The sequence below is a fragment of the Melanotaenia boesemani genome, chromosome 8 (assembly GCF_017639745.1).
Source record: "Melanotaenia boesemani isolate fMelBoe1 chromosome 8, fMelBoe1.pri, whole genome shotgun sequence".
Taxonomy (NCBI): Eukaryota; Metazoa; Chordata; class Actinopteri; order Atheriniformes; family Melanotaeniidae; genus Melanotaenia; species Melanotaenia boesemani.
In genome coordinates, this window is record NC_055689.1 from 6,919,936 (window position 1) to 7,030,256 (window position 110,321).

General features: G+C 39.9%; 7 protein-coding genes, 1 long non-coding RNA gene and 1 pseudogene across 17 annotated transcripts; 6 read left to right on the plus strand and 3 right to left on the minus strand.

Moving 5' to 3' along the window:
* The first annotated feature begins 3,112 nt into the window (after positions 1 to 3,112).
* On the plus strand, positions 3,113 to 12,187 carry fzr1b (fizzy/cell division cycle 20 related 1b). Its single transcript, XM_041993044.1, has 14 exons — positions 3,113 to 3,308; positions 3,682 to 3,863; positions 4,018 to 4,119; positions 4,217 to 4,280; positions 4,399 to 4,526; positions 5,877 to 5,959; positions 6,042 to 6,225; positions 6,300 to 6,365; positions 6,449 to 6,551; positions 8,538 to 8,719; positions 8,848 to 9,081; positions 9,754 to 9,858; positions 11,416 to 11,508; positions 11,695 to 12,187. The coding sequence occupies exons 2-14, from the start codon at positions 3,786 to 3,788 to the stop codon at positions 11,734 to 11,736; spliced, it is 1,464 nt and encodes a 487-aa protein (XP_041848978.1). The 5' UTR covers positions 3,113 to 3,308; positions 3,682 to 3,785; the 3' UTR covers positions 11,737 to 12,187.
* A 40-nt stretch (positions 12,188 to 12,227) lies between these two features.
* On the minus strand, positions 12,228 to 29,979 carry LOC121644819 (importin-13-like). 2 transcript variants are annotated; one of them, XM_041993042.1, is made up of 22 exons: positions 29,906 to 29,979; positions 29,111 to 29,224; positions 26,640 to 26,765; positions 25,836 to 26,476; positions 25,626 to 25,766; positions 25,396 to 25,537; positions 25,147 to 25,313; positions 24,735 to 24,855; positions 22,705 to 22,852; positions 21,730 to 21,911; positions 21,615 to 21,641; positions 21,383 to 21,517; positions 18,238 to 18,384; positions 18,069 to 18,149; positions 17,850 to 17,987; positions 17,639 to 17,735; positions 17,517 to 17,569; positions 17,361 to 17,427; positions 17,133 to 17,191; positions 16,959 to 17,048; positions 16,664 to 16,845; positions 12,228 to 12,634 (listed from the first exon to the last, which is right to left on the minus strand). In XM_041993042.1, the coding sequence occupies exons 2-22, from the start codon at positions 29,177 to 29,179 to the stop codon at positions 12,541 to 12,543; spliced, it is 2,907 nt and encodes a 968-aa protein (XP_041848976.1). In that variant the 5' UTR covers positions 29,180 to 29,224; positions 29,906 to 29,979; the 3' UTR covers positions 12,228 to 12,540. The 2 variants fall into 2 exon arrangements, with proteins under 2 accessions (XP_041848976.1, XP_041848975.1); XM_041993041.1 differs by lacking the exon at positions 29,906 to 29,979 and having other exon boundaries at positions 29,111 to 29,516.
* LOC121644824 (putative protein TPRXL) lies at positions 29,570 to 37,472 on the plus strand. 3 transcript variants are annotated; one of them, XM_041993048.1, is made up of 5 exons: positions 29,570 to 29,645; positions 31,413 to 31,727; positions 32,595 to 32,879; positions 32,961 to 33,127; positions 35,983 to 37,472. In XM_041993048.1, the coding sequence occupies exons 2-5, from the start codon at positions 31,451 to 31,453 to the stop codon at positions 36,025 to 36,027; spliced, it is 774 nt and encodes a 257-aa protein (XP_041848982.1). In that variant the 5' UTR covers positions 29,570 to 29,645; positions 31,413 to 31,450; the 3' UTR covers positions 36,028 to 37,472. The 3 variants fall into 3 exon arrangements, with proteins under 3 accessions (XP_041848982.1, XP_041848980.1, XP_041848981.1); XM_041993046.1 differs by having other exon boundaries at positions 29,611 to 30,008; XM_041993047.1 differs by lacking the exon at positions 29,570 to 29,645 and adding an exon at positions 30,029 to 30,125.
* A 313-nt stretch (positions 37,473 to 37,785) lies between these two features.
* mgst3a (microsomal glutathione S-transferase 3a) lies at positions 37,786 to 52,154 on the minus strand. 4 transcript variants are annotated; one of them, XM_041993052.1, is made up of 7 exons: positions 52,145 to 52,154; positions 40,281 to 40,283; positions 38,664 to 38,790; positions 38,509 to 38,582; positions 38,313 to 38,370; positions 38,128 to 38,200; positions 37,786 to 38,035 (listed from the first exon to the last, which is right to left on the minus strand). In XM_041993052.1, exons 3-7 carry the CDS (start codon positions 38,778 to 38,780, stop codon positions 37,896 to 37,898), a joined length of 462 nt encoding a protein of 153 aa, XP_041848986.1. In that variant the 5' UTR covers positions 38,781 to 38,790; positions 40,281 to 40,283; positions 52,145 to 52,154; the 3' UTR covers positions 37,786 to 37,895. The 4 variants fall into 4 exon arrangements, with proteins under 4 accessions (XP_041848986.1, XP_041848985.1, XP_041848987.1 ...); XM_041993051.1 differs by lacking the exons at positions 40,281 to 40,283; positions 52,145 to 52,154 and adding an exon at positions 39,108 to 39,210; XM_041993053.1 differs by lacking the exons at positions 40,281 to 40,283; positions 52,145 to 52,154 and adding an exon at positions 39,142 to 39,160.
* Positions 49,630 to 65,926, plus strand: LOC121644823 (leucine-rich repeat-containing protein 52-like). Its single transcript, XM_041993045.1, has 2 exons — positions 49,630 to 50,609; positions 64,753 to 65,926. The coding sequence occupies exons 1-2, from the start codon at positions 49,961 to 49,963 to the stop codon at positions 65,079 to 65,081; spliced, it is 978 nt and encodes a 325-aa protein (XP_041848979.1). The 5' UTR covers positions 49,630 to 49,960; the 3' UTR covers positions 65,082 to 65,926.
* Positions 65,927 to 69,761: 3,835 nt separating this feature from the next.
* LOC121644326 lies at positions 69,762 to 73,710 on the plus strand (annotated as a pseudogene).
* A 593-nt stretch (positions 73,711 to 74,303) lies between these two features.
* LOC121643914 lies at positions 74,304 to 85,040 on the plus strand. Its single transcript, XR_006011189.1, has 3 exons — positions 74,304 to 74,383; positions 74,789 to 74,790; positions 85,028 to 85,040. It is a non-coding gene; the product is annotated as an uncharacterized LOC121643914 (long non-coding RNA).
* Positions 80,675 to 89,063, minus strand: LOC121643896 (protein zyg-11 homolog). 3 transcript variants are annotated; one of them, XM_041991494.1, is made up of 14 exons: positions 88,887 to 89,063; positions 88,229 to 88,394; positions 87,054 to 87,658; positions 86,712 to 86,852; positions 84,156 to 84,332; positions 83,956 to 84,020; positions 82,969 to 83,068; positions 82,702 to 82,752; positions 82,258 to 82,419; positions 82,109 to 82,156; positions 81,816 to 82,016; positions 81,676 to 81,728; positions 81,178 to 81,275; positions 80,675 to 80,913 (listed from the first exon to the last, which is right to left on the minus strand). In XM_041991494.1, exons 1-14 carry the CDS (start codon positions 88,887 to 88,889, stop codon positions 80,744 to 80,746), a joined length of 2,040 nt encoding a protein of 679 aa, XP_041847428.1. In that variant the 5' UTR covers positions 88,890 to 89,063; the 3' UTR covers positions 80,675 to 80,743. The 3 variants fall into 3 exon arrangements, with proteins under 3 accessions (XP_041847428.1, XP_041847426.1, XP_041847427.1); XM_041991492.1 differs by having other exon boundaries at positions 87,054 to 87,844; XM_041991493.1 differs by lacking the exon at positions 88,887 to 89,063 and adding an exon at positions 88,710 to 88,764 and having other exon boundaries at positions 87,054 to 87,844.
* LOC121643901 (angiopoietin-related protein 1-like) lies at positions 88,327 to 109,116 on the plus strand. Of its 2 annotated transcripts, XM_041991502.1 has the most exons (7): positions 88,327 to 88,413; positions 91,567 to 91,879; positions 94,850 to 94,854; positions 97,774 to 98,606; positions 100,979 to 101,172; positions 102,203 to 102,473; positions 104,953 to 109,116. In XM_041991502.1, the coding sequence occupies exons 4-7, from the start codon at positions 97,805 to 97,807 to the stop codon at positions 105,138 to 105,140; spliced, it is 1,455 nt and encodes a 484-aa protein (XP_041847436.1). In that variant the 5' UTR covers positions 88,327 to 88,413; positions 91,567 to 91,879; positions 94,850 to 94,854; positions 97,774 to 97,804; the 3' UTR covers positions 105,141 to 109,116. The 2 variants fall into 2 exon arrangements, with proteins under 2 accessions (XP_041847436.1, XP_041847435.1); XM_041991501.1 differs by lacking the exon at positions 94,850 to 94,854 and having other exon boundaries at positions 97,777 to 98,606.
* Positions 109,117 to 110,321: the final 1,205 nt, after the last annotated feature.

Sequence of the window (110,321 nt, forward strand, 5' to 3'; positions counted from 1 at the left end):
CCAGTAAGGATCTGAAAATGTCACAGCCTGCCTGCACCGACCCGGCTTCCTCTATGCCCACTGAACTGCTCTATATTACGGGAACGATAAGGCCGCAGCATTTCCCTTTCCACCCTGACCAGGGCAGACAGCTGCCCCCCCATCACCACCAGCACCACCATGTCAACATCAGGCCTCTCAAACATGGGCCTGGCTGCATGTTGCTCTGTGTGGAGATGATGGAGGATGCAGATAAGAGCTACTGTTGTGACTGGGCTGCGTTAAAAGGGGAATGTGATGACGGTTGGATAGCTTCTTGTAAGCACGACTGATGTTTATGTCCCTTTGTGTCCACATATGAGTAGCGTAAAAGTGCCTGTAATGTATTATAGTACTGACATTATTTACTTACACAAAGCAATACATCTAAAAATACATCAGTGAATGGGATGTTTTTTTTGTTTAAGTAAGTAAAATTAAGCAGAGAATGAGGAACCTGTGAAGAAGCTTTCTGGTGTTGTTGTCTGTTGGGGCTACTTCCACTTTACACTAGTGGATAAATGGTAACAAAAAGTTGCCTGAAAGGGAGAAGTGAATAGTGCTCATTTTTCACACATGGTCTAACCTCAATACCTATTGCAGACACCTTGCACACATATTATACACACACCAAAATACATAAAAATGCAAATAAAATCATTAAAAATAAATAGAAATCATGACAATCATTAAACACCATGCACATTCTCTTTGTCCTAAGGCAATGTTATTTAAAAGTCTGATTGAAGTGGGAGCAAATTACTTTAATAATGGCTCAGAGGGACTCTGTATTGTCTGCTGGTTGGTAAAAGTTTGTATTCTTTGTGAAGGATATGTGATGGGGTGGTCACCTGAGCATCATCCTGCTGGAAGCAGCCATCAGAAGATGGCAACGCCATAAAGGGATGGACGTGGTTAGCAGACATACTCAGGTAGGCTGTGGTGTTAACCTTTTCATGTTGGTACTAAGGAGCCCAAAGTGGGCCAAGAAAATATCCCCTACACCATTACACCAGCAGCAGCCTGAGCCGATGTTACAAGGCAGGATGGATCCATGTTTTCATGATGTTTCCACCAAAATCTGAACCTACCATCTGAATGTGGAGCTGAAATGGAGACTCATCAGACCAGCAACGTTTCTCCATCTTCTATTGTCCAGTGTTGGTGAGTCTGTGTGAATTATAGCCCCAGTTTCCTGTTCTTAGCTGGAGGAGGCACCCGGTGTGTCTTCTGCTGCTGGAGCACATCTGCTTCAAGGTTGGACGTGTTGTGTGTTCAGAGATGCTGCTCTGCATATCTTGGTTGGAACCAGAGCTTATTTGACTTCCTGTTGCCTTTCTACCATCTTCAACCAATCTGCCCACTCTCCTATACCTAATAAAATGACCAGTGAGTGTATATGATAGCTACATTTTTGGGAGTTTCTTATTTAATTTTTAAATCTACATGTATGTTGAGAAGAAAAGCGCAGGCAAAATGCTGTGGCAGGAAATGGAAGAAGTCCAAGATGGTGCAAAACATTCAAAATGAGACTACGGATCAATATTAACAGAGAACACCATGAGTAGACACACCTCAGAGACCATTTATAAACAGTGTGTGTGTGTGAGCGTGTACGTCAGGACTGCTGACATGTAAATGCAGGTGGAATGTTTTGCGTTATGTGAAAGGGCGGCGAGACTGATGGGCCTACGTGCAGCTCAGGATGACACCAAAGACGCCATGCCTCGTCTCTACTCAGTGACACCTCTGCAGGGGCAGGGCAGCTTTCCCGTTTCTGTTTCATTTCCACAGTTTTCCCAATTCACATGACACAGAAGAAAAATGAAGTTTTTTCTCAGGTTTCAATTGAAAATGTGCCTCCAGTGCTGTTTCAGGGAGGGAAAAACTGGAAATTTTGTATCACAGAGGGCAAGCGTAGGACTTTGTTTGCTTTTAAGTCATGTTCACACAGAGCCCATCAGGTGAGCATGTGCCAGCAGTTCAGCTTGCCAGTTGAACTTTTGATGTCACGATGATAATGCGAAAAATAATGTGTTGTTTTTATTTTTGTATGTGTGTTTTAAGTTGTCTGTCTGAAGTACTATTTCCCCCAGTTTTCATATTTTCATTTATTATTTATTTTCATTTATTAGAACCTTATTTTAATATATATATATATATATATATATATATATATATATATATATATATATAGGAAACCCTTGGAAACCCTGTGGCAGTTTGTTTATAAGTCGCCCATGAACGGAGCTGGAGGCTTGTGGCCTAACTTTATTAAAAGAGAAGTACCGCAGAGGCCCGACTGAATCTGGATGGTCTCAGACGGAGAGTCTGACAAGACGGTATGAAACTGTGGGGACATTTGTACAATATTTGTAAAGTCTCAAGACTGGATATCACCCAACTACTAGTGACCAAGTTTTAACCAAGTAGATTTTTATTTTTCTTTTGTTTTCTTTTTTTTAAACATGTCTTAAAAAAAAGTGTGCCTTTTCATTTTTTTTTTTTTTTTTTTACAACCACATCATTTTATAAATGTTTTATATATATACACTACCTTTCAAAAGTTTGGGGTCACTTTGCCATGGGATTCAACAGGGAAGTGACCCCAAACTTTTGAACGGTAGTGTATATATATATATAGATAGATAGATAGATAGATAGATAGATAGATAGATAGATAGATAGATAGATAGATAGATAGATAGATAGATAGATAGATAGATAGATAGATAGATAGATAGATAGATAGATAGACAGACACACAAATAGATAGATAGATAGATAGATAGATAGATAGATAGATAGATAGATAGATAGATAGATAGATAGATAGATAGATAGATAGATAGATAGATAGATAGATAGATAGATAGATAAATTGACTGATGCTACTACTTTACATGACACATGAATGAAACATGTTTACTGGTATCCACTAATTAGTTAAATACGCTGCAACAGCGACACCCTGTGGCTGCACAGTGAACTGCCAGAGTCTGCGCCCATACTGCAGTACGCATGCGTCACCAGCGAGCGTCGCTGTTTTGCTGTTTACCCCGAGCTGACAGCACAGACAACAGGAGTCAACCAAAACCAAAGAATTTCTGCTACAGCTGATTCGGCCGCCATCTTTGTCGTGAACATAAACAACACCAGCAGGTCGCGTTGGCGTCTGTGAGCAGCGCTGTTGTTCGTAAGAAAGTGAAGACATTCTTTCCGCCGCAGCGTCGATCTTTTCAGCCGAAGATGACAGATGATCTGGCCACCTGAAGCCACCGTGTCAGTCGGTAAGACGGGCTCGCTGTCGAGCTTGCAGGCTCGCCAGTTGATGTTAGTTTTAATTGCTCGTAAATAGGTTGTTGTGTGCGCGAGCATGATGCCATGACAACGGCGCGGCTGTTGTAGCACACCACGAAGCGTTTGCTAATTCTGTTTCCATATCCGCCTGCTTTCATGTAGATAACAATAATTAAATGCACGTTTTGGTGTTTAACCGTCTTTATTTAAACCCACTTAACCTCAATGTCCTTACACGAAGACGCCAGGCCAACCACGCCATTCGGTTTTATGTCACGCTACCAAAAAGAGATGCCTGCATGTTAGTAGCCTTTATTGTGAGTCCTGGTTTCAATTAAGCTAACCTGTTTGTTTTTTTTGCAGAGATGGGGGTCCTCTGTGGATTTCCTCACCGGCAGGGAGCGGAGGTGTAAACGGGGAGCGGGGAGGGCAGCAGGGGGGCCTTGTTGCCTATTAGTCCTGAAGAGATGGACCAAGAGTACGAGAGACGGCTGCTGAGGCAAATCAACCACCAGAACCTGCCACCTGAGGCCCGCCTGACCAAGGTGAGATGCAGAGGATACCTGTATGCTCCATCCTTCATATTTTAGCGTGCCAATTACACATACTTTAGTTTTTATGAGTAAATATGAGCCTAAGCTAGCTCAACTGTTGATTTAAATCATCCTGATGGATTGTGGGGTTTTTGAACCATCCCAGAGCTTAAGTGCTGCCTGCAGTCCTGTCACTGTGAAGTCAGGAGACCGCTTTATTCCCACCCGAGCCGGAAGTAACTGGAGCATCAACTTCCATTATGCCAACGTGAGCAGTTTCTCTGTGCTGTTTTATTGACTTGGCAGAGTTAAGAGTTCAGTAATCAAAGCTAGAGGTGTTGACCCATCATTTCCTCTCTCTCCAGGAGAACTGCCGCTCTCCCACTCAGACTCACAAAGCAAAGGACGCCAGTTCAGATTCAAGCAAAGGTTGAAGGAGCTCCATCATATTTCTCTTTTAGCGAGTAATTAATCTAGTTCTTGTTTTCTGTCATAAGTTATATTTCATGCTGTGTTTTAACTGCGCCTGCCGCTGCCTCCTCTGCAGATGCTGTGGCGTACGCTGCCCTGCTGAGGAATGAGCTGCTGGGGGCGGGGATAGAGACGGTGCCAGACCCTCACACCGACGACCGGCGGCATGCACTCCTCGCTCAAGACTTCCACAGCCTTTTTAGGGTGCTCATCACTAAAACATGTTCACTAAACCAGCCTTATACACTGCTCATCTCAAGAAAAAAGTCACACACTCTAATATTTAGTTGGACTGCCTTTAGTTTTGATTACAGTGTCATTCACTGTGGCATTGTTTCGATAAGCTTTGTCACCAATATCACGTGTGATGGTAGAGAGACCCCTGCAAAGTCTTCTTCAGGACATCCCAAAGATACTCAGAGGGGTTCAGGTCTGGACTTTGTGGTGGCCAATCCCTGAACCGCTGTTTCACAATCTGAGCCGGATTAATCCTGGCATTGATTTGAATATGGCTATGCCATCACGGAAGAATTCCTATGCCCCCCACAGGCTTGTACAGTAGGGACTAGGCATGATGGCAGCATCACTTCATCCTCCTCTCTTCTTACCCTTATGCTCCCATCACTCTGAAACAGGATAAATCTGGACTTGTGAGACCACATAACCTTCTTCCATCGCTAGCAAACTGAAGCCTTTTTCTCTAGTTAGCCTCACTGATTAGTGGATTTCTTATTGGCGCACAGCTGTTTAGTCCTTGAGTTTACTTCACATTGTTCATGTGGAAATGTTCTTACTTTCACTATTAAACATAGACATGGGTTTTGTTTTGTTTTGTTTTGTTTTTTTACAATTTGATCTCACCAAACATTTTAGTGATTACAGATCACCATCATTCAGGATTTGTTTCCAACCACGTTTCTTCCTGGAATATGATGGCTCCCCACTGACCTTCCAGTTTAAATAATGCGTTGGAGAGTTCTTAATCCAGTTTATTAGTTTCAGCATCTCTTTAGATCTTTCTTTTCTTTCTTTTTGCGTATTGCCAATAATTTGACCCTTGACGTAAATAGACTAACATCTGTTCCTCAACCACAGGATGAGTCTTCCTACATGGTTGTTTAAGAATGAGACTCATTGCATCAGTTGGGGTAAAATAACATGTTGCCAACTGAAACATCATCACCTATGCAGTAAATATCCAATGGGAGGCTTTTTACTTAGTTACATCCAGGTGGTGACTGTTTTTATTGTCTGATTTAAGTCCATCTTGTTTTGATACAGATGTGTAGATTTGTTTAAAATCTGCTTGTATCTGGTAAAATTTAAGACTTTGGTCAAATCTGTGTAACACATCGGGAACGATTAATGAAAACCTTCAAGTTTCTGTTCTGATTGACTCAGAAGTCAAAATTTAAACTGGAAATAAATTACGGGTCAGTTTTACTGATAATAAAGTTAAACCAGAGAGATGTTCTCTGGCAGAAAATAACAAAACACAGGCTTGAGTTCAGTTTGATCTAACACTGATTCTCCTGCATGTTTTATCATCTGCAGTACACTGTCCACAGTAAGAGAGTGCCTTTTGATAGCGACAACGAGGTCTCACCATACTCCCTTTCTCCTCTCAGCAACAAGAGGTAACGTCCCGCAGGCTAAACAGAAATGCTGCTCCAGCTCAGTTAACTTACTTTCTTTTTCTCTTTGTTGATTATTCTGTAGTCACAAGCTGCTCCGCTCCCCTCGCAAACCAGCTCGAAAGATCTCAAAGATCCCTTTCAAAGTCCTGGATGCTCCGGAGCTGCAGGATGACTTCTACCTCAACCTGGTAGACTGGTCGGCGGGTAACCTGCTGAGTGTCGGGCTGGGAGCCTGCGTCTACCTGTGGAGTGCCTGCACCAGCCAGGTGAGATGGAGGATGAGTTTTTATTGTGTACGTATCAGCAGCTCTAATCACCCATCCTGCGTCTGTCTTCACAGGTAACAAGGTTATGTGATCTTTCAGTGGATGGAGACTCAGTTACATCAGTTTGTTGGAATGAGAGGGTGAGGAAGCCAGAGATTTATCCTCTGCTTATTTATGACAACATTTTATGAAGTTGATGGCTCAGTTGTTCCAATCCTAACAGGGAAGTCTGGTCGCTGTTGGAACCCACAAGGGTTACGTTCAGATCTGGGATGCAGCTGGAGGGAGGAAGCTGACCAGTCTGGAAGGTCACTCAGCCAGAGTAGGTCAGTAGTCCAGCACATGATTCATCAACTTGTAGAACAACTTTTTGCTGCAGTAGCTAAAGTAATAATTTTCTGTGTAACATCAGTCTCTTACATCGTTGTAGAGAAAACATTCCTTCAGTTCAATGACGTGTGAAGGCATTTGTTTCTGCACAGCTCATCTCAAAATGCTGATTCTTTCTGTTGTAGATTGGCTGCTGTGTTTGGGATCATTTTCCCCTTTTCAGACAAGTTTTAGTTCTCAGTCAGATGGCCTGACATGTGACTCAGGAATACTTTAGTACAGAGGTCCCCAACCCTGGTCCTAAAGGCCCACTATCCTGCACGTCTTAGATGTCTCCCCGTTGCAACACACCTGATTCATATTAATGGCTCATTAGCAGACTTGTGCAGAGCTTATCAGAGAACAGTTTAATTTGAATCAGGTATGTTACAGCAGGGAGATATCTAAGACCTGCAGGATAGTGGGCTTTGAGGACCAGGGTTGGGGAGCTCTGCTTGAGTATATTCCAACTTTGGTCTCATCTCTTTCTAAAAAAAATTCTTCCAGTGGTCAGTGGTGGGACGGGGCTGTGTCCCTGTCCATGTTTTTATCTGCTTTACACACGTCCTCCACACCTTGAGCATCTGTTCTTTAAATCTATCCATACAGCCTTGTTGAATCTTTCACATTAGTAGAAACAAGCTTCCAGTTTTTTCTGCCTTAACTGAGTCCCTTTAAATTTCTGACTGATCATACAAACGTTTTTGAATGCCACACGAGAAAAAACTTTTCCTGGATGATGTGTTGAGAAGAAACTGCGAGATCTTGCCACCTCCAGAACAAGAATAAAATTTTCTGTTCTTGCAGTGGATGTAACAGCCTTAAGCCAGGCGTGTCCAGCGCTGGTCCTCGAGGGCCACAGTGCTCCAAGTTTTAGATGTTTCTCTGCTCCAACAAACCTGATCCAAATTAAATGGCTCTGTTGTAGCCCAAGCATGTTGATCCATTAATCCTATTCAGGTGCACTGCCGCAGGAAACATCCAAAACATGCAGGACATGGCCCTCTGGGAACTGGCTTTGGACAGCCCTGCCTTCAGCTGTGCCCACATGTTCTTTTTATAAAGAAGTGACTTGTCCTGCAACCCTTCAAAGCAAGCCATTCTTGTTCAGATAGTTCTGTCATTAATTTTAACATGCTAACTGAGATCTGAACAGTCTGAGTTGCAGCTCTTGGTTTTTTGCTGTTTCTGTGAGCATTGAGGTCTGAATTTGGGCGTAACTTGCTGGGACATCCACTTCTGGGAAGATTGGCAGCTGAATATTTTCTACTGGGGAATATTTTTTCTCTCTGTAGAAGGATGGACTATAAATAGTTTGGAAATGACCTTATAGTCCTTCCCATATTGATGAGCAGCAACAGTTGCTTCTGTACGATCATTGCTGATGTCTTTCCTCCTTGGCATTGTGTTAACACTCATATGGATGCTGCAGAGCTGAAAACTAAGAAAATATCTGCTTTTATAGAGGAGCTCACACTGATCAGTAAATCAAAGTGTTTGTTTTTCAGCACCTGGCTGCTACTTATCCTTTTTTGTTCGTCTGGAAGCAGTGAAGGTGAACCTTGTTTTTCACACACTGCCTCAGTTTTAATGAAATAATGAAACACTGATACCTGATTTTAAGACCAGATAAGAACCAGATGATAATTTTTCTCCTGACTTGTAACTTCCATTTTTTAATGACTGTAACTTCAGCTTTAAGCTCTGCAGCCGAGGCTCAGCTGGTGCTGTCTTTATCTGCGGTTGCATTCATTTAGATCAGCAAACATTACGGTTGGCTTCTTAAATTGGCCACTTGCTCAGAGAGGATCTGCAATTTCCAACCAACCAGAATCCAGACTTTCCATTTGTCATGGAATGCTGTCATTAGGGGAAACGCCAGGTGGCTTATTGACTGCTGCAGTGAAATCTGAGAACCTTCCCCTCCATGTGATTTTCCCCAGGTGCCTTGGCCTGGAATGGGGAGCAGCTGTCATCTGGGAGTCGGGACCGAGTGATCCTACAACGGGATGTCAGAACACCCCCCTCCGCTGAGAGGAGGCTGCAAGGCCACAGACAAGAAGTGTGTGGCCTCAAATGGTCTCCTGACCACCAGCACCTCGCCTCTGGAGGCAACGACAACAAAGTGAGGAAACATTTAAATGAAATCACCCATGAGCCTCTTAAAAGTAGTTTACATTTGAGTTGCAGTTGGAAAAAGCAATTTCCAGCTGTCATTACACCAAACATGTCCTCTTGCCTTCTATCTTGCAGCTACTGGTGTGGAACAGCTCCAGCCTTCTTCCCGTGCAGCAGTACAGCGACCACCTGGCCGCGGTGAAAGCCATCGCCTGGTCGCCTCACCAACACGGGCTGCTGGCGTCGGGCGGCGGCACCGCTGACCGCTGCCTGCGTTTCTGGAACACGCTGACGGGTCAGGCGCTGCAGAGCACAGACACCGGCTCCCAGGTCTGCAACCTAGCCTGGTCCAAACATGCCAACGAACTGGTGAGCATGTTCTCACAAATCTGTAAAATCAGACTAACTTTAACCCAGTGTGATCAAACAGGGTCATACTGGACTGACTATCATGAGCATGACCACAGAAGGAGTGCTTTAAGCCCACTGTGTTCCCGCCTCAGGCACACAGTTTATTCCCAGCATCACAGGGCAACCACAATGTTTTATCTCTGAATGTTCATGAAGGTTTATGTGCTCAGTTAGGTCATTTAAGTCTGTTATGAGTCCACAAAGTCTTCTCCAGACAAAGATGCAGTCTAGTTTATGATTCTTGCTTTTATATAAACTGATTCATGAAAAATATATAGTTTAGGAAAAGTTAGCGCTGATTTCAGGTAAACAATTACTTTTACTTTATTAATCATGTTTAAGAAATTAGGCTGTGCAGTTTTACCCATCTCTAGATGTACTAGAGAGAGATGGGCTGCCATGTTTCGGCACCTGGAGGGGCAGTTGGGGGGGTTAAGTGCTTCAGAGTGGTCCTTCACCTCACCTCGAGGACTTGAACCGGTATCAGAGTAAACCTGTCATTGTAGCCAGGGCAGCTGACTAAATGATCAGTAGCTACATTAAAAGTTTCTTTTTCATATTTCCCAACAAATCCTTTTTCTGGATTTTTACATGCTGCTTTGGAAGTCTTTAAAAAGTGATTCTTTGCAGGTGAGCACCCACGGCTACTCTCAGAACCAGATTCTGGTGTGGAAGTACCCGTCGCTAACGCAGGTGGCCAAGCTAACTGGACACTCCTACAGAGTCTTGTATCTGGTATGTTCTGTGGCAGTGTAGACGTGTCTCATGTTATCCTGAATTTTACAGCCTAACTCAAGTGTAAGCAGCATGATTTATTTTCTGAAGTAGTAAAGAAATATCAGAAGTTCTCTTTTAGTAAAGAATACATTACGCTTAAAAAGGTGGAGATATTTGACTTTTTGTATGATGTCAAAATGAACCTAAAACCCATCATAACTTAATTATAACCTTAATTTGACCCTCAAAATTTTTAAATACAGATGTACAACTTGTGAGTGTTTAAGTGTTTATTCTCTAACAAGATGATTAACCACAAAAAAAAAAAAAAAAGTGTCTGAACCATGAATTAGCAACTAAATGTTCTGGTTCAGTAACAGCTTGTTCTAGACAGTCCCTTTTCATCATCCTGCTCACATTTAGACATCAGACCAGGACGACACACAAGACAGGCACATTGACATTTTACGTTGTGGTATACCCACCACTGTTGCTAGGCTTTGTTTCGAGTTGAAGGAACTACATGATTCTACTGAAATGTCCTACATTCATGATATAATATCAGCGTAGCATCAACTTTTCACATTTTCTGTACATTTCACCCAAAAGTTGTATATCTCTAACTTTTTGTGAGTAGTGTATGTAAACCCCTGCAGATCTACTGTCCACACACGGCTTATTTAATTTAGTTTGATTTGGTTTTGATTGACCAACGTCCCAGGATTAATATTTATGATAGACAACTCAGTCCTGAACACCTCTTAAGAGTGACATCATGTATGAGCCCCATTTCCGTACAAGTTAGGATATTTTGTCTGTAATTTGTTCATTTCTTTGAACCTTTATTTATCAGACAAATGTCAAAAAAACTATTTTCAGTGTCTAGGATCACACCAGCGTGATCAGATCACGTTTACTTTTCAAAGTGCTGCAACGAAGAAAAAACAAACCATGTCACCTGGAGCGCTGCTGTCAGCTTCACTGGATAGACCACGTAACACCAGATATGAGATTTAACTTGATAATTAAAAATTATTTAATGTATTTAAGTGTAAACAATGGGATGAGTAGGAGTTGCATTTCTTTTCATGTATTTTTTTTTTTTTTTCATTTCGTCCCAGAACAGTGTTTTAATCATCTGATACTCTTTATGAATTTTTTTCTATTTAGATTTGATTATTTTTTATATCTTTTTGGGCCCAATACATAAAGTTAAAAAATAAAGACTTGATTGTATAGCGGGTGTTGTACCAAACCAGTACGGTAAACTTTTTTTTTATCTGGCATATTAAGGCAAAATAAGGAGTATTTGTTGGCCAAAATAGACTCAAACCCTTTAAAGTTAAAAAAAAATATATTTATTAAAATATTCTGAAGCTGGTCAGTGAAGACACGCCTTTATCTAGAGGACCAATCAGAAAGCAGGATGTGAGTGACACTATGTAATTATGTAAACACAATACAGCTGGTCTCACCATTAGATTTATTATTTCCAGTAAATATATATTCTCTGTGTGACATACTGGTTTGTGCTCTCTTCAGCAGTTTTAATCCATAATCCTGGTGCTCTTTCAGGCTGTGTCACCAGACGGAGAGGCCATAGTTACTGGAGCTGGCGATGAGACGCTTCGTTTCTGGAACGTCTTCAGTAAGACACGCTGCACAAAGGTACAGTAACGCATCAGTTACAGCGATCCACCACATTAACAGGTCTAATGCTTTTATAGGAAGACTGATATTAATTTCATTTAGCTATTTCTGGACTAAATTAAAGGAATTTATTGCTTGAAATTGTGGATTTATTTGATGTTATGTCATGGTTTTTGACCCAGTTTAAATTTTGTCTCCTCTCAGGAATCAAAGTCAGTGCTGAATCTCTTCACAAGAATACGATAGTGACGGGCCGGAGTCAGAACTGGTTCAGGAAGAGCCGGACGGGCTAAATCTTAATGCACAGAGTCAACCAACAGCACTCAGAGACTTTTCTGTAGACCCCCCACCACCCAGCACCAACCTCCACTGAACAGTACTTCTTTGAAGTTTTTACTACACAGGATGCAGACAACAACTACGACTCCCATCCTGAACATCACTGATTTAAAAGAAACAAAATTATCACGTTGTCTGCTTAAAAATAGGTCTTGTTCTCTTTTCTGTTGTGAAAGTGATTAAGTTGTTTTATTATATATTAGCAGATGTGTACATGTACAAGAGCTTTAAGCTGAATGATAGTGGCATTTTAAAAAGGCGCTCCTTTGTAACAGAGAGAACATGAAGCCAGGTGTGGGAAGGGGTTGGGACGGGTTTCTATATTTTGATAATGTGTGAATATGAACAACAGCAGTATGCAACAGAAAAGATAATAAATTACTGAACAAACACAGTTGTTCATGCATTCGCAACAAAAAAAAAAACATTTATTTTGTCAGTTGATGTACATTCACAGCACTGTCACACTTTAAATATGATCCTGCTTTAAAGTGATAGGTGTTTTTATTAAAAACATGTCAGACAGAGACCCAAAATTCCTACTAACAGTCCAGGTACTGCATTTTCTGATTTGGTTCAGGTATTATACTTTCCCATTAGCAATCCCGTTTTAACAAACTCAGCTTGTTTATGGGCAGGTTAACTTCATTTTTGCTTCTGCCTAAAACTTGCTGATCAAAGCAAACCCTGCACACAGCACAGCAGCTCTGATTAGTATTCAGAGTATCCAGACCCCTGCAGGCCTCTGCAGAGCAGCGAGAACTCCTTTACAATCTCCTTAACACGACGTTTGTTGGTTTGTTCCCTAGAAGAAGAAAAACAAAATGAATGAATGAACATGAATACCAACCGCTGAACCCCATTGTCTTAGAGGTAGGAACACTGTAAAATGTAAATACAAACAATGATTCGCAAATCTCACAAATCAACATTTCAATCTCAATAAAAGAAGTCACATTAAATGTTTAAAGAGAGGCATTTTACTATTAAATGAAAAATAGTTCATATTGAATTTAACTTGAGTTAACTTGAATTTATTTGTTTAAGATGATAAAATCCAGTTTTTGTTAGATTTCTAATGTGTGGAATAAAATCTTAGAGTGAAAAAGGACACGCAGATTTCTCACACACTGAGAGGGTTTGAAATTCTGCTGCTGGGATGAAATGATCTCTTGTCTTCAAGACTCATAATTAAATCTCCAGTTTTTTCCTGATTGAACTGTAAGAAATTGCCATCCATGACTTAATATCTAAAATATAGTTTAAAAGGACGTTAACTGGCTCCAGGTCATCAGGAGACACAGCGCTGATTTTCACAGCTATGCTGATGATACATAGCTTTACATCGCCATGTCTCCTGATGATTCCTAAGAGATGTACATGTACAGATGAAAGTGTTGGGCCTGAAACTGATCCTTGGCACACCCCACATTTTATTTCATGGATTCTTGAGGAACAGGTATCCATACTTGCATAAAATCATCGATCTGTGAGATAGGAGTAAAACTGTTTAACAGTACCTGAGAGGCCCACATTTATTAAAATGTGGTGATCTACTGTATCAAAGGTAGCGCTTAGATCCAGTCCAGTCTTGGTAAAAACCAGACTGACATTCTTCCAAGATATTTTTTCTATTTAAGAACTCGTATAACTGAATAAAAACAACTTTTTTTTATCATTTTACTTAAAAACGGTGAGTTGGAGACAGGTCGGTAACTTAAAAACAGCGGGGCCTAAATTCCTCTTCTTTAGAAGGAGCTGCTTTTTTAAGACCGGGGGGAAAACACCCATCTGAAGAGAATAGTTTACAATATATAAAAAAAAGCTCATATTAAAAAAAAAACAAAATGCTTTTAAAGGTGATGTAGGAATTGGGTCTAAAAGGCAGGTTGTTTGGTTCTGTTGGGAGAAAACTCAACCAAGCATCAACTAGGACAAAACTCTAGTGTTTCCTCAGGTAAAAACAACAGTTCAGATTTGTTAGGATCAACACTTTGTTGAGAAAATAGATTGGATCTAATAGTATAGATTTTATTTCTGAAGTGGCCTGCAAAGCTCTCACATGCAGTGTCTGATGGAGGACTTGTTAAATCATTTATTAAAAGATCAGTGGTTTTCCTCTCTGCTCTCCTGCAATTGCGTTTTAGTTCTTTAATTTCCTTGTTTTCCACAGTGGGTTCAGTCTGCTTTTTACAGTTTTTATTTTAAATGGAGCTGCTGAGTCTATTGCTGATTTTAATCTGTTGCTAAAATGATGCAGGTAAAGTCTAAACAGGAATTTGGTTAAAAATGTCAATGAAATTTTCAGCCACTTCAGAAGTAAAATATCGTTTCCTCACAGTGCACTGGCTGTGGTTGTGAAGAAGAGGAATGGTGTGTGAGGGTGTGTGATGTAAATGGTCGATCCTGTGGAGCTGATTGTATTGCTTATTGTAAGTTGGATGCTAGTATAAGTGAACCTAACTGATCTGGGTGCGGATCTAAAAAAGGAGGGGCAACAAGTCGTTGAGAGCCATTTGATTTTAACTAAGTGTATTGGAGCAGGGAAACATCTAATACCTGCACGATTGTGGCACTCGAGGACCGGAGACCAGCTGGCCTCCCTTCCAACCAAAGGATGTTTCAGCAAATACTCAAAACGGTCTGAATATGGTGACCACACTGTTTACAGCGTACACACAGAGATGTGGACTGTAACAATCAGGTGTGCAAAACACTACAGATGATGTCAGAAAGGCACCATGTAAGGTTCATAAATAACCCCTAAAGTAACTACTGTGGATATATATATATATATTTTATCTTGAAGGAAGAAAATCATCATAGAATCTAAGGTCATATTAAATAACCCTTAAATAACCTGCATGCTACAAGCAAATAGGCTACACTCATTAGCTGATCCAGAGATATGTTTGTTGTTCTTCTAATTATTAAACTTAACTGCGAGATATATTTTATTTATTGTAAATTGAATTTATTTAGTAATGCTGTGGTTTAAATGGTTCCAGCTGATATAAATATTTTTCTGGCAAGTGGTTAAAGACAGTGATTGTCACGGCCACCTTGCAGCAGGTTCCTGCTTCGTAATGCAGCTTGACGCCTTTTCTGTGTGAACTTTTCTTTGCGCCTGCATGGCTTTACTGTGTATACTCCATTTTCCTCCCACAGTCCAAAAACATGACTGACAGCAGTTTGTAAACAAAATCATACATGTTGGTTTGTATTTATGTGACTCTTCCTTCAAACCAGGCTGATGCATCTTCATTGCACATCGGTGTCGCATGATGAAAGTACAGAATGAAATGAAAATTATATGGAGTATAAAATCAATTATTAATCCTCTGAGGAGAAATTATATTGTAGCAGGTTTTTGGCTGTTGGCAGGAATGACTTCCTGTGTCTTACTGTCTTGCAGAAGCCTCTGACTGAACTTTCTTTCTGCTGTGTAGAGTGAAGAATTGTCCATTGTGTTCAGCAGCTTGTGCAGTGTGAAGGCTGCATTTACAGCCACACATAAATGGTAACCTGCAAAGAACAATACTACACATACACTTATATATTTTCATATTGGATTTAATTTGCAGACCAATGTGATTGTTTGACATTAGTTTAGTTTAATCATTAACATCACATGTATTCTAAAATTGGCGCACATTTTAGTTTATATTATGGTGTTATAATTTTGGTCTTCCTTTGAGTTGTTTTAGTGGATCCAGTCCCTTGGCTTGGGAACCAGCAGGTGGCCATGGGCAGAGCCAGAGGACAGATTACAGACTAATTGAGCCAAACAAGTTATAAAGCCACTTGGGGATGTTTCATCCTGAACACAACTACTTCGCTGTTGTATACCAGAGTTGTTTTACTAAAGCAGCGTCCACCTCATTGAAAGCTCAACTCACATGAATTAGTTTGCAGAGTTTCCTGGTTTAAAACACTCGGTTTACAAGTTTGGGAACCACTGCCTTAAAGCAACATATAAACACAAGAATCTGGGATATGTTCCTGCAGCCATGTCTCAAAGAAAAACATAATACTAAATTCTCTGTATTCCTTCTGTGTCCTTGTTAGCCATTCCAGCTCATTCATGTTGTTTGATAATGATGTCACATATCCCATCAGAGCAGTTGAAAAAATGTTTGGATTTTCCTTTTTTAGTTTTCTCACAACCTTTCTCTTCCTCCGTTTTCTCTCCAACTCATCTGTAATTTTGTGTGCTATATCACTTGTTTTTGAAAAGCTTAATCATTCGTTTCCATTGCCATACTCATCATAACAGCTCCTGAAAAGAGTCCAATGTACGTGGAGAAATTACTTTAACAGCACAGCTTCTGAACCAGCATGAAATAAATCTTGAAAAATAGCTTGACAGTAGATTGTCTAAAAAAAAGTAAACTTCATTTAAGAAATTCTAACAGTAACTACTACAATTGCTACCACCTACTGGCTCATTTTAGAAAATGAGAAAAATGAGACATTGAAGAAGCAGAGGAGGTGGTCACAGAGATGTAACAGAGCTGGAATCAGAGAACATACTGCTCCATTTAACAGCGCTGTCTCCACATGCTGGTTTTATCTGCGACACAAGCTTGCGCACACTGATGGGACACTGAGACGCCTCAGTTTGGTTGGTGTGAATTACCAAAGAGGGGGTATGTTTCTCTCAGCTTATGACAGCTGGGATGTAAAGTGATTATTTTGATAAATAACATAATACATTTTATTTCTGTTTCTTAGTGTTTATAGAAGACAGACTGGTTTATATAACTGCAAGTTGGGGTTGTCAAATAATCCAAATCATTAACTTTTGGTTTTGTAATGACAGTAATGATTTTACCTTAGAAATTGCTGAGTGAAGGTACGTTTCTGCTCTGTGGAGACGTGGGCTGAGGGGAACCCTGGGTTCTGCAATGTTTCTTCCAGCCACTGAGACAACAAGGCTGGACATTGTCTGTTTAGATTCAGCAGGACATCAGAGAACTGCTCCGTCAAACTGCGGGGAGACCCGCCACCGATCGCCTGTGAAAGGAAGAAAATTTACAAGACAGAAGGCAGTGAGGTGCCATTTTGAATTATTATCTTTGTACCACATGATCAATTTTTTCCCACTCAAATCAAAAAGCCTGGTTCACCTGGAGCACAGTCTCTGTCAGGAGCTTTCCATCCATTTGCAACACATCACCAAGCAAGGGCATGTCTTTACAGTGTCCCAAGAACTCTGTCTGCCAGGGTCATGACAGAAAAGATAATCCAGTAGGTGATCCATTGAATTCAAAGAAATCTGGCACATTTCAGTCTGGACTTACAAAGAACAGGCAGGCGGCTTTTACTGTTGGTGTCTCTGGAAATTTGATGGACAGAATCCCTGAAGAAAAAAAGAATAGGACAAAAGATTTTTTTCATTATAAATTCAATAATGAGTCATGCATTTTGTTAAAAGAAGGATAAACAGAACATGTTTAAGAGAAAAACAGTCTTGTATTAGATTCAAAAACCTAAAAATATTAAATCCTTGTATATTAGGTTATACTCACCACAGTAAAACAGTGCTTTAACATCTAACTGGTCAGACTGGTACAAATCAGGCTTCCTTTTAAGAATCTAACAGACAAACACACAAATACTGCATTTAGATAAATGTTCTGTCTGCTGTAGATGTGTATTAAGGGTGACTGGTGAACTCAACAGACCTGAGCGTGGAGGAGCATAAATGATTCTGCAATATCAGGATGATCCCTTGGACCTGCCAAACAGGAGCTGAGTCAAAGCTACGTTTGAAACCATGCAGACATTTTCTGCAGCTCTCTTTTACCTTGTTGAAAAATAGTGAGTGTGGTTGATGTCAATGCTTCAATGAGGCTCCTGATGTTAGAGATGTGATGATCCTCTCCAGAAAATATGTGAACCATCTAAAATAAAAATGAAAGAGACCAGATCTGATCCCAACAGCATGAGAGAGTCTTCACCACACTCCAGAGGGATTATGTTTTTCTTTATTTAGGCTCTGATATGTGTAGCCGTACCTGGCGTGCCAGGTCAAGGGCTGAGGCTTGGGGAAAAGTGCAATAGATCTGCCCCAGCATCTCACTCAGCTGAGCAACCATGGGCCCAAAATCATGTAGGAGGGTTCGGACGGATTTATCAAAAACCCCACATACTGCCTGGAGGACCGGAAAGGGAGAGCAAACAGATTGATCATGCATGCCCAGACTCATATTTATGCAAGAAAAATATCCTCCTACCTCAACCACCTCTGAGTCATGAAGCCATTTACTGAGGATGGTCTGGATCAAAGAAAACACTTGCTGCAGCACAACTACAACCTAAAATATTTTAAAACAGAAATTTGAATTTTTGGGGGTGAAATCTCCTGTTTTAACTTGGTGGTGCACCTATTTTCTGTGAACTCACTGGGTTTTGTGCGCTCTGTGAGGGTGTGAGTCTGGGACCAGCTGCTGCCTCAAAGTCATCTGCATGTCTGTTGATGTCCAGAGTGGTAAAGAGACTGGACAGCAACCCCAAGATGTGGATGATGCTCTGTTTGTTGGTAAGATCAGGCTGCAGGGGCAAGGGGATGTAGATGTTACTGACTTGCAAAAGCATCATGATAACTAATAAGCCATGTCAGTGTTACACAAGAACATGCTAACACAGATGTTACTGCTCTAAGGAGCTCAGACTGAGTCAGAAGACAAACCCTGAAGTCTGATTAGAGAACTGTATGTCAGACTGGAGAACAGCATCAACACACTCATTAAAATGCATTTAATCTCCCCTCTAACACGGCATCATGTCCAATTGATGTGAATCCATAATGTTCCATAATTTGAACATAATGTTCACATATGGAAGCAACATCACTTCTATCCATTTCTCTTCTTTGTCTTATTGTCTGTGCTCTTGTCATTGTTTAGATGTGTTGGGAATATGACTGGAAAACACAGACAACACTTGTTCTTTTATGAAGGTTTAGAAATATTTGAGTCAAAATGCCAACAGACAACTACAGGCGTGTCCCAATTCAGGGTCTCCACACTTCGAAGTGCGGATTCGTCGGCCACATACGTCATTGTGGTGCGCAAAGCACTGTCCCAATTCACAGAATATGAAGGACCCTTCAAATCCACCCTTGGCTGCTGGTCATGGATCCTTTGTGGCCCATTTCTTCCAGAATTCATTGTGCACAAGACAGTGGCAAATCAGTAACCGAGCTCAGAAGAGAAGAGTGATTCAACGTTCAGTGTTGTTGCTATGGGAAATTCTTGTTGGCTAGATAGACTGTCCCATTTCACGAACGTTAAGCAGACTTTGAAGTGTGCAGACTATGGAGGACACTGCAGCTTACGTAGTCTGCACACTCCAAAGTGTGCAGACCCTGAATTGGGACACACTTTACAACTAACCAGCATCAATATTTTTCAAATGATACAGAACCGTTGCTGCACTACTGAACTTTAGCAGATTTTTCTCACTGAGGTGCCCCCTAATGAAGGCTAATTCAGCATCCCAGCAGTCTTACATCCTGTCTTTTCTCTGAGATCTCTCCAGTGAGTAAAAGTCAGTCTGATGTTGACCCTTGTCTTATCTCTTAAGGTCCATTTATGCTCCATTATGTACCCCTTAGGTATGTCCATTTCAAGCGTTGTCATATGTTGCTGCTCTTCATGCTTCCATACATCTTTTACGTTGCCTGTTCGGACGTCAATGTTGGACACTGGTTGGTGGGGGTAATGCACTGCTATAAAGTTGTTTGCAACCGGCCAACAAACTTACGCAGCCCTTCTCCAAAAGCTCTTTGCATCTCTGCAGTTGTTGTCCTTGTCGTCCTTGTCTTCTTTCTCCTCCTATTTCTCTTCCTCTTCTCTAGTTTGTTCCTTTCACTGGTCACATGTCAGCTATACTGCTCAACACTGATCCCATGGTTTCCGGAGGTGTTTTTCTTTTGCTGCATCAAGCAACGGATCCACAGGCCCATGAAAATGCACCAATTACACGTGTGTTGGAGACAGATGACACTGTCCATCTGTCTGCGTATATCTGTCTTATGCATCCAGCATAAATGGACCTTTACTCTGTCTCTTTCTCTTTCTCTTTCTCTTTTCCTCGCCTCCTCCAATAATGACCTTTTGTGTCTCTTTAATGAATCGGCCACGGTGCACGTTCAAAACAGCCATTGCATTGATATCCAGCTGCTAGCGTGTGACGCTAAAGTGAATGCTGGTCATATGGGGAGGAGCTTATATCAAGGAACCTTGGAAAGGGAAATTACTGAAATTTATGCTCAACACACATCATCAAAAAAACAAAAAGAAAATGTCAATGTTTAACTTCATGCTGTGATTGCTGTTTAGCATAGAAGATGCAGGCAATTCACCTTAAATGTATATCTGTTAATGAGTTATAGTTATGATAAAGTAAATTTTTTAACATATTCTTGAGATTTTCAGCATTAAGACTAATTGTGTTAGTGCAGATTGTACAAAGATTCCCTCTGCAGTGTTTATGTAGGTACATGTATGAAGCTATATCCCCAAAGCCAACTATTGTTCTATGCCTGCACCAGAGACCGAGTGGCTGCCAGTAGCAAATGGGAAATTAAATTCTTGTTACACCTGAGCAGTACTTTATGTGTCTAACAGAGCTGTTCTTTGGATCATCTATTATCTCAGATGTCCTTAAGCACTAGAGGGTCTCGTAACTATCATAACAGCAACTGATGACCCATTGGATTAGATACTCCCTCTTTTATTAGCATGGAGAAGCTAGCATTAGCATTACAGGGACTAAAGACCAGCTGAACTTTATTTTAGCAGGTCTAAAGGTCAAATAAGCTCCAAGACAGGCAGTTAATCTCTGCTACAGACTGCAGAAACAACCATGTTATCGAGAGGTGGCAGCAGAAGACTGCACAGTCTGCTGCTATAAAGAAGTCAAGTTAATGCAGCTACTAATACAGCTAACTTTGGCATTATAACCAAAGGTTGATGCTTGCCAGCTACTTCATTCAACATGTGTGGTTGAGGCAGTGTTTAGTCCAGTGGGTCTATTTAGCCCAGTGTTTCTAAGTCTTGGTCCTCAGGACCCACTTCCCTGGATGTTTTAGAAGTAGCTCTACTTTAAATCACTTGAATTAAATAAAATGCTTGTTAACAGGTTTGCAAAGAACTTGATGAGTCCTCAGTGGGTCCTGAGGACCTAGATGGAGAAACGCTGATCTAACCTAACTCCACCCTTGACTGCTCTCCTTCATGCTATGTATCTACTGAGCTGTTCTGTTTGTTTCTTTGGATTTTTCTTTTTTTTGTTTTACTATCATTGTTTATATGTTTGTGTATTTTTTTATTTACATGTACTAATATATAACACCAATCTAAAAGTTATTGTATGAGGTTGCTAACCTGCAGATTGCACTTAAATAGAAATATAGAAAAATTTAAACCACTTTTGAGGAGCTACAACTTAAGAAAAAACATTTTTAAGTATATAATTTTAGCACCAAAATAATAGTAATAGTAGTGACTCTTTGTATTTGGGCATATTTATTATTTTTATTTACCTCCTGCTGGGCCAGTGTATCCAGCTGCTGGACATGAGGGGTGATCAGCGAGTGCAATCGGACCAATATCTCTTCGGCTGGTAGGGCGGACAGCAGGAAACCCAAGGCCTGCATCAGCCACATGCACTGGCTGCTCTGCACACACACAAACACAAAAACACACACAAAGTTTGATGCAGTCATGTTTCCAAAAATTTTAAAAACCATTGAATTATCTAGGCTGGTGACTCACCTTATGAATTTCTTTAACCAGCACATCCTGCAAAAAAATCCACATTTTGGGACAGTGATCACACCATTGTTGAAAAGAAACAGATAATGTGGAACAGGATGAGGTTGTGTCTGACCTGTGAGACAGTGAGGATGTCCTGAGCATAGACACCCAGCTCGTGCCTGCATTCCCTGCAGATCCTCTTCAGTGTGGAGACGCTGGACACAGAGAGCTCTGCCTTCCCAAGGCCCTGGAGCACCATGGGTAATATGCCACCCAACATCACTGGATGGTCAGCCAGCCACTCAGCTAGCGACCCTGGTCAACCGGGGAGGTGCAGAGAGATCTTACTTTAAAAGCTAGGAATAAACTCTAATCATTTGGTTCAATGATTCAATTATTTTTTGTTTGTTTTCAAACTTAGTTAATATCTGCCTTCATTGTACAGTCTTTTAAAGTATAAAAAAAAACTATTTTTTGCTTGTATGACAAGCTGTAGCTTAGTTCAGTTGCAGATTTGTGGATTGGTGACTGCTTTGTAAAAAGATACAGTCTTGCGGTTACATTGAAATAAGGTTTCATAAGTTTTGGCAATAAAACTTTTGTCATACAGTTAGCATGTTTGCTTAGCAGGATAACTTACATCCATTAGCTCCATCACAGGGCCACCACAGAAACAAACGACCATGCATGCTCACAGTCACTCTCAGGGTCATTTTATAATTACTACTTAATCTCACATGCATGTTTTTGGACTGTGGGAGGAAGTCTGAGAACTTATTCATGCATGGGGAGAACATGCAGAAACCAGGAGGGTCACAATTTATTATTTTTGCTGTTCTGTATTTTTTATTTACCGCCATCAAGGATCACACTGATCTAAGGGTCAGACCGACCAATATGGTCTAAGGGCCACCGCTGGCCTTTTGGCTGTGTTTTTACCCATATGTGTTCTTCAACCTGGTTCTGTTTGGGATTTTACAGAGCAGATCATAAGAAAAAAAGGCATGCAGAGTATAAGCAAGCACAAATGAATGATAAGATACATTAAACAGACATCGGTTTTACAATAAACAATAAGACAAGAGGAAACAGGCAGCAGAGTATGTACCTATGGTGTACATGACTGTGTCAGCCAGCATAATGTTGCTGATGTTGATTCTGGGGATAAGGCCAATCAGACCAGGAATAACATCAGAGTAGTTCACATCTATGGTCTCAGCTATGGACTGGAAGCCGAACAACAAAGCCTCAGTGTCCTTAAGGTGATTAAAAAACAAAGTATGATGTCAGAACAAGAGATGATGCAGGAGAAAACATGAGGGTGGCAGACAGACTGCTACACAAAGAAAGGAACCAAAACTTTGTGCAGATACTAAGACTCCTCCACAGGCTTTTCTACTAAAACAAAAGCTACTATACAAACCACAACTGAGCTCAGATGTTTTGTGGGAACAAATGGGATCACGTACAATTAAATATATTTAAAACCAAAAGAACTGAAGGTAAATACATTTTTTAGACTGCAGCAGTTAAATCAAGTTATCTGGATGCATCTGCTGTTAGTTGACATTGAAAGAGGATATTATCTGAAGAACTCTATCATTTTAAAGGATGACACATTTCAGCCAAATTTTTAATTAAAAATATTTAATTTCCATCCATCCATTTTCTACTGCTTATCTGGTTCGGGTCATGGGGGCAGCAGCCTAAGCAGGGAAGACCACGCTTCCCTCTCCCCGGCCACATTCGCCAGTTCGTCCAGGAGGACCCCGAGATGCTCCAAAGTCAGCTGAGACATATAGTCCCTCCAGCATGTCCTGGGCCTTCCCTGGGGTCTCCAGGACGTGCCTGGAACACCTCACCAGGGAGGCGCCCAGGAGGCATCCTGACCAGATGCCCGAGCCACCTCATCTGGCTCCTCTCGATACGGAGGAGCATCGATTTTAGATGCTCCCAGATCACTGATCTTCTCACTGTATCTCTAAGGGAGAGCCAGGCCGCCCTGCATAAAAAAACCATTTTGGCTGCTTGTATTCGAAAAAAAAATAAATGGAAAAAGTACATTTTGTTTTTTTTAATGACAAAAACAAAAAATGATAATGAAAGCCCTTGATTTAAAGTCAAGTGTGAAAATGGAAATCCCCCCAAAAAATGGATTCCCCCTTTTCTGTCTTCTCAGCACTTTTTCCCTCATCACTTTCTGACTTTGAACGGGGACCACTGATAGATAAAGATGCCAATAAGGTAACTGAGAAGAACTGATCATGCTGGTAAGTTCTCCAACTTATATAATTTGGTACCACAGCAATAATTCTTATTAAATGGTATCATTTTACGTTATTCCCTGTACACAAAAACCTACAACCTAAAGAATGAATGTGATGGCCGCCTAGGCATCCACACACATTGAGCTCAGTCTGGTAACCTTTTTCTTTATTCCAGTTAATTCAATAGACACTTTATTTGTAATACTTACCATTTGTTTCATATCTCACAGTTTATTAGCAGGCTTTGCTAGGTGGTTAACTAATGGGTGCACACTTTTAGTTGACTCATTCTTGTCACCTTGTTAATTTGGTTTCTTTTCAGTTAATATAATTTCCTTTTGAGTTACCAGTTCCTGGGAAGCTGCTGTGTGACGGAGGCCCAAGCCTGTTAAGGAAAAGAGTCCCAGCTGCCATGGATCCCCTTTGATGGGGCTGAGGCCTTATTGGACTCCTCCAATGCAGCAGAAGATAGAAGAAGAAGGGTTTGGGTGTTCTACTGTTTTTTATTTTGTTTGCTTTTTATATAGAATTATGATTGATTTAGATTTCTGTTTCCCTAATGAGTTAGAGTCTAAATTGTTTAATTAAGTTCTCTTAGGAATTAGGTGAAGTTGGTTGGAGACAGTTATTTTATGTTGACCTGACCAGCCAGCATAAAGTCTCCCTCGTTGCAACAGGTCAGTTAGTTTTCAGTTCCTTATGTTGACGTTCTGTTTATTTGACCTCTTTTATGGGACCAGAACTGTTAATTTGAAAAGACGTTTTCTTTAAATAAAAAAACCTGGGCTCTCTTCATCTTTGGCCTCGGTCCCTCACAATGAAGATATATTTTTATACTGAGTATTGTAGTGGGGCTTGCTAATGACATTACCTGCCATACCGCTGACTGCTGCGGGTCCATCAGCTGTCTACCCAGCCTGTCATAGAGGTTACTGAGCAGCTCTGCTCCCAACATCTCATATACATACATTAAAGTGTCCGAGATGTCCACCCTGTAAAACAAACCAGTGAAGAGATGCAATGCTAAGCTCATGGATGTTTTACTACAAAAGAACATCTCTTTAGCATTAGTTGGGTCTTACATTGACCTGTCATCAAACTCCATCATCAGGTCCAAACAGAAACTTGATTACTGAATCATTTGTATTCTGAATCATGTGTGTCTGAATTTTACCTAAAAATAAATATTTCAATGACATTTCTTTAACCAAAAAACATTAGTATCATGAAATCAAATCTAATCTTAAAACTTCCTAAAAGTGTGCATCAGTTTCCTCACATACCTGTAAATTCTAAACTGTTCTTTGTCATCAGAAGTCCAGGAGGCGTACTCCTCTTGAGAGGGATAGTGGGACTTATGTAGTAGGACATCTACCAGCTGGAAATAAACAGGCCTGTAAACCTGAAGGTAAACAGTCTGCTTGTCTTCCTCAAAGGACAAAATGTCATCCTGAAAAATGATGTTGAGAAATGTGGTGAATAAAATTAAAACACAAGTGATTTCATCTCATAACTTGACTTAGTTTTCATACCTGTAAACTGTACCAGAAGGTGAGCGTGAGGGAGCTTGTGGTCTCACTAACTGGATAGTGTCCAGGCATGCCGGTGCAGAACAGAATCATGTTAACCAAAGCCAGATATGCTTGCCAGTGATCCAGCTGTTCCAACAAAACCCTGTCACACACAAACAAATTAAAACACAACATATAAATTCCTGAAGTCTGGTTTTGAGAGGGGGCTGTAAGTGTGTTTCCTTGAGTACCTGGAGTGTGTTTCCCCCAACGCTACTGCAATGCGACAGATACCATGTGAAGTCTCCATGTCCCCATCCTGAGCAGCTGTCTTCAGCTGGTCATAAAGACCCAGCACCTGAGGCATCAGGCCCAGAAGAGCATCAATGTACCTGTACACAAGCGTTCTGGGTCACGCAGCTAGAAACAGATCATCACCTGCAATGTGGCATGTTTCTCACCTCTGGCAGTCAGGCTGTGAGATGGCGCTAACTATGGTCTCCACTGCCGTGTCAAACAGTTCTGGGTTAGACAGTGCACTGAAACAGTCCTGAACCAGTTCCTGACTCTCCCCTAATGGCACATCCAGCCCCACCCAGCTGGACAGGCAGCGGAGCACCTTCTCCTTCACCTGATTGGATGAGTCCTGGCTTTGCAGTAGCTGCCTCAGCATGGGACACACCACAGGCCACTCCCCAGCCAGAGCTTCCCTCAGCTGGGTGCGGCGAGCTTGAGCCAGACGGCTGCTCTGGAACTCCTCTGGAAGTACGATGAGAAGCTCCAGAAGGGCAAGACAATGGGAATGGGGATCCTGAGTGGCCTTTGCGCCAGAGCCATCTTCAGAATCAGGTTTCTGTGGTCGGAAGGCTCTTACCATGTCTGCAACTGGGTGGGACCAGGCCTGGGGGATTAAGTTAAGCGCCATCGAAGCCAAAGCTACACACAAACGGGTCAGAACCATTTTAGGGCCAGAGGAGAAGTGTAATATACGAGAGAGAAGCTGCATCCGCAGGGTCTCATGCTGGTCTTTGGGGAGGTCACCCCAGTGACAGGAAACCTTGATGTGGAGCGTGCTTGCACCAAAAAACTGAACTTCTGGGATCTGCAACCAGACACACATGAAGACATTGTAACAATAAACAGCTGCTTTAAACCCTTTTGGAGATTTGACATTCAACCAGTCCATCTCAACTTATGTTTCTTAGCAGATGATAGAAATAATTTAAGACTAAAAATGTGCAACTGTAGAGATTGTAGAGCAGAACCTTATCAGGGCTGAGCAGGGCCCAGCAGAACTGCCATGCCTGTGCAGAGGCCTGGGCCTGGGTCAGCCACTTCTGGGCGACATTCTTACGCTCTATGTCTGGATCAAAGTACAGCTGGTAGAGAGCCTGCAGGAAGAAAGACATTAATAAAAAGTAAAGTGGTTATTTCTCTTGTAAACATTGATAAGAAGATAGGCTGATAGAAATCAAACTTCCCCCTTTATTAAGTCTTTATTAGACTCAAAATTCCTCACATGATACTAATGATACTGCTGCTCTCTTATGCACAGGGTAACCCCTTAATCATCCCTTTTAGGGCTGAAAGTGTCTTCATGACAATGTGGAAAATGTTGGAGATGGTTTTTCCCAGTGAAATGTATTATTTTATTGTATATTCTAATACATAACCATGGTGCTTTCCAAACCTTTGCCAAGTACTTTGACTTATTTTACCAAGTAGGCTATACGTCTAATGAGCAAGTCCTGTGCTCAGGAGTCAAGTGCTCATGCTTCGGTCCCCTCAAGCCTCTTTAAATGGTTCATAATTGTTAACAAACCAACAATTAAACATAAATAATTGTGTTTTTCTATCTCTGTTTACTGTTGATCGTGTGGAGCTATGTCCTGCCATGTTGCATGTTAGAATGGGAGTGGCATTATTTAAATAATGCTCTACCATTTCCTCCATTTGGGACCTCAGTTGTCTGGTTAGGTGGAGAAAGTAAACAAGGTGCAATATATTTCCAGAAACAACTGAGTCCACATCTCTGAAAGCAAGAACAGCTAATTAACAAGCTAGTATTATATATTATATATATATTATTTTGGATAAATCAACAAGCAAAACATAGACAATACTTTAAATACATTCAATGATGTGGAGTCATTGGAAGACCAGCAGATTTTATGAGTCCCTGTATTGATAATAAAAATGTGTTTTAATATTTTAACTTGCAGTGGAAAGATTTTTGCCTCATATGAACTTTGATTAAATTTTGTGTTGCCAAACTGAATTCTACATCTTTTGCTTCACTTTCAGATTGCTTAGCATAGCTTAGATAGCTTTGCTTAGCTAGCTTTAATTAGCTGCTTAGCTCACAGTTAAAGGTCAAGAATGGTTCACCAGCCAATCAAATGGTCTGATTGATCACATGTCTGGTGATGCTTTTGATTTATTTATTTATTTTATTATTATTATTATTATTATTATTATTATTTGCAGCTTGCTTTTTTTATTGTCAGTTGTTCATCTTTATTGTTTTTAATTGTTTTATTTCACTTTTAACACTTGGTTGTTTTAATGGTCTTCATAAATGTTGTATATAAAAAGCTGATTTGGGCAAAATATTGTAATAGATGATAAATCTGTGTTTCTAAAATCAGTGACAGAAAGGTGACAAAAATTTTACAGTTGTGTTTGTTTAATAAAGGTTAAACTGTCCTTAACTAGTGTGTGAAATAGACGGACACTGGACGGCAGTGTTGGGTTTTGAGATTTGTTGGGTAACCATGATTTAGCCAGTTGATTCCAGCAGCTACAAGACCAGTTGATTGGTTGATCATAAGTCTTTCTGTGTTACTCTGCAATATAAGTAATGTCTGAAATCGTTCTTTTTCCTGCCAGATTAAATTTTTGTGTTTGTAATGCCAATTCGCTCTTTTTCAAACTTTTAAATTGTTTAAGAATCAGAGTGAAATTTAAATGCCTTGACTGCAATTATATATTTCTGCAATATTTTTATTTTAATTGTGCATTTTTTTAAAAAATCAAACCTATTATTGAAGCAATTAGAAATTATGTAGGCTAAAATATGTCTATGATCATTTTTTTTTTTTTTTTTTTTTTTACATTGAAAGGGGCTCAAAGCCCTTTAAGGTTTTCAAGACACAGAGAATCCCTGGATTTCACATAGTTCTCTCCAAAGTTACGATCCTGATGGATATTGCAATTTCTGCTATCTTGTTAGGTTACCCCACATGTAGATTGTGTCTTATATTGACTCTAAATTTCCTGAATGCACACGGGGAACTGAGGATTAAAAGCATGTGAGAAGTCAGGAATGTGTGATGCTCACAGTAAGCAGGTGTACTTTTTTATTTCATCCAACCATGCAAACATATGTGTATATATATATATATATATATATATATATATACCTGCTGTATGATAAATTATTTTATTATTTTACAACAAAACAACATGTTATCATAGCAACTAATCCAAAGCACTTGGTGTTAGTTATTATTAGGACAGCACATGCTTATGGCTGGCATCATGTTACAGATGGTCCAGAATGGCGCAACCATACTATGCTGATTTATAAATAAGCGCAATGATAAAAATACTCAAAACAGTATGAAACACGAGAATATTTACTCAGAAGAAGATAGGCAATCGAGTATGTGTTTTGATCGTTATTACATAGAGTGCCGGCTGAGTTTTAAGTGACTGATAACTGACAGTAACTTACCGACTCCACATTCTCCACAGTTAACTCCAATTCCGCCGGTTCCTTTCCCGGGCTGGCTGGAGGCTCCATCTGGTGCAGCCTTCAGATGTCTTCCTGTTGCTAAGAAACTAAAACCTGATCGATGATGATCAATAATCAAAAAGGTATTCCAAAGACAGTAAAATCACGCAAAAAAGGGGACGCAGCGGGTCATTTGGTTTTCCGCACAGTGCACACGTGTGTGCGCTCATCCAGGCGCGGTGACATGGTGACCTCTGTGGGGGGGCAGAAAAAAGGAGGACAGAAAAACACTCCCACGTTTCTTTTCCCACTTGCAAGTGCTCTTAATCTATTCAGACAAAAAGTCTGACGACTTATTAAATACTGCAGTGAAACTTGCTGGCAGTTTGTTTAACGGTACAGCGCGCTCACCAGGCGCTCTTGACGCAAACGGTTGCGCCGCTGACGCACTGACGTCTGATTGGAGCAACGGAGCAACAGCGACTATAAACTGGTGCATTTACACAAATAATTTTAACTGGAAAAGCAAAGATCAGTGAGTTTGGATTATTCATTTGCATCGATCTCAGTGTACACTCAGCTGAAACAATAAAAGGGAAAAAGGAAAAAGAAACACGCGCGCGTGTGTGTGTATCTGTTTTTATGCTCCCACCATGCCGCTCGGCCCCACCCCTGCTTCTCTTCTGCCCGACTCCCTCAGGATATTTTTAGCGTTGATGATGTGCCCTGTCAAATCACGTAACGGAAACAACATCAGAGGGAGAGAAGAGAGCTGCTGGGAACAGCCCGACTTACTCAGATCCTCAGAGGGGGAAACCTGCTGTGGAGGAGATGAAATTTGAAATGAATTTGGCGTTTTGCGTCTTGGCGGTGCTTTTCGGCTCGTCGCCCACCAGAGGTAGAGTCTCATCACCGGTGTGTGAGTGTGAGAGAGTCTGTGACGTGCCTTGGACTTGTCGACGCAGCAAACGATGCTAAACCGTCAACTGAGCATTCACAGATCTGCAGGCTGCTGGTTGATAAGTTTCTCTATTTACTTTTGTGTGTTGATTTAACACTGCAGCAGGAAGTAGATGGATAATTCATATTTTTCTCTGATCAAAAGATCAAGTTTCTTCTGAACATAGGGCCTAAATCTTTTGATGTTTGATGTCTGTCCTACTTAAACTTTCATAGTTCATTTGCACACCTTGTTGCATCTCACTGCCACATTGAACCAGGTTAAAATAGTTAATGCTGAATATTAGAGATTGATTGATTGATTCATAAATAATAATCTGCTGTTGTATTTTAAGAATTGGTTTCTATTTTGCGCCTTTAGAGTCCCAATCTAGACAACTACAGTTACATCTCACATGCTTCCCAGTCTATTTACATCCTGATCGGTGCCGATGTGCAGAACATTTCCCTTATTGTTCAATATTTTGTCCACATGATTGCATAATAGAATAACTGGCAAATGAACTGATAATCCAATGAGTCATGAGCAGAAGCCATGATGAGTTTGTGTTTGTTGAATTCACTTTCTGATCTACAGTAATCTGCAAAAGGCTTGAGTCACACTCATCATTTCTTTATATTTTACTCCCAAGCAGTCAGACTTCATTTGTGGAGCTATTTCAGTGTTTATTTATTTATTTTTATTATTATTATTTTTTAGTTAAGGCTAGTATCTGACTATATCTAGAGGAATGTATGTTTTTTGTTTGTTAACTCACTTGACACTGACCTAAGAATCCTTCAAGCATAAATAAGGCATCTAACTCAAAGGATGGACCAGCAAAGAACTAAATCCAAATGACACCTTCAGTCACTTCGTCAGTCTGTCTCAAAGATACATCATTTGTTCAAATGTATTTGTTTCCCTCAATGAAAAATATAAAAGATAACAGTTTGACTAACAGAAAATCAAAAATAGGATTTTTGATTCTCAAACAACTGGCCAAAACTTATGTCATTGTGGTGTGCAGTTTGTCCTTAAAAATATGAGCAAACTGGACAATTGGAGGTCTAATGAAGAAGTGTCAGGACTCAGAAAACAAACAAAAACAGCAGATTAACAGGACCTGACAGCAATGTCCGTATAAGTAAAAAGAATCCAGGAACTAAGTTCCTAAGACACAGGAACTAAGAGATCTAATATTTACTGAAGCCTTGTCAGAAATGGTTTCCATGAAGGGTGGTTGTCAAGAAGCCATTCTTAAGGAAGAGAAAAAGGGGAAAAAGGCTTAAAGAGTTGAGAATAACCTACACTGAAAAACAAAATTCTCTAAAGTAATCTTTATTTATCTGTATTTTACAGGTCAGAGCCGTGCTCCCCCTGCTGCCTTCACCGCAGGCATGTATCCGAGACAAGCTGGAACATCAACATCTCCTGACCTGATGGAGGATCCTGGAAATGAGCTGCCACAGAGGAGAGAAAGTCCTGCAGGAGGGAATGAAACCACAACTGAACCCACAACTATCTCCCAGACAGACGAGACAGTCAACTCAGAGACTTCTACAGATGCAGGATTTGAGACTAATTTTTTCACCTCAAGCTCCACAGAAGCCACATCTGAACACACACATGCACTCATCAGTACAGCCGCTCACCTCAGTACTTCATCTCTCTCAGGTATTCAGATTTAATGCTTTTAAAACTGATCATTATCAACAACAATTTGTCTTTTCCTGTTTACGTTGTTCAGGCTGGAGCCAGATTATCAAACAACACACACTAAATCGCTTCTTGTTTGCAAACAGAGACATCTCAGACTCAGTTTCACCGCCAGCGGAGTTCCAGGAACACAGTCCTCCCCTGAACCCCACATGACTGGGTCCAAGCCTGAGAATGTGTGTTGTGACCTCCTTTCAGAGTTCCCCTTTTACAGTTCAGATAAATATAAACTCCTCAGCTGATGGCAGTTGCCTCTTTTAGGTGCAGAGAAATGAGGCAGTGAGGCTGCAGCCTTCGTTTCCTGTCCCTGCAGAACAATGTGGAGGCTGTTGCTTGGCTAAAACTGCCACTGCAGTGTCTCACTTTCAAATACTAAAAATGTTACTCTGATTCAGGTTATTTTGTTAAATGCAGTACTTAACCAGTGGAGGATTTAGATATTTACTATAGCTTAGTTTACTTTAAAGCACAGTTTAAGATATTTAAGTGGTGAATTAAACTAAATCTTATTTCCCACATTTAGTTCTGTGATTCAAGATGTAAAAAGGTTTTGGAAAAATAAACCAGCCACTGTTTGGCCTGAGTGTTGCAGCATGTTGATCTTATGCCTGAAAAAGCTGTGTGTAAACCGCATGATCACATCTGTTTTTAAAAGGGTTTCTTGACTCTGGACAGCAGCTTTAATGTCAGTGGGAGTGATCGATTTTCCTGAGCAGGGCAATGTTGAGTTACCCCTGGTTGCTCAGACTAATGCTCATTTCCTTTGAAGAAATTCTCTGTACATTTTGAATTGACACAGCTCTGTGCTCACATCCTCACTTTCAGCTGCTGCAGACCGGCTTTCATCCATGCCGGCTCTTCTGAAGACCACGCCTCATCAAACCTCAGCGACTGAAGGCAGAGCCCTCCTGACCAGCAATTCCATTGCCACCTTTTCATCTCAGTCGCGCCACACTGTGCATGATGCAAGCTCCACAGTCCCCACTTCCACCACACAGCGACGGTCTGAACCACCGCCTGCATCCACCCCTCAGACCTTGGCGTCAGATCATGTCCCTGCAGCACCGACACATGCAGAGGTTCCCTCTCAACTGAAGGTTGGAGATGAAGGTAAGCTGACCAGATAGAAAGAAAAAAACAGTTTTTAGTCATTTTGCCTTTAAAATTTACTGTGGTCTTTTATGAATCTAGACCTCGAAGGGTCCCACCGCCACTCAAGCTCCCCTTTAGACCCCCTTCTGGCTGGTCTGCTCTCAGTGTTCATTGTTACCACTGCTATTGTCTTCATCGTTCTCTTCCTCAAGTTCCGCCAGAGGACAAACCACCCTGAGTTTCATCGGCTGCAGGATCTTCCCATGGTAAGATAAAGAAAAAACTACAATATAGTTGTCTAAGTGGTTAAAATAGAGGCATTTATCATGAGGAAATTATTCAATGGAAGGTCTCCAGTCCAGCTGTATTATGGAAAATGTAGTATTCTGGAGTATGACTCACATTTGGGGACCGAAAGTTAAGATAATCCAGTCTGAAGTGTTTATTCATGACAGTAAAATGCTGCTTCCATTAGGAACCTTCAAATCAACAAAACATCACCTTAGCTCATTGTTAAGTGAGGAAATTAGCTGTATATTTTAGTTTTTAAACGTCAACTCTGACCTGAAAATAAATAAACTTGGACATTTCTATCTTTGTGTCAAAAGTTAAAGTACTCCCAAAATCTGGCTTGGCTAATTACAAAAGTAAAGTGACATCCAAATGTTTGGGTAAAATGTCCATTTCCAGCAGCTATTAAACCCTTGAAAACTGATCCGTGTTACTCAAAATTTACTTAAAGGTTTTATGCATACAAAATAATAATAATATATATAATATTTAAAAAAAAAAAAAAATGATGCATTAAAATGGCTTGGGAATGTGATTCCACATACTTTTTGCATTTAGTTATTTGGAATCTGGGAACATGGTAATATGGGCTCGAACACTCAAAAATATTCTGACTTTGGCTGTAAGAGATATCCTCAAGAAGGGAAAACTAAATTATAAGTGTTTGTAAGTGGAAACATAAGGATTTTAATGTGTTTACGACAGAAATGTTCATTTCATGATATTTGAAATAAACTCCTCACCATCTTATTGACCACAGCTGGTAGCAGCTGTAGACTTTTTATAGTCTATGATAGGAGCTAGGGTGGCTAACTACACCACAGCTGAGTTATGACTGGTAAACGCTAGCACAGGCAGCTCTGGCCAGCTTATATGCCTAGCCACGGATGCTAATAGCTACGGCCTCTTGCTAGCATAGCTGCAAGGCAGGTTGGATAACTTCTCCTGTTACTTGCTTTAGCTTCTCATGTAATCAGTTGGAGTTGGACCATACATCTGTGTCTGTGTATCCAGATGTATTCACTTTGTTTTATAGTTTTGCTACAATTTACTGGCAGAAATCAAATTTGTAGGAAAACCTGGGCTGTAGGCTGCTGTTGACTGTGTTGGTGGTGCTTTAGCTTTGCTCTTTTATAGAAAACACACACTATAAATATCTGCTTTGTGTTGGAGTGAAGCCAAGTGTTATAAAATGAACCAACCTGTCATATATTATCATGTGACTTTGCCTTTTTGAGACTGTAAGTGGTGCTGATAACTTCATGTTGTGCATATGATTTATAACACACAAAACAATCTGATGGGCAAGTTTACAAGATTAAAAACTTCATTTTTAGCAGAAGGGGACTTTAGATAAGAGCTCAAGTTAAAGACAAAACACTTGTGAACATTTCAAGCAGTATTGGCGTATTTTCATTGTTACTGTTATTTTTGTCCTGTTAAAAGAGGTAAAAATCATTATGTGAACACAAATTTTGACAACCCAGGTTTCCGCTCACAAAAATAGTCAAACGTGCGTTAAGCGAATGGACATTGATTGCTTTTGGAAAAGATAGATCAATGGAGTCATTGACCAATACCTCATATACACACACTCATGGCATATACCCAGACATAGATATAACCACATGCTTCTTTACAAGCACTAAAAATAAATAAATATATATAAACAAAAATAAAATAGATAAATAAATAAAACAAGATTAAAAAATAATATAAAATAAGTCAAATAAGATAATATAGGATACTAGAAAATTGGAATAAAAAAACTGAATAAAAGACATGGGTTAAAATAAGTTTAAAAAATTAAATAAATTGTTACAACACAATAAAAAATAATAATAAAATGAGATTTTACATAAGAGAATTGGAAAGAAACAACTGTAAATAAAACACCAATTATGAAAATTAAAAAGATATTTAATTAAAAGCTTTACCAAAGAGGAAAGTCTTACGTTTACTTTTAAAATATCAACACCCCCAGCCGCCCTCAGGTTGTCTGGAAGACTGCAGCACAGGCGAGGACCATAAAAACTAAAAGATGCCTCCCCCACCCAAGGAATAAATAAGAGACCAGCCCTCGACGACTGGAGGACTCTGGGAAGCTTGTAAACTAAAGAAAGTTGGATTAATACTTAGAACTAAAACCTTTATGTGCTTTGAAAAATAACAAGATCATTTCAATGCTTTAATGAAGCATAGGTTCATGTGGTGGTACTAGTACTCGTATATCTTCATGATGCGGCTGAGTTCAAAGCACCATAAACCATACTGCCAACCACTCTGAAAAACCTAAACAGTCCATTCCCCACAAGACAGGAGAATCCTATCAAAAGTTAATAGTTAAGAAATTAAAGTGAATTTGTTCGTTTTAGTCATCTTGAGATGTAAAAGACCAAAGAAACCCTTAGAGAGAACTGCTCATGGGATTTCTAGAATAGCTCATCAAAAGTTGGACCAGACATCAAAAGATTTAGCAGACTTTCTTAAAAAAAAAGAAAATCAGAAGAATGGAAATAAAACAAATTGATTTCATAGCAGAATTGTGACATCCTTAACTTAAATAATCTTTTAGTGACTTCGCTAAAATTCTGATCCATTGCATGACAAGTGACGGATGTTTGTATATATCCTGTAAATCTTTTTAAATGCGCAGATTGATACTGAGATACTAGTTATTTATTTATGTGGCATATCATTAACAGGAACACAGTGAAATGTAACTATACAGTCAGGATCTCGAATTTTACTTGGTATTACACACAGAAAGCCACTGATTAATTTTAAAGTAAACATTATGGCACAATGCGTCTTGTTGTATCTTCTGCAGGATGATCTGATGGAGGACACACCACTGTCCAGGTACACTTACTGATGGAGGCTCCTGTCCCGTCAGTAGCTTCCACCACTGGTTTAGAGAACATGCTCAGGTCAAACACTGATGGAGGACCCATTTGGATGTGAGGAGAAACTTTGCCTGGAACAGCTGCATCTCTTCTAATGATTTCCCTGTTGTGGTTAAAGGTTTAGGGTCAGTGATGAAAATGTTTGACAAAGATTCTCAAAAGTGCATCTCTCAAATAGGAGGTTTCAGACTCACTTCAGCATTCTTCCACATTCCTTTTTATAGCTTCTGGAGATCCTCCATCTGGTGGAAACTTCTTTTTTCTTCATTGCCTGAGGCAAATTATTAGCATCTCCTTATATATGCACAGCACTTTAAAGTGGCACAAATGACCACACTGCCCCCTAGAGGGCATGTGAGGTAGTGTGGATCTAGGTAGCATAGGCTTTCTTAATGAATTCATTCTGAGAACTGCGAGTTATTGAGCACAGCAGCAAGATACACAGACCGGCTGAAGACTTGAAGTGCTTTGAGTCATGTGTGAAAGTTTCCAACATGCCCCAAATAATTCAGGATTATCAGCAATGATCCTTTAGGTGACCAACTGTTAGTGAAGTGCACTTTCAAACCAAACTGCTGCCTTAATGCTGCATGAGGTCTTACAGAAAGCTGACACATAAAAACTGAACAAAATGAAAAATTAATAAGCTATAACTTTAGATAAATAGATAAGTTTCCTTACAAAAGAAAGTAAATTTAACCATGTTGGCCTAAGTTATATGTGGAGTTGGAAGAGTTCTAGTCAGAAACTAGTTATCAGTTTGACGATAGGTAGTCTTTAATCTACTGGCTGTTTTGCATATTAAATGTTAAATCTAACAATGTTCACCAAGCAGATACTTTGCTAAATCTAACACTGAGTAAATTGTAAAGCTATTAACTGTTGAAAACGCTGTAAAATGTACTAAACATGATCTCAAACAGTGTTGACTGAAGGTGAGAAGCAGTAGGTGTGGAGTTTTACAGCTTGTGGTTTTCTCTCTGTCTTAGGTGGAATATTCATGCAAATTTGCTGCAACTATTGTACAAGTTTTAACTTAAATGTTACTTTGCTGTTAAGTAATGTTTGTAATAACATGCCATTGATTGTAATAATGTAATGATCGCTTGCCTCTTTAGTAATAAAATAGAAAAAGCCATAAAACCCAAGGTAGTCTGTGCTTAAAAGGGTGGGATGTTGTGTGTGTGGGTGAGCTCTTGGGGATTATTCTGTCATTGTTACCTGTGCAAAATTCTTTGTCAAGAATGATTAAGAGTGTTAATACCAGCATGTCAGCTGAGTTAACACACCTGCTTGGACAAAAAGTTTGGACTCTGAACAGTGACTTGATTTAAATAAAGAAAACCACTCCCTTTACAATCATACACACCCTTTTGGTGATGCAACCTAATACTCTATCAGCAGACATTAGACACTAGATAAGGCCAAAGATAACCTACATCACATGTTAATAGTAAATGTTTTCAGGATTTGCTTTTTGAGGAAAAACAAAACAAAGAATTCAAATTAGTTTTTTTTCTTTAATTTGCAAAAGTTATGTGTGACGTAAAATGTTCAATTATTCATTTAGGTATAAAATAGCAAATGCAAAAATTATTGGATATTGCAAGAATTTTTTATGTTAAGCAACAATGACAATAAAGACTATGCATCCAAATGACTACAATTTTCAATTCAAGGTGCTTTTAAAAATTACGTTAATGCAAACTCATCTCCTGCATGTAATTGTAGTGTCAGTCTGTAAATGTACCAGATTCAGTACTCTAAAAAGAGCAATTACTTTTATGTAGAACTGTATAAACTGATTGAACAAGCGCAGGGCTAGTCTTTATCCTCACTACTGAGTTTGTAAACCACAGAAGGGCCTCATTTGTGGTCCAGTCCAGCCCAAAAGGTGGCGACCGAAGTTGAAAGTGGTTATCATCATTCCCAGCAAAGCCAGATTCCCAAATGCACCCCTCATTCTTTTCTTGGGATCTAATGAGATGGAGAGCAAGGATTAAAAATGCACTACAGCATTTACAGCACTAAAAAGATATGACTGAATGTACTGCCCAATGTTATCTTACCTCCTGTGGAGTAGCCATATGCGTACACCTCTCTGCTAAAAATCCACGCAGCTCCAAGCCCACTGACTAGACGCTGCATTAAACACAAGCAAGGACAGAAAACACACACAAATTTGCTTAAATCCTGTGTTGCATCTTCACTTGGAAACAGCTTGTGTAGCATGACAGTGCAAAATAAAACTCACAGGGCAATGCAAACCACCAACAGCGAGGCAGAACAGAAAGACCGGGTAGATTTCCAGCCTGGTGGGAGGTGACAAAAGCATGTTAACCTTCACCTGCTTTCACTTTATTATCAATGCATCTGGACGGCATGGAGCAACACTGGGCAGTGTGTAAACTTAGGTTGCTTTTTTTTTTTCATCTTCAGCTTATACTTACGTGTTCTGGTGTGCACGCTGGATACAGTTGAAGATGTGTCCAGTTTCCGGGTCATCACTGTACATCTGAGGATACTGCATGGCAATGTGGAGATTATTATACAGGCTCTAAAATTTCCCAAAGGACAACTCAAAATGTTCTACAGTCCTGCTCACCTTCACGTTGTACTTTTTCCGGGCTTTCCCTACTTTCACAGCCAGATGTCCGACCATGATCATACTGGCAAAGCCAGTAAGCACCACATATCCATGCTCCTTAGAAAGCACAACCATCCTGTCAAATCTAACGAAGCAACAATGGTTAATTAGTTGGTCTTTTTCATTTATTTATTTTTCTAAATGCAGGTTTACAATTCAACCTGTAAGCTAGCGCCTCCGCAACCCCAGCATATTTGTTATTTGCGTGGTAAAATATAAAAGAAACAAGGTCACAGCCCTCCAGCAAACATATAACTTTTAAAGCCAACAAAGGAGAAAACGACTTGTAGGTAAAAACATAAAACAATGACGTCTTACAGCGGAAGGTCAACGGAGCGGAATCGTTTGTAAGCGTGAATTTGAAACAAAAGCCACAACATTTACAACGTTTTATGACATTACCTGAAAAGGTGAAAGCTACGTTGAGAGCTCTGACCCTTAGACTAAAGTTTCCTTCTCAACTGTTTCCGCGTGCGTCTTTACGTAATATATAAACACACGGGGAGGGCGTGGTGACGGCTTACGCTTCAGACCTTACGTTCGTGTCTACCAGAGCCCTCGATGGCTCTGGTGTCTACAAAATACACAGCCAAAACTGCATCAGAGCCTTCGCATTTCCCTCCTGTACGTTGTTTCACAACAGGGGATTAAACAAACAAAAAAAAAAAAAAAAAAAAAAAAAAAAAGAATAAAAAAATAAAAAAAGAAAAAAAAAATCTTGTTTAGTTATATTTTTCTTGCTTAAATCTAACTTCATTTGGAATAATATGGCGAGTCAGCTCAGGTGGACAGGACTACAGAGGTGAGAAAATGTACACGGACATTTAAAATAACTTATAGCTCTTGAAAGCTTACCCGGATTATAATGTTAAAAACTGCATTTTTCAGCTCCAGATACGTGTGATTAAATTGTTTTTAGTGATTTAGTAGATCCATTGTGACCTGCAAGTTGCAATGAAGGTGTAAATGAGTAAATATATAAAATAAATCAAATATATAAATAAAACAAGTACAAATGTTTCAATAGACAAAATGTGAAATAGAGATATAATAGAATATGAAATATATTTAATATATTAAAAGTTAATAAAATTCACAAAAAATAAAATAGCTAAATTTTAAATAAATTGTAAATAAAAATATATTTATTTTATAAATTTATATTTGTATAAAATGTATTGTATTTTATATATAATACATACATAAAATAAAACGAAAAAGGCTAAAATATAAATAAATAACATAAAATTATATAAATGTGTAACCGAGGCAAACAATTTTAAGATTTTAATAAGACAGCACATATTATTCTCCAGGAATTTCAGGTTGTTCATAATTGTTTTCTAAAAGGATGGTTCATTGAATGTTAACATTTTTATAATGTACTTGAACTTATTTGCACTACAACAATGGGTGAAATTAGGAGTTTTCATTATTTATAGGTTATTATGCTGTTATTCTACTGGTCTGGCCCACTGGAGATCAAACTGCACTGAACGTGGCTCTTGACCTAAAATGTAACTGGACAACACTGGTTTATTCCACCGCAGGAACAATGTTGACAAGGTTTGTGACCCTCTAGTAAAGTAAATGGCTAATTGAGCTGTTAAAATACAGTGTATGTCCCTTTAAGTAACAAATGGACCCTTTGAGCTTATTTTCAGTGAGATCAATCTTAGTAAAAGTAAACCTGCCTCAGCCACCGTTACAACTTAGTTTGGGTATTTAGAGCCAAAATGTCATCTTATTACTGTTTCAAGTTTAGTCATTTAACTGTTGTTTACATATCTATAACTCTTATATATATATATATATGGATTTTTTAAAGCATTGATTCTTCTTATTATTGTTCCAAAGAAATAAAAATAGCAAAGAAACATTTTCCATTGCTTTTTTCTTAGCATGAACATTAAAGGGTTACAAAGGGCTAATCTGGTTACTCTTGTAGCTGCTGGGTGTGAATTTGATTTGTACTTTGTGTACGAAGGTGACTGTATTAAACTGTCTGGAGAAGTCAGGTCAGTAATTTATTTTAAAAACATTCTTTAAAACAGCCTCATATTGCATTTCACCTGGCTTCTCTGTTTAGATGTTTAATGATTGACTAGAGTTCTGTCCTTCACTTTTATGATGTTTTATTGTTTTTGTTTTAAGTTTTCTCTTTTGATTTGAGATGTTGTGCGAAGCCCTTTGTAACATGCTCATGAAAGTTAATGAAAGCCACATAAATGGAACTCACTGATCACTTTATTAAGCACACCTTAGTACCGGGGTGAACCCCCTTCTGCCTTCAGAACTGCATTAATTCCACAGAGATTTTGACATAATGTCACATAGTTGCTGCAGTTTTTGGTTGCACATCCATGATGAGAATCTCCTGCTTGCAGTTGGTAATAAGAGTGTTGAAGTGGGCCATGGAAATATCCTGTACACCATTACACCACCAGCAGCCTGAACCATTGATAAAAGGTAAGATGGATCCAATCTTTCATGTTTCCACCTAATTCTGAACCTTCCATCTGAATGTGGAGCTGAAATGGAGACTCATCAGACCAGCAACGTTTTCCATCTTGTATTATCCAGTTTTGGTGAGTCTCAGTTCATAGCTGACAGGAGGCACCCACTGTGATCCTCTGTGGCTGTAGCCCAACTGCTTCAAGGCTGGACTAGATGCTATTCTATGAGGACGAAGTCTCTAAACTTCTAGTCAGCTCAAAACCCACAACCTGTACTCTTGATCCTGTTCCCTCTGACGTCCTGCAGAGCATTTTACCTACAATCAAAACTGCAGTAACCCATATTATCAACTCCTCTCTTAAATCCGGTGTCTTTCCCTCTGTCTTCAAGCAAGCTCGGGTTACCCCACTGCTGAAGAAACCCACACTCAACCCAGCCCAGGTTGGAAACTACTGGCCGGTCTCACTGCTTCCATTCATGTCTAAATTACTAGAGCGTGCCGTCTTCAGTCAGGTCTCACAGTTCCTCCAAGACAACAACCTGTTTGATCCATATCAATCTGGCTATAGGTAAGGCCGCTCTTCTGAAACTGCTCTCGTGTCAGTTACTGATTCCCTACGGGTTGCCAGATCCGTTGGTCAATCCTCAGTCCTTATATGCTGGACCTGTCTGCTGCCTTTGACACTGTCTACCATCATATACTGTTCTCCACACTCTCGGAGCTTGGTATCTCAGGATCTGTCCCCTCGTGGTTTATGTCCTACCTCACAGGGAGATCATTCAAAGTATCTTGGCGAGAGGGAATGTCCAGATCACATGGGCTGACAACAGGGGTGCCTCAGGGCTCAGTGCTTGGCCCTCTTCTCTTTTTACTATACACCTCCTCACTCGGTGCAGTCATTAGCTCTCATGGTTTCTCCTACTGCTACTATGCAGATGACACTCAGCATTTCCTTTCTTTCCCACATGACGACACAACCGTCTCAATGCGAATCAGCATGCCTTGCTGATATCTCAGTATGGATGAAGGATCACCACCTTCAGCTAAATCTGTCCAAGACTGAGCTTATTGTCTTTCCAGCCAATCCTTCCTTACCGCCACAGATAAGCGTGCAGCTTGACTCTATCACACTTGTGCCTACATCTTCTACCAGGAATCTTGGTGTCATGGTAGACGACCAGCTGACCTTTAAGGACCATGTTGCCTCGGTTGCCTGGTCTTGCCGATTTGCTCTCTACAACATCAGGAGGATCAGACCCTACCTGACTGAACACACGGCACAGCTCCTGATTCAGGCTCTGGTCATTTCACGCATTGACTACTGCAACTCCTTACTGGCTGGCCTGCCTTTATGTTCAGTTAAACCTCTGCAGATGATCCTGAACGCAGCAGCACGTCTGGTCTTCAACCAGCCAAAAGAGCTCATGTCACTCCGCTGCTAATTGCTCTTCACTGGCTTCCAGTTGCAGCACGCATCAAATTCAAAGCTCTGCTTCTGGCTTACAAAACATTAACCCAAACGGCTCCTGTCTACCTTCACTCCTTAATCCAGAGCTACACTCCCTGTCGACAGTTTCGCTCTGCCAGCGAAAAATGCCTAATGCTCCCATCACAACGTGGCGCAAAATCAGTAGCTAGACTCTTCTCCTCTGTTGTCCCCCAGTGGTGGAACGATCTACAAAACTCTGTCCAATCCACAGAGTTGTTTAAGGAGCATTTCCACACTTAGCTTAACTCTTCTACTCAACAGAATGAGTAGGAAAGATTTGTCCAGCTCTTTGACTCAACTCAGCACTGAAGAAGCTGTGTGCACTTATGCCCAAGATGATATTGTGTGATGAAATTGTGATCTTGTATTTAAACAAAATTACTTAAAAAACTACAAAAAACTTAAAAAAAAAAAAATTATATGCACTGCCTCTAGCACTACATGACAGCACCTGTGTCCAACTGGACTCAAAGCAGTCTGACTATCACTTAATTATGATGTCCCATCTTGTTTGAATTCATGCTTGTGTTGTTCTTACTCTCAAATGTAAGTCCCTTTGGATAAAAGCGTCTGCTAAATGACTGTAGAATAGAATAGAATAGAATATTCTGCATACCTTGGTCCAGCCTGTCCATTCTCCTCTGACCTCTGACATCAACAAGGCATTTTTTTTCCAGACAACTGCTGCTTACTGGATATTTTCTCATTTTCAGACCATTCTCTGTAAATCCTAGAGATGGTTTTCTGTGAAAATCCCAGTAGATTTCCTCCATTCAGTTAAATGAAGACAAAACTGAAAAAATAGTCTTTGAAGCCAAAGGCAGAAAGGTTAAAAGTCAGTATTTTGCTTCAAACATCTAAATTCAAAACTAACAACCAAGCCAGAAATCTCGGTTTAGTCCTGGACTCAGACCTGAATTTCAGCAGTTATATTAAGACAGTTGTGAAGTCGGCCTGTTATCACTTAAAGAACATATTGAGGATTAAAGGACTGATTACTCAGCAGGATTTGGAAAAACTTGTCCATGCATTTATCTTTAGTAGACTGGACTACTGTAACATTGTCCTCACAGGTCTCCCTAAAAAGTCCATCAGACAACTGCAGTTAGTCCAGAACACTGTTGCTCCAGTCCTCACTAAGACCAGGAAAGTAGATCATATAACTCCAGTCGTCAGATCTTTACACTGGCTTATTGTCTGAATTGACTTCAAAATCCTGCCATTAATTTACAAAGACCTGAATGGTTCAGAACAAAAACACATTCAGTATCTTCTGGTTTATTATGAACCAATCAGATCCCTCAGGTCATCAGGGTCAGGTCTACTTTCTGTTCCCAGAGTCAGAACTAAACGTGGAGAGGCAGCATTCAGCTTTTATGCTCCTCACATGTGGAACAAATTCCCAGAAAAATGCAGGTCTGCTGACTCAGCAGTTTTACATCAGGGTTAAAAACTTTTATATTTGCTGCCTTTTCTCAAAACAACTGTTAATTTCTCACACAGGAACTTTGTTTTTTGCATCTTATTCAGATTTTTTTAAAATATCTTTTCAGGTTTATTATTAATGCACTTGCTTCCTGCACCCCACTGTAATGCTTTTAATGTTTTACGTAAAGCACTTTGAATTATCTTGTGCATGAAATGTTCTATGCAAATAAATCATGCTGATAATTAGTTTGAGCTAGTCGTCTTGACCACATGTACATGACTAAATTATTATTAGTATTAAGTTGCTGCCATGTGATTGGCTGATTACACATTTGCGTTATCAAGGAATTAACCTTAAGCCCCGTGTATCAAATAAAGTGCCCTGTGAGTGTAAATCATCATTACAATAAATAAATTGTTGTTATTTTTGCTCATATTCATGTGACATCACGCCTCACTAGTTCTACCTAGCATGAAATGGTGGTTAACCTGGCTCATTGTAGATCGAGTGGCAACTGTGTTGTTGATCGCAGGACAATATTGCAGGTTTTGGCCGCTCCATCGGTCACATCATGAAACCAACTGAAGTTACTTCGGGGCTCCTTATCAAATCAAAGGGAGATCGAGCCAATTTTTAAAACAAGAAATCAGGGAAAGTGTCTGAGTCAAAGCATGCTAGACTCTGCTGTCATAACTTCATTAAACTACTGAACTTTGGTGGATTTTCACTAAGGTTCACCCTAACGTAGACTAATTCAGCATCCATTTTACATCCTTGTCTGGGCTCTCTCCAGCAAGTAAATGTTAGTCCAATGTTGATTCTTTCCTCATCTCTTGCTCTGTCACTATCTTACTTCAGCTGATAAAATCAATAACACCATAATTACACCAAAATTGGTACTCACATGAGAAGAAACAAGGCAGGAATTGTCATGAAGGGTCCTAATCTGCTTCCACCTTTGAACACACAAAGAAGTTAAAGGCTTCCAAGCTTTTCCATGTTTTCCATGTTTCAAGCTTGTCTGCATTATATGGTTTGAGATAACAAAACTGAACTGACAGGTGTTTTCCAGTCCAAAGCTTAAATCCTTCTTGGATAACGTTTAAAGATCTAATCATGTAGCTATATATATATATGTATATATATATATGTATGTATGTATGTGTGTCGGGTCGCGGGGGCAGCTGCCTAAGCAGGGAAACCCAGACTTCCCTCTCCCCGGCCACATTCACCAGCTCATCCGGACGGATCCCGAGGCGTTCCCAGGCCAGCCGAGAGATGTAGTCCATCCAGCACGTCCTAGGTCTTCCCCAGGGCCTCTTTCCGGTGGGACGTGCCCGGAACACCTCACCAGGGGGGCATCCAGGAGGCATCCTAACCAGATGCCCGAGCAACCTCATCTGGCTCCTCTCGATGTGGAGGAGCAGCGGCTCTACTCTGAGCCCCTCCCGGATCACCAAGCTTCTCACCCTATCTCTAAAGGAGAGCCCGGTCACCCTGTGGAGAAAACTCATTTTGGCCCCTTGTACTCGCGACCTTGTTCTTTCATTCACTACCAACAGCTTATGACCATAGGTGAGGGTAGGAACGTAGATCGACCGGTAAATCGAGAGCTTTGCCTTTTTGGCTCTGCTCCCTCTTCACCACGACAGACCAATGCAGAGTCCACATCACTGCAGACGCCGCACTGATCTGCCTGTCGATCTCCCGCTCCATCCTTCCCTCACTCGTGAACAAGACCTTGAGATACGTAAACTCCTCCACTTGGGGCAGGACCCTATTGCAGACCCGGAGAGAGCACTCCACCCTTTTCCGGCTGAGGACCATGGTCTCGGACTTGGAGGTGCTGATTCTCATCCCAGCCGCTTCACACTCAGCTGCAAATCGCTCCAGTGAGAGCTGAAGATCACGACCCGACGAAGCCAACAGAACCACATCATCCGCAAAGAGCAGAGACCCAATCCTGAGGCCACCGAACCAGATCCCCTCAACACCTCAGCTGTGCCTAGAAATTCTGTCCATAAAAGTTATGAACAGAATCGGTGACAAAGGGCAGCCTTGGTGGAGTCCAACCCGCACTGGAAACGATTCTGATTTACTGCCGGCAATGTGGACCAAGCTGATACCAGTCGTACAGGGACCGGACAGCTCGTACAAGTGAGTACTCCCAGAGTACCCCCTACAGGAGTCCCCGGGGGACAAGGTCGAATGCCTTCTCCAAGTCCACAAAGCACATGTAGATTGGTTGGGCAAACTCCCATGCCCCCTCAAAGACCCTGAAGAGAGTTTAGAGCTGGTCCACTGTTCCACGACCGGGACGAAAACCACACTGCTCCTCCTCAATCCGAGGTTCGACTATCCGACTGACCCTCCTCTCAAGCACCCCTGAATAGACCTTACAGGGGAGGCTTGAGGAGTGTGATCCCCCTGTAGTTGGAGCACACCCTCCAGTCCCCCTTTATGAAGAGGGGGACCACCACCCCAGTCTGCCAGTCCAGGGGAACTGTCCCCGATGTCCACGTGATGCTGCAGAGGCGTGTCAGCCAAGACAGCCCTACAGCATCCAGAGCCTTAAGGGACTCTGGGCGGACCTCACCCATCCCCGGGGCCTTGCCACCAGGGAGCTTTTTAACCACCTCAGCGACCTCAGCCCCAGAGATAGGAGAGCCAACCCCAGCTACCCCAGACTCTGCTTCCTCATCGGAAGATGTGTTGGTGGGATTGAGAAGGTCTTCAAAGTATTCCCTCCACCGCCTCACAACGTCCCGAGTCGAGGTCAGCAGCCCCCCATCCCCACTGTACACAGTGTTGACGGAGCACTGCTTTCCCCTTCTGAGCCGCTGGATGGTGGACCAGAATCTCCTCGAAGCCGTCCGGAAGTCATTCTCCATGGCCTCTCCAAACTCCTCCCATGCCCAAGTTTTTGCCTTAGCGACCGCTGAAGCTGCACTCCGCTTAGCCTGCCGATATCCATCAGCTGCCTCTGGAGTCCAACAGTCCAAAAACGCCAGATAGAACTCCATCTTCAGGTTGACGGTATCCCTTATTGCTGGTGTCCACCAACGAGTTCGGGGGTTACAGCCACGACAGGCACCGACAACCTTCCGGCCATAGCCACGGCTGGCTGCCTCGACAATAGAAGCACGGAACACAGCCCATTCGGACTCAATGTCCCTTGCCTCACCTGGGACATGGTTGAAGCTCTGCTGGAGATGGGAGTTGAAACTCTTTCTAACAGGGGACACTGCCAGACGTTCCCAGCAGACCCTCACAACACGCTTGGGTCTGCCAGTCCTGACCGACATCCTCCCCCACCATCTGAGCCAACTCACCACCAGGTGGTGATCAGTTGACAGCTCCGCCCCTCTCTTCACCCGAGTGTCCAAAACATGCGGCCGCAAGTCCGACAACACGACTACAAAGTCGATCATCGAACTGCGGCCTAGAGTGTCCTGGTGCCAAGTGCACATGTGGACACTCATGTCTGAACAAGGTGTATGTTATGGACAGTCCATGACGAGCACAGAAGTCCAACAACAAAACACCACTCGGATTTAGATTAGAGGGGCCGTTCCTCCCAAGCACGCTCCTCCAGGTCTCGCTGTCATTGCCCACGTGAGCATTGAAGTCCCCCAGCAGAACGAAGGAGTCTCCGGAAGGAGTGCTCACCAACACCCCCTCCAAGGACTCCAAAAAGGGTGGGTACTCTGAACTGCTATTTGGTGCATTAGCACAAACAACAGTCAGGACCCATCCTCCCACCCGAAGGCGGAGAGACGCTACCCTTTCGTCCACCGGGGTACACCCCAACGGACAGGTGCCAAGGTGGGGGGCAATGAGCATGCCCACACCTGCTCGGCGCCTCTCACCGGGAGCAACTTCAGAATGGAAGAGGGTCCAGCCCCTCTCAAGGACAGTGGTTCCAAAGCCCAAGCCGTGCGTCGAGGTGAGTCCAACTATATCTAGCCGGAACCGCTCAACTTCACGCACCAGCTCAGGCTCCTTCTCCGCCAGAGAGGTGACATTCCACGTCCCTAGAGCTAGCTTTTGCAGCCGAGTATCAGACCGCCAGGGTCCCCACCTCTGGCAGCCGCCCAGCTCACACTGCACCCGACCCCTATGGCCCCTCCTCCAGGTGGTGAGCCCACGGAAGGAGAGGCCCATGCCACCCTTTTGGGCTGAGCCTGACCGGGCCCCATGGGCAAAGGCCCGGCCACCAGGCGCTCGCCTCCGTGCCCCACCTCCAGGCCTGGCTCCAGAGGGGGGCCCCGGTGACCCACGTCCGGGCAAGAGAAACCTTGGTCCTTGCTTTCTCATCATCATAGGGGTGATTTGAGCCGCACTTCGCATGGTCCCTCCCCTAGACACCTGTTTGCCATGGGTGACCCTACCAGGGGCATGAGCCCCCGACAACATAGCCACTAGGATCTTTAGGACGCACAAACTCCTCCACTACGATAAGGTGGCGGCTCAGGGAGCAGCATTATTGCTTTTGTTTTTATTTAGTCTTATTAATTCAGAAAAAATTAAACAGAAATATTAAATGTAAAAATGTTCTATTAATTAAATAAATAAATAAATAAAATTGGCCTGCCTGGTTTCCCCAAATGAAAACATCACGTTTCCTTTTAAAACGCCACATGACTGCTTTACCGGGTTTTGGTCACTAGGTGTCCTCATAGCGTCATTAAACATCTTGGACATGAAACAGCTGTGGGGATCACTTGAGCCCACATGGAGAGCAAGTCTGAAAAATGACGAAACCTCGCAATGTAAACAGATAAACGTCATTTAGTTGATGTATCTGACAGGGAAACACTTAAAGTGTACAGCCGGTGTGCAGCGGGTTGTTGACTGCTAGCTTGGGGTTGTTTCTTTCACGGATTTGTCAGGGGCACATCTGTCCTGCTCCTCCTCCTCCTCCTCCTCCTCTTCCTCTTCCATCATGCTGAGTCTGATTCAGCACTTCAACACCTACACACAGAACCAAGAATAGACTCAGGACTCCACATTGAGACTGGAGAGAGTAGAAATGCAGCCGAGGGGCCAAGACCACCCTGACCCGCCTTATCTAGTCCCGTCACCTGCTGCTTGAATGAGTTCATCTTAAATTAATTACTGTTCGTTTTCTGAAAAGATAAATATGTTGATTGGGATGCGCCAGATGCTTCCAGTGTGTCACCAGCTCATTGTTGGCCAGTGTGAGGAAGGCTCAGAATGCCTCCACACATCAACATGTCTGCGAACAGTTAATAATTAATCTAAATATGAGGAAGCAGATTTTGGGAATCAGACACATCTGAGGTATGCAGATCCGCAGATGAAGCATCACGGCTGACCTTTATAGCAGCAAATGCCAAATGTGCATGGATTATACTTCGCTGGCTTCCAATGAGCATTACCTCCTCTGCTCAAACCTTCCAGCTCCCTCACTCCACAGCGTGAGATCGCTCTACAGCCCCCCCCCCCCCCCCCCCCCCCGTGCCGCACAGTTCAGTGCGCGCCCCCCTCCTCCTCATTTGGATTCAGTTTCACTGAGCGAGAGGATGGCAAACACGTAGTGGCGCAACTGACCGTGATTGTCGCCAGCTGAAACATCATGTAAGGATGCTGTGTGGTTTTACGACTGCCATCAAAATAAACCCGGCAAATCGATGAAATTTGAAGCTGCATGACGATGCCTGGCGCGCTGGATCCAGAATCAGCTGGCAGGATGAACTGAGACATTACGCACAAGAGCGTGCCACGGGGCAAACGCTTGGTCTGAGCTCGGTGGGAATCATTTCTGGAACGACACAACTTGGTGATGATGTCTCAATGAGGAATGTGACTGCGTCTGACTCGATCCAAACGGGGTTGATGAAGCCCTTGGCGGTGTCATGCGTCTTGCCCTGCAGCCAAGCGCGCAACCCTTGCGGCTCATAGTTGTGTTCCTCCTCGCCACGAGGGTCGTCACTTCCCCGGTCATCTCCACTGGTTGCCCGTTCAAGTGTGTGTGTGATGACCAACTGGTGGTCCAGTGCGCCGGGCAGCACCTGACCACCTTCCCTGTCAATTTGCCGCTGGCAACGCGGCAGCTCATCATTTCCAACAACCGCATCGTGGAGCTGCCGCCTCTCGCGCTTAACTACCTCTCCGACCTGGTGTACCTGGATTGCAGCAACAACTCCCTCACGGAAATATCAGAGTCCACGTTTGGAAATCTTCGTAAACTGGCCTACCTGGACCTCTCCTTCAACACCTTAATCCGGATCGAGGACAGGACGTTCGGCCCCCTGGCGAGCCTGGTGATGCTGAGGATGACGGACAACCCGGGACTCTTTGAGATTCACCCGGACGCTTTTGCGGAGAATGAGGCCCTACAGGTGCTCGATGTGAGCCGGAACAACCTGACGGTCCTCAACATCACCTCCCTGCTCGCGCTGCCTGCCCTGCGCTCCGTGGGGCTCAGCGGGAACCCGTGGAGCTGCGAATGCGACAACGAGGACCTCTGCTTGTGGGTCCACCTGGAGAGCTTCAAGTTCCAAGGTTCTATTCTATTCTATTCTATTCTATTCTATTCTATTCTATTCTATTCTATTCTATTCTATCGAAACATGAGCCTTAGTTTTGCTTTAATAGCTGTGCTCCAGTAATTATAATGCCTGGTTACATAAAGGACTGGCTTTTTACTGGAGGCTGTTTTCAGTCACTGACATGTAGTTCAGGCTACACCTTTAACACTTAAAATTTCTAAGGCATTTTCTTAAATATCCAATTTTAAAATTCTGAATTTAAAATTTATTTTTCTAATTCAGCTCTTAAGTCTCCAATTTTCATTTCTGCTTTGTATCCAAACCCTTAAACAACATATTATAATAGTAAAACAAGCCATTCTGATGAATGATGCATTAGTACAATCCAGTAAAATTGGCTTTAAGAAAAATATGCAAACTCGTTGCCTCAAAAAAGTTTTTGTTAGCTTATTTGAATGAAATTTACTGGAATGATTGTGTTTGTGAATGAAATAAATCTGAGTTTGCTGTAAATATCAGGTTGTGAAGCTTAATGTGATAAACTCCAAATTAGTTTAAAGAAATACTTCACAAAATTATGTTTTTATTTTGAACACACATGATTGTTTCAAGTTCTCTTTACTTAAAGTAAACGATGAACTGAAAATTGATCAAGCTTTGCAGGAACTTAGTGGAGTTTTTGTTAAACTATGGCACACGTCTCGGTCACGCAGCAGCAGCTTGAACAACATGAGAACAGTCGCATTATACTAACAAAAAAAACAAAAAAAAGAATTGAGATCAGTGAAAAGTTAAACTGTATTTTTAGGCTATAACTTCATTTTTAATCTAGTAGTTATCATACTAATATTAAATAAGTTATATGAACTTTGGAGGGTAAAATACATACTTAAGCTAAATCAGTAATAAGTTCATGAGGTATGGTGACTTGGAGGAACAGGATTTCCCACAATGCAGTTCACTTCACTACACTAACAAATTAGAGATAATTCACTGTATGAAAGCTTTCACTTTTACTACATTCAAATTGTCATGTCCAGTTTCCAATCATCAGAGTTAATATGTCTAAAATGTTCTTGTTTAGTTTTCTTTTAACTTCTTGTTTTGTGTTATTTGGAATAACAAAATGTTAACAAAGAAAAAACAAACAAACATCTCATGTCACCCTTGATCTGTAGCTCCGAATCCCCTGGTGCTAGGCAACCAGTTCTCAGCTAAACAGACAGGAAAACATATTCTGGTCTCCATATTGACCTCATACCAGCAATAATGCACCTTTAACCATAGTTTCAGTGTGTTCTGCTCACCTCTGTGTTTAAAACCAGTTATCTGCGGTCCGACATTACGAGCAGAATCCCGCCCACACCAAGTTCTTGCTGCAAAGCTACAACAATTTTGAGTCTATCAATTACTTTAAGTCAGGTGGACTTAAAATCATCATGTATTGAAAATAAAAACAACATTTTGTGAAGCATTTCTTCTAATTTATTTGAATCATATCAAGTCAAGTTTCTTCCACAACCTCATGAACATACAACAAAATCAAACTAATTAAGTTCGTGAAAGTTTGAGAAACTAAAGCCAATTTACTCAATCACTCAAATTAACAAAAACTTTTTTTTTTGAGACAAAAAGTTTGCATACATTTTTTAAGTAAAGCCAACTAGTTAGATTTCATAGTGCACACACTGAAACTTACACTGAACCTCTGATGAAAGGTGATTATTGCTGATATGAGGTCGAAATCTTGAGCAAAAACTGGTTTTCTCACATGAGGAGGTTTGACGGTAGAAATCATCCAGGACGTGAGATGAAATGTTTATGACACATTTGTATGACTGGAAATAGACATGACATCTAATTTTTTTGCTTCTAGCTAAAATCATTAGAAACCTTTTTGTGTCATTTGAATTATTGATCAACCAAATAAATAATAAACTTTCAAAAGGTTCTGGATAAACACAACTACTACAAAGCTCCTAACATAACTATAAAAGTAAAAGGACAAAGTTGCATACAATGAAATACCTCTAATACCATCATTATTGTCATGTACTCATCTTATTTACATTGATTCAACTTAAGGACATCAGTTTTTTAAACTTTTACCCTCCATTGTTTATATATTATTTAAGATTAGTATTAATATCAACTAGATAAAAATTAAGTTCCATTAAATATTTTCTATTAAAACCAATGTTACATTTCACATCGTATGACCCAAAGCACACAGGTATTAGCAGCATACTGTCCTTAAGTATTAAAAAAGACATTTTGTGTCCATTATAACAATTTAATATGGTCTTAATTGTATATATGTAACATGCTTTGATGAAAACAAGTCATTTGTAAACAATGAAATTACACTTCTGTTTTTCTGGCCTATATGACCTTCTCACTCTCCTGCAGCTCTTCCTGTCTGCCCCTTTGAGATGCACAGTGTTCATTAATCCTTCAAGTATATTATTACTGTTTCCTGTAAAAAACCTGAGAGCTCACATTAGCACAATGAAACAAGCTCAGCCTGACACATAATAAACATAGTTTAAATTTCGACCAAGGCCAGTATGTTTTTTCTTTTTGGCACAGTGTTGTCATGAGTGAAATCGTGCATTGAACTGGTCCTGGTTGTTAAAGCATGGCCTCACAGATCATGACGGCTAAATGCGTCAGCTATGATACTCATAATGTCCGTGCATTGGTATGTAGTTTTAGTTTATAGAGGTTAATGTAAAGAATAGTTGCTTATAGACTACTGTTCACCAAATGGAACAAGTTTTTTCTGGTAGTGGCAAAGTTGCTAAAGTTGCTGATGGAGCATTCTGTGATAAATGGGAACTCAGCATCTTCAGACTGGGAAAATAAAACATTATAATAAAATAAAAATAAAGGATGGACATTAGATGCCAGATTTACTTGTTGGATTTTTTTTTTTTTTTTTTTTTTTTTTTGTGAATTTAACTGCTGATGAAAATTTGATGATAATTGGAAAGTAAATGGGCTTTAGGCTTTTAACATATGAGCTGGGAGAGTGACATAGAAATCCACCTTAAGAACACCTCACTGAATTAAAAACATTTAAACCCACAGAGCCCCAAAGATACAGTCATTTTTTCTTTCTTTCTTTCTTTCTTTCTTTCTTTCTTTCTTTCTTTCTTTCTTTCTTTCTTTCTTTCTTTCTTTCTTTCTTTCTTTCTTTGACCTATGGCTGTGGCTGGATGTGGTGAATTAGTTTAAACAACTTTCTACACAGTTTTCTGGACAGAAGAAATACATTTCAGGTGTTGTGATAGGAGAGGGAAGACGTGAACGTACTAATAGACAAATATGTTTCCAGTTTTGGGATTTTTTTCCTTTTTTTATTTTTTGGCAAGGTATCGGGTCAGTGGAAGATTTATAAAGATAAAGCTGCAGGCTTTTAGTCGGACACCAGAAGCCAAATTTGCCAGAAAGAACTTGTTTAATTTAGAATTTACTGCAAGTAAAGATGTTACAGGCACTACAATATTTTCCTCAAATATATATTGGAATGGAAATAGGCTAAAAAGTTAATTACAATGGAAATAGTATATTAAAATGCAAGAATACCCCAACACATTACATTACAGATCTTGAGCTGGAAACTTATGAAACTGTCCCTAATCAAAGTGGTCATGTCCAACAACGCCACACATTTGAGCTTCTTTACTTACCTTGCAGAGAATTTAGTAGAATTTTCCTGCTTGTGTTGCAATGTTAAGACCAAAAAATAGCTGAAAAAAAAGACATTTTACTGATGTATAAAGACGCACACACAGATCAGTTACTACACCAGCTGCAGTAACATGTTTAATAAAGGTTTATTTGAAACACAAATAACACACATTAAGAGCGATTCACAGCTTCTGTACCATCTCACACAGTCTCATGTGCTGAATAGAAGTGAATAGAATCCGTTTTTATTGTCATTATGCACATATAAGTGCTCATATGTGTACAACAAAATTTCTAAACGCTACCCTTGTTTGCTAGTTAGAAAACAAACAAGGAAAACGTAAACCCTGCAAAGAATGGAAAACGACAAGTACGTGTACATAATGTAACCATTAAAGGAGAGAGAGTAGTGCTAATCGAGTGTTAATGGTCAGCATATGCCTGAGTATAGTGAGTATATACAGACATAGTGTAGATATGGGTAAGTTACAGAGTGCAAATAGTGATTCTGTAAATGTCCTCATTACACAGTCTTAAACCAGTCCAACTGGTGCACCAGTCGGTAATATAGCTGGGCAGGATGCTCTCTATGGTGCACCTGTAGAAGTTCACCATGCAAGGAGGTGGGAGGTGGGCCTTGCACAGCTTCCTGGGCTGTTTTGACCAGGCTTGAGGTGCTGGTGGTCCAGGTGAGATTGCTTGGCATGTTGACTCCAAGGAGGTTTATTGTGTCCACACGCTCTACCATGTTGCCATGGATACGGAGATGTTGCGGCCTTTAGCCTCTCCTGAAGTTTACAATTATCTCCTTGGTATTTTAGGTGTTTAGGAGCAGGTTGTTGTCCTTACACCACCCTGTGAGATGCTCCACCTCAAGCCGGTATGCAGACTTGTTGTCATCCCTGATCAGTCCCACCAAGTTTGTAAATTTTATTATGGAGTTGGAGGAGTGGATAGGGGTGCAGTCCTGTGTAAAGAGTGTGAAAAACAATGGGCCAAACACACAGCCCTGAGGGGTTCCTGTGTTCAGGTTAAGGGTGGAGGAGGTTCTGTTTCCAATCCTGATCTGTTGTGGATGGTCAGTCAGGAAGTTCAGCACCCACACACACAGTGGGGAGTCCAAGCCAGCAATGCTCAGTTTGTGCACCAGCTTGTGAGGAACAACTGTATTAAATGTAAAGCGGAAGTCTACAAAGAGCATCCTTACATAGCTGTTTGGTTTCTCTAGGTGTGTTAGAGTGGAGAACTAATGTTTAACTATGGTTAATGCCAAACATTTTAAATCATGCTTAGTATATCCTGTTTCAGTTCTGAGGTTTTACATATCAGGACATAATAAAAACTAAACAATTTGTTCCTCATTAGGCCCATAAATGCATCCTCATATAAGCAACACATATTACACTATGGTAATTCTTTATTTAAGAAAAACTGCAGAAACAGAGGCCAAAATGCAGAGGCAGTGTGTGAAAAACCAAGTCTGCCTTTTATAGGAGCTTTAATATGAATTAAATTATTATTATCAGGGTGAGCATGTCTATAAAAACAGAAGTTTTGGTAGTTTTCAGTAGTTGTGTTTACATAATGCTTCCATAAAATTTTAAGACCATCATTCCACAGCGTGAAAGATTCACAGCCCCCCCCATCAGGGCCACTGCTAGCCATCTGGGTGCCCTAAGCACAACTGCTTTGTGGGTACTAAACTGTTTCCAACTTTGCCTGTTTGATAATCCAAATTTATTAGAAGACCAAAGCCTGCAAATCCTAAAGTTTTTTGTCATTTAATTTGACACAAAATGGTAATAAGTTCAAATTTAAATGTTATTTCTAACTAAATGGAAGTAAAGATCTTTGTTAGGCTGGTTGAACGAAATAATGTCCCCATGTTTCTTGATGCACATGAAGAAGCATCAGAAAAGGATTTCCCTTAGAAACACCTGCAGCAGTTCCTCTGGTCAATTCATGATAAGATACAGTATAGTCTATGGAAAAAAAACACTCTTATACTGCATGTATACCAGAGATACACACTCACAGACCACTTTCTTAGTTCAATTTAACCCATAAGAACCCGACGTGACAAATTTGTCACACACAGTTTCTGAGACATTTTGCTTCAATTTATGGTTTAAACTTTGCTTAAAATCTTGTTGAACACAATCTAATGCATGTCTTCTGTCCCCTAATAGATACCCAGAAGCAGAAAACCACATTATAAACCCCCCCCCCCCCCCCCCCCCCAAGAAAAAGTAAATTTTTTTGTTACATTTTGTTAAAGGGCCAAAAAAAAGACCTCATATTTTAAAAAAATTGACTTTTCTTACCATTTTTTTCATGGGTCGGGCCTTTATGGGTTAAGGGGATTTAAGTGACTTTGAATGTGGCATGGTTGTTTTCAGTATTTCAGGAACTACTGGGATCTGATCTACTGGGTTTTTCACACACAACCATCTCTAGGGTTTACAGAGAATGGTCTGAAGAAGAGAAAATATCCAGTGAGCAGCAGTTGTCCTGATTAATCTTGTTGATGTCAGAGTCAGAGAAGAATAGACAGACTGGTTGGAGATGATAGAAACAACAGGAAGCCAAATAAGCACTGGTTCCAATCGAGGTCTGCAGAACAGCATCTCTGAACACACAACACGTCCAACCTTGAAGCAGATGGGCTACAGCAGCAGAAGACCACACCGGGTGCCTCCTGTCAGCTAAGAACAGGAAACTGAGGCTACAATTCACACACACTCACCAACACTGGACAATAGAAGATGGAGAAATGTTGCTGGTCTGATGAGTCTTGACTTGTATTATGGTTCAGGCTGCTGGTGGTGTAATGGTGTGGGGGATATTTTCTTGGTGTAATTTGAGCCCCTTAGTCCCAACATCACATTGTTTAACCACCACAGCCTACCTGAGTATTGCTGCTGACCATGTCCATCCCTTTATGACCACAGTGTAGCATCTTCTGATGCTACTTCCAGCAGGATAATGCACCATGTCACAAAGCTCATATCATCACCACCTGCTTTCTTGAACATGACAATGAGTTCACTGGACTCCAACGGCCTCCACAGTCACCAGATCTCAGTCCAGTAGAGCAGCTTTGGGATGTGGTGGAACAGGAGATTTTCATCATGGATGCAGCCGACAAACCTGCAGCAACTGTGTGATGCTGTCATGTCAATATGGAGAAAACCTCTGAGAAATGTTTCCAACACCTTGTTAAATCAAGAATTGAGGCAGGTCTGAAGGCAAAAGGGGGACCAAGGTGTACCCAATAAACTGACCACGAGTGTATATGGAACCACAACTCGCACTCCTTTCTCATCTTTCAGTGGGATGAGATGCAGGTGACAACAGTGGAGCGTGACTACTATCAAATAACAAAGAGGGTGAAAGAAGATCGCTGGCATGCAGCCTCTTGACTTTCTTCAAGCAGCTCGGTCTATTTATCCAGCTCTCTGCTCTGCAGTTTTAGACAAAAACAAGACCATCTTTTATCTCAAAATGACAAATCAATCCATACTCCATTCAGCTGTTAGGATCCAGTGTAGCAGGTGCAATTAATGAATCATAGCTGCACCATCAATTATTGAACCCCTCTTCTAATTTAACTCCCAACCTGACAAATGTGTCTGATATTCTACAATATTTCTTACTTTGAGTTAAAATGTTAATGTTTAAGTGTGGATGTATCATTATGCAAAAGGGCAATGGCTATTTTTAGTGTCTTACTGAGCAAGAAGCTAGTCATAATTCTAAAACCATAGCTATAATACAATCACCACGCTTGCTAAAAAGGCATCCCCTGCTACTCCCACACTCGACACACTCACAGACACGCACACTCCAGTTCACCACAGTCTCTGTGAGGCTTAGGCTAAAACGAGTTCTGTTGGAGATGTCCTATTTTCCTGCCGCTCATTGCCTTTTGTCTAGCTTAATTTGGATTGGAGCCTCTCCCAGCGACAGCTGCCAGGAAGGAGAAGGCGGACACATGGGTGCACTCAATCTTTCCCTCTACATACAGTCTCTCCATCTTTTTTTTTTTTTGTTTGTTTTTTTTACAAGAAATAAACAACCTAGCAAAACCTCAATTTGTCCTAAATTGTCTTACAATCAAATTAACTCAAGCACATTTTCCGTTCTTGAGTTCATTTGCAGTGGAATAAATTTTTTTGGAGATTCAGTCTCCGAAGCTTCATTATCTCTCATCTGGGTCTCACCTGGTCCAGGCACCATGGCTTGCTTTGCCTCCAAATGCAGCCATGGCAAATAAGCAAGTGAGAGAGTGTGAAATAAAGCCTCAGGAAGGAACCGACAGATTCTCCTCTGTCTCGCCTTCCTGGCTAGATTAGCACCCGTTTGGCTGTTACATAAGGAGAAGGTCTTGAAATAGAGTGTGGATAGGGGAAAGAAAGAGGAAAAGCCCTCTTCTTTGATGCCCGTCTCTTGGGGGTGGTGGAGGGGTGAAGCCAGAAGGGTTTCCTTCTTGGCTGTCAGGCAGAAACATTAGCAGATTCTGCAAGGACAGACATGGAAAATCGCTATCTGAAGATGTCCATATAGAAAATATGTAGAGGGTGAGCGTACATGTGAGTGCCGTGGAAAGAAGCAGTGCGGGCTGGTATCGCTGGAGTCTGTGTGAACAGAAGGCAACAGCAGCCCTGAGAGGATCAGAGCAGTCTTTGATATTTCTGTGGTAGACAGAGCTTAGCCAAACAGACTCTTCACATATTCGTCAGCTGTAAGCTCATTTTTCTTTGAGCCAAAGAAAAGCTCCTCTAAGGATAAGAATAGAGATTTAGACACAAAATGAATGAAATATCAGCAAACATACATTCCTTATATATTCTGAAAATTAAAATGTCAAGTGAATTGATGGAAATTAAAGTATATTGCTGTCACTCTGTCAGATCACACCTCCTACCATCAAGTCTTTATTTTTTTCACACATTAGAAACACATTTTGCCTGCTGATTAGCAAGCTAGCGAAGAAGTCCAAGTCCATCCTCGGTTGCCTGTCCTATGGGACGTTGGGCAAGTGGTGGAGTACACCCTGGACAGGTTGACAGCTCATCAAAGATTTAAGACAAAGAGACAGACTTCCATACACAGCGAGCGTAACACTATTGTTTTTGGGCTGTTGGATGAAGTGTTAGGGGAAAGGCTACAACGGCAAAGGGAGAAAAGTCCCAGTAAATCAGCAAACTCAAATCCAGAGCTGACATCATCAAGACTTGACACTAGCTATGTTTAACTGGACAAACATTTCTTCTATCCAATTAATTGTCTGATCAGAGATTCTAGCTGACATGTTTACATGGATGATAGGTGATCTGATCAGTTGTGTGTTTAGACGATGAAAAGGTTTAATAGGATCATAACACTTTTGACATGCACAACGTGGAATAATTCAGAAGAAAAAGACAGAAGATTTTCTCTTAGAGGAATATCAGATGGAACCATGTTGTATACTGTAGGCAATTTTTGCTATAGTGATGCATAAACAATTTGTTTTTGAAAATCCTTAACTTTTTCAGTTTCAAACATAAACAGATGTCATATTTAAGTCTTTTCTAAATTCATATCATCTAACAAAGCATAGACAGAAATAACACACTTCACAGAAACTATTGGAATGAGTGTCAACATGGTTATTTTTTCCCGTTGATCAGACTGAAAGGGTTTAAACCAGTGAGGCATATTTATTCATTATTTATCATCCATCCATCCATCCATCCATCCATCCATCCATCCATCCACCCACCCACCCATCCATATGTGGGACTGGAGACCAAGATTCACCCAAGATTCGGCACAAAACAACATAATTAATGAACATTTGCTATATTGGTGATTAAAAAATTGTTGGCTAAATTATAGCTGAAAAATTTGGATGGAATTACATTAGATTACATTACATTACATCAGAATGAGGAAGGAAAGGAATTTAAGTGACTATGAACATGGAATGGTTGTTGACTATTTCAGAAACTACTGATCTACTGGGATTTAGACTTAGAAAAACTTTATTGTCCATTGCAGAGCAGTGGAAATTTGTCTTCGGTGTAAAGGCACACAATAAAAACACAAAAAAAGTAAAAAGTTAAAAGATTCATTTTCATACGCAGCTATCTCTAGGGTTGAAGCAGAAGGGCTACAGCAGCAGAAGACACACCAGGTGCCTCCTGTCAGCTAAGAACAGGAAACTGAGGCTACAATTCACACAGACTCAACAACACTGGACAATAGAAGATGGAGAAACGTTGCTGGTCTGATGAGTCTCCATTTCAGCCGCACATACAGATGGTAGGGTTAGAATTTGGTGATAACATAAAAGATCCATCCTGTCTTGTCTTTTATCAATGGTAATGGTGTGAGAGATATTTTATTAGCACACTTTGGCCCCTTAGTACCAACGTGGTATTTTTTAACCACCACAGCCTTCCTGAATGTTGTTGCTAAGCATGTCCATCTCTTGAAGACCACATTGTACCATATTCTGATGGCTACTTCCAGTCGGATTACGCACCATGTTATTATAGTTCTTATAGGAAAAGTACTGTTGAAGTTTAACTAAAGTAATGGTTGACAGAACTGCTTCAGGCATTTCAAATCAACTGGTAAACAAACACAAAAAACACTGACAGTTTAATTAAATATTTTGTCATGTTGCTTAATATTGTCTCTACATTCAGATGAAATGACCTGGTTTTATCAGAGAACTATTAGGAGTATCCAGCCATGATGTTTGAGCACAACTCGTGTAAAATTGACAGACACTGTAGACACTGTGATGGTTTCTATAGTCATTACACAGCTAATTAAGCTTTAAATGCAATTACACATTTTAACACTCAGGGGAGGAAAGAAAACTAAAAAATAAAAACTAATCAACTTGGCATGTTATTATGTAAGGTGGTAAGACAACAAACATAATTATTCTGCTGTGCTATGCTCTGCATTTTCCTGAAATATCTTACAGGGTGTATGTTTACATTTTTCTGGTCCATGTGTGAGCGCAAACCACATTTTCAAAGCAGAACATGCCTGCAAATTGAGATTGTACTTTATGGCTGCTGGTGCAGATATCTGGTTCCAGAAACGCGTTCCCTTTGCAGAAATGTTCAAGTCTTTTGATCTCTCCCAGTGGGAATTCCACCCCAACACAAAAACTTTGAAAAAAACGATGCCAATTAAAAACAGTGGCCTTGTGAAGAAGTAAATCTGTTGTGATGCAGTTTGTGCTTAAGAAAAGATACAGCCAGCCATCAGGATTATTTTGAGAAAAACCTCTCCCTAGTCAGCTGCTGCAGAGCTCAACATCCATCATGTGGTGTATTTCATTTTGACTGATAGACCTTTGATTTTCCTGTTTTCTGGAAGGAAGGGAAACTCAACGTTTCGCTCTGATTTGTGGATTTGAGCTTGCAGGCGAACACAAAGAGACGAGTCACTAATCCTGTGTGCGGAAAACAGGTTTGAATAATTTATCCAAGATTTCTTTGTTGTAATTTAATGCTGCATAAAGTCAGGAACATAGAACATGGGAAGCCCCTGAAGCCTTGCAGTCCAGTGAAAAAGAAGGCAGCATTGTTACACTGGTAAAGTTTACTGCCTTTTCATTTTCAGCCAGATATCTTCAACTCAGTTTGCAGCTAGTTTATAACTCAGGATCCTTCAAAATGACATAATTAATGTCAAGTCTGTGTAACAGTTTTTATATTGAATTCGAGATACAGAAATCTCTGGAGTTAAAAGGACAGTCATCAGGCAGCTCTCTACCAATCAAGCTTTAAGATAGAGTGGCCAGATAGAAGCACCAGATGACAACCCCAAAAGGCACCTGAATCATTTTCGGACCACATGAAGCAAAAACCACTATGGTGAACTATTAGGCTACTATTCTCAACGGTGAGTGTGTGTGGAACAACCTTGGTGTTAAGTATCTCTACGTTAATACCAGAGCAGCTTTGTGCTTTGTGCTCCACCTGGTTGAGCTTTAATGTTTCTACCAAAAAAGATTGAAAACAACTTCCTATGGAAAAAAGCTTGCTCTGTAGATTTGTTCCCAAAGAGACGTGAGCGCTACCACTGCTGCCAACGAAGCTTCAACCCACAATATACTGTAGTGCTAAATTAGGTGTTTGAATGTAATTTGAAGTATTTAGCTTTTATTTAAACTTTTTTGCTTTCTCAGTGAGGAGAATAGTGTGTAAATTGATGAGGAAAAACTAACTGAATTCATTTTTGGTGAAAATTTGGAAAATTTATCAGTTTGTGTTAAATTGCTTTATATGTCCAAAAGAGTAGTATAAGTCACACTAAAGGGTAAGGATGCCAAGTTTGTGTATAAAAGGACCAACTTCCAAAAGCTTAGTCCTTCTAAGCAAATATGGGGTGTGGATCACAACTTGGAGCCAAACTTGTTTGGAGAATGATTAAGTTCCAAAAAATGTATTTCTTAATGGAAACTTGCAAAGAACAAAGAAGGTTTTTCAAAGTCCTTTGCATGCACTTGCACAATATTTTGATTGTGCATGACCTTCAAGGGTACATACAAAACGCATGAGAAAATGTCATGCCATGGTGATCCACATAGCCACACAGGATCAGGAGGAAACATTGGAAAACTACTTTCACTCAGTGTTGGACACTATATCCAGAGATCCTCAATTGCTCGTCCCCTCTATTAAAAAGGACTATTTAAAAATTAAAGCAAAGGAAATACAAGGGCAAACATATATCTGTTGGCAGGACTGTGGCTTGGCATGAAGACGATGAAGGATAAATGTGCTATGAAGACAACATAATGTGAAAGAACTGGCCAGGATGAACTGAAACTAACGGGCTTAAATACACTGAAGGACTAATGAGGAACAGGTGAGGTGAATGAGTAGATTAATGCACTAATGACAGGAAGCAGAAAACAAAACAGAATACACAAAAGAAAGAACTACAAACCAGAACAAAAAAGAACATAACATGTTGCATCAGCTGCTACCCTGTAGATTTGTTACCTCCACCAAGGCAGAGGTTTCTTTGTTTGTCTGTCTGTCTGTTAGCAACGTAACCCAAAAAGTTATGGACAGACTTTTAAAAAATTTTCAGAAATTCTCAGAAATGGAATAAGGAACAAATAATTAGATTATGGGGGGGATCCAGATCAATACCTGGATCCAGGATTTTTTTAAAGGATTCTTTACTATTAAAGCTTCCAACTCAAAATAATGCCCACGATCATTAACAAACATATTTTGCAAAGGCTTGGTGGATGTCTATGCTATCTAAGTGCTTTTAATTAATTAATTTATTTTTTGCATTTAGAGAAAATTTCCCAGCTTTTCTAGAAATAAAATACAAGGATATTAAAAGGGGGAAATAAAAGGGATTTTTTGTCCTCTACATCTCTCTCCCTTTTTTAATTATATATATATATATATATATATATTAGGGGTCACCAACAATTGTTTACAGCGGTGATGATGAAGTTTGCTCAAACATAAACCTAAAGCTTGTTAAATTGTACACAAAACCAGTTTAACCTTCTAAAACCTGAGTTTCCTTGATTTTGCAACCTTATGTTTCCTCTCATGTTCTTTGTTACCAGAGTACGGGTCTTTTAAAGGTTCCCCAGTCAAGAAAAAAAAAAAAAAAACAGTTGGTGAGCATACTTTTTCTTTCTTGGAACCAGCATTATCGAACAGTCTTCCTCAAGACACTAGGCAGACAAGTTCAAAATAAAGCTAAAGACCCACTTGTTCACTTTGTCTCAGAATTTTAATTTCATGTTTTACTTTTGTTTTATATCATTTCAACTGCCATGTAAAGCACTTTGTTTGAAAGGGCTTTATAAATAAAGTTATTACTATTATTTTTATTGAGAACAGCTGTTGCCAAATGGTCATTTTGGAGACCTTGCCGGAACTTTCTCTCTAATTTTGTTCTGCTTCATTTATTCAATGGCGTTTGTAGAGATAATGTTTAGATAGCGGTTTAGAGCCACAGCTGCATTATTCCAACAGGATATTCATATTAATCCTGAAAGGGTTTGTTTTTTCAGCTGAGCCGGAAATGTTTATAATTTGTGCTATTTTCATCTATTCTATATAATATTTACACATCTTAACAAACCTCGCTTCTGTGACTTCAGAAGTATTGAAATAGTCCTTGTGGTTGCAAAGATATATATAAAAATATACATTTTAAGCAAATAACTTATTAATTTTTACTTGCTGTTGTCAAAAAACAATAAATGTAAAGAAATACAAATCCAGCATATTGAGTCAAGAACATGATGAATCAACACTTTGTTAAAGCTGACCCGTTTATTTATTGCCAGCAAATTTATTCAGTTTATTATGTGACTGCCAGTGCTTTTCATTAACTACCCAAAATGCTGATACATCACATTCCCCTCTGATTAATCCTCATCATTCCTTCTTGGTATGTTTGTGTGACAGATGAGGGCCAGACAGTGTGTGGTTCACCCGCTGACATGCAAGGCCGCCGTCTGGGTGAAGTGGGCATCCAGCTACGAACGTTATGTCACCAGACTCTGGGCTCCTTGGACTACCTTTTCTTTGTTGTCATTGGCTTTGTCATCTTTGCTGCTGGCACAGTGTCGGCCTGGTTGATGGGTGTCATCATGGTACTCTACGAGCGCTACATCAAGAAGAAGGAAGAGCAGCTTGAAGTGGAGGAAGAGGAAGAAAGCAATGAGACAGGTCATACACCAAGAGCCAGAACAGACCGTGACAACAGAAGTTTAAAACCTTCACACACTGTTTAAAAGACTTAATCCCACCCTGTCCGCCATTGATTCCTACAGTGCCTCTTGTCAGCCTCTATAACTGTCTGTGAAGTTTAATGTAATAATCAAATTGAGTCTGTTTAACAGATTTGGCTTCCAAACAAAGAAATGGGATTCAACAATGATAAGGAATGTCTTTCTAGTCATTTATGGTGGGCTTATGGGTGATGTAACACATTTTGTAGTCACTACAGTGGAGGTCCCCTGTGCTGGGTGATACATAGACCATATATGCAAATGTTTGACTTTGTATGATGCTGATTTCTGTGCTGTGTTTGAGTGAGAACAAATCCATGTCAGTAAAAATGGTCTTCTCTCTCGGAGGCAGCTAGCCAGCCATGTTATTAAAGAGCTCATATTGTGATTTACAGCTACATAATTTTGATTTTGAGATATACTTTTATGCTTTACTTTTTAACAAAATACAATATATTCCCATACACTACACTCTTGCATCACCTGTTGTCATCTTCTCTGTTATGAAAGGTTCAGTCTGCTCTAATTGGTCTGTTGATTGGTCAATATGCAAATATGTTTCATGGTGATATTGTCCACTTAAGGAAGAAAAACCTGTATTGAAATTTAATTTCAGGTAGAGCTGGCCAGAGTTTTCTTAGGGAGAGAATTACTTATTTTCATTGAGGTCTTTTGATTTTGTTACTCTGCATATTACACATCTAATGCAGTGGAAAGTTCGAAACCCAAAGAGTATGAAAGCACCTCTTTAACATTACACACATAAAGGCTTGTATATTTTAATCTGTGTGCATTCATAAAATCTGGACAGAGCAGGATGGTAAGAACTGTCCTTAGCAAGAAACCATTAAAAAGAAAAAAGAAAAAAAGCTGACTCATTTTAAGCTAAAAGCCGTTATCATGTTAATCTAAACAAAGGCACGATGTAGAGATAAGTGGTAAAAGAGAAGGCAAATGGGGTTCATAATGCTGTGGTTCGCTGATGATATTGTACTGTAAGCAATGAAAAACAAATCCCTTTTTAACAGTAGTACAATTATTTCAGCAGTTTTTCATTCAGTCTGTTAAAACGCAACTAAAATTCCCTATATGATATTTTGGTTTGTATTGAACCGAATGTGCTGGATGTATTGAGCAGAGCTGAATTAACTTAGGATCATTAATTTTTCTTCTGAATGAATTAATGAAACTCTCAGCTGAGCTATCAGTCAATAGCAAGCTAACAAGCAGGAATACAGGCCCATGTGAGCAACTGAACTTATTTGTTGTCATTGAATGAGTTAATCCTTGCCAGTAAACTATGCTCAAATTTATTGTTGGTGTCTACTATTTGCAGAGATGCACATGTACAAGGATACTATTTTCTTTTTCACAAGCTAATGGTTAATATTTCTAGGAGTTTGCCAAGGTAATCAGTGGCCTAATTGACTTTTCTCTCATTCAGGGCTGCAAGGGGGGCTTGAACCTACAGTACCAGTCACATGTTTGGACACAATCTCCGATTAAATCCAATGGGAAGTGGGCCCAAACTTTTGACTAGCAGTGTATTTGAGCTGCTATCAGGCGTAAGGCGGGTTACATCCTGAAAGAGTGATCAGTCCATCACTGAGACAAACCAGACAAACACTCATGCTAACAGTTTCAAAATCTACATTTTCCTCCAATCAAAATAACTGAATAGTTGTTTTCTTCATACCCCTATATAAAAGTCATAAGAACAGCCTCTAAACTACTTCCCCTGTGGGCAGCAGGAGAAAAATCTAACTCATATAACAATAAAACACTTTAGCTACTTCCTAGTTGGATTTTGACAATAAAACTACATGGTTTGGATAGAAAAACTATCATAGTTTGGACTGAAATACCTTCTTTTTACAATGCCGCCTATAACGTAATGGATGCCATTTCTGAGGTTGCCTATTCACAACGACTCGTTATGATGAAAACCTTTGTCAACACACAGGTTTGGTCTAGCTTCTGTTCTTCAGAGTTAGAAGTCAAAACTGTTAAAATCACTACGTAATGGATTTTGATACTTAATATGCAATTTTTCTCATGACCATCAGAGGTCCCTCTAATATATTTATGGGTTGTTATTGCCACATGAGCAAAATAAAATCGAGTAGTTTTGTTTTTTCTCAAATGAGAATTCTCTCATAAAACACTCACTCACAGTAAAACACTTTCACTTTTACAAGACATGAACATTTATTTTCCAGTTCTTTTAATAAAATCTGCAACCAGGATTGCCAGTTTTCAGACCACTAGAAACTGGATTTACACCAGTTAACTGGTTGAAACAGCTTTTGTCAACACCCTATTTGACATTAGTTGTACATAATGAGTGGGGTATCAGATGAACAGCTTTTCTGTGAAGTTCTAATTGTTGTATGGCTAAAAGCAGAAAGAACTATTTTATGTCAGTGTGTATGATTTAGTGTGTACACTACATGCATACTTCATAATATATTATGTAAATCTGTGCAAGTTTTTTGCACACAAGTCATTCTGTGCGCAGGTTTGTAATTGCAGTTCACCCTCTCCTTCAGTTATTAGTCCAGAAACATAAAATAGTTCAGAAACGTTTATATTATGGTTCTACGACATCTGTTAAGCTAAGAAAGTCAGCATGTGACTAATGCTGAGGTCTGTCTTAGCGGTAGTCGCCTTGGATGGCACGTAAACAGGACATTGTGGTAACAAATTTCTCTTTGTGTTTTATTTATTTATTATTTATTTTTGTAACTTTTTGGTCGTGGGGCTTTTGTTTTCTATGTGCTGTTATTGAACCAAATAAGCCTTATTATAAAGTGTATACAATCTGAGGGCATACCATTTACTCAATGAAAGAAGGAAGAACAATTAACTCAATTAAATAAAGATCAGTAATGTACTTATAGCTTACATGACAGTCATTTTTTTCCTAGTAAAAATTCGGAACAGAATAACTCCTGATTTATTTGAGGTTTCCATATGCCTCAAATCAAGATGCTCCAATACACAGACCTGCCATATTTTCGGTCACAAACAATTATCAGGGCTGTAAGACTCCTTGCTACACCATCCCATGTGCAGTTACTGAAGATCTGGAAATATTTGGTCACCAACAACCATATTATTTATGAAACCAATTCAGGTTACAGTCATCTACTGAATATGGGCACAAAGTGCAGACTCTGTTTTATTCTGAAAATATTATCATCCAAACACAGGCTGTTTCCAGGAATACAAATGCAATTAGATAGATAAACATATCCATAAGTTTATGTTCTTTATTGTGGATTTGAAAAAGTAACAGTCAAAGAATCTGAAAAATTACTACAACAATTATTGTGTTATTTTCCACATGCTCTAGCATTCAACTATATTTGCATTGCTTCAGTGCAGTTAGTTGTTCCTCACATTTGACTGACTGCAAACTGTTTAAAGCACCTGAAAGGAACTGATGGGAGTGAAATGTTTGGATTAATTCAAGCTCTAGTCACTGTGGCACTGGTGATGTCCTGCTGATGCACCAGTATGGTAGAAGAAGCATATACTGTAGGCTTACAGTATATCAGATTTTGACAGGTGAAGATTATGAAAAGGAATGATGACTGAATTATATTTAGCTGTCTCAGTTTTAGTATCCTGGTATTGTCCGTGCTGCCTCACCATCTCACTCTCATGGCTTACTGGATCAGACTTTAACTGAGTGGTTATAGTTAAATGTTGTTAGTGAGACCCATGCTTAATAGAGTATGTTGGCGGTTAAATTGCATACATAGTTGGTGTTAAAGAACTTAACATACTACAGACAGCTGGACTTTGCATGCCAGATTTTGAGAACTAAGGTTATAGCTGTAACAATATTTAATACTAAAGAACAGGCTAATTAGCATCAGCTTTGGCAGCTGTTGGGTGGCCAAATGTTGAGAATGTGGAGAAGCTAGAGTTGTTAGTGCACTCTTCCTGAACAATCTGCTCCCTTTCTCTAGTAAGAGAACAAAGACAAACCTTTTAAAGGCACTTACATGTGTGTATTATTAAGAGTGGTCTGAAAAAAATATCTTGTTATCTCTTTAAATAGATTGATAATGAAAAATCATAGAACATAAACATCCTGTTCATGGCTGGTTGACTTGCATGAAAACCGTGCGTAATTAAGGAGAAAGCTATGTGTTAGCTGTGGAAAAGGCCACAGTGATGATTTTGCTTTTGTAAATGTTAAAATTGAAGCATTCATTGAAAATTGATTGTCTTTAATCTAAAAAATGAAAAAGAAACAACACTCATGAATTAGTTATTTATATTTTTGCTTGCTTTTCCTCTTTATATAGAAGTTTGATCTTGACTCATACCAGTATGTAAAACTATGCCTGTATCAATCCAGACACAATGGCACAGCATACATAACTGTATGCCAAAACGTCAAGCACGCATCTGTGTGTTGCCTTCGTGAAGAGTATGTTGAGATGCTTGATAACATTATAGTTGCTAATTTCTTTTTAAGGTTTTGGATGTTAGCATATTTGCATGGGTCCCTTTAGTGTATACAAAACGCACTGCATAAAGTGCATGTCAATTGAGGTCAGTGTTCTAAATTCCCATCTGTATCTGCACAATTATTTAATATCATATTCATAGATATTCAACTGAGATGTGGGTATTAGATTCTGACAAGTGCACTGATTAGACCACGTGATGCCACAGGCAAGGGTGAAGGTGCAGGCTGGAAATAGTATAGCTGGTTGCCCTAATTCATGTCAGCACAGTGACACATAGAAATAACAGGGAACACCTAACTTTTTTTAAGAAGCATGTACACGGTTCTTTGTCCTGCATACTGCTATTACATAAAATGAACCCTTGCAATTGAATGCCAATATTCACTATTTTTACTTCATGTGAGTGATGTTGCACAGCAAGTGCTGAATTTTAGTAATAGTGACATTAAGTGGATGAACTGAATTTCAGCATTCTGCACTTTTAACTCCCCCACACTCACCCCATATTTAGGCGCATGCATGAATGTGCCTAAACACACAGAGACAAAAGCATTAGTTCTGCCTCCAACATGAATCACCTCTGGATATAAAATGGTGTAAAAGCCTAGAGACTCACATAGTTTTAACCAAAACTGCATCATCCGACACCTTAAAACATTTCTATCTAAAATGTTCTGTAATTGTGATTGTTTGATTTCTATGTGAAGATGGAAAAAATATGCAACTTCCATGCTATTATGCTAAATATGATGTGACAGAAAGTGGCCCATTAGCACAAGACAGTATAAAACTGTGAAGCTAACAGCTAACTCACTCCACTTAAAGGAAAATAAAATCAACCTAACAACACCTATAATGTAATTTATTTAACATTATAAAATTAGCATGTTGTAGTTTGAAACGTCTAGATCTAAATTTTCAATTTTTTTACTGTCTTTCTAAAGTTGATGATCCCTATATGTTAATGCTAAATATGAAGTTACCGGTGGCATTACGCCCATTAGTTTGATAAGTGTAAAATTAACAAGCTAACAGCTACCTAGCTCAGTCAAAGAAAACTAAATCTGACTAACAGCACAGCCAAAGCTACCTATACAACATCATTTTAAATAAGCTCTAGTTTTAAATTTAATGTTTTCTAAGTAACTGTTTTTTCAGCTGTCTTGAAAGTAAAACAATTATACTACCCCCATGTCTTTATGCTAAATATGAAGCTACAACAAGCAGCCCATTAGATTAAGAAGCTAACAGCTAACCCAGCATAGTCAGAATCTACTAAGCTAACGTAGCTCAGTAGTTGTAAGATTCACTTCAATCTGAAATTATACCCTTTTAATGTTGTGTTGATTTTTTTTTTTTTTTTTTATCTTGTTGAATTAGTCTTTTTCAAAATAAATAGGCTATATAAATAAATACAAAGTCCCTTATTTGGCGGTTAAAACATTGGCAAACGTAATAAAACGTAACATCAAAAATGCCAGCCAATGACAACAAGTTTCATTTAACATCCAACCAATCAGATCAACACGCTATCGGCCAGCAAATAGAAAAAACAGCTTAAATTGGTTTTCGGACAGTTTTGTTGAAAGCGGGATTCATCACTTGGTTTTTCTGCTTCGTTTTCCTCAACTTTTCGGTTGGAGAAATGTGGTAAGATTTTTTTTTTTTATCTTTGTTCGTTTATTTTTTTTGGTATCATGCATTAGGAGAATTGATTAAACTCATTTCAAATCATCGAAACTGGTTCAACTTATGGTTTTCCAACAAGTCCTTAACTGTCCTAGGTTTGATGTTAGCTTCTTGCTTCTTGCGGTAACAACTTAACTGTCAACTGTCGAATTTAAATAACGGTAAAAAGTTTGCTGCTGTTATCGGAGGATTAGTGCACCCTGAAATGTGTTTTTTGACCTGTAAACAGCACAATGTGACCTAATTGTCTTTAATAATGAATGTGTGTATAAATATATATACATGTATTGTGTTTTTTTTGTTTTGTTTTGTTTTTTTTGTTGGTTTTTTTCCCCCCTGTTAGTGAAAATAGCTTCAACTCCCGCCCGCTAGTATTGTTCTTGTGATAATCGGGTCTACTAGTCTACTTTAAGCAAGTGATACAAAACAAGTCTAAGGCAAAAAAGAGCTCCGGACCCGAGCTTGATGTATAATGAAAAATATGGTTTTATTACGAAAAGTGACATCTTAAACAGATCTGTGGAATCTGTGAGGTCTCTGGCCAATCTTTAGAAAACCCACTGGCTGACTGCATCAGCCTTTTTATTATATACTTATCAAACAAAAAACATTTAACATTTCTAAAGACATCTGGAACCAGTCCTCAGAGATCCCAAGATTTTGAACGATAACATATCCACTCTAAGATGTTCATGTGCTTCTTTGAATTTTATGTACACATCCTGTTCTAGGAATTTTGCTGTGTTGCAGAGCGTCTAAGCATAATGCTATGCTTAGATACTACTAGAGGCCTATAAGCCTGTCCATACATGGAATCTAAAATTCACTACTCTTAGCTAATTTCAGTCTGCTTACAGCTGCAATGAAGTATAATCCTAATCTATGCCATGTTAATTAATTATAATTATGAAATTCTGTGAATATGACACTACACAAGAAAATCCAGATTTGTTTTCTTTTCCCCTCCCTGTAGCGTGAGTTTATCTCGCTCCATGTTGGTCAGGCTGGTGTCCAGATTGGCAACGCCAGCTGGGAGCTTTACTGCCTGGACCATGGGATCCAGCCGGGTGGACAGGTGCCCTCTGACAATACCACTGGAGGAGGAGATCATTCATACGAGACCTTCTTCAGTGAGACTGGAGCTGGAGAACTTTTCCCCAGAGCATTTTTTGTGGACTTGGAGCCCACTGTCATTGGATGCTTCTGGATGAACTTTGCATTCTGATTATGAATGGAGGATCTGCAAACATAAAGAATTGATTTTCTTTCCTAAGATGAGGTGCGTAATGGAATGTACTCCCAGTTGTTTCAACCTGGACAGCTCATCACTGGCAAGGAGGATGCTGCCAACAACTACGCCCGTGGCCACTACACCATCGGTAAAGAGATCATTGACCTGGTTGTAGACAGAATTCGCAAACTGGTAGGTCATTGGAAAGCAGAAGTTTTCATATTTGTCTTGAATAAATTCACTGAAGTGACACAACTAATAAGGTTTTCAACTGTTTTTAGACTGAGCAGTGCACTGGTCTTCAGGGTTTCCTGCTTTTCCACAGCTTTGGTGGAGGTACTGGCTCTGGTTTCACATCCCTGCTGATGATCCTTGCTCTTTCCGTGGACTATGGCAAGAAGTCCAAGCTGGGGTTCTGAGTCTACCCTGCTCCTCAGATGTCCACTGCCGTGGTGCGTAGCTGAGATCACTGAGGCCTGCTTTCACCCAACTAATCAGATGGTGAAGTGTGACCCTCGCCATGGCAAGTACATGACTTGCCTCCTGTACCGTGGTGATGTGGTGCCTAAAGATGTCAACGCTGCCATTCCCTCTATGAAAACCAAACGCACCGTCCAGTTTGTGGACTGGTGTCCCACTGGTTTCAAGGTAGGCATCAACTACCAGCCGCCCACTGTAGTACCTGGTGGGGACCTGGCCAAGGTCCAGAGGGCTGTGTGCATGCTGAGCAACACCACAGCTATTGCAGAGGCCTGGGCTTGGCTCGACGACAAGTTTGATCAAATGTATGCCAAGGGTGCTTTTGTGCACTGGTACGTAGGGGAGGGTATGGAGGAGGGAGAGTTCTCTGAGGCCAGAGAAGACATGGTGGCTCTGGAGAAGGATTATAAAGAGGTTGGCACTGATAGCGTGGGGGAAGAAGATGAGGGAGGGGAGTATTAATCAGGCAGTTTTATATAAACAATGTGCCTTATTTTGCTTGTTTTCTGGAGTTATTTGTTCGATGTTTATTAAATAAAGTGTACTTTGTCTGCACTACCATAGGTGTGAGGTCATTTGACATGTTTCAACTGAAACTTAATTAAAAACATGTCAAAGGTAAAATTACAGTTCCTTAAAAAGCTTTGTCTGATCAAAAAAATTCTCGCAACTACAATCGGAATAAACAAAATTAACCTAGTCACGCTAACCTGGCTTATGAGGAAACTAAAATCTAATTAACCCTCTGAAGCTGTATATCTATGGGATAAGCTTTGTGCCACTGGGGAGCGAATCTGGATTTTTTATATTTGAATCATTCAATTTGAATCTGAATATGCCTGTTTGAATAATTGCTTTTAAAAAACTGAATCCAAATGACCATATTTGATATTGAATCTTTGTTTTTTGAATGTGTATATTGGTAAAGTCGAAACCTTTGTATTTGAAAAAATTCATTCCCTAATTCATTTTCATAGTTCAGTTTCAGTTCTCTCCATTCAAATTCAGATCTGAAATTCAAACTTTTGTGCCACACATCCGGGACCTGACGTGAGGCAAAACTAGTCGATCGCAGATGGAGTAATGTCAGTTTTGTGCAGTTGTTCTCAACAGCTACAAGTGGCACAAAAGTTTGAATTTCAGATCTGAATTTGAATTTCAGATCTGAATTTGAATGGAGAGAACTGAAACTGAACTATGAAAATGAATTAGGGAATGAATTTTTTCAAATACAAAAGTTTCAACTTTACCAATATACACATTCAAAAAACAAAGATTCAATATCAAATATGGTCATTTGGATTCAGTTTTTTTAAGCAATTATTCAAACAGGCATATTCAGATTCAAATTGAATGATTCAAATTCAAATATAAAGAATTCAGATTCGCTCCCTAGTGGCACAAAGTTTATCCCATATGTATCCCACTGTAGCTATATATCAAAACAAGTTTTACTTTTACATTTAATTAAATTCTTTAAGTAATGGTGCTTTTCTTAGATAAAGTCAATTATGCTACTCCCATGTCTTCATGCTATTTATAAAGCTGCAGCAAGCAGCCCATTATCTTTTAAGAAGCATAAAACTATGCTAGAAGCTAACATCAAAACTAGCTTCATCAAAAGGAAACAAAATTATTCGTAACAGCACTTTTCAGTCTATGTGTATGGCTGCTGTAAAAATATGTTTTAAAATGTGGTTATAGATGTTTTTTTTTTATAAAAAGAAACCCATCTATAACATGCAAGGAGGGGACAAACCAGAGTTGGCATTAAAAAATATAGTTATTTTACAGTCACTATACAAATAACAAGAAATGCCAAGCAGTCTATGCTGGATTTATCACTGTAAAAAGCATGTTTTAAGCTTTCATTAGTTAGAGTCCTTGTACCATACTGTACCATACTTTCATGAGTCCTATTGGACCAGAATTTTGCATTTTGAGACACAAGTGAGCACTACAGAGACCTGCAGGACAGTTGGTCTAGAGGACCTGAGTTGGGGATCCCTGTATTAGGCAATTAGCAAAAATAAATATCCTGTCATCTCAGTTTAGGATCTTGTTTCTGCCAAATAAATTGGGTGGCTTTCTGCCCTCTGGCTGTGCATGCACCTCTGTTATGATGTTGCATGAAAACCTGGGGTTAGCGAAGAGCAGGAATACTCATATTTGATATTCAAATATTTGTGACAACAATCCTGTTACTGAACTGTTACAAAACAAAGCAAATATATTTATTGCCTAAAATGTTCAAGATGGTTGCTCAGACAGGATAAATCTTGAGAATGTATATTTGTTTCCATTTGTATGTGTCCCATCAAACTGGATTTGTTGTTAGGATGCAGTCTAGGACAGAAACGAACCCAGCTGGCAATGGTCACATCAGTAGCACAGCTGTGGCTGTGTGCCAGTTCAGTGAATAGACAAGGAATTGCAAACAGCTATTGGATTCAAAGGCTCCTGCAGCCCTATTTCCTGCCTGTGGGTGTTAAAACTCATACGTTTGCTCCATTGTGTGCATCAACTGAGCTGAAGGCAGACTGGCCACTTTAAAATGCCCGCAGATGGGAGATGTGACATCAAGTAACAGTGGCTCTAACCGACCATAATAGCCTGCTGACACATTTAATAAAAAACGCTCACAAACACACATTTGTTTTTATGTTACTATGGGGACACTTGATTGACACAACACAGCCCACAGCTTCTTATTCTAATCATAGTCATCATAATGGATTGCCTTACTCTAACCCTTTCCTCTAAATCTAACTCCTAAAACACAGTCTTAACCCCCATAAAAATTATTTTGAGGCAGTGATGAGACAAATTTTCGATCCCCATGTTAACAGGAGGTCCTCATCATTGGGTATCCTGCCCATTTCTAGTCCCCACCACGACATAAAAACACACACACACACACATAGTGAACAGGAAAAATGCGTCTATTAGTGAAGCAGTGAAATGATGTACACCAAAATAAGAGATGAGGGATACATTCAAGCAACTGCTGCTTGGAAACTGGGTTTGTCAGTTTCAATTATTTCATAGAAATTTCATCATTAATCTCCACCTCATATGGATGACAGCACAAAATTACAGTTAGCAGACTCCATCCTCCCATACAGCCAGTCAACTGGGACATTATTTTCTCTAAAACTAGAACAAACAGTAAACGCTTGCACCTTACATCATACTGAGGTGAATATGCTTGCCTGTATAAACAGCAAGTGTGTAATGTTTCCTGTTTTCTACCCTCATTTGTCATTAAGTTTAGTTTGAGTGTGTGTAAGAAAATAAAGAGTGAAAAGAATGAGCACAAAGGCAGCTGGAACATTTTCTTGTTCAGATTTCTCCATTTATTCCCTTACTTTCTCCACTGTAATCACACTGCATTACCATCAGATATTTGTTTTCTACAACTGAAATTACACTATCACATACTGTATGTTTTCCTATTAAACTACTTATAACATGGCTGTTGATTGATGGTTAAGAGTAAAGCCCTGCATGAGGCAGAGGGCAGGATAGTCTGCTTTAACATATCTGCACGCAGGCTCAGAGGCCTGCCATCTCTGTATCCTTCCCCAGCAATAAAAAGGTCATTTAAGAGGAGATGGTGTGTCCTTTTGTGCATAACAGTGCCTGGAGAAGTGTTTTTTCTTTTTTTTTTTTCTTGTCTCTCAGTTTCTCCTCCTGCTCTTCTGCTCTTTGAATGTGTTTTTCCTTCTTTTACTGTTTAGAAGGTTAGCTGGTGCCTAATTGTCTTCCAAATAAATAGAAAAAAAACAAAAAAAAACCTACACTGACACACATATGCACTGCAGGAACTCCTGCATGCAAGTGAAAAGGCACACACACACACACAAACACACACACACACACACATTCAGAGCTGGAGATTTGTGCCGTTGTGCATTAGTGTATTCTGGAAACCCAGACCAGTTCACTGTTGTTTTAATCCCGTAGAGCTGGCTGCACAAGTGAGATAACGAGATGCTCATTCGCACTAAGCTCCTACTCAAAAACAGCACAATGATATTTCAAACTGAGACAGTGAATTTGCAAGTTGGTCTGGTGGTATTTTTGCACAAGCATTTGTGCAGCATGACAGGGGCTTTCAGTTTCCTTTGACCCACCCTATTCCTCTTATCTCCAGCATGTTTCTCTTTATTCCTTCCTTGCTTTATTTACCCCCCTCCCTTTCTCTATTTCTAGTCATTAGTGCTATTTTTGCACCTGTAATTTTCCTTTAGTCATGTTTATATTTAGCTGTTTTCCAGTCTCTGTCTCTCTAACAGAATAGTTTGGCATTATTATCTGATTATACAGTTTCTTGCTAAGCTTGAACAGATTTCCACCAGGCCTCAGCCAGGGAGCGATTATCTAATATGTGATGGGTTTGATATAATGAGACCAGAGAAGTGCCACTAAGGCATGTCACTCAATGCTGTTTCCTTTGTCTGTCCAGTTGCATTCAAAGGTAAAATGGTCTGCATTTGTATAGTGCCTTTGAATCTTGTTTACTATTTATTGTAGTGTATCCATTCTACACACTCACGGATCTCTTTATCAGGCACACCTATTTCAATTACTTAACACAAATATCTAAGTAGCCAATCACATGGCAGCAACTTAAAACATTTAGTGATGTTGACATGGTCAAGATGATTTGCTGAAGTTCTGAGCATCAGAAAGAAGAGTAAAAAGGATTTAAGTGACTTTCAATGTGGTGTGGTTGTGGGTGGTCTTCTCAGGAGTGGACTTTATCTGAAACAACTGATCTACTTAGATTTACACACACAACCGTCTCTATGGTTTACTAGGGTTTGTCTGAAAAAGAAAATATTCAGTTGTCCGGATCAAAATGTCTTGTTGATGTCTTGTTGATGGACAGACTGGTTGGGGATGATAGAAAGGCAACAGGAAGTCAAAAAGGCACTAGTTCCTACCAAGGTCTGCAAAATAGCATCTCTGAACACACCACACGTCCAACCTTGAAGCAGATGGGCTACAGCAGCAGAAGACCACACCGGGTGCCTCCTGTCAGCTAAGAACAGGAAACTGAGGCTAAAATTCACACAGACTCACCAGAAAAAAAAACATTGTCTGGTCTGATGAGTCTCCATTTCAGCTCCACATTCAGATGGTAGTCTCAGAATTAGGTGGAAACAACATAAAGACATGGATCCTGCCTTTAATCAATGGTTCACACAGGTGGGGGTGTAATGGTGTGGGGAATATTTTCTTCACAGCCTTAGAAACAATTGAGCATAATTTTAACACCACAGCCTACCTGAGTATTGTTGCTGACCATGTCCATCCCTTTATGACCACAGTGGAGCATCTTCTGATGCTACTTCCAGCAGGATAATGCACCATGTCACAAAGCTCAGATCATCTCCACCTGCTTTCTAGAACATGAAAATGAGTTCACTGGACTCCAACGGCCTCCACAGTCACCAGATCTCAGTCCAGTAGAGCAGCTTTGGGATGTGGTGGAACGGGAGATTCTCATCATGGATGCAGCCGACAAACCTGCAGCAACTGTGTGATGCTGACATGTCAATATGGAGAAAAACCTCTGAGGAAGGTTTCCAACACCTTGTTTAATCTATGACATAAAGAATTAAGGCAGTTCTGAAGGTAAAGGAGGGGCAAACCTGGTACTAATAAAGAATTAAGTGTACCTAATAAAGTGGCCAGTGAGTATATATATTGCCCTTTTTATTTCCAATTTCATATCAGTCCAAGGCAACAAAGGCCTGGAGACCAAACCACCAAACTCCAATTGGAGAAAGACCATTCTACGCACCAAGCCATGATCATCCTAAACACACTTAATAACAGCCAGACAATGCGTGCAAAAATCTCCCCAGCAGCTTTAGGAACAACTCACAGAAGTACAGAGTCCCCATCCAGCAACCAACCAGACCCAAATGATCCTCTGCCAACAGCCTGGCGCCAGACACCACAGAATATCTGCAGAGTCCTCACGTGATTATTGAACTGAACTTGGGGAATCTGCAGTTACATGCATCTGGTTTTACTGTTGTGACTGACTGGTTTACAAACAGTAGACTACTCCAGGCAAAACCAAAACAGTCCATCACATAACCTTGCAAACCGTTGATTGTGATGTTTCACTTTAGATTTTATAAGTTGGTTTCCAATGCTCCAGTTTGTGCAAAACTACTATTACAAACTGCATAAAGTCGCTTTTTCACCCATTTCCTCATGTCTTAAAGATAGATAAGCACAACCTTAAATATTGAATCTAAACTGTCCCTACAATTCTTTCCTTCTTTGGATTACTTCCTTTGTCCTCTTGATAATGCTGCTCTCATGTGTCACTTCAATATTGATCAGTTCTGTGAACCAAATGTAGAAACGTAAAACTCAATTACCACAGTGCACCCAACTCGACTCCAATGCCTTCTTTTCCATGTATTCAGGAGAGATCAGTGTAGAGTTCCCATACAATATTTATGGTAATAGCATGTTTATTTAAACATGGTAAAAGTACACATGCTACATCACCATGCTGCATGCAGGGCCCATGTAAAACAGAGTTGCTTTCCCACACTTCGCCAGGTAATAGTACACCATGTTTTCTACAGGGTACTTGACCTTTAATCCTACCGGACTGTCTTATGTCTAGTGGGTGAGCCGGTGTTAACTGCTGACCCTTGACCAGACTCGGCAGCTTTTAGATTTGTTGAGGAAATGATAAACCTGGGTGAATCACAAGCATGACAAGGAGTAATCTATTTTATAGACCCCCTTTAAATTCCCTCAAGGGATTTGAAACAAACAAAAAAAAAAAAAAAAAAAAAAAGAAGGGGTGTGCCAAGGGGATTTGAAACTCAAAAGTTTAAGATGGCGGTGCAACTCAAATATTTATGTCAGCTTGTTAATCCAGTTTTCAAAAGGATTTATAAATAGGCTTACTTATAATAGACACTCTGGAGCAGTTCTGTCTTCCAGCTGCATTACATAAAATATAATGGATTCTGCATGTAGGATACCAGATTGTGGGGTGGTGGTGGTGGTGAAAGAAGGAGAGGAGAGAGAAAAGAGTGGAGTGGGTACATATTTTTCAGCTTCATGCTCATTTCCCTTTAATAACACATGGTTTTTAGTCTATATGCTTAAAAGTCTGAATAATTTACACAAACATATTCAGCGCTTACCAGACCCAGAGCTACAATACTAAAGTGCCCTCTAGTGGCAGGTGTTGGAACCTTACAAGAGTTATAACTAATTTTGGCCTCACAAACAACTGCCTATTAACCCTACAGAGCCCAACCTGACATATTTGATACATACAGTTTCTGAGTCTTTTTCATCACTTTATGGTATAAATCCTGTTGAACACAATCTGATACTTGTCCCCTAATAGATACCAGGAAGCAGAATATTACACTATAATAATTTTGACACATCACATGGTAATACATGGTAAATATCTATTTAAACAAATTTTTTGTTACATTTTGTTAAAGGGGGCCAAATAAAGACCTCATATAAAACAAAATTTACTTTTCTTACCATTTTTCCATTGGTCATGCCTTAAAAGGTTAAGAATAATATGTTTCAAGCTAAATCAACATATTACTCACATAAAGAATATTCTGTACATAGTACATAACCTATTCTACTAACATAAATTCGAAATATCTGCAGTTTTACTGCTGCATCTGCTTAATCTGCAGCTGTATGTTTAGCACATTTGACAAAGAGTTAAATAAAAACATTAAATCAAATAAAATGAACTTTTGTCAAGATTTATGAGGCTCTGTTGCTCCTGAGCAACTCCGCTGCTCTTCCACCATAGACAGGATGCTGCCTGATAGCCCTTTAATGTCGCTGTGTGTGTCAGGGTGTGCAGCCAAAGCTTTCAGCAGTTCAGTCAGGCCCTCCTTCTCCAGCATGCTGCTGTAATGTGAAACTGGAGGATGGAGAAGAGATAAAGTGATAATTCCAAACCCACACATGCCCTCACTGCTAATAGACCAGACAAAGATCAGACCATGAGAAACTATGCAACATTAATGTACATAAATGCATTAAAATATATAAGACAGAGTTGTAGTCTGCTCAGTTTTACATGAAAATGGTTTTAAGACTGACGTGAAAGACAAACAGCGAGCTGTAGATCCACTTAATAGCCACACTGCTCCTGGGTCTCCACTGAATTGTTTGAATGTCTTACTGTTTTGACTGCAGACCAGATGTATGGCCCATACTGCCCACAGCTGCACTCCTGAAGCCTGGCGGGGTTGAAGCAGAGGGCAAAATGGACGGAATGACCTGGAATGAAAGCATCACAAAACAAATGAGACAACGAAACATTTAATGAGGACAAAAGTGCAAATTTACATTCAGGACCTTTTGTTTGAACCAGATGGCCATTTTCTACAACATCGGCATAATTATTGCTCACAGAAAACAACTGAATATAGCCAAGCATCTTTCTCTTGCCATTATATTATTTCTCTTTTTCTCTTCAGCAGATATCCAGATGAACAGTGGCATTTATTAGATATATTAAATCAGCATAAACCGTGAAAAATGTTACGTAAGAGCTGTGGAGAGACCACAGGATAAATAATTGATGGGAAACATTTTAATAAAGGGTTATGCAACATGTAGCTGGCATTTAAAGCCAGAGAGAATGAGCAAAAGCATTGCAGATAACGCTTCCTCTCACCGGTAAGACACCATTTCTCTCTCGAGATGGGTCCATGTTTTTATCGACTCATGCTGCAAAGACAAAAAAAGGCCCATTTGAAGGAGCAGCGGGTGGATTTTATTGTCTATTATAAGACCATAAGCAGTCAAAACACACACCAGCTGCTTCAGCACAGTGGTGAGCAGGTCATCGTCCAGAGTCCAGGCCTCTGCCCTGGATGCAAGCTGTGCCAGAATCCCTCCTGCAAAGTAACGGACTCCCACCTCCACATGGGAGTCCTGCAGGAGACTGAGGATGTGCTCCATAAGATCCTCATCCATCATATCAGCCTGCAGCTCCTCCACCTCTGCTATGTTGTTCTACAGCACAGGAAGAAAGTCTATGTTTCTTTTGACATAATAAAAGTATAAAATACCTCTTAAAGCATCACATCTATGCACACTGCACTCACCAAAAGGCCGAGAACTTTCTGCTGAACAGTGGGTTCATTGTAGTAGGACTGCAAATGCAAAAAAAAACAGGAAAACTGTTTAGGTCACTACATGAGAGAATATTTCTGTAGTGATACATCTGTCATGCATTTTTTTTTTCGTTCCTAACCTCCAGAACCTCCTCGTACAGCTCCAAGCCCTGGCACTCGATAAAGTTGCGGGCTGCTGTGGGCATCTCATCTGTCAGGTTCCACAGAGCACTGAGGGCAAACTTCAGAGTGGAGTCCACAACTCCCACCATGGCTTTCTGCTGCACGATAGCCAGCAGCTGCTGTTAGACAGGAAAAACAGAGAGAAAACAAGGGAGAGGATGAGGAGGACAAGGAAAAATGAGCCAAAACAAGCTAACAAAAAGAGGTGACTGAAGAAATAAGAGATGGTATAGTGAGATGAAAAAGTGGTGTAATAGAGTCCCACTGACAACATACAGGTGGGTGAAAATAAATATTAGTGTAAAAGAGACTGGTAACTAGAGACACATCTGTGTTTATTCAGAGTTAATCTGGGGATGGAGTATTTTTTTAAATGAAACACGCTGAGTATGTTCATCTACCTTCATGAAAGAGACGTCTTTGCTGAGCTGTGCTGTCTCCTCTGTGGACAACTGCACATAAAGCAAACTGATGAGCTTTTCATTTAAATTATTCTCCTTGTTTCATCGCGTCATCACAGAAAAATTGTTCACATTTATCTTCACTTAACAGAAGCATTGAGTTGACTGTAGAAATAAGTGTCACAGAGATGCATTAGCTTTCAATAAGTGGGACTATGAGGTGCCATAGTATTGTACTAATGCACAGTAAGCGAGCAGAGTCTTAACCTTTGCCACCAAAATGGAGATGACAGCCACCGCCATCCTCTGGAGGGTCGGATCCTCGTGGCTGCTCAGCCAGTTAATAACCAGCACGGCTGCTAAATACCTGAATCATGATGACAGTGTGGGGAACACAAGACAGTAAAATATATGGCAGTAATGCACAGACTTAACTTTGGGGGAAATATAAGGTCAGGTTTTTACTGAAACCTTGAGACAAAGTACATAGAGTATTAGGCATATACATTTTCTTACTTGTATCTCCATATTTGAAAGTATACCAGCAAGTACAGGTACAAATCAGTACTCTGAAAATACAAGTCAAAACACTTCTTACTTGTAAAATTTACTTGTATTTCAGTCAATCAGACAACTCTCAAGTTGACAGCTAAAGCTTTAACTTAAAAATCCAGCACTGTAGTTTGGTTAGTCTCTGATTTTATTACTCCTCAAACATGTTTGCTTTTAATCAATTAAATATGGGAGTGAATGCTGAACAAATTTTTCTCTTTTAACTGGAGCCTGCAGGTGGCCGCTAAGGGGTGGCTGAGGGGCTCAAAACAAAAGCAGGCAATATGCAGTGATCATGGCAGCAGCAGAAATAGTGGCAGCAAGGGTGGAGCAAATGGCAAGGGATAAACAGAGCTCAAATTGGATGGGTAAGTTTGATCTATAGCATAGACATTTGAGGCAGATACCATGGGGAGCAGCACAGCAGTCGCAGGCGTCGCTATATTTTCTAACTAGTAAAATTTCCTTAATTTTCTGACTTGCAGAATTAATCCATTCTTGTAGATTTGATTTGTAACCTGTTGTTTTTGTTGCAATTTTAATATAGATATAACAGATCCAGAGTTATAAAACGTGTACAAGTTACAAACCTGGAGACACAAGTTACAAAACTTATGTTCGTATCCTGACTCTATAAAAAAACTTCTTTCTGCGGCTACATGGCTTAGCAGGTTTTATTACAACTGAAGGAAAATAACTAACTTGTCAAAAGGAACTTCCTGCAGGATGTAGTCACTGCAGAGCGCCAGCAGACAGTTTTTTTGCACCTGAAACAAAGAAGAAAATTTATAAATTGATTAAACATATCGGTTTAAGAAGCTGGTGTGTCCCATTGTGTGCTACATTTTGCTGCTGCATAACATAATATGATGGATCTGAAAGCTGAGACACTGTCTCCTGACCTGCTGGTGGTTTGGGAAGGTCTTCATGGTGTGCAACAGCTGGGTAACAGTGGAGCTGATTAGGCTGACGGGCATGGCTTCTGCCAGGTCCTGAGTGGTCAGGTTGAACACACACGCCGTGGCCACCAGATGGACATGTAGGGAGCTGGGGTGGCTCTGCATCGCACTCACCACCAACTACAGGAAATAACACATCCATGACATTATTACACATGCCTTGATTTGACACTGTCAGACCCAACTAGCTGTGCAGCTGAATCGTACTATCTATCTCTAAGGATGTAACTGCCTCACCACGTCCTGTCTCAGATCAATGCTAAGAACAGTAATTAGCACATCAGATCACAGGCCATTTGAACTGCAGCTGCGTTGTATGTTCAAAATAAGCTCAAACTGGTTAGAGATGCATTTAAATTACAGCCTCTCATTCTTTCAAAAGGTCAGCATGTCATCCTGCAGAGGAAGAAGAGGAAATACTGTCATTTTTGTATGTGAGCAATAATTTATAGGCTGATTATGTGCACACAATAAGGCACAGTCTCCTTTTGTTTAGAGGTTTCAGGGGTTTTCAAAGTCAATTCCAGAAAGCATCCCCTCTGATTATGATTATTCATAAACATGATTAGCAAATAAGCCAACATAACTACATTAGCTCTTTGACATATTCAGGCTGCACTAAACACAGTTTGTAATAAAGTATTTCCTTAATTAGTGGTAATCAGCTGGTAATCATGTAAAGAATCTTGTGATTTTCCACGTCCAGGATAAACGTCTCGTCATTCATGTTGGAAAAATAAACAAAAAAACACTGAGACCCCCGACCGATTAATGACGTAATGTTTACATGGTTCAGCGAGAGCAAATCTGCACAGGGGCTATTATTTTGAAAGATACCAGAAGTTTTTACACTGCTCCCGTGTCTGATTTCCTGTCTGCCCATATCTGAACGGCTGAGTTTGATGCATTCTGGGTATATGCTCCGTCAAAAATAGATTTGGCGCGTAAGTTTAGCGGAGAGCCGTGACAAGGCGCTTCTGGGAAGCTTCTGACACGTGTCACGGCGTGCCAGGTGTGGACCAAACCATTGACTGAAACAGCCACGAATAGCAGCGGAGGCTGCAGCGCAGCTGTTACGCGGCGCACACGCACCCGGTGAAAATGATGGGTGAGGATTGAATGGAGTCAGAGCTCCATCTAGTGGACAAACAGTGCAACAACATCATTCTGTACGACTCCAACATTTGACAACATTCACTGTTTTATGAGTAATTAAGACTATATGGGTGTTTAATGGGCAAAACTCTGGCTGATTATGATCATTTTGAAAAGGGCTAAAATAGGCCGATTTAATTGGCTAGCCAATCAATCGGCCAGGTTCTACCAGTCACCTTGAATTTCTTTCTATTTTGCATTTCACACATTTTCAATCCAGTCTTTAAAACTGTCCATTATTATAAGAATCTGTTTGTTAAGTAATTCAATGAATATGTCAATGCAAGCGTTAAAATAAGCACAAAGGATTTAAAGGTATTGTGGCGAAAGAGTTATTTTGAATTGTGTCGTTTAGATACAATTAAAGAAATAATAAAATAAAATGAAAAAAAAAAATGCTAAAGATGTCGCAGTTTGACAGATAGAAAATAATATTTCTGCACCAACAAGGTAATTCCCAAAAAGCTGAAAACTTGGCATATCTCAGCATTGGGTGCAGTGTGTCCTCAAAACATTTTAGCAAAACTGAAAAGTGGAGGACAAAATAAGTAGTGCCAGATTTTAAAAAATCTACAGGAACCATCATGTCCTGCAGTGTCCTGAGGCTGAGAAACAGCACTTTGCAACTTTTTTGTTGCATCGCTTTTCAGCAGTGGTGCCCAAATCCTGAGATCGGACCTGAGAGATGCATGGACCTTCAGTTAATCCATCTACTCTTCACTCAAGCTTTATCAGAAAAGATCTCTATGGAAGGGTGAACCAGGTACAAAAGCCTGAGAAATGCCGAATGATACAAGAACTGGACAGGAAATTAGTGGTAAGAGGTCTGATGGAGTAACAAATTCTTACCACAGTCTGGACCTCAACATTACTGAAGCGGTGTGGTATCACCTTGAAAGAAAATTGAACAAGCGTTTTCTCAGCTTTGGAAATTACTTTAAGCCTGGAGAACTATTTTTGAAAAAGACTTAAAGAAATGGCAAGGAAGTTTAGGTAATAGGGTTCAGACTGTGCTGAAGAATTGACTTTCAATTTTTTTAACTGTAAAAACTCTGTTTTGCCTGATATGTTGTATTTCCAGTTATGTTTCAGTAAATCACTTCACCTGCTTCTTGTTTGCCTGTCAGTATAAAAAGATGAGGTGTGTAACTGGCTTCATAATAATCATAATTCTATATTATATACAAAAAAATTGCATTTGTATATATTTGACAGCTACAACCTCAAATATTTTGGCATACTTGCCAAATATGTTTCTGCTAAATGAAACATATGAGTCACTCTGATTCATAAGTGCTGTGCTGCAAGAAAAATGCAGTGAGTTAGAAACTGAGGCCACAACACCTTCAGCATGTCTGGATGTGGTTTGTCAGCGTCAGTGGTTAGACTATAGAGATGGATGAGGGCCTCTCGTACGAAACACTCCCGCTCTCTGTACCTTCTGAGTGCCTCACACACCTGGTTCTCATTAGCCTCTCCGGTTACCTGAACACACACACACACAGAGAAGAATTAGAAAAACAGGAAATATAGTGACCATATTTAGTGAGCATACAAATGCAGCCTCACGTCTGAGATAAATGAGAAACTTTTGACAGAATCAAGCTCATATTTCATTCCAGAGCATTTTCTGATTTCTCAGATATCTCCAAAACCATATGCTTGATGACGGTAATATTTGCTTACTTTTAGGTTTTTCTGTGCGGAAAGGATTTGACAGGAGCTGAGACCAGTGGCTAGAAGGCCCAAAAAGATGAGATCACTCCTGGACTCCACAAACACTCTGATCGCAGCCTCACTGATTCTCTTCCTCCCTGATATGTCCAGAGAAACAAGAGAAGGCAGGATCTGAGGACTCCCCTCTAGAAGCTGCCGCAGTGTCTCATCTCCATCACTTCCGTCACTGTCATCGACGGCAAAGTGGTCATCTGAAAAATCCAAATGCTTTAGAGCATCAAGTTGGGTAAAGACAAAAAACAACCTAGCAGGCGACATGTCCAGCTGCCGCAGCCGGTGGGCAATTAAGGATCTCAGGCTGTTTTTGCACTCAAGGAGGGCGGTAAGCTTTGAGACGGCACTGCAGGAGATGTCCAGAGTCTCCAGGTGAGGGAGAGAACAAATATCCTCAAGGATAATATCTGTCAGGTCTGTGTTGGCAAGATGGAGCATCCTGAGGCCCTGCAGAGAGCTGAAGCCAACACTGGCATTTTCCAGAGAACCCCAGTCCAGACGTAAGCCATTGAGGGACAACCTCTGCAGACTAGTCCAACACTCTGGGCTAGAGGCCAGACCTGAGATGATGTTAGCACCAGTCAGACCCCCAGAGACCCAGGAGGCATCTAATTCCAGGAGCCGGTGAGGGCAGATAGCCAGGCAGAAAGCCTCAGCCGACACCGGACAGGAGCGGATGGAGGCTCTGCGCAGGCGGAGCTCTTTGGAGTTTCGGAAAATCCCAACAGTTGTGTCATTCAATATCCCTTGGGGGGGGGGGGGGGGGGGGGGGGGGGGGGGGGGTGGAGCACATAAGAAGATGTTGTTGGATAAAAAAAACATCACTTAATAATGTTTTACAAAATGAAATCTGTAACCTCTTGGTGTACTGTGAACTCAGAAATCATCTGATTATACGTTTACTAACTTTGGAATAAAAATAATATCTTGCAGTTCAATTAACTTTTGCAAAGACAGAACAATTAACCTCAAGTCATAGATGATTTACTTTAACTGTAACGGCAGGCTACAGTATGATTTCAGTCTGATTACTTTAATGACCTGAGTTTATATATATATATATATAATTTTAACTTGCCAAACAAAACCTCTTGCTTGGTAGCTGCAGTGATTTTAGTTTCCCTATGTACCTTTAGTTGTCATCTTGTGCAGCAGTTGGTCGGCCATCTCCTGAGGGAAGAGCGGGGACCAGATGAGGCTCATGGAGCCGTCTGCTCGAAGGCTGCACAAAACATCTAAACTGCTGCACACCTGAGCCAAGCAGAGGTCGCACAGTGCCTGGGGGCTCTCCACATCCTGCAGCACACATCACCAGGTAATCAGATGAGTCATGTTCTAACTGCACATTATGGAGTGGGAGTGAAAACATATGAATTCATCAAATCACCATTACTAGAAAAAAAAAGTTTTTGTATATTTATTTATTTGAGTAATTTGGCCTAAAAATCAGTATAAAACTTAACTTCAGATGTTCTTTTTAAACATGTTTGGAACAGTCTACATATAGACCCAGACAACGCTCTTCCTGGCTTCTTGCTCAGGGCTCAACAGATCTTCACTGACACGAGATCTCTAACACTGCAGGAGTCTAATTTTATCCACAGCACTTACTAAAGCCCGTTTAAATCACCTAATCCACGCGGTCTCTGTAGGGCAAAGTGGACAAAAGCAAATGTTCCTGTGGCTTGCTAAATAACTAGGCGCTTGTCACTGAGACAAAGAGCACGAAAATAAAGCATTAGCTAAATTTGCTGGGCAGGTAGGAGGGGGGTGTGGGGTCAAACTCACCATGCTGGAAAAAAAGGTCGATATCAAAATAATAAGTTTAGAAAAAGAAAAAACAACAGTGGCGCGTCGTTCAGTAACTTTTTAAACAAAGAGACTTCATTTTTGTTATATTTATATATCGATTTACTCTTTGTAGGTGAACGGAAAATAATAAAACTGTTCCTGTGTTTTGATAAGAGTCGCTGTTGGAGCTCGCGAGTCGCAACTGTCACTGCGACGCCTGCTATTGGCCAGGTTGTGTGACGTCACTAACGATTCCCGTCTTGTTGATCAACTGTCAACAGTCGCCTGTTGGTTCATATTTTGACCATTTTCAGAGAAATATGTTTTTTTCCAACCGTTATTTTTATTTATTTATTTATTGTTAAATCGCCTAACAATCATTATTCAAGCATTAAAAGCTCCCAAACTCAAATTATGAGCAAATGCTGTGTTTACACATGACCGATGAATTAGCAAAAAAAACAATTTTTAAACTAAATTTTTTGGCACCAGTGTTGCCAGGTTTGCTTAAAATAAGCACAGTTCGTTTAGAATCCACCTCTGTTTTTCTTTCAGAATAAAATGTTAAAAGCAAAATTTGTTTAGTTTGTCCTTTTCAGGACTCCTCTGACAGTCAAATGTAAAAAAAAAAATGCTGCTGAGGGCTTTGTTTGGCTAGTTCCTACAGGTTGCATACAAGAAGGTACTAAATGGTCAAAAGTTTCACCACTTGCAATAGTCTGAGTGATGAAGACAGAAGGTGGCTTTTAATTAACATTACAGATAGTATATTTGTGCCTCAGGGTGAAATTTTGTCTGTTACAGCACAAAAGGCCGAAAAAAAATTCCACAATCGTGGAGAAAAAACCCCAGAATATTTTAAAAAGATAGTAATAAGAATAAACCGTAGTTGCTCAGTGGGGAAACCGCTTTGTTGCACCAGTACAGGTGCAGTAAGCAGAAGCACACAGGTGATATAAAAAAGAACACACACAAATAATAAGTAATAACATGTACAGTATATGATCTGACAGGGTGAGTATGAACAATATGCACATAAACATGTATATAAATATGTAAACACAATTTGTATGTGTTCATTGTAAAGTCTGACAGGTGCAGGGAGGAAACACCTGCGGTATCTCTCATTCACACAGTGAGGACAACAATGAACTAATAAAATGCTGTAAAAGCTGTTACAGAGCTGTTACTAACTCTAACAGGTTTTTATTATTTTGCCCACAATGACTAGGTCAGTTGTTTACTGTCATAGTGATTACACATTTATATATTAAATAAAATTTTTGTTCAAGAAAGTTAAAGGTAATTTGAAACTAATACAAAGATCAAACTAGTTTGGAATATTTCCTTAGGTCTAAAATAAAGAAATGTGATATCAGATTTTAGGTTCTTGAAATGTTTATACAACTGGTTGTTTTATCAACCTGGTTGCTTGTTTCTGCCATAAGATCTGGCAACACTGGCACTTTACTTGTAAACCTCCCACAAAGACACAAATAGTAGCTTCTTGTTGCAGCACCAAATAAACGCTGAAGATAACGCAGATATTTTTGCACCAACCAGGTGAATCCAAAATCTCAAAAATCCTGCACTCTGTAAAGGTGAAATTAGGTAGTAAAGTGGTTTAGCCACAAGGAGGGGCTCACAGAAAGAGATAAAGTTTGATTCTATTCCAATGTGAGAATCTCATTTCATCATCGTGAAAAGCAAAATTCTGAAGAATTAATCCATAAAACACACAAACCCAAACTCTATTCTAGCCATACATGACAGATTTATAAACTTACAGTAGTGGCATATAAAGACTAAGGGTGAGCAAAATCCAAATGAGGCACTTTACTCAATTGAATTTGCACTACATGGGATGGGAAAGGAAATTTGTTTGGGTAAAATGACACCAGGGCACAATAAAGCAAGTGAATGGGTCTATGGGAACAACTTCACCACTTATAAAAAAACAAATGGGGATTTTTGATACTGAACCTCTTGAGGTGAAGAAATGTTTTCTTTTCAGCGCTCGTTGGATGTAATTTTTTTTCTCCCTTGTTCCTATATTTAAGATATTACTTAAATTGGGTCTGTATGCTACATAACTGGCCACCACAGACACATCCCCTCTCGCATGTATGCGTCATGCACAAGAACCCACGTAGTGAAATCCTTTTTCATCATGAACGTCCTATGTTGATGCTCACAAGCAAATCTATTCTCCCACATGCACAAGTATGTCTCCCCACACACAGAATCTCCCCCAAGCTTCAAAGCCTGTGCTTCCTCCTCAGTCCAAAACATTTAGCTGAGGGGCGTTCTTTTTGTCAGCAAAGCCCTGTGCATATTGTCCTCGAAACCAAATAAACACAGCTGCCAACAGCTTTAGGATTGCTGAGAGACACACACATCCCTCATGTGGAGTAAACACTCTCATCCAAAACAGGCCTGCTATTATTGTGCAAAAGCTGCATGATCGACAAAATCACTGTCAATAGATTAGAGCTGATAGAAAATAGATTTATTAGGAGTGATAAATACGAGTGTAGTCTAGTGAGACATGTTGCATGAGTCGGAGGCAAACTATCATTGTAAACAAGCGTGAAAAGCAGTCGAAGACTGATTTGGGGTGTTAATGTCTTTCTCACTTAGTGTCTCCCAGCTGCATTCATCACTTTTTTGTTTACAGTGAACTCTTCCATCTTCTCCTCCTAAACTTTACATGACATCAGAGGAGGAAGGCAGGGCCAAGTTTAGCCTCTACTGGAGCTAAAGGAAAAATCTCACCATCGGCCTTCCTCCTTCTACATGGACCACCCTCCACAGCACTCTGCAAGTGGTCTGCTTTTGCTGGTGCCGCAGCTTTGAGTGCAGACCTTCGCTCTCAATGAGAGTAAAGTCAGAGGAAGACTGAATGAGTGGATGAGAATGGAGGGCATGAGCCTGCAGTGGAAACTGTACTGAGACAACGATCTTACTCCTGGCTGGACTCACTGACACAGGTGAGATTTCTGCTTATAGTTAAATCTTTGATCAGCTTTGCTATTAAACTGATATCCAGCAGATTAGAGTTGCACAGTAGCAGGGACTTATTTTTAACTTTTCCACACCATGATATTATACTTTTAATTCATTGTATTCATCTGTATAAATAAAATGTTCAGTCCATAACTGTGTGCTTTCAAGGTCTAATATTAGTACTTTTACTCAAATAAAGGATGCAAATAATTCCTCCAACACTATCGATGACAGTATATTTGATGGTTTTCCACTTTTTTTATACGTTATAAACCAGAATTTTCCAAGAGGAGGGGGCTGTAGACATCTGCAGCTCTTCATGAAGAACTGTAGATTAAATTTTCTAACATGTAGTGAGTCTTATGCAAACATCTTGATAATATTCACTCTATATAAAGATCAACTAATGAGCCTCAACAGAACAAATTGTGAGCACAGAGCTTAAATTCTACCCAAAGCAATAACATTCACTAGAAAAAGTAAAGTGTGACATTTATTCTATCTACTCTGCATTTTGGAATAATTGATTAGCTTTTGAGCTGTTTAATGTAAAAGGGAATCTTTAGACAGATGGAGCTGAGTTTGAGTCAGGGAACTGGCTGGCAGTGTAGGCTGGGAAAACCAGCCACCACAAAGTTTACCTGTCTGGTCTAAGGGTTGAATGAACATAAAAGAAGTGTCAGATGGCTCTGAGCAAAAAAAAAAACAAAAAAAAGATTACCTCTTAATAAGTCCTCAGAAAAATGGCCACTAAGTCGCTGCCTTGATGAAGACCAGTATGGTGAGAATGAAAGAGAAAAACCTGGTGGTAATAACTGCAAATGATGAGATCTACAGGCCTGGCTGAGGAGCCTCTATGTAAACAGTGTCACTCCTGTCAAGGCCTGTGAGATTCATATCGTGAGGCTGGAGTCGTGCAGTCTTGCCAGTTGCCGAGACCGAGCTATTGAAGGGGGGATGACCTGTGATTACAGAAAAGTGGGGGAAAGAGCTTTATGGCTAATAATATCTGACTGACAGTGCCGTGGTGTTACTGAGCTGCGACACATGGCCCCTTTTCCTTTAAGTGCCTTTTCCTGTGCCCTTATATAGCTTATGATTAATGATTAAATCAAGCTACAGCTCTTTTCATACTGGAAAACTATTCTGGACAAAGCTGTGTTGTTGAAAGACAGTCATTAAAAACTTTTGTTGGCTCAAATGCTTTCTATCAATCACTGAACTTCATGAAAACAAAAAATTCCCCCTGAGGCAAGCATGTTTTTTTTTTTTTCTTTCGTATTTTTTTTCTGTGACAAATGATACAAGGGTCCTATTCTGCTACTGCAGCAGTTTGAGTTATTTTAATCCTCTGGGATATTTTCCATTAACTGTGGACAGGACTCTTTGGTGAAGCTAAATGCCAAGATGAGACCACAGAAATAATTTAAAGCCCCAGCTGTCTCTGCCTTGAAATAGCTTGATTGTGCTTCCTTGGCATTCTGGTAAAATCCTTAGTGGATTTGTCTAAAAGCGCATCAGTGTGAAGTGGGTCACATCATGTGCCCGTCAGAAGTGTTAGATGAAGGTTGCTAAACCTCCTTGGTCACATCCAACACCCTGCCTTCTGGTTGAATTTGCCCCGGATGTCAAAATCAGCCCGAGCTGGCTCGCCACTCACGCTTCAGGGTCAAGCCATGCCATTGAGTATAGAAAAGGGTTATTTAATTTAGCATGCACCCTACCCTGCTTCATTCTTTGTGCTGTCAAAACCAATAAGCTCAAAACACAGGCTTTCTTTCCCAAAATAGACTCCAGAAACATTACTCATAAAGCAGGGATCCCTGTTCCACTCGCTGGTCCTTAAACACATTAATTTCTCTCATTCATCACTAAATCTAAAGAAATGAAAACATTTTCTTTCGTTTTTCAATAACAAATCTGTATTTGGGGAGGAAAAGAGGATTTTAAACGATACAACACATGTTCAGAATGTAATGTGTTGCCATCAGGAGGAAGATTTGGGATGTAATCTGCAAAATGAACCAGTAGAAGAGCTCATTCCTTCCATCGGCCTTTTAAGATATGAAATATTTAATCATTTATGATCAGCTGTGATCATGTAACAGTCATCTTTGAGGATCTTTGTCTTCTTTTCTTTAATGATGGTGTATATTGATGCTACTACGAGTGTGGTATGATTCAGCTGTTTAGCCCAAGACAATTTTCAAGAAAATCCTTCCCAAAACATGCCTATGCACATTTTTGAAACTGTTAATCACACACAATCATCTCTGGGTTTTACAGAAAAAGAGAAAATATCCAGTGAGCAGCAGTTGTCTGGACTAAAATGTCTTGTTGATGTCAGAAGTCAGAGGAGAATGGACTGGTTAGAGATGATAGAAAGACAACAGGAACTGAAATAACCACTGGTTACAACCAAGGTATGCAGAATAATATCTCTGAATCGAACCTTAAAGCAGATGGGCTACAGCAGCAGAAGACCACACCAGGTGCCTCCTGTCTGCTAAGAACAGAAAACTGAGGCTACAGTTCACACAGACTCACCAACACTGGACAGTAGAAGACAGATTATGTTACCTGGTCTGATGAAATGATTCATATCAGCTTTACAGTCACATCAGAATTTGGTGGAAACACCATGAAAGCATGGATCCAACCTGCCTTGTAACGGTTTAGGCTGCTGCTGGTGTAATGGTGTGTATGATATTAACTTGGCACACTTTGGACCCTTGGCACCATAGCCCCAACCCAGCATCACATAGTTTAATCTCCACAGCCTACCTGGGTATTGTTACTGACCATGTCCATCCCTTTATGACCACAGTGTAGCATCTTCTGATACTACTTCCAGCAGGATAATGCTCCATGTCACAAAGCTCAGATCATCTCCAACTGCTGTCTAGAACATGACAATGAGTTCCCTGTCCTCTAGTGGCCTCCACAGTCACCAGATCTCAGTCCAATAGAGCAGCTTTGGGATGTGGTGGAACGGGAGATTCTCATCATAGACGTGCAGCAGCTGTGTGATGCTGTCATGTCAATATAGAGCAAAATCTTCAAGGAATTTTTCCAACACCTTGTTGAATCCATGACACCAAGAACTGAATAAGTTCTGAGGACAAAAGAGGGTCCAACTTGTTTCAAGCAAGGTGGATCTATGTAAGTGGTCGGTGAGTGCATGCAGAGATGGATTATAATTTTGTTCAAAGAAAACAAGCCCTGATTTTATTTTTAACCCTAGCTAAGTAATGTTACAGCCTAAAACCAACCAGGATATGATCAAGTTGTGTTAACATGCAACCACAGCAGCCTGTAAAATAAAGATAAAAGGTTTGCATTGTAAAAACACAACATTTTAGCTCAAATCGTGATCGCTCATTCAATAGTTAATATTGTTTAATGTGTCTGTCTAAACCCAAGTAACAAGCAGGAAAAGGGCTGTGCCACAGCTGCAATACCATTTTTTACACCACTTGTACCCATCAGAAACTTCAACTGGATTTCTATTAAATTATACATTCAGTGCCATTTCACACCACATCATTTCAATTATCTCTGGAATATCTTATTTTTAGTGAAAGCTTCTGTTAGACTGGAAAATCTGAGCCATGAGGGCTACAGAAATATTAAAAACAGATCTCAACACTTGCACAGACAGGGACATCTGATACAACTGTGGTGAGGAACATAATGAAATAGAACCCATCAAGGAATGTATTGAAAACATGAGTTAAGATAACACATTTGTGGCAGTTGGGTGTTATTCCACCACAAACGTAGCAGAAGACAGCTCTTGCCAAGGGCAGGACTCTTCTGCAGGACTTGACATGTGAAACAAGCTGTGCATGTGTCAAGGTCTGCTTCTCTTCACTTTACATTGTAATGCTCACATACTTCTTTATTAAGCAGGATTCTTTTTTTATTTTCTTTTTTTTTTTTTTAGTTTTTGCTAGCAGCTCTTTCCTGTATCGTCTTAACAGATGCTCTCTGAGTGAGTTTTGCAGGCACAGTGATTTAAGGGGATTAAATTGGACTAGAGAGAAAAATTTCGCAATAATGTAGTTTTCTAGTAGCGCATATAGTTGGAGAGAATAAAATACAAAATGGGTGACAAAAGCTAGCTTAAAATATGTTAGCAATTAGCTAGATCTTTTAGCTTCAGGGCATCTTAGTATTGATTGTCCAATCCTCTCAAGCTCTTTTGGGATGGAGAATTATTCCAAATATTTCCTGTTTGTCATAATTTAGGCTTAAATCTAAAACAGCTGTTTGATTGGGTTTATAGATATGAATACAGTGAAAGCCATAGGAAATCATTTTTGTAATATGCGTACTAATCAAACCATTTAGGGAACTCTGATGTCTTACAGATGGTGTCTTTTTGTCATGGATAGAGATCAAACCCATCAGATTAGAAATGTTTCATCTCTGAATAAATCTGAGCATTCAGAACAATTTTGCTTTAAATTGCAGGGACTCAAAGCAGAGAAGTGGAACCAAACCATATTAAATGTAAAACAGATCCACCGGGAGTCAAATGTTTACATTATGCCTTTAAATAGTCTTCCAGCAGTACTTTCTTTGTAGAGTACTTGGAACCATTTAAACAATATGTTTTATACTATCTACATTTGTTTAGTGTCAGCAAATGCTTTGGAAAGGTAAAATGAATTGATCCAACTAACTAATTTGAGAGGATAAGACTGACAAAACATATTAATGAGTGCTGCTATTAATACTGTTAGCACCACGAGCCTCTGGATCTGTGAGGCTACAGTTAGCCATAGATGATTCCTGTCCTAAATCTAACATGAGCATACTAATATCAAACTTTATTTGATATTAGTATAATAGATTACAGTGACATCCAGATATGAGACAAGTATTAATGATTAGCAAGTGGATAATGCTTCTCGCCTGATAGCTGCTCAGACAGGCTTCAGCCCTCCTGTAATGGGTATGGACAAAATAGATGGATGTTAACTGAATCAGTTTGCTAAGTGGTATAAAATGCAAAGTATTGCTAAGGCTAACAGAACGGTAGACGTTTTTCACAATGGCCATTTTTGACATGAAGTAGTAGGTAAACAAAGGTGCCATGCTACATTGAAATTAATTAGGCTTCACTTATGCCTGTCTTTACCTAGCCTACTGTTTCATCACTTGCAAATGGCTGAAATTTTTTTTTTTTAGTCTGAATGATTACAGACATGGAATATTAAGCACTTGTCTGTTAACGGGACTGCACTCTTTCAGACATTGGTCTATGCTCAGACATATGCTCATTTTTCTCATGATTCAATTCAAGAACAGTAAATGGACTGTACTTATAGCACTTTTCCAGCATGTTGACCACTTAAAGCGCTTTACACTACATGTCACATTCACCTAATCACACACACATTCATGCCCTGATGGACACATCGGGAGGTAGGTTCTTGCTCAAGGACACTTTGGCGTAGCGTCAGGGGAAGCCTGGTATCAATCCACATGGTGGATGACTGCTCTTCCTTCTGAGCTATAGCCACCCAACGACCATTTTGACATGAAATAGTAGGTGAACGCTATTGCTTTTTATTAGCTCTTTTGAGAAGTGGTGGTGTAAAAGGCTAACACATTGCACAAATTGAATTTGAACTTTCAGACAGAAACAGATTTTCATGGCAATTCATTAGACATTCACCAGTCTGCACCAAAGCAGTAAAGCAACTTTACATTACATTAGAGAATACGAATAACACTGTAGATATGTAGACGTACCATTTGTCTTTGTAATTATGAGGCTGCAAAGAATTGGAGATTGACCAGCACTTTTATGGTGTTTGTGTTTTGATTGAAAAGTGTAGACTAATACCTCTAATGTTTTTATTTTTTGTAGATCTTTTGACAATTGTCAAAAAGGAATCATGGGACCTGATATGTGGAGCCTTTTTATTTTGTTTGGTCTATCTCTCTGGAGCAATGGTCAAGCCTTCAACAAGAACTCTATCCTTTCCCGGTTACGAAGGGCTCCAGAGGCCAATGAAGAAAACAAGAGGTGCTCCTACACCTTCCTGGTCCCCGAGCAAAAGATCAAAGGTCCCATCTGTGCAGCCCGTGGCTATTCAACAGACAAGGACCGGGTGACGCGCCTGGATGTGGCTGCTGTGCGCGACCTTCTGTCAAAGCAACGCCGGGAGATGGAAACATTGAAGCTGGTGGTGGACGTAGATGGTAACTTAGTCAATGAGATGAAGTTGTTGAGGAAGGAAAGCAGAAACATGAACTCCAGAGTGACCCAGCTTTACATGCAGCTCCTGCATGAGATCATAAGAAAGAGGGATAACTCTCTAGAACTGGCTCAGCTGGAGACACGCATCCTAAACGCAACCAGTGAGTCATTCCGCCTGGCCTCCCGGTATAGGGAATTGGAAGCCAAATATGCGGCCCTGTCTGCAGTAGTAAACAATCAATCAGTGCTGATTGGGGCTTTGGAGGAGCGCTGTATGCAGCTCCACAGTCGTAGGCATGAGCAACCACCCCTGGGACCGCCACTTGTGCAGGTGGTGCCTGAAAATATTCCAGTTAGCGTGCCACGTTTCACAAATGAGATCCAGACAGAAAACACCCGTGGGATTGCCCGGGAAAGAGGCTCACGCTCTGGGCCACCACCTACAAGCGGCACTCTTGAAGTCCAGAAATCTCCTGAGAGAAACTTCAGTGCAGAGGGTGAGTTAGATCCAGATCCATTCATCCATCTGTTTGTAAATTTCCATTCATGTATTCCTCAACTCGGTCATGAAAATCCAGAACAGTCATGGTAAAATGTGAAGTGCTCATGGCTTTGCATGCCAATCACAACAGCATGATTATCCCTGACTTTAAGTACAGCTGCAAACGGGCCAGTGGTCTCATTTCAAAGGTTAAAGATTTGCTAAATCAGCTGGTAGTCTGCTCCAGGCTCAGTAGAAAGAACACAAACCAGGATGGAAATTAAAATGTTGTAACGTCTGAACTATGACAGGGGGACTTAAACCAAAGCAAAAGGAACTGACAAGCTTGATTTTGCTCATCAACACTATTTCCTAACACATTTAGATTGCCATTGCCCAAGGAAAATAAAGTGTGAAGGATTTTGGTGGAGCTATGCATGAAAATGATCCTTTGCAAGGTTGTTCCATTGCGTGAGATATGGACAAAACCCTGGACAGAATGATTGGTGTCATACACACCACAAGTTGGAGTTACTTCTGATATTTAAGAGACCAACCTTTGCTTCTTTTTTATTATTATTATTGATGTCATTATATAATTAGCAGGGAAACAGTTACTCACCCTTTCAATAAACTCACTGCCACCTGGGCTATTAAAGAAATTTTGTTATGAAAGGATCCAATTTCTTCAAAAAACTGCAAATCTTAACTTTACATCTACTTTGGTTATTTAACCTAAAAGGAGGGAAAACCATTTCTTCTTAGAGAAACTTAACAGGCCTGTTTTACAAAGTAGGTGGTAAACAAGTGTAACTTTGCAGATCTACAGCATACACATGTAAATAGTAAAAGGGCTGCATTGATATTGCACTTTTCTACTCTTGTTGACTTCTTAAAGCGCTTCACAAGCCACAATCACTCATTCACACAGTCATTTTTTTCATTCTCAAATATACGTTTCAACAGAATCCACAATCTGTCTAGTTTTTGGGCTGCAAAAAGGTGTACTTTTTGAAAATGCACATAAAACTAAAAAAAGGTAATATAAAAGTGATTCAGTCCAGTCTCACAGCAAAAAGTGAAATTATGGGCCTCAAAATAACTACATATGAACACATTATTACCAGATTCAGTGAGATAGTCATGTGTTGACTGGCAAACAAATCTGATGACCAGCTGTCGAGCCCTAAACTTAAAAAAAATGTGTTTAATAAATTAACAACACTTCCTTTAAGAATACATCATGTTCAGAGTTGTGATATGAAAACAAACAAATAACAACTTATTTGTTTGTTTTATTGTTTATTTGCTTTCATTTGTTTTCATTTTTGTGACCAATTTTGTGAATCTGAATCACTGCAACCTAGCATAATGAAGCTAGCTGGGGAAAGGTTAAAGCTAATTTTCTTACTAGCTTTTGGCATTCAAAGGCAGTTTTAACAGTACACCGTTTGATTTACTTTTATTTTTTGTGATTTTAAAAGAAATATAAGTCTTTAATGAGGGGAACATTTATTAAAGGCAAAACAGCTATGCATCAAAGCTAATTAACCTAGCTTACATTTCCTGAAACATTTAACCAAGTTAACCTTCGAACATCCAATATATTTTTTCTCTGCTACACTATTACTGTGCACCTTTTGTGAGAATTTACATTACTGTCTAATTAATAAGTATTATCAGAAAATCTGCTGTTAGTCCTGATCTCTGCTCTCCAGCTGGACTTTGGTTCCAGGCAAACCGGCTAATAGCCTTTTCCCAAGGTTTTCCTTGACATCAATGGAAAACATAATGGGGTTAAAGAAAGGTTGTAGAAGAAATTTGGAAGGAGTAAAGAAAAAATTACCACACTGTAATGACTATGTGGCCACACTTTCACTACAGAAAGTTGTGATGCTGGTCTGCAGGACTGAAATTATGTTCAATAAACATTCAACAAAAAGTGTTGTGTAATTCATACTGATACAGGCCTTGTCATATATGTTGTATTAGTGTGATCAGAATTTTTATTTATTTATTTATTTTTTACTTATCAAGATTTAAAATTAAAACAGAAAGAAAAAGTGAAACATGTTGGCTGTTCACAGTCTTCTAGCATCTTATTTATCCACGAATCACGGTAAATGAAAATGGTTAAACAACCTGGAGCATCACTTTGAATGTTGCGGCTGCAAGGAATTTTGGGACGGATTTAATTCCTTTCTGTCATAAAGCACAGGCCATTGCTTCCTATGCTAATGGTGACAATAAATAAAGTATTGCAGCTCTTTTCCTTAGAATTAGGAGAATTCAAACAGCTGTAATTAAGGAATTTGCTCACATATTTGTAAAAATTACCTAGACCTTATATCTCTAACTGTCCATCTTTATTTCTGTGCTTTCCTTCAGGCCCGTTCAGGGACTGTCTGGAGGCTCAGGAGGCTGGCCACAGCACCAGTGGGATGTACTTGATCAAACCAGATGAAGCAGAAAGGTCTCTGCAGGTCTGGTGTGAACAGAACATAGACAACGGGGGTTGGAGCGTCATCCAGCGCAGAAAAGACGGATCAGTTAACTTCTTTAGGAACTGGGATAACTACAAGGTGGTGGCAATAGCACTTCCTCCTCCCTGTCTGTTCTTTTTCCATCTTTTCTTTCTCAGGCTGAAGCTTTGAATTCTTGGCTCATCTAGAGACAACAATGGTGCCGTTATTTGACCCACCAATAGGAACCATCTGGGGTCTTTGAGATAATTTCTTGAGCTTGAATCCTTGTGTTTTCACTTACTGTAAAATATAACACCCTGTCAGCAGTCATATTCATCCAGGGTCATTTTGTTTGAGATTCCCATTATGAAACATTAGATGCCCCATGATGAAGGTATGTTCCACAGCTCGTCTGCAAGCATTTCTTTCCAAAACCACTTCTACCGTGGTTCCTTCCTAGATGGATGGTTGGTCGGCTCGCTACACCACACCATATAGAGTTCTCTCTCTATCATCAAAGCTCTTTTAGATTGAGATGGAGAATGTCGCTGCTGGCATCTGCAGCAATCCTGTGTTCCATTCAGTTTGGCCAACCTTGTGCACGTGTAACTGGAAGCTAAATTGCTCTCTTCAACACTGCTTTGCCTTTGTGCTCTCACACACACATACACAGAACCACAGTGAGGCCCCCAAACTAAAACCCTACATCATTCATCATCTGTTGGCTCACTCAACTAATCCACAATCACAGACTCTTCTACCACGTAAAGTGTTCTGGGGGTTATTGCCCAGGCATGCAATAGATGGCTTATGATTATTCAACACAAGTACCTGGGCCAGTTTTAGTATTAGCCACGATTCAAGACATCTGTGGATAGATGCTCATTTTTCCGCCAATACCTCTAAAACACAGCTTTCTTATGTATTTCATAGACAGAATGAGCCTCTTTTATCACTGTGCTTTCTTTACGCTTTTGAAGTCTAAATTACAGAACCGTGGCCAAAACATCATCATAAAGAAATTTCTAATTTGTTCTAACAATCCCTCTGCCTCTTCCACAAGAGGTTTTAGGTTCCTAAATAATGCTTGCGTTTCTAAACTCTCATTATTTTCTGTGATCTTCCCTTTAATTTTCCTTTGATCCAGAGCGGCTTTGGGAACATAGACGGGGAATACTGGCTTGGCCTGGAGGGCATCTACAAGTTAGGAAGGCAGGGCGACTATAAGCTGCTTGTGGAGCTGGAGGACTGGATGGACAAGAAGGTGTACGCTCAGTACAGCAGCTTCCACCTAGAGCCAGAGAGCGAGGGCTACCGCTTGAGGTTGGGCACCTACCAGGGCAACGCCGGGGACTCCCTCAGCAGCCACAACGGCAAACAGTTCACCACTCTGGATCGAGACAAAGATGCCTTCACAGGTAAATAGACCTGGAGTCCATTTGCACATTTCTAAATTTGATGCCAACGTACCATGTACAAGGGCAAGAGAAGACAGGAAACGTTGCACTCTGCCACACCAGCATATCCCAAAGTTATTCCAAACAGACTTTAAAAGTAAAGATGGATAGGGATTCATTACCAAGATGCAATTAAAAACAAATATATGATTATATTATGTAGAGTCACATGGAAAGAAATCATACCCTCCTTCAAGGGTTTTATATGTTGGGACATTTAAAAGAAAACATCATCTGGTCCTAACCAGTTCATGAAACTGAATAAATGTAATCTCAGATAAACAACCACACATAAAATTTAACATCGTGGCATCTTTTTTTTTTTTTTTAAGAAGAAATACTAAGCCAAAATCCAGAAGGAGCGTAAACTAAATATACCTTTATAGCTTCCATAGGAATTAATAGTGAGAAGCAGCCAAACAAATGTACTTTGACTGCCGGAATTTACCCAGTGAAAACCAAAAATACACCCTGTGATTTAATAACATGTAGAATCCCTTTCAGCTGTAATAATTTTAGAATTAGAATAATTTTCTAGAGGAATTTTCAACCACTTTTTAACCTCTCTGGAAGTCTAAAAGTCCCTCCACATCATTTAATCAGGTTGAGTTCTGGACTTGGACTGAACCATCTCAACACTTTAATTCTTTTTTCAGTCATTCTGATGTAAATCTGCTGCCAGCCAAGCTGTTAGTTGTCAGATGGTCTCACATTTGACTCTGGAGTACTTTGGTATACAGAGGAGTTCATGGTCCACTCAATGACAGCAAGGTGTTCAGTCCAGCCCAAATCATCAACCCTCCAACACTGAGCTTGATAATTGGTATGATGTGTTTGTGCTGATATGCTGTGTTTGGTTTTCACCAAACAAGCTGCTGTTTATTATGGCTAAGCATCTCCAGTTTGCTCTTGACTGTCCAAAGGACATTGTTGCAGATATTTTGTGGTTTGTTTAGATCTAACTTAGCAAACTTAAGCCAAGCTGCTACGTTCTTTTACATTTTTTTCTCCTGCAACCCTTCTGAACAAGCTATACTAATTCAGTCTTTTTCAAATTGTATTGTATTTCAAATTAAACATGCTAACATGCTGTCTTAGGCCATTATTTTTTTCTTTTTCTTTTTTTCTGACGCTGTAGATATTTTATGCTGTCAAACAGTGTTTCTCAGTCTTGGGCTTCAGGACCCACTACCCTGCATGCTTAAGATGTTTTTAGATGTTTCCCAACACACCTGATTCAGATCAATAGACCTCCTTATCAAGGTCTTTGCAAGGCTGTTAATGAGCCATTCATTTCAGTCAGATGTGTTTATGTATGGAAACATTTAAGGCATGCAGGGCAGTGGGTCCTAGGGGTCAGGTTTGGGAAACACTGCTGTAGAATTATGGACTCAAAACTGTGTGGGAAAAGCAGTGTGTTACACACAGATGGCAGCAAACTGCCAAAACTTCTGTTTTTATAGTGGTGCTCACACTGATGATCAATTAATCAAATACAGGGTAGTGTTACTTACTCTCTTAGTTCTTATGAAAGCAGTAAATGTAGACTCAGTTTTTCCACAAAGCTTCTGTATTTAGGTCCATTTTTTGTTAAACCAGTAAAAAAAGAGTAACACCTCACGTTTTTAAAATGCTAACAAATAAAGTTATATTGGATTTGAGTGTTTTTTTTTTAATCATTTCAGGAACTGGTAAAGACCAGGTGGGTTTTATTACTATATCTTGACTTGTAAAACCTTGAAGGAAAGAAAAATAAATAGTTTGCTATTTTTTCTACATTACCATGTATTGCCTATTCTTATAGAATTCAAGAAATCCAGAAAAATCTCTGGGACATTTGGTAATCAAACAGCACCACATAAGAAGCAGACGCAATATAAGCTGGAAATTGTTGCAGAGAACATTTGAAAACCAGTGAGTGAGTGAGCACATTTTATTCAAACCCCTGTTTAATTATAGCAGAGATCCAGTAGAGCTTATGTTGTTTTCTCCAACTTTTGGATTTCAAGCCCTGGATGCAGTGAGATGAAATGTCCTAGCTGGTTAGTCTCATGTAGCTTTGAATCCCACATGACCTCAAGCAATGCCTTCACTTCCTTAAGTAAACAAATAGTGATCACTCTCTGGCATGCACGGCCACTTTTTCCATTTATCACTGTGATGATGTTAAAGCTCACAAGCTGAAGATTGAGACAGTTCTTTAAGAAAACATATGCAAGTTATAAATTAACTGATTATGACTCTTAAAAAAATATATGTAAGTGTTTGGGAAAACAACAAAAAATTTCTTCCTGAGCAACAATTCTGTCATTATTTCTTAGTTTATGCTTTTTTTTACAGCTACAGAAACATGCAGCTTGATTTTATTGCTGTACATCTTCCTGCACAGATTGGTAAGACATGTTCTTGAACTAATTCTCCTTCTGTCTTCCAACCGCAGGAAACTGTGCCCATTTCCAGAAAGGAGGCTGGTGGTACAATGCTTGTGGCCAAGCCAATCTGAATGGTGTCTGGTACACCGGTGGCGTATACCGCAGCAAATTCCAAGATGGTATCTTCTGGGCTGACTACGGTGGAGGCTTCTACTCCATGAAGTCTGTCCGGATGATGATCAGACCCATAGACTAAGACAATGCTGTATAAACCAGGCTGGTCAAGGGGCAGCTATGGAAGCCAGGGCCAGGGTCGATTTAAGATTTACTTCATATGTCAGCAGTAAGTGGTAGAACTGCAGCGATGGAAGAGACCTGCCATCAGGTATCATGTAAAAGTATTTGCAGCACATGACTTTAAACCACCAAATGTGTGACGGTAGAATTAAGAATAACTCCCAACATTTAATGTAAACTGTCTGAGAGTTTTCGAGACTTTTCTCATTAGTACATAACTGAATGAAGAGCTACATGTGCCACATGCTAAATTAATTTGACTGCCACCAGCAACGGTATTTAAAAACAGCTTTGCCTACACCACCAAGCTATAGCTCTGGTGCAAGCATTCATTTTTTTATATTTAATTTACTATTTGTGTTTGTGACATGAAATTATGTTTTGTCAATAAATTACAGTCACATGAAAAACAATCCAGAGGTTTGCATCAGGATATAATTACAAAATTATCTTATCCTTACAAGGTTCTAAAATAAAGTTAAATGCTACCTTACATTAACAATAAACAGACATGTTATACTGAGCCATTATTTGTTAAACATAAATTAAGTCAAAATGCAGGAGCTGTGAGTAAAAAGACTAAGAACAATTGAATCCAGCTTTATTTATAACACTTTTTAAAACCCTTTATAAGGCTTGTTTCAGTACATTGTTGAACCACCTTTAAATTTAGTTCCATTCAGCTTTATTTGGATTGTGCCAGTTTACAACAAAATCCTCTCAAGGAACTTTTACAATCACTGTCCGATTCAATCCAATTCACTGTAGTCCAGTTATAATCTAATCAAAACTAATCCATTACATGAGCCACATCAATCCAGTTTATAACAACCATATTCACGTAAGCCAATACATTAAAAGTAATTAGCTAGCAAAGGACATCAATGGATTGCATCAAATCTCTGTGATTAAATTCCCATCTTGAGCAGGGCAGCAGGTAACAGTGGAGAAATAACTTGAAATGCTTGTTTTCTGTGTGATATTGTCAGTCTCTTGCATGGGGGACTTTTTATGGATCTGGGATAGGAACATAAGTTTGGTGACTCGTATCTCCAGTTTTGAAACAAGTACAGGTACAAATCAAATCTACAGGTACAGAGTAATTCTGCATGTCTGAATCTGCCCTGGGAAAATTCTGATGGGAACACCTACAACCCGTAAGAGGTGGTGTCGGGCTGGGCTAAGTGGGTACTAGTGGGAAAGGGCCATAAGGCAGAAGAAAGAGACGTCCAGCTTCGGTCTTGGAGGACCACAATCTTGCAGGTTTAAGTTTGTTTCCCTGCTCCAACATGCCTGATTCAAATTAAATGGCTCTTCTTAATAGTTTGTTGTCAAATCATATTGATCAGTTAGTCTGATTCAGTTGTGCTGCAGCAAAAAGATCCAAAACCTGCAGGACAGCAGCCCCCAAGGACTAATTTTGGACATCCCTGCTCTGAGGTTTCTTTCTGCATATAGAAAAAAATTTACATCTACTATTAGCTAATTCTGCTAAAGGTTGTTATATGTTTCATTTATCCATAAACCGATGTACCTTTAGGGAGCTATGGTGGGTGAGCTGGCCTTGGTCAGATCTCTGTGATTGGTTAGGGATTAGAAGAAACTGCATCTTGAGTAGGCATGTAAAATGTGTGACATGGGTTTTGTACTTGTAAAATCTGCTTGTATTTTATGACTTGTATTTTCAAATTTGCAGAATTAATTCAGACTTGTAGATTTGAGTTATATTTGTACTTCTTATAACAGCTGAATATACAGGTCACAAAACTTATGTTCTTATCCTAGCTCCACAATTTCACAATAGTGCTTCAGCTCTTTGAGGTTTGCAGCATTTGTTCACAGCTATTTTAAGGTCCTGCACCAATATTTTAACCACACTGAGGTCTGGACTTCAGTGCAGTGATCCAGTTTGCAACACCAGTCATTCTGCTGTAAATCTGCTCCTGTAGCTGCAAAACAAGCGCAAATCATCAGCCCTCCACCACCATGCTTAACAGTTGGTATGACATGTTTGTGCTATTTGTTTCATGATCCAAGTTGGAGGAGGACAGGAACAAATGTGCTGCAAAGGCAGTAAACTGAAGAAAGAAGCTTTCATCAATCCATCAATTTTCTATACCTGTTTATTCTAGCGTCACTGGGGGATTGGTGCCTGCTAGAGCTACTGTTATAACAATAAACAAAACTGAGGTGAAAACACATGATGAACAGACCACCTGATTTACAGATGACAACAGTAACTGCTGCAATAATGAACTGGCAGAGATAGAAAGAAACCAGGAAACTATTAATGCAGAACTAATCATGGATAAGAAGGAGTGATGATAGTGGATCAGGAAATAAAAACACTATAGACAAAATAATGAAAGCTACAAAACAAAAGAGGAAGCTACACTGAACTAACACTAAAAAAAAGTCTAAAGTGAAAACCTGACAACAGACTGAGGGAATAAAACAACAAGACTAGAAACAGAAATCAAACAAGAACTCAGCAGAACCAAAACACTTAGACCAACGTGGCTTTGACCAAACACATGGCTGTGCATTATGAGAAAAACATCTCCAGTTTGAAAAAAACATCTTGGTCTGGTATTAATTAAGGGGTCTTGTGGTTTTTTCAGATGCTACTTTACAAACCAAAGCAGTGCTGACATGTTTTTAGAGAGAAGAGGCTCTCCCGTAACTTTTCCAAACAATCTTTACTTTTCAGTCTTTTTCTAATTCTGCTGTCCCGAACTTTAACTGTAGGAGCCAGTCAGTGGCTCCTTGCATGGCTTCACTCGGAAATGAAAACCAGTTTTTGACCATACTTCACTGTTTCTGTCTATCCAACCAAGTCTTACAATCCTATATTCAGCCAAAAAGTCTTTATGATCTTTTTTTAAAAGTAATAAACTCAACAAGAGCAGAATGTGTATGATTATTAATTTTGTTTTGAGAGTAAAGGTAATTTATTTCTTACTTAGTAACTGAATCTTACAATTGTTTATTTTACATGCATAATAAGTTAAATTATGTCACTTAGACACTGTCTGGGATCATATTGTATTTGTCACACTTAATTTTAGCTGTAAAAACCCCTGAAATGAGAAAAAATAACTAGATTTTAGACAAGTGAGAAATATCTCAACACGTGTTATGAAACACTTATTTCAAGTCTGTTTAAGTGACAAGACTCAAATGGACCATGATGCATACATCTGCATGCTTTTAACCTTCTTACTGTGAGGCTGCCGTGCTAACCACCACACCTGTGCAGCCCATATATATACATATATATATATATATATATATATACCTTACTATAACTGTCTAACTTATAACTGTGTAACTTACTATACTCTTAACATCACAGATGTTAATAAGAAACACATTTACTGTTAAACTAAGAGCAAGATATCTGCCCTCTTTCATCCCGGTTGCCTGTTTCTCCATATCTCTCTCTTTCTTTTCTGCTTCCAACGCGTTCAGTAAACCCTGATCTCTTGTCTGCAGTTCTTCTTCTTCTTTATGTTTTGGCTGTTGGCAAAAACAAAATGCTGCATTAGTGCCACCAAGTGGTCTGGAGTGGGGACTAGAATATTTCTAAGAGCCCAAGTTCTCAAAACTTTAGTTTGTCTGCAAAATCCCCCCCCCCCCCCCCCCAAGTCTGCCCGCCGTTGGAGGTGAACTTGCTGGGTTGTCCACTCACCCGCTGGGAAGATTAGCCACTTTCTCAAATGTTTTTTCTCTTTTGAATAATCTTTCTCACTGGAGAATAATGAACTTCAAATAGTTTATAAATAACCTTATAACTGTTCCCAGATTAAGGGGTAGCAGTGGTTGCTACTCTTATTGCTAATGATTTTCCTTCTTGGCATTGTGATAACACAGCTGAATGCTGAAACTGATAAACCTTTTATAGAGGATCTTACACTGATGATGATCAATGTACACTGATGATGAGTATTTATAATTTCTGTACTTTTGGTTTAGTTTTTTTGACATAAAGATATTTAGAGGTTGTATTTCTACTAAATTTAAAACCTGGTAAGGTTTTAAAATAATTCCCTGATATATAAAGACTTGGATTAGAACAAAAAGGAGTGTTTTCTTTTTCAAGAGTCTGCATGTGGATCTATAAAAGTACTTTGGTCACTTTCAGATCTGAAAGACCACAGTCGATGCACTTGATTGCAAAAAAACAGAGATGGTTTTGTTTTAAATCCCTACACTTAAATGACCTTTATATATGCATGTTATCATACTTTGTCCAAGTGTAGATAATTATATGTATAATTATCATAACAGTGAAAAAGGCCATGTGTCTGAGAGAATGGTAAATGATTCTTCAGAAATTTAGACCAGTTTCCCTCACTGGAAATAGGACAATATTTCTCAAAGTGTCCTTAAACATATGGAAACAGCTTTAATGTGCTTTTCTTGTTTGGACTTTGATTAAAGTTCAATGTGACTAAGAAATGCAAGCACTGTTGAGAGGAAAAGAAGATTGAATTATGTTTTGTTTTAAATGTTTGTTTTGGGAATGAAAACTATGCCGACTGAGTGGGTTGGTTGAGAATTTTAAGCCCTGGGACAGACAACGAGAAGCACATTTCTGACAACCAGACAGGATAAAGAAGGGAAAAGAGAGAAGGAAAGGGGTGAAGGGGATGAACTGGGATGGAATCAGTCCAAATTTCCAGTTTAATTTTCCATGTTAGCCCACACCTCAAATGCTTCTTTTTAATTCAGAGAAATTCACATTCTTTCCACACAGTGGAAGTACACAAGCTGTATGCTTTTTGTTAAAAAAAATCACCGAAAAACTCATGAATATCCCTCACACTGTAATCTCTGCTACGGATGGAAATCCTTTTAGGGAAACCATCTCAGAGAGGAGGAGAGGATTTAAACGGGTGGGTCGGCTTTGGATAACAACGTTGGGTCCACAGAACACATAAAAGACAAGCAGCCTTTGTTGCCTGATCTGAAAATAGACTTGCATATTGTTTTCTTCTTTTCTTTTTTCTGTTATTAACCACAATGTGTCTCACACCCATTGGTTTAAAAGAAATTTATTTAGCAGCAACACAAAACCAGGATACTTGTCAGACCCAGTCGAACACCCTGGCGTGTTTATAGGCATGTAAAAAAAACA

Coding starts and splice junctions, on each gene's coding strand:
- LOC121643901 (XM_041991502.1), top strand. CDS start 97,805: ATGGGACCTGATATGTGGAGCCTTTTTATTTTGTTTGGTCTATCTCTC. Junction 101,173..102,202: donor GGAACTGGGATAACTACAAG/GTGGTGGCAATA, acceptor CCTTTGATCCAG/AGCGGCTTTGGGAACATAGA. Junction 102,474..104,952: donor AGACAAAGATGCCTTCACAG/GTAAATAGACCT, acceptor TTCCAACCGCAG/GAAACTGTGCCCATTTCCAG.
- LOC121644819 (XM_041993042.1), bottom strand. CDS start 29,179: ATGGAGCCTCCAGCCAGCCCGGGAAAGGAACCGGCGGAATTGGAGTTA. Junction 21,912..22,704: donor CACAGTCATGTACACCATAG/GTACATACTCTG, acceptor CCGGTTGACCAG/GGTCGCTAGCTGAGTGGCTG. Junction 18,385..21,382: donor ATACACTGGCCCAGCAGGAG/GTAAATAAAAAT, acceptor TTGCCCCTGCAG/CCTGATCTTACCAACAAACA.
- LOC121644824 (XM_041993046.1), top strand. CDS start 29,942: ATGAAATTTGAAATGAATTTGGCGTTTTGCGTCTTGGCGGTGCTTTTC. Junction 30,009..31,412: donor CGGCTCGTCGCCCACCAGAG/GTAGAGTCTCAT, acceptor TGTATTTTACAG/GTCAGAGCCGTGCTCCCCCT. Junction 32,880..32,960: donor ACTGAAGGTTGGAGATGAAG/GTAAGCTGACCA, acceptor TTATGAATCTAG/ACCTCGAAGGGTCCCACCGC.
- fzr1b (XM_041993044.1), top strand. CDS start 3,786: ATGGACCAAGAGTACGAGAGACGGCTGCTGAGGCAAATCAACCACCAG. Junction 4,281..4,398: donor CAGTTCAGATTCAAGCAAAG/GTTGAAGGAGCT, acceptor CCTCCTCTGCAG/ATGCTGTGGCGTACGCTGCC. Junction 6,226..6,299: donor GGAGTGCCTGCACCAGCCAG/GTGAGATGGAGG, acceptor CTGTCTTCACAG/GTAACAAGGTTATGTGATCT.
- LOC121644823 (XM_041993045.1), top strand. CDS start 49,961: ATGCGTCTTGCCCTGCAGCCAAGCGCGCAACCCTTGCGGCTCATAGTT. Junction 50,610..64,752: donor GGAGAGCTTCAAGTTCCAAG/GTTCTATTCTAT, acceptor TTTGTGTGACAG/ATGAGGGCCAGACAGTGTGT.
- mgst3a (XM_041993050.1), bottom strand. CDS start 39,085: ATGTTGTGGCTTTTGTTTCAAATTCACGCTTACAAACGATTCCGCTCC. Junction 38,791..39,023: donor CGCTCCGTTGACCTTCCGCT/GTAAGACGTCAT, acceptor TTGCTTCGTTAG/ATTTGACAGGATGGTTGTGC. Junction 38,201..38,312: donor TTGGTGGTTTGCATTGCCCT/GTGAGTTTTATT, acceptor TGTTTAATGCAG/CGTCTAGTCAGTGGGCTTGG.
- LOC121643896 (XM_041991492.1), bottom strand. Junction 84,333..86,711: donor CACATCCAGACATGCTGAAG/GTGTTGTGGCCT, acceptor TATTTCCTGTAG/TTGGTGGTGAGTGCGATGCA. Junction 81,276..81,675: donor AGAGAAATGGTGTCTTACCG/GTGAGAGGAAGC, acceptor CTTTCATTCCAG/GTCATTCCGTCCATTTTGCC.